Genomic DNA, 122,909 nt, shown 5'->3' with positions numbered 1-122,909 from the left:
GTACAGTATCTGGATGTCGTCCTCTGCTTCTAGTGGGGCTCAAGTGTCTGCAGACATGGCTGTGGGCTCCTTTGGATGCATTAAGGGCCTTTTGGAAATACTGGTTGTTGCACTGGGGGCAGGTTTTGTCTCCTGTCTGCTTGGGCTGGGTGGTCATCCCTGTCTTTAGGCAGCCCACACATTGAGGGGGAGCAGGGAGGATCTCCCAGAAGGAGGGCCCAGTGTATGGGCAGAGAAGCCAGACTCAGGCCCCGTGCTGCTGAGCTAGAGGAAACCAGGGGACATGAGGACCTCGAGGGGACACCTGAGGAGTGAGGGGCCCTCCTGACCCTGAGGTGGTCAAGCTCTCATCCCCATTCCAGTTCTTTGTGCTTGTTGTCCCCTCTGCCAGGAATTGGTGCCCCCCCCATCATGGCACCTCTTCCTTGAAATTCCTGAGATGGATCAGTTGGGTTTTCTGGCCCATCAGGCCTTTCTCCAGAAGTTGAACCCAAGCTTTTCTTGGGGGCTCTCAGCCTTTTGCTCCCTCTACCCATTTTGCTTGCTGGGTTGACCAGAACCCTTAGCTGCTGGGGGTGGAGGTGGGCTCATGACTCAGGCCTGGCTGATCAGAGTTTGGTGCAGGAACAATTCTCTGACCTCAGTTGTGGTCATCTACCATATCCCAGGGCTTTGAGCAGATTATGCAGGGAGAGAACCTGCATGTCAGTGAAGCCAACACAGGAGAGCTGGACTGAGAGATAGAAGGAGATTCCTGACCAAAGCTACCTGAACACCTAAATTCACCCAGGCTTGAAGTCACCCACCCCTAGACATCCTCATTTAGGCAAGGCAATACATTCTTTCTGCGTGCATGTGCCCGTAGCTCTGAGTAGGTTTTCTCAGACCAGCAACTGCAAAAGTCCTACTTCATTGTTCAGCTTGAACACCTCAGTGGAGCCTTCCCCGGTCACAGATGATGTGGTCTAAATACTTGTGTCCACCAGCACCCCCCAAATTCACATGTTGAAATCCTAGTCCCAAGGTGATGGTATTAAGAGGTGGAGACTTTGGGATGTGCTTGGTCATGAGGGTGGAGCCCTCGTGAGTGAGGTTAGTGCCCTTATAAAATAGAATCTCCACCTCTTCTACCCTGTGAGGACGGAGCAAAAAGTTGGCTGTCTACAACCTGGAAAAGGGCTGTCACAGACACCAGATGTGCTGACACCCTGATCTTGGACTTCCAGCATCTAGAACTGTGAGAAATAAATTTTGTTGTTTATACATCTCCCGGTCTCTGATATTTTTGTTACAGCAGTCCAAATGGACAGATACCAGATATGACATTCCCCATAACTTTGTTCTCTACCATGCTGTCCGGTTTCCTTCCGTCACAGTGCTCATCCCACTCTGTAGTGACCTTGTTTACTTTACACTTGTTCGCTGACAACACGATAAACATGCCCTGATGGCAGTGACCTTGTCCATCGTAGTCAGTGCTGTATCCCTTTGGCCTAGTGGGAAATGATTCTGCAGCCTCAGATAGACTCAGTGAAGGACACAGGGACAGCAAGGCAGTGGAGGTCCTGGGCAGGGGACTGCATAGCACCAGGATCATAGTCTGTGGCCAGAAGAAGGTGGAGAGACAAACCCCTGTCCCTTCTCCAATCAGCTGCAGAACCTCCTTATACTTCCTGGGCCCTGGGGGTTCTCCCTTGGGGGCAGAGACACTTTCCACGTGTGAAGATAAAGAGGTGGGGACATCAGCTGAAAGATGGGACCTTCCCAAAGTTGGCAGATCCTGAGGCAAGCGCACCCTTCACCCATCAGTAATAGCAGTGATGCCTACGACTCTAAAGGACCAACAGATGCGACTGCCCCATAACAGAGGAGGTCATGGGTCAGATAAAAGGGCCTCTAGAGATGTGAGCTCCTGCAGGGGGAGGAAAATTCACATCAGCTCAGGCCCCCAAGTTAGGCATGTCCCATCCTTTATCTCATCTTTGTCCTCAAGACAAAATAGCCTGATGGGGATGAAACCAAGGCTACAGGAGGGGAAGTGACGAGTCCAGGATCCTGCAAGGAATTTGTTGCTGGACACAATCAGACAACACATAGGCTGTCTGACTCAGGAACACACAACAGGGAGCAGGGAGGAAACCCTGATGGGAAGCTAGCACCCTCTCGGGTGAGGATACATTGATATGGCTGCTCTGGGGAGCAGCTTGGGAATTTCTGCTGAAAATTAAAAACACACAGCATGTGATCCCAGAAGTACCACCAGAGAATCACTCACTCCCAGGCACAGGGAGCCCCATCCCTGCTGGGCTGTGTATGACCCAAAAACTGGCAAACAGACAAATGTGTGTGGGGGTGGGGGGTGGGGAGTGGGATAACAAAAAGGTGGTGGTGTGTCTATGCCCTGCAATACCACACAGCAGATGAAGAATTAGGTAGAACATGTTCTGCTGTGGAAAGTTCTCCAAGATGTATTATTGTTCAGTAAAAGAAAGTAGAGCAATATGCATGACATGATACCTTTATATAAACCACAAACACAGAGACACACTTAAAAGGATACAGAAAGAACAGAGAATGTTCTAGAAGGATACATGTCAAATAGACAGGAAAATAGAGAGGGGACCAGGACTGGAGGTAGTAGTCAAAGGACACTTTAACTTTAGCTTTAATGCTTTTTAAATGATGCAATTAAAATAATTATAATAACAAAGAACTTCTCAAGGCCACTTCTTTGTCACTCTGACCCACCATCCCTTTCTCGAGAAGGATAATAAACTCTTCCTTTGTGGGGCTTCAGCCCACAGCCCACCTTGGCCCGCTTTGGCTGGCTGCTGTGTCCCTTGTCCTCAATTCCCCAATATGTCCCCTGAAGCTGTCCCAGGCTGAGGGAGACCTAGTTCCCTCCTCCCAGCTCTGCACACTCAGAATCCCTCAAGGTCCTGGGCCCTCACTGCAGCGATGGGGGTCCAGGCCCACAGACAGAAGGCACCAGCTGGCCAACCCCCAGGCCCTTTTCAAAGCCCCTGCATTGCACAGAGCTGGACTCCTGCGTGGTTGGGAAAAGTCATGAAAGCTGCTTCCCCTCACCCCACCAGATGGGAAGCCTGGAGGGGAGTCAGCCTATCCACCAAGCACCCAGTGTGAAGGAGGGGAGAGGACACATATTTGCTGACAGCTCTGCAGTCCCCAGCACCCCCATCTTGCGGAGGACACAGGCGGAGAGAGTGGGTGGGACTGCCATGAGAACGGCCATAGGACCCAAGCCTCTGAGAAAGAAACCTGCTGCCTATCTCTGGTCCCCTCACTCCTCTTGACAGTCATGGTGACAGTCAAGCAGATGGCATGGGGTGGCCACAGGGCAAGTGCAGAGCACACAGTGACCTTGGCTTTGGCGACCCCTCCAGGGTGGGGGCAGGCAGAGCCCCCAGCTGCTACCTGCCTAACAGGAAGTGCTGACACAGCCATGGACAGATGCTCCCCGGGGCAGCCATCCCTACCCCCAGGAGCCAGCACAAGGTGCACCCTGCAGGGGGCCTGGCCTGGTGGTCAGGTGACTCCAGTGTCTGGGGGATCAGTCGCTGGCACTCAGCTTTCGCAGGGAAAGAATAGCCGGATGGGGGAAACACACATAGTTGGTTATGTTGAATCAGATGCCACCTAGGCCCATTCACAAAAAGCAGGGGGCACCATTCCTGTCCCTGGTGGTCCTGGCAGGTCCAAGAAAAGCTGAAACATGAATACATGTATGTCCTGGGACTCCTGCCTCGACTAGGCAAGGGGTGCTCTGTGACCATCTTAGCTCCTCTCTCCAGGAACTGGTCTGGGGGTTGAACAGAGTCAGAAAGCCAAGGAGAAGCGCCAAAGAAGCACCATCCCACTTCCAGGCCAGCCCAGCCCAGGATGCTGGTGGCCAGAATGAAGTCTCAGCCAGCTAAGAGGGGTGGGCACCAAAACCCCACTAGCCAAGTAGGCCATCATCTTCTAGCCTTATTGTTGAGGGGTTGGAGGAACCCAGAAGCCAGACCCAAAACCTGGAGCATACAGTATGCCTCTGGAACTTAGAGCCTGGAACCCAGACCAGAACCCAGACCAGAACCAAAACTGGACTCTGGGGTGTCTGGGTGGCTTGGTTTTTAAGCATCTGCCCCTGGCTCAGGTCATGATCCCAGGGATCATGGGATCCCTGGAATGGAGCCCTGCATCAGGCGCCCTGCTCAGCAGGGAGCCAGCTTCTCCTTCTCCCACTCCCCCTATTTTGTGTTCCCTCTCCCACTGTGTCTCTATCGAATAAATTAATTAAATCTTTAAAAAAATAAATAATAAAAATAAAAACTGGGGGCACCTGGGTGGCTCAGTGGGTTAAAGCCTCTGCCTTCGGCTCAGGTCATGATCCCAGGGTCCTGGGATTGAGCCCCACATCAGGTTCTCTGCTCAGCGGAGAGCCTGCTTCCTCCTCTCTCTCTGCCTGCCTCTCTGCCTACTTGTGATCTCTGTCTGTCAAATAAATAAATTAAAAAAAAAAAAGAATGTTTAAAAAAAATAAATAAAAATTAAAAAAAATAAAAATAAAAACTGGACTCTGGAGGGGCACCTGTCCGGCTCAGTTGGTAAAGGATGAGACTCTTGATCTCGGGGTTGTAAGTTTGAGCCCCATATGGAGTCTGGGATCTGGGATTAGAGGTTGCAGCCCAGAATCTAGAGCCCAATGCCTAGAAGCAGAGCCCTTACTCGGCTGGACATCAGAAGCCTGAAATTGGAACCAGGGACTAGAGCTCAGATCCTGGAGCCCGGGACCCAGGGCTTGCCCCTGAGAATTTACGTATGGGGCCTAGAGCTCCAGGCCCAGAACATGGAGCTCAGGACCTGAAGCCTACAGCCAGAGCTCAGAGCTTCTGGTCTGGAACCTGGAGCATGGGACTGCCATGCTCACCCTTAGGTCTGGTCCCTGAGGCCGGCATGAAGGCAGAGAGCTGGAACCACACTAGGAAGGGAGCTGCAGGGGAAGAGATGATTTCTGAGAAAAGCCCAAAGCAAGCTCAGCTCTTTTGGCCACAGACTTTGGCCTCCTCCATCAATGAGTGACCGATGCCTGGGCTGTCAGGATTAAACATTACTCAGGGCACTTATCCCCCAAACAAGGATGGGGCATCCTCAGGTCAGCAGCCCCTGCCCTGGATCCATGGATCTAACATAGCCTGCAGCACCCAATCTGGAAAACGGGGCTCGGAGGGGAGAACACCACAGGACCCTGCCTGCTCTGTGCCAGGCAGCTCAGATGGAAGTCCAGATTGTCCAGGAGAGGACAAAGTCAAGGGGGCCAGGGGAGGAACTGCTCTGGTCCCTAAGGGGAGGTGGGAGGCGGCCCCTGCTATGTCACCCAGCCCATTGGTGAGAATGGCTGCTTCAGCCACAGATAAAGGACGCCCCCATGCGTGTACAATGCACACCCACGTTGCGTCTGTGTACCGGGGTGGAATGTTCATGGCTGTGTCCACCACATGCTGACTCACGGTGAGGCTTATTTGTTGGTTGGAGAAATAAACGCATTGTTTCAAGGAGACAGGAGAAGCCCTGTCGTGGGATGACACTGGTCATTAGTCAGTTCTCCCCCCAAAAAATCCAGTTCATGGAGGGACTGTCTGGCATGTTAGTTTTTCTTCCCCTGATGGTCCTCCAACTTTAGGTCCTGCAGAAAACGTACAGGCAGCAAACTGTGTGTATTTAAAGGAGCCGCGGATTACAGAAACAGCTGGTTGTGCCAGCTTCCCCAGCTCGCTCTGTTCCTGGCCCAAGCTCTCGTTCTTGGGATCGTTCTCTACTCAGCTCAGCAGTCCTGCTGCTCCCGCGGAAACTGTTTTCATTGGCGTGACCAGATTCCCGATCTGTCAGTCTGTCACACTTGCGTTGGCCATGCTGTCTCGGCTCCCACCTCCTGCTCCTTCCCAACAAGCCCTCACAAGCTGCCCCCACCCCCAGGACCGCCCCAGGACAGCTTGCCTGGGTCACTAAATCTGCTCTGTCCTCACATTCCCCGACAGCTCTGTGGCATCTGACCTGGCTGATCAGGTTGTCTCTCTCAAGACAGGGGTGAACTTGGCTTCTGCGACATCTGTTTTTCTGCTCTTCCCAATCCTGTCATACCTGTCGGCTTCCTCCAGGAGTCCCTCTTTTTTTTTTTTTTTTTTTTCTTTTTTGCCCTCCCCCAAACATGGGTGCTCCTCCAGGCTCAGCCCCAGGCCTTCTCTCTATTCAATGTGCACATTCTCCCTTGGGGGAAGGGGAGGCATCTTCACAGGCTACACCTGAGGCCTTGAGGCAGGAGGGATGCCAAGTCACTCTGGGCACCAAGGCTGGGACAGGATGCTGGTCTTTGTACTGGCAGGGCCAGGTTTGAAAAGAGAGGGGTGACAGAGTCAGAATTACATTTTGAAAAGCTGGCCGGCTGCTAGTTTGGAGACTGGATCGGGAGGCACAAGGCCAGAAGCAGGGAGAGCCTTCAGTGAGAGATGGTGGACCAGACCCGGGAGGTGGCAAAAGGCTGAGGGAGCTCCCGCTGATGGGAAACGGGGAGTGCTGGGTGACGGAGGAGAGATAAGGAGGTGGGGGAGAAGGACAGTCCAAGGAGCCTGCTCTGTTTCTGGCTCAGATCAGAGGACCACGCACTGCTCCCTGAGGCTGGGAATGTGCGGGAAGCCCCGTCTGGGGTGAGGAGCACGTCGTGTGCTTCAGACCCACAGAGCCAACTGCTCACACCAGAGGCCCCTCAGACACAGTCTGTCCAGACGGATCTTGGCATCTTCCCTTCCAAACTGCTCTTCCTCCCGGGTGTCATTTCTCAGGTGAGATACCGCCAACCCCCAGGCTCCAGGCTGAGAGGTCTAGGGGAAGCTGTGGCCAGAGTGCTGGTGAGCAGACAGGGCAGGAGTCAGTATTCGGGGGACACGCAGAGACTGTCACGGGCTGGGAGGAGGCAGCACATGAGTGGAAGGAATTCCAGTGAACCAAGGGGCAAAGACGTGGTCGCCTTCTCCATGCTCGCGGGAGTCCGGAAAACAGCTCCGGTTGGCTCCCTGGGGCTCCTGTGGCCACCCTCCCAAATTCCTTTGGTCATGGTCACCGCCTGTAGCATTTTATAATGATGTCTCTTGCAGGGCCTATGATGGAGAACTGCGTCCTTCCTTAAACCCAGAGCTCCGTGAAACCAGGGAAGGTAGACGGCAAAATTATCAAAGATCCTAACCTTATTAAAAAGAAGCACCCCAGGGGCGCCTGGGTGGCTCAGTGGGTTAAAGCCTCTGCCTCCGGTTCAGGTCATGATCCCAGGGTCCTGGGATCGAGCCCCGCCTTGGGCTTTCTGCTCATCGGGGAGCCTGCTTCCCTCTCTCTCTCTCTCTGCCTGCCTCTCTGCCTATTCGTGATCTCAGTCTGTCAAATAAATAAATAAAATCTTAAAAAAAAAAAAAGAAAGAAAGAAGAAGAAGCAGCAGCACACCAGGGCACCTGGGTGGCTCAGTGGGTTAAGCCTCTGCCTTCAGCTCAGGTCATGATATCAGGGTCCTGGGATCGAGTCCCACATCCAGCTCTCTGCTTGGCACAGAGCCTGCTTCCCTCTCTCTCCCTGCCTACCTCTCTGCCTACTTGTGATCTTTCTCTCTCTCTCTCTCTCTCTGTCAAATAAATACATAAAAATCTTAAAAAAAAAAAAAAGAAGCACCCCTAAGTTCATAAAGAGCACCTCAGAAAAGAGCACCTCAGATACAGTGGCTCCTGCTCTGGGTCTGACCAGAGCAGGGCAGGAGAGAGGAACATGGCCTGTGGTCGAGGTCCCTGGACCCAATGGGGATGGGAGCGCCAGGCACCCCTAGACAGCCTCTGAGCCCAGATGACTTCACCAGCACTTGTGAGCCCGAGGACGATTCTGACACGAGAACTCAACAATGACTACCTGCCCCTGGCTCAGCAACACCCCTCCCACCCATGCACCCCAATCTTTGCCAAATCACTCTGTCCAGTCTAGAGAGTTTCCGGGACACCCAAGGGATCGCTACATAATTAAGTTTCAGAACAGAACATGATGCAACCATTAAAAACAACATTGGTCCTGAGTGTAAATACACAGGGAAGGTAATATGCAATGGTAGGTGGAAAAGAGCAAGACGCAGTCTTTCATAAACAAAAAAATCCAAATAGGTGAGAGAGGTACAGAGAAAAGGCTGAGAGGCGGTGTTCTGTGACAACAACGGGTTGAAGAAGCAGGATTGTTTTAATTTTCTTTTTTCTGTGAATGGAAACCTTTCTAGGATGCCCCACGTGGCTGATTGCCTGCCTCAGTTCTTCAGAATCTCCCAGAACAGGTCATAAGGCTCTATGGCTGATTTTCCAAACCAGGGCATTTTTTAAGTGAAAGGGAACTGTGGGCCAACAGTCATCAGCCAGGACTTAGCCAGGCAAACCAGGACTTATGGTCACTCTACCCAAAACCGATCCAGTTGCCCCTCTGCCCACCCCTCCCTGGTCCCCTGGGGCTTCTGTGGCCTAAACTGACACAGCCACAATGTGGAGGGGCTGGGATCCAAACCCAGGCTGGCCTTGTTGTCTGCTCTTAGCCACTCCGACAGAAACTCCATTATGAACACTAGCCAGCGGACAACCCCACAGTGTCCTGCAAATTAAGTACAAACTAGCTGACTTTTGTCATGTTAGAGGGGAGCTGTGCAGAAACATCCATCCACCTTGATGAGAAAGGCTGGATTTGTGTCACCCCAAAATATGTGTGATATAATAAGCTGCAGCCCAGGGGGACCCTGAGCAATCAAAGGGCAACCGGTGAGCCCAGGCAAGTTGTTGACCTGAAATAGGGTTGCGAATCTAGAGGAAGTGGAGCCGTTCCCTTGGTGGGGACACTGCAGCCATCCCCGGGACAGTAAGAGGGGCACACAAGCGTGAAGAGAACGCACATGCTGAGAGACTCTTCTAGTCACTGAGATGGGTCAGCTAGCTCATTGAATTCAACCACTGCAAAAGAACTGCCGATTGCCATTTTATTATTATTTTTTTAAAGATCTATTTATTTGAGAGAGAGAGAATGAATGAGCAGGAGGTGCTGAGGGAAAGAGAATCCCAAGCAGATTCCCCACTAAGTGTAGAACCCGATGAGAGGCTCGATCTCACATCTCACAACCCTGAGATCATGACCTGAGCTGAAATCAAGAGTGAGACACTTAACCAACTGAGCCACCCAGGTGACCCTCTGATTGCCATCTTATACTCGAAGTGACTTGCCTCAGCACCCCAGGCTAACCCAGGGATTAGACAGGAGAGAGCTGACCTAGCCAATCTTGGCTCAGCACAGAGTAGGAACTCAACTATTGTTCTTGGGAATGGAGGGACAGATACATGACTGGCTGGCTAGGTAGCTGGGGGTGGTGGTGGTAGATGGATGGATGGGTGGTTGGACAGGTTACTCAGGCAGTTGTCCAAGCTAGATTTTGAGTGGAACCCACCCCTGCTGGATCTGTTGAATCTTTCTCCCTCAGAAGGGAATATCTCTTCTCATCTCTCTTGTACAGCTGGGCCCTAATTCAAGCTCCAGAGTCCTGTGAAAGGGAAACAAGCTTCCCAAAGCCTCCCTAAGAGTCCTCTCTGGGTTTCGGGAGTTTTGCAACAGACCCCATACCATCATCAGCATCTCAATCCAGCAACCCAACTGTCATATAGTTCGTCTGTCTGCCATGCTCCCCTCCCCCATTCCACTACCCAAGTATCCCTGGGATGGATCTTCTCATCCCTCCTGTCCCACTTGATTCAGACCCCATCATCTCTTCTCTAGACCATCTCATCAGCCTCTTAGCTGGTCCCTATGCTTCCAGACTTTCCCCTTTGACGGACAACCTCCCACTAAAGAGACCATTCTAAAATGCAGACCAGGCCCTTCCTGAACCAGGCCCTTCCTGGAACCAGGGGTTCCACATTCTCTCAGACGAATCCTGGATCTGTGGTTGCAGGCTAGAGACTCTCCCTGACTCAGCACTATGCAGCCTTTCCGGGTTTATCTCCTGTTACTTCTTCCATCGCATGCTCCCTCTCCTCTAAATGCCCCCCAAGACCCACAGACAGACTCACAGACATCCAGATGCATGGCAAGGCTATTCCACGGGGAGTCGTGTTAGGCCAAGAATGAGGGGAAGGGGCTGGAGCCGTGAAATTTCCTTTAGGTCTATGGGAATAAGGTGCCTAAGTAGCATCAGGATCTCTGCTTGGGGGCAGAAGAGGTACCCTAGCTGGGTTTGGGTCTCTGTCAGGCTGAGTTTCTGTGTGGGGAAAGGGAAAGTTTGATCATGGACTCCCCCAGCAGAGCTGACGATTAGTAATTAACTGGGAGGAATCTCAGGGGGGGAGGTTAATCGGGGAACAGAGGGAGGGCAGCTAGGGTTTTAGGACTTTGCCCTTGACCCAAGGGTATAAAGAGGAGGGTCCCAGCCCTTCCTCAGGCCCCTGGGGCTTCCTTAAGCAGCTGAGCAGGAGCTGAAACACAGAACCCCAAGGTAAGCCCAGGGCTCCCCTCTCCCAAACCCATCCCCAAGTCTTAGTAGGCAATAGCCTATCGCCCCTGCTTCCTCTCCTCTGCCCTAATTCTGCTTCCCCTTCCTGCTCGGGCCCAGTCTAGTCTGGCTTACCCCCCACCCCAAAGGAACGAGGACTCATGCTCTTCCAACACTTGGAATTTAGCTCAGCACCCCCACTCCTCCAAACAGCCAAGGGCCCCTGGGACAATATAGGGGTGTGGGATTATGGGTAGCTGATAGAGGCTGGGGTACTCCCACCCCAACAACCAAGAACTCCTGGGACAGTTCAAGGGGCCCTGAAGCAAACCAACAGCTTCTCAGATTGGAGATAATACAGGGAAACCTCCTTATCTAAACCAGCCTTGGTCTGAAACTCATTCATGGGAGAAAGGCCATCAGTGTTTGTTTATTGCTAGGAGGCAGGGAGGCAAATGGGGAAGGAAATTCAGTTGTGAGGGTAACCCAGGAACTCAGGATTCTGGCCAGTAGACCCTTTCCTGAGTGCATGTCCAGCTGGTCCCAAGAGCCAACAGGTGTCCATGTCTCCTCATGGCTCTCAGAACGGTCAGAACTCCTCCTGCATGTGCAGCCTTGGCCCATATCCGCAAGCTCGGCTAACACACGTTCCCCAGCCCCCGCCGGCTGCAGGGCGCTCCCAGCTCCTTCCCCTCCAGGGGCCCCTGCACCCGCGCCCTTGTCCCTTGCCATCTGGCCCTTCCTACTCATGTTCATCTCAGCTTGATCATCTCTCCCCTCCACCCCCTGCCATGGGGCACACTGGTAGCACTTGTATCTGTCATTAGAACCCTTGGCCCTATTGCCACAAGGGATTATTTCATTGACATCTGTCTCCCCGTGAGACTTGGAGCTTTCTGGGGGCAGGAGCTGTCCTTGTATTTAGCCATTGCTCTACCCCAGCGTCTAGTCCAGTGCCTAGGCTACAGCAGATTCTTCATAAATACTCATTGCCTGATGAGTACAAGCATCTGGCCCGAGTACCTGAGCATCTCTGCTATTATGGGGTAGAGGGTATACTTCCCTGGGTGTGTGTCTAGGGGTCACACACCACGGGTATGTGTGCATGTGAGTATGGGGGTATGGATGTGGACAGTGGGTATGTGTAAGTTTTCAGGACAGTAGCTGTCCCTCAGTGTTGCTGCCACCCCACAGTGTGTGCCCAGGATGATGTCCTATGGAGAGAGGCTGGGGGGCCCGGCTGTCTCCCCACTACCAGTCCGAGGGGGCCACATGATGCATGGGACAGCCTTTGCCTACGTGCCCAGCCCTCAGGGTGAGTGCTCCTCCCATCCATGGACCCTGAATGCCCACAGTCGCTCACATCCCAGTGAGGTGTCCACCCCTCTGAGCCTATCCCGGGGCTTCTGGGAACTCCTAACCAGCCTCCCTCCCCAGTCCTGCACAGGATCCCAGGGACCTCCGCCTACGCCTTCCCCAGCCTGGGCCCTGTGGCCCTTACCGAGCACAGCTGCCCCTACGGGGAGGTTCTGGAGTGCCATGACCCCTTGCCTGCCAAGCTGGCCCTGGAGGAGGAGCAGAAGCCAGGTGGGTCCGGGCTGGGGGTGGACAGCAGGGGTGGCAACATTCAGTACCCTAGCCCCTGGCCCCAGTGCTCATGCCCAGCCCATCTCCAGAGTCTGGGCTGGCCCAGAAGCTGCGCCGGGCTGGCATGACCCTCATCAAGGTGCCCTTGATGCTCGCCTTTCTCTACCTCTTCGTCTGCTCCCTGGATGTGCTCAGCTCCGCTTTCCAGCTGGCTGGAGGTAAGGCCAGGGGGAGGGGATTGGGACAGGGTTCCTGAAGGGCATCACGCAATGCTGGCTCTTGTTCCTCAGGGAAGGTGGCTGGTGATATCTTCAAGGACAACGCCATCCTGTCCAACCCAGTCGCGGGGCTGGTGGTGGGGATCCTAGTGACCGTGCTGGTCCAGAGCTCCAGCACCTCCACGTCCATCATCGTCAGCATGGTCTCCTCTGGCTGTAAGTAGGCCCGCTGCGGCTAGTGAAAGGGCGTGGGGGGCTGCGTGCCCTGGAGGGGGCTGATGCAGCATGTCAGGGCTGGGGCCAGGGGGAGAAGGGGGCCAGGGAGTTAAGAGCAAAGGGCAGGACTCCAGCTTCTCGCACTCCATTTTCCAAGCTGTGGCCAGGAATAGTCTCAGCCAGGAGGGGTGTCTGAAGATCTGGAAAGGGTGGCAGGTGGGGAGTCCTGCCCCAGGAAGGTTCAGCACCTTATCACCCATAGTCACTTATTCCACTGGCCAGGGAAACAGAACCTGCTGGAGCTATACATATGATTTATTGCAAGGAATTGGTTTACATGATTGTGGGGCTGGCTGAGGAAATCCAAAATCCATAGGGCAGGTTGTTAGGAAGGGTAGGCTGGAACTCTCGGGGGGAAGCCAATGCTGGATGGCCTCCATTTTGCTCTTAAGGCCTTTTATCTCGCTGAATGAGGCCCACTGAGATCACCAAGGGTGATCCCCTTCACTTAAAGTCAGCCGGTTGTAGAGGTGAATCACACCTGTGGAATACCTTCCAGCAGCAGCTAGATGAGCATTGGACTGAATGACTGAGTCTTGTAGCCTGGCTAAGCTGACTCATGAAACTAACCACCACGCTCGTGTACCGTGCACACATGGGTACAGATCTGTCTCCACGTGCCGGACATGGGCCCTCGGATCCACACGTGCACGCACAGTGCATGTGTCCACCGTGCTTGGTCACACACATGTCCCTGGGACACCAAGACTGGGCAGTATCGTGGCAGGACTGCCCAGGGGGGGGGTGGGATGTGGGCAGGTGTTTCCGGGGCAGGAGCTGGTGGCCCTCACACAGTCAGTGAAGGGGTCTCCTCTTCTGCTAGTGCTGGAGGTGAGCTCTGCCATCCCCATCATCATGGGCTCCAACATCGGCACATCTGTCACCAACACCATCGTGGCCCTGATGCAGGCAGGGGACAGGACTGACTTCCGGCGGTGAGGGGGTAGAGTGGTGAGGGGCCTGTGTGTGTTGGGGGAGGGTGGTTCCCAGGGCCAGGAGCTCCCAGCCGAAGTGCATCCTGACCCCGGCCCGCCCTGTAATGTGGCCTCCCTGCTCAGGGCCTTTGCAGGGGCCACGGTGCACGACTGCTTTAATTGGCTGTCGGTTCTGGTCCTGCTGCCCCTGGAGGCCGCCACCGGGTACCTGTACCATGTCACTCGACTGGTGGTTGCCTCCTTCAACATCCATGGTGGCCGCGATGCCCCTGACCTGCTCAAGATCATCACAGAGCCCTTCACCAAGCTCATCATCCAGGTGGGGCAAGGCTGGCGTGGAGGGTGATGTGGGATAGTAAGGACCCCTCTCTCACACCCCCCACCCACATCTTGTGCACAGCTGGACAAATCTGTGATTACCAGCATTGCCACTGGCGACGAGTCCCTGAGAAACCACAGTCTGATACGGATCTGGTGCCACCCAGACCCCACAGGGGTAAGTCTCAGGTCTGGCCACAAGGAATATTGTACCAATCCCTTCCAGTCCCCCAGCGGCTTTGGGGAGTTATTACCAATCAACTTGAGTTGGCATGTCATTGATCTAGCCCAGTGGTTCTCAAACTGTGGACCAGAGGCACTTGTGCCACCTGGGAACCTATTAAAGCTACAAGATATTCAGCCTTTCCCTAGACCTAAGTAGGTCTAGGAAAAACTATCAGAAAAAACTTGAGGGGATGGGACAGAGCAGCCTATGTTTCAACAAGTCTTCTCAGTCAGCTCTGCGCTCAAGTTTGAGAACCACTAATCTGGCTCTACCTTCTGGCTTCACAGGGAGAGTATAGGTTCTGAAAGGCTGAGACACTTGCCCGAGCTTGTCCTACCATTTCAGGGCCCTGAGGACAGATCTAGCAGTTTAGGGCTCTCTTCTCCCCGCCAAGATGCCAGGGGCTCGTGACTCAGCTGTGCCACGTTTAGGGGCCCAGGTAACGTGGCAAGGGGGTGAAGGGGTTATGAGGGTGCCTGGGAAAGCTGGACAAACAGGAACAAGAAAAGGGGGCTGTGTGGAGACCTCCCTGGAGACACAACAGCGACTAGTACTCTTGTCGGGGCTCTTTCCCCTGGAGACTGCCACAGGCATGCATCCATGTGTCCTTCTGCACCGTTTCTACTGCCCAGAATGGAGACCTGTTTGGATCAGTGGGACGCTTGTGCACCTGCCATGACACCAAGCTCACAAGAAAGCAGGCAATCGGCGCACTTTCTCACTCAGCCACGGAAAGGGAAGTGCTTCATCAAAATCCTGATCCACGGTATTTGCTTTACCTCAGTTGCCACTTCCAAGAAGCGACTCCATTCAGAACAGAGCGAAGGCGACCCAAAGCCCAGGGCTCAGCAGGCCCGGCCCCCTCCTCCTTCCTACTTGCTACTTGATATCACTGGCCCTTGATCCCAGCGTGAACACAGAGCAGCCTTTCAACCCGCCTTCTGCAGTGCCTTCCTTCGCATCAGAGCCGTGCGCAGCTCTGGTCTGGCACTTCTGAGTGTTTCAGGCAGTCGGACATCAAAAAGCCCATGCGGGCAGCTCTCAGGCTGGCTTTGTGACCCCTCCAACATGGTGCTGCCTTCTCACCTGCCCCCTGGGCACTCTCTGAATTGCCCAAAACCTCTTCACTCCATAGCAGAATGGGGGCGACACAGACATCACACCGCTGGATCTTCACAGGAAACAAGCCACAGGAGGGAGCTCCTGGGCTGCGGAGTCCCTCCCTGGTGCCTGCCTGCAGCTGTGCTCAGCTGGCCTTCCCCCCTGCAACAGGTGCACCAGACGCTGCCTGCCCCTGCTGGAATCCTCACAATGTAGGGCAAGGTGGACACGGACAACCCATCTTCCGCAGGAGAAACCCGGGCCTGCTTGCGTGAAGTCAGCCACCCGAGTTTACCTGCCCAGGGCGCTGTCCCCACTGCTCCCTACATCACTTCCCTGAGTGCTGGTCTCGCAGCCGGCTGTCCCAGAAGAATGGGTCCGCCGCAACAGTATCCATACGGGATTTCCCTGGCTTGAAGAGTAGCAGACAGGTGGCATTCGAGCTCCCTTTTCTCATCCTCTCTTGAGGTCAGTCCATGTGGAACATGGCTCCGCAGCCCCGTGCCTGCTCTGGCCATGTGTGCTGGGGGCTCTTCCTGCACCAGACTCGAACTTTTCCTGTGACCACCATGTCTCCCTTCCAACCTGTCCTGGTGGCCTCCATTCCCCGCCCCCCAACTGGACCCAACCTCACCCAAGCCAGTCTCCAAGAAACCCAGTCACCAAAATCAGTATTGGGAATCTGAAGGTTTCCAGATGGTGGAAGAAAACCCAGAGGCAATTTTAACGTTCCAACACCTCTTGACACTCCAGGGGCCTACCCTTGTCCTGGGAATTACCTTCTGATGTACTCACACTATGGACTGCCAACCCTACTTGCCTGGTTTAAACAAGCATTCCTCAAGGACTTGCAGCCAGGGACACAGGATTTATCTCTGGTCCTTTTTTTTTTTTTTTTTAAGATTTTATTTATTTATTTATTTGACAGAGTGAGATCACAAGTAGACAGACAGGCAGGCAGAGAGAGAGAGGAAAGCAGGCTCCCTGCTGAGCAGAGAGCCCGATGTGGGACTCGATTCCAGGACCCTGAGATCATGACCTGAGCCCAAGGCAGCCGCCCAACCCACTGAGCCACCCAGGTGCCCTATCTCTGGTCCATTTTATAGGCTCAGAGAGGCTTGCCCAAAACCATACCATGGAGATAAGATGAAAATCCTGGTGGAATCTGGAGCCCATGCTTCTGAATCTCCATCTCGCTGCCTCTTCCAGAAGTCAGTCTGGTGTCCTATCATGTGTGTCCATTTGCTACTCTGCCCATCCCGCCTGAATGCCACAGCTGACCACAGCCAGAGACTTCTCCAGCAGGAGTAGGTGCGGCTCTAAGGAATTCTCCACTTTGCCACCAGATGGCGCAGCTGACACGGTGATTTCTGCTTCCAGAAAAACAAAGACACTGAGCTCCCGTTCTGCTTCAGGCTGAACTACGGCTCGCATCCTGTGTCTTTCTCCCAGGGAGAGGATTCTTGGAGCCTCACAGTCTTTTGCGAGCTTAATCGTGTCCTGCACCTCCTACTGGCACTTAAATCCTAACTCTATTCCAAGAATCCTCAAAACAAGCCCCTGGGAAGCGGTGGGCAGCGTTATAGACCTCATGCTGCAAGGCAAGGAAACTGGGGCCCAGAGAGGTTCGGTGTTTGGTCCAGTATCACAGAGCTGGGAGTGGCTCAGATGGAGTTGCAGCTTAGGACTCTTGGGGCTCATTTATTCTGTTCTTCCCACAGAACTCACCCCTCCTACCCAGGTCCAGGAAGGATAGGCACACCTAGGGGTATGTCCCAGACCCTGGGCTGCCCAGTTCTTTGTCAGGGCTAGAGGAGCTCCCCACCTTCTTGACAAGGAAGCCCTGGGCCTGCTCCCTTCCCTCACTCAGTACCCACTCCCAGCCTGACCATACAGCCTACACATTCTCTGGTATCCCCACTCCTACTCCTCTCTAGCCCTTTACAGTCTCTGCATTCTACCCCTCCCCCCCCCACCACCACCAGCTCAGCCAGAGCCACATAACCCACGCCAGAGGCACAAAACCCTGGCAGGAAGGTCAAGGGTCAAAACCCTAGACCTTAGCCCTCAGGTTTGCCCTGCACACACACAGCCAGCCCTGAGTCAGATGATACCCCCTGAGTCAGATGATACCCCCCTCCCATGAAGTTCCTCCCCTAAGAGACCCTGGGCCCAGCCAGGTCAGTGGGGCACAGGCTGATCAGGTACCCATTTGTCTCAGGGATCATCTGCCCAGGGCTCCAAGCTAGTCCATCACAGTGTTCCCCAACAGGGCCAGGACCCTGAGACACTGTCAGGAGCTATTGATCCTAACCTAGGACATCAATCTCACACAAACACATAAGCACATGCTCTTCCCACCATGTGGTCCTAGATGGGCCCGGCAATGGAGGGGGTCTAATCCTGATTAGGAGGCATGATGTCTTACTGAAGACTTAACATAAGTCTGCAGAGAGCACTTGGCACACATTTCCTCCCGTAACCTTTACAGCAGCTCTCTCTTTCTCTCTCTCTCTCTCTTTTGTTTTTAAAGATTTATTTATTTGAGAGAGAGAGAATAGGCAGGGGGAGCAGCAGGCAGAGGAAGAGGGAGGAAGCTCCCCGCTGAGCAAGGAGCCCAACGTGGGGCTCGATCTCAGGGCACCGGGACCATGATCTGAGCCGAAGGCAGATGCTTAACCGACAAGCCACCAAGGCACCCCTTTATAACAGCTCTTATGTCATCTGCTTTAAACAGGCTGAGAGGTGGCATGATTTGTCCCAGGTCATTGGCACAAGAAACAGGACTTGCTCACATCCACTGGACAGCTGACACACGGCTTTCCCCCTTACACCCAGCTCTCGCCTACCCACACAGCAGTTACCATGGCCTCCCCAGCCTGCTTTTCCGGCGGAGCCCACCAGAGACTACTCTCTCCTAGTTTCTCAGCTTGCAGCGGCGGCCTGGGTTTTGAGGGTGCCCCAGGGCCCTTGTCTGGCCAGCTAGAACACATATGAGTATACTGCCTCACTCACAGCAGCTCAGGCCACTAAGAGAAACCAGACTTCAAGCCAGGTGCCAGAAATAGTTCCCATTTCTAGCATACATTTTATAAATGACATGATTTGGAATAAACCCTCAAGGAGCCATGACATTGAAGGGCCACGACCCCACCTGAGACATGACCCTCCACACAGGAAAGGTCTGGGGCTGTGCTGCGGAGGGCAGAACTTCCTGGGACCAGTGCCCATATCAGCTCCCAGAGGTGGCAGAGGGTGAATAAGAAAAAGGCGTAGCTCTGGCGTTTTGCTTGGGGCCCTAGGCGTTCTTGTCCCTTTCTGGGGCTCAGTTCTTCCTTTGGGCTGGGATCCTGAGGGCAAGGAAAGGCTCCCCAATTACATTCAAGAAAAAATAATTCCTCAGTCCAACGAGGCTGCAAAGTAGTGGTCCAGACCAATGTGGCCCTCACATAATTGTAAAGAATGGGATTTCTCTTGCAGACTCGGGCCATTTGGCCATGCAGGGCTTCATCCCTGGATGGCGACAGTGGCCTGGAGCTGAGTGGCTGCTGCCCCTATAGGACCCAAACGCAGTCCTCCACCTCTTCCACACTCAGCCTGAGCCCCTCAGTTAGGCTACCTGCCTGGCCCTGGGCCCTCTGAATTGGGGGGGGGGGTCTCTCCCCACTGAGTAGGTGGGTAAGAAGTAGGTGGGGACTGGACTTCTGCCCCCTGGTGGTCCTCCTTCCCCATACCCCAACCTTCCCCATAAAGATTTGAGCAAGGGGACAGTGAGCTTGGACTAATGGTGCCTCTGGCGAGAGGATGGGGGCACAGATGCTGGGGAAGGGGGCAGGGCAACACCAGGAGAGGGTTGGTAGTAAAGAATGGGGAAGGGAGAATTTTCATAAGGAGGGCCATGGTCAGAAGCACCCAAGGCCAAGGAGAGGTTGAGGAGAACAAGGACAAGAAGCCACAGGATTGGGGTGTCTGGGCGGCTCAGTTGGTTAAGCGACTGCCTTAGGCTCAGGTCATGATCCTGGAGTCTCGGGATAGAGTCCCACATTGCTTCCCAGCTCAGCAGGGAGTTTGCTTCTCTCTCTGACTCACCCCTCTCTCTTCGTGCTCTCTCTTTCTCAAATAAATAAATAAAATCCCTGTGGGCCCCAGTGAGAGCCAGATGGGTAGATAGGATAGAATGAATATTCAGAGGGCTGACCGTGGCCAGATTCTTGTGTGGCAGGTATTTCCACCCTCAACTCTCCAGCAGAAGAGACAGGCCAACTGTCCAAGGGCATGTAGTCAGGAGGACCACCTCCATCCCCCACCCCCACCCCCCGCCTCTCCCTAACCTTCCCCCTTATCTCCAACCCCAGGCTACATTTTCCTAAATTCTAAGTCAATCTCCTCTTAATCCAGGTTCCCACCCCCCTGCCCAGGGCAGAGGCCAACACCAGCTGGACTCTTGGAAATGTCACCATGGAGAAATGTGAGTGTCTGCATCACAGATGTCTGGCATGGCAGGGGCACAGCTGGGCAGAGGAAGGGCTGCACCCACCCCTGCCCCCTGCCACTGCTGCTATCAGTCCCAGGAAAACCAGCTATCAACCAGCTCAGGTCTGGGGCTTGGGCTAATCCCTGCTGTTGAGGCTAAAGGAGCCTGGGGTGGGACTTTAGGCTCCAATCCTAAGAAGGCATCAAAAGTGGGGGGCTGGGAACCAGCTGTGGGGGTTCAGCTCTCAGCTGCTTGACACTTCCCCCCCGCCAGGCAACCACATCTTCGTGGACACAGGGCTGCCTGACTTGGCCGTGGGGCTCATTCTGCTGGCCGGCTCCCTGGTGCTCCTGTGCACCTGCCTCATTCTCCTTGTCAAGATGCTCAACTCTCTGTTGAAGGGCCAGGTGGCTAAGGTCATTCAGAAGGTTATCAACACAGGTGAGTCCCCAAGAACTGCATGTGTGCACCCCAGGACGGGACCTTTCACATCTTACTAAGTCCCACTGCTGCTTTGCTGTGTGATCTGGGCAAAGCCCTGCCGTCTTGAGCCTGTTTGTCCCTGTGAACAAAGAGGGGGCAGAGTCAGGTGATTTCTGAGGCTCCCGAGGTGCTGGCAGCTGGTCATCTGTGGCTGCCCCTGACTGTGGTTCCATTCCAGTAGGTGGCTCGAAACAGATTCTCAGTGGCCATGGACGCATTCAACAAATACTCCCTACACCCTTGGCACTCCCTACACTCTGGTGCCAAGGGTCCAGAGCTGAGCCCCAGAGACAGTCCCACCCTCAGGGAATTCCCAACCCAGAGGAGGAGACAGATGTGTAATGAAAAATAAATGATCGAGGGGGGATACATTCATATTGAGGGGTGATTCCCAAGGAGAAAGCAAAAATGACAGAGTATGGAAAAAGTTGCTTTCAGTGGGCAGTCAGCAGCCTATGTGAAGAGGCCAAAATGAGGAATAGCAGTCAGATGTGGCTGAAGAGTGTTCTGCGCAGAGGGAACAGTCAGTGCAAAGGCAAAGAGGCGGGAACAGGCTGGGCAGAAAGATGGCCAGCAGTGTGGGGGGAACTCAGTGATCGAGGTGGGGAGAGGTCAACAAGATCACAGGGAGGGAGCCCACCCTGGGGGCCCCCACAGGCTGTGATCAGAGCCTGGACTTTAGTAAGGGTAACGTGGGCCCTTGAAGGGTTGGGGTAGGGGGGTGACATGGTCTGATTTTCATCGGAAGCTTCATTTCAGGCTCTGGGGACGGTGCCTGGCACTGGCAGAGGTTGCATAATGAATGCTGGGGTCAGGTGCATTCGTGGATCTCTGGGAGCTTAGGGATGGGAGATACAAAGTCTGCCAGAGGGCCAAAGGTCAGGGAGGGCTTTTCCGCAGCCTTGTATCTACACGAAGCCCTGAGGAGGAACATGAAGTAAGAATGATATTCTGGGCAGAGGGGACAGTCTGATGCAACCAGGCTGAGAAGGGCCTTTAATCCAAGACCAGGGAGGGCGAGTAGAAGCCCCCGCAGTTGAGCAGGGGACTGGACAGACAAGGCCCTACCTGAAAGCTGGTACCCAATACCTCCTCCCTAAGGTAGGTCCTGGCTCCTCTGCCCATGCATGCCCTCCTCCTGACCCTGCTGGGACGGGGGTGTCCTCGTAGACTTCCCCGCCCCCTTCACCTGGGCCACAGGCTACTTTGCCATGGTGGTGGGCGCCGGCATGACCTTCGTTGTTCAAAGCAGTTCTGTGTTCACCTCAGCCATCACCCCACTCATCGGTGAGTGTCCATGGCATGGTGGGGCAGGGGGAGGGGCAGGCTGGCAGGGAAAGGGCCAAAGGAGGTACCTGGAGGTGAACCTAGCCTCTCTGTCTACCCCCAGGCCTGGGTGTGATCAGCATTGAGAGAGCCTACCCCCTCACGCTGGGCTCCAACATTGGCACTACCACCACAGCCATCCTGGCTGCACTGGCCAGCCCCCGGGAGAAGCTGTCCAGCTCCTTCCAGGTACTCTGGGAGGGTGCCTGCCGGGGGTGAGACAGGGCTGGGACTGAGGTGTGGCACCTGACACAGGGTAGGACACCACATATGAAAGTTTCTGACTGCCTACTAAGGCCCACCCACTATCCCAGGCTCTGTGGAAACCGAACGGGGCAAAGTCGGCCTGGTGCCAGCCCCAAGACCTTAGCATCTACCAGGCAGGATTTACCTAGATAATCAAGCAAACAGCAGCTAGTGGGATCTGAGCTCTGAGGAAGGGGTGCAGCAGGACGGGGGGCTGGGCCATTCTCGGGGATCAAGAACAAGTAGGGGGGCAGATGGCAAAGGGGTTGCTGTCCTAGGAGCAAAGGAGTGAGGACAAGCCTAGGGCTGGGGCCAAGGAGCCATGGAGCCAGAAACTAGTATGCATCTCTTTGCTGCTGGGTTCAGGAGGATCTGCTGGGGAATTTGCAAGAGGGGTCAGTGGGAGGAAATGTGTAGTGTTAGGGCAGAAGTGTCTCAGTATTTTCCTAGGAGCACATCAGCCCTGATTTTGCTGCTGCCCAGGCTGGGCCAGACTCCCGTTATCCAGCCGTACAGGCAGGACAGGGAGCGGGGGCCCACGCGTATCTCAGCCCTCTGCCTTCTCCTCTACAGATCGCCCTCTGCCACTTCTTCTTTAACATCTCGGGCATCCTGCTCTGGTACCCGGTGCCCTGCACGCGCCTGCCCATCCGCATGGCCAAGGCGCTGGGCAAACGCACGGCCAAGTACCGCTGGTTTGCCGTCCTCTACCTCCTCCTGTGCTTCCTGCTGCTACCCTCGCTGGTGTTCGGCGTCTCCATGGCTGGCTGGCAGGCCATGGTGGGTGTGGGAGCACCCTTCGGGGCCCTGCTGGCCTTCGTGGTGCTCGTCAGCGTCTTGCAGAACCGCAGCCCTGGACACCTGCCCAAGTGGCTGCAGACGTGGGACTTTCTGCCCCGCTGGATGCACTCGCTGCAGCCCCTGGACCGCCTCATCACCCGTGCCACGCTGTGCTGCGCCAGGCCTGAGCCCCGTTCCCCACCGCTGCCTGCCAGGGTCTTCCTGGAGGAGCTGCCCCCTGCCACCCCCTCCCCCCGCCTGGCACAACCTACTCGACACAACGCCACCCGCCTCTAGCCTGAAGTGCTGCCGGGGGGGCAGAGAAGGGCCTGCACTGGGTGTCCGCTGTGGACGGGTGGAAGGGTGTTTCCGAGCATACTGGGCATGGGCCTGTCCTTGGGTGGGTCCACAGAGGTCTGGGCTTGTGGGACTGAGAGTCTGTGGCATCCTGCATGTGTGGACTGATGCACCCGTGGGGGGCTGTGAGCAGGCTGCAGGGTACCTGGCTATGACTGTGAGTCCTTGGCCCCCAGGGGGGTCTTGTTTGGAGGCCTGTGCTTGGCTCTCCTGTACACACAAGTCCAACTCGGCAGAGCGGGGAGTAAGGGTGGGTCCGGAACGGGACTTGCAGCTGTTTGCTTGCACAGAGATGCGGGTGCCTGAGTCACTGGCTGAGTTCTCACCCCTCCCCGTCACCTTCCTCCCTCCATTATACCACCCTCCTCATCCTCACCCCGATGTTCTGCAGTACCGCCACAACCCCCTTTCCCGATATTGTGTGATGAAAAAGGAATTAAATCCTCATTATGCATTTACAATTCTGTGTGTTCTCCATCTGGGGAGGGAGGGAAACCATGGCTTGGGGTTCAGCAGCACTATTACCTGCAAGCTCACCAGTCCACCTAACCCTGCCTTAATGAGTCCAACTCCTGATTCAGACTTCCTGGGAGTCCTTCCTAGGGGCCGGGGCCACCCCCAAGGCAAGTATAAGGAGGGCATTCTGTGCCAACTCCCTCCCCCTTTCTAGGATAACATTAGTGTTCCAGAAAACAAGTGACAGGTGGGGGCTTGTCAGGAGAGATGGGGTGGGGGGGACAGGAAAGGTGAAAATAGGCAAGAGAGGCCATGCCCTGGGCCCTGGAGCATAGTGGACAGGGACCAGCTACCCTCCCTCCCATCTTTGTCCTTTCCCTTTGGGCAATAAACCAAGCCTCACTTAAACCCATCCAAGATTTTCAATTCCTCCTTTTCCATGGGGGCCCTGGAGCTGAGGCCTGCAGAGTGAGGGTCAAGGGGTGGGCAATACCTAAGTTCTTCCTTCTAGTCCAGAGAGTCCTCTGGGGTCTTTGGACCCCAAGAGGGAAGGAAGGCCCTAGGGCCCCAGATCTCACTGTGATGGTCTTGGACATGTGCTCTCCTTCCGCTCCCTTTGGGGTATGTGGAAGGAGACCCAAGAACTCGAGAGCCCTAGAGGTGCTCTCCAAGCTACCAGCCCTATTCCATCACCCACTCACAACACTTGCAAAGGCTTCCTCCTGCCAAGTGAAGGGGGTAAGAAGTGCACCGCCCTCCAGCCTTCCTCCTGACTCCCTGACACCCCATAGTGCCAGGCTGGGGTGCACCTGCAGAGGGATGTGGGAGGGGCTCCCTTTATAGTGTGTCTTGCACACAGGTGTGGAAAGTTATTTTGGGAAAGGACTCTGGGAAATCAGGCCAGAGGTTTCTACGGGGCACTCATGGGTACGAGGGCCGGGTCTAGAGTACGGGAGGCTGGGAAGCCTCTGGACTCAGAATCCCAGCCCATCACGTAACCCTGCCTGCAAGAATCTTCCAGGGAAACTGGTCTCATCTGCAACTGCCCTGTGCACAAATACAGGATGAGCTAGCCACGTCCAGCATTTATTTTGCCCGTGCCGCCCCGCTGCCTAGCTGTCCCGCTAGGTGCCCTGCTTGCGCAGACCCTTGATCAGTTCATGCACCGTCTTATTGAGGATGCCCCCGTGCACGCCGCGCCTGCCCATGAGCACGAGGAGCACGCGCGGGGTGTGGCCGACGCAGACCGCGCGCCCATCCAGCCCCTTGGTGCGCGCGTCCAGAACTCCATCGCCCTCAGACAGCAAGTGGTCGCGGATGACGCAGCAGCGGCGGCCCGCCACGCTGAGGCCCGACAGCAGGAAGGTGCGCCGGTCATGCCCTGTGAGCACACCCACCTCCTGCGGCGATATGGCAGCCAGAAGGCCTCCGGGGCGCGATGCCCACACGCAGCGATTGTCTGAGTGACCCACGATGGCCACGTCGTCAATGCGCTGGTCACGCAACACCGCACTGATATAGCCCTTCCAGTCTCCCATTCCGGCTCAGAGTGCGCCCCCCACCCCGCGTCTGGCCGCACTTTCCCGGGCTATCCGGCTGTTCCCGGTGCCTGGAACCCCAGGCACTGTGACGCTCGTTGGGGGGTGGGGGGTTGTGACACTGAGGCATGGCCATGTCACAGAGAGGCTGCATGCACTGGAGAATGTATACGTGGAGCGAGGGGAAGGCGTGGTGAGGTTGGAAAGTTAGCCTAAAAGAGGAAATCGCGTCCTCCATATAACCCTTGAAAAGCTAACTTAATTGGCTCACCACGCACAAAGTACACATGGGTTTAAGAACAAAAAGAGCAAGTCTGGACAGCTAGACCTCGCAGCCTGGTAACCATTCAAACCCCAGAATCCCCAGTTTGGTTTAACGTTAAGGAAAATCAGACTCTCCTGGAAATCTGTTAAACAGATTGCTGGGTCCCAACTCAAGAGTTTCTGATTCAGTAGTATGGGAGGCAGCCAGAGAAAAATGCGTTTCTAACAAGTTCCCCATTGATGCTGCGACTGGTGGTCCAGGCACACTTTGAGCCCCACTGCCCTAGTGCAAGTTGGTGGGGGAAAGGGGTATCTTCCACATTGCCAGCTCTGAGTCCACACCCGTGGTTTTTTTTTTTTTTTTAAGATTTTTTCTTTATTTATCTGACAGTGATCACAAGTAGGCAGAGAGACAGGCAGAGAGAGAGGAGGAAGCAGGCTCCCTGTAGAGCAGAGAGCCCGATGTGGGGCTCGATCCCAGGACCCTGGGATCATGACCTGAGCCGAAGGCAGAGGCTTAACCCACTGAGCCACCCAGGTGCCCCCACACCCGTATTTTAATGTTAAGCCTTTCTGGCCCTGGTTTTCCTCTTCCACTGCATATGGAATCATCCAGAGAGATAGAGAGATACTGATTTAATTGATCCGAGGTAGATCTCAGGCATAGGTTCAAAAAGCTCCCCAGATGATTCTGGTGTACAGTAGAGGTTGAGAACCTTTGTTCTAGAAACTTCCAATGTTAATATTAGTTTCAAACAAAGAGTAAATAATATGGAGTCAGCTTGCTCAGGGCTTGGTACACAGTACCACTTAGTAAAAATCCACTGGACATGAATCTCTAATATCTTGTTTAAGATCTCAATAGATCCTGTTCCCTGAGGGGTGTGGAGAACTGCACGGGTTTACTGTCTTGGCGTCTCCCATCGGGGCCCCTGCAGAGCTGTGCCTCTCAAGCATTTTCAAAAGTACTTTATTGAGTGCCTACTCCAGGCCTGGGGCTAAGAGGAATGGAACACAATCCCTGCCATCCATAATCATGGGCCAGCCACCCTTCCGTTCCAGAATTGCTCAGGAGGGAACGACGAGTCCCTGGACGAGTCTCAGGAGTTGATGTGCTCCTGGATCCAGGTCAGGTAGCTGGCCACGTCGGTGTACACACCTGGCTTGTAGCGGTCACCACAACCCGAACCCCAGCTGATGATACCTCGCAGGATGAGCTGGCTCTCTGTGGCATCGTCTTCACACACTAGCGGGCCCCCAGAATCACCCTGGGTCGGGGACACGCGCCTCAGCACCCTTGGTCTGGGGTCTGCACTTGACCAGGTGGAGGAGGGCGCCAAGGCCAAGCCCGCTCAGGGACTCACCTGGCAGGCGTCCGTGCCGCCCTCGAGGAAGCCAGCGCAGAGCATGCCGGGGGTAAAAGAGGATCCGTGCACTTCAGGGGCGGAGCAGCGCTCCGAAGAGATGAGCGGCACCTGCGCTTCCTGCAGGAAACTGGAATATTCCCCCGCCCCTGCGAACCAAGAGCGCGTTCCTCACACCCAGTGCGACTCTGCTTGCCGCCCACTAATTGGCCTCTATAGCAGCAAGCTCGTGAAAAAGAGAGTTGCTCTTAACACCATTTTATAGACAAGAAAACTGAGACCAGAGAGGACTCGGGATTTGAATGCACGGGGCGGAGCAGGATTGCTTTGGAACACCACCCCCCTTCCCCCCCCCAATGTCTCAGAACAATGCTCGCCAACTAGCGAACCGACTGCCCCAGCGAGGCCGCATTCTGGGTAGCTCTTGCATCGCAGTGCCCAGAAAGAACCAAGAGAAAGTGTGATTCTCTCTGTACCCCTTAGGAGACGCCCCCACCAAGCAGTGAAGCCCAGGCCCTGGCAGGAGGGGAATGACTGCAGAGACAGGGGCCCTACGAGTCCTCCCAACCCACCAGGTCAGCGCCACCTGTCCCTAGTGGTACCCAAACTGCTGGTTTCTCTCGCCTACCCCAGTGGCCAGAGGTGTCCCTACCAACCCCAGACGTTCTGCCTACCCTCGAACTGGTGGCCCCAGCCGGCCACCTCGCAGAGCGCGGCCTCGGGCTCGGCTGGGCTGGCAGCGCCGCTCGGCAGGCACACCGGCTGAACGAAAGGCGACGGGAGCGCGCAGTGGCCGTCCGCTGTCTCCTGCAGGCGCAGCAGCGCTAACCCAAGCGGGGAGGAGGGTGAGACCCCGACGCCAGGACTCAGAGCCCTCCCCCACACTTTTCCCCTGGTCGCCGCCGGGGCGCCCCCACGCACCCAGGTCGTGCTGGTAGGTGATGGGCGAGAAGGCCTCGTGCAGGCTGTACGCGCGCACGGCCAGCGTCTGGCACTGCTCACAGCTCTGGTTATGGCGGTCCTGGCCGAGCACCACCGTCAGCTCCTCAGGCGCCGGCCTGCAGGCGGAGGGGGTGCGGGGGGGTGGGGAGCGTTCTCAGGGCAGGCCATTGACCTTCTGCTCCTGAGCCCTTTGCTGGGTTTCAGCTTCCTTCTGGGGGGCTGGGGAAGGGTGCGGGGAGGTAGGGCAAGGGTTGGGGCGGGGGGCGCGCGATAGCCGGGCACGTAGGAGCCAGGAGCTGAGGGTCCGGGCGGGGACTTGCCGGTTCTGCAGGCAGTGAGCTGCCGTCAGCACCCAGCAGGAGGCGATGAGGCTTCCCGCGCAGAAATTGTGGCGCCAGTACAGCGCGGCGATGTAGGGGTGAGCCCCAGGCAGGGCCACTAGGCCCCCGACGACGCGGCTCAGAGAGGACAGCCGTTTCCGGAGCCGCTGTCCGCAGCCCGAACTGGGCACAGAAATGGGCTGCTCCGGCGTGGCGCCCGAGGCTGTGGGAGCAGCTCAGGCTGAGTGCTGGGAGACCCACCAACGGCTGGAAGGTAGCTCGCCGTGCACCCTCCGATTTCCCGCCCCTTCCCAACTACCTGGGGTCGGGGGCTGAGGCTTCTGCAGTGCCAAAAGCGAGGGCAAGGGAAGGTCCGGGTGCCCAGAGGGGACCCGGCTTGGAGACAGGTTCTGAGGAGCCGCCAGGTTTGGGGCCCGGCACCGTGCCAGGCGGCAATATTCCCAGCTCAGCCGGTCGCCACTCCACACGAAGCACCACGGGCGGGTGTCATTGTCCGGGTTCCTACAACCGCGGTAGGGGGCGCTGTTAAAGCGCGAGGAGCCGCAGAGGGCCCTGGGGGAGAGGGGGACGCCCTACCCGCCCCATCCAGAGCACCGGCAGAAGGCATGGTTGCCCAATCCCCAGTTAAGCTCTTGCTCTGCAGTCACTTTCTGATAGGTGGCCTCGGAGGCCCACGGTCGACACCGGGCACCCGAGAGCGCAGTCGCGGCTCTACCGCGGTAGTCCTGCCCGCGGCCTTCGTAGCAGTGCGCCTCAGTGTCTGGGGAGAGAGGAGGCTCCTTGCAGTCGGGAGGCGGTATGGCTTCCCACCACCCTCTCAGCCCCTTTCCCCCACTCACCCGACTCCCGCTCCCGGAGCCCTTCCTACCTGGGGGCGGAGCTTCTGCGTCCCCCAAGATCCCGACTCACCCACGACTCACCCACGTCGCACATGCGTCCAGCGTAGCCAGCGGGGCAACGGCACAAGAGGTGGCCCTCCGCTTCTAAGCAGCTGCCCCCGTTGAGGCACGGGTTGGTGCGGCAGACTGGCAGATGGAGGGCACTGAGCCACCTCTGGGCCCAAAGACCCCACAGAGAATTTCCCTTTCCTTGGACACGCCACCCCATTTCCTAACAGCTGCTCCTCCCGACCTTCAGCTTTCCTCCCAGGCCAGTTCTCGACCCATCCACTCACCCTGGGTGGCCAGCAGCTTGCAGTGGGCCTCAGGACCCTTGCACTGGCACTTGGCCACACCTGCTGGCTCGAGCCTATGCCATATTTCTTTCTCGTGGAAGAATTGAAGAAGCTGAGGCTCAAAACACTTCTCTGGGGACAGAGGAGCGGGAGCAGTGGTCTCAGGAGAGGCTGGGATCTTGCCCAGTCCCTGGGGATCCAGAAACCAGTAGGCCCAGGACTGCCCTATTTCCCCAGGATCCTCTCCCCTGACTTCACCATCTCCTTACCTCTCTCGCAGTGCTTCCCAGTGAAGTGTTCTGGACAGATACAGTGTGGGCCATGTGGCATGTTCACACAGGTCCCTCCCTTCTGGCAGGGGCTGTGTTTGCTGCAGTGGTCTGAGAGATGGACACAGTGAAAGGAAGAGTGGAGAGCCTGAGTCAGACAGCTGGGGTCTGGGGGGGCCAAGTCCCTACCCAAACCTGCTTGTCTTGTGACCTTGGCACTCCCAACACTTTCCATGCTTTAGTTTACCTACCTGCAAAATGGGGCTACCTTCTCCTAGAACCTTCCCCTCCAGAGGGAGGGACGGGTCTGGATGGGACCAAAATACCAGGTGTATAGGTGCTAATGACACCCAGGAGAGTAACTAGTGGGGAGGAGAGGGCCCCGGGCCACCCCAAAGGCTGTGTGTAGCACCTTGCACTTTCTTGGGCTCCAGGCAGTATCCCCATTGCTGGTCCTGCTCGAAGTTGGGGGTGGTAGCACACCTGTAGAAAGAGATGAAGCTTCCCTCCTCTGCCTTCCCCTGTCAGAGCCCCTCTCTCCAAGCAGGCTTCCGGGGGCAGAAGGATGGGCAGGCTCCATCTTCCACAGGCCCCGGCTCCCACCCTTTCTGGGTAGTCTTACCAGGGCCGGGGGCCGGGCCGGCCCCTGTGGATACATTTATGGTACAGCTGCCGGTTGTACTGGAAGGGGAAGTAGCAGGGTTCCCCAGTGACCGTGAGAACTGCAGAGATAACACAAGCCCTGATGATGTTCCCCCTTCCCCACACTGCCCAGGTGCCACCCCTCCAGGTCTGGTTGGAAAACAGGACCCTTGAGAAGATCTCTGTGCCTTCAAGACTGCATTGTGCACAAGAGCTTCAGCTCTGCAGTCAGACAGCTGGAGTGGACTCCAATTTCACCACCTACTCGCTGTGTAACCTTGGGCAAGTCTGCAGCCCCAGGTCTAGAAGAGTGCTTGCCACCCAGTAGGCACTTAATAAATACTAGTCGACTGCAGAAGTCGCTTGACTGCTCTGAGCCTTAGTTTCCTCCTGTGTAAAGTGGCAACGATAATAATATAGTTGACCCTTGAAAAACCCAAGTTTGAACCACACAGGTCTGCTTATAAGTGGACTTTTTGCAATAAATACAGTACTACAGATGTGTTCTCCTTATGATTTTCTTAATATTTTCTTTTCTCTAGCTTACTTTATTGCAAATATATATTTTTAATACATTTAATATACAAACTATGTGTTAATTGACTGTTTACATTATCAGTAAGGCTTCCTGTCGGTAGGCTACAGTAGGCTATTAGTAGTTAAGTTTGGGGGAGTCAAAAGTTCTACATGTATTTTCTACTGCACAGGAGGGAGGGCATCAGCTCTGCTAAGCTTGTGGTTCAAGGGTCAACCATACGGTTGAAGAGCTTCAGTTTTGCAAGATGAAAAAATTTTCTGGAAATGGAGGGTGGTGATGTTTGCAGGCCAATAGAATGTGCTTAATACCACTGAACTGTATACTTAAAAATGATTGTGATGGTAAATTTTATGTAATGCATATTTTATAATAAAAATAACTTTTAATAATGCAGATATCCTAGTACAGAAAACATAATTTTAAATGAAGACCAAGTTAAAAACAGCATGTCAAATGTGAACCTATTTTTGTACAAATATATTTACATATGCATTAAAAAGAAATCTGGAAGGACATGCTCCAAAGTTTGTAGGAGTGGTTTTTTAAGAAGATAGTGGATTACAGAGGAATTTTCTCTTCCTTTGCATTTCTGTAATTTCTAAAGTTTTTACAATGAAAATATTGCTATTATTATTTTCTAAAACTGTACCCTCAAACCTCTCTATTTGCCATATTTGCAAACCTGCCTTCTTGCACAAATTTATATGTATTCCCAAAACCAATTCTCAAGATGCTTTTCTGGTCATTCATAGACATGCACAGAACAGTGAAAAATGTGAGGTGGCTGAAACACATTCCTAGCTGAGGGGAAACAAGGTAACGCTCTGCCTACTGTTTCAGCTCTTCTCCTGTAAAGAAGTGTCCTTTAGGAGTGCCTGGGTGGCTCAGTGGGTTAAAGCCTCTGCCTTTGTCTGCCTCTGCCTCAGAGTCCTTCGATTGAGCCCTGCATCGCATGGGGCTCTCTGCTCAGCAGGGAGCCTGCTTCCTCCTCTCTCTCTCTCTCTGCCTGCTTCCCTGCCTACTTATGATCTCTGCCTGTCAAGTAAATAAATACAATCTTAAAAAAAAAAAAAAAGTGTCCTTTGGGACTCCTGGGTGGCTCAGTCATTAAGCGTCTGCCTTTGGCTCAAGTCCTGATCCCAGGGTCCTGGGATTGAACCCTGCTTCACTCTAGGCTCCCTGCTCAGTGGGGAGCCTGCTTCTCCCTCTCCCACTCTGCCTGCTTATGTTCCCTCTCTCGCTCTTTCTCTCTCTGTGTCAAATAAATGAATAAAATCTTAAAAACAAAACAAAACAAAAAACCAAAGAAGTGTCCTTTTATGGCCTACTTAGAGCCACATTTCTGAAATCTTGTACTTCTGGTAGATGCTTTTACTGTTGAAAATGGCCCGCAAATATAGTGTTGAATTTCCTAAGTGCAAGCAGGTCATGATAGGTCCTACGGAGAGTGTTTCTGGGTGAGATAAGCTTTGTCCAGGCATGAGTTACAGTGCTGCTGGCCACGGCTTCTGTATCAATGATGTAACAATAGATTAAGGAAAGCGTCTTGAAAGAGAAGCACACATAAAACGAGATTTTCTATCGACAATTGATGAAAATGCCGTGACTGGAGCTCACAGGAACCTCATCTTATGTTTCCTTTAGGAACAGCCATTCAGTATTTGGTAATTCAGTGGTCTTGGTGACTTTACCTAACATGACAACCAGGAATGACAGGACTTGAAGATCTACTTCAGAGAAGGGTTGTGAAGCTTACATGAGATAATATCTATTGAGCACTTAGCATAAGGTCTGGCCCATAGTATGTGTTGAATAAGCATCAGCTGCTATTTTGTTTCTAAAGGCACAGTGGCACCTGCTGAGGGCCAAACCAGGAATAGGAGTAAAGGAGAAAGTTTTAGATGGACCTTTAAGATGCCAATGGGATGGACAGAGAGGAGGAGGACCTCAGGTAGGTGGTTAGGCAAGGGCAGGGCACCTAGGTTGGCTCAGGCAAGAGAGAAGGAAGCAGTTCAGCGGGTTGCAAAAGGATGAGGAAAGGAGGCAGAGGCAGGCAGTGTTGGGTGTGGGGGGCCCTAGTGCCACACTGAGGAGCTGGGCCTGGCCTCACTACACAAGGGTTACCAGGGCAGGGTCCACAGGATTTCACAATTCTAGGCAAATATTGAGAGCCAGGAAGAATGAAGGCAATGGAGAGTCGTGGCCTGGCTTGAAGGGGAGAGATGCAGACATCCCCCTTTAAAAGAGAGCTTGGTAAGTAAAAGCTAATAGAGTTTAATCATTAACCAGGCCGCAATCTGTGGGCCAAGTGCTTCACAGGGATTAACGACTCGTTTCTCGTCCACAACCCTAAGAGGTTTTACTATTACCAGCCTTTATGGCTGAGGAAACTGAAGCTTGAAGAGGTCAAGTCACTTGCCCAGAGTCACCCAGCACATAAGAGATGAAGCCAGGGTTAAGAGGCATTTAGGTTCCAGAGCCCTGCTCTGATCCTTCCTTGTTCATCAAGCCCCCCAGCCTCTGTGTGGCATGACTGATGCCCGTGAAATGTACAGAGGGAAGGGGAGGAAGAGGAGAGGCTAGGGAAATGAAAGACGATGGGAAGGCACTGGACTGGGCACTCAGACACAGCTCAAGGCCTGCCCTCAAGGAGCGCACAGTTCACTGGGGGTCCCCAGTGCCCATGGGCACGAGCCCTGGTGCACAGTAGACACACTGGTTTGAATGCCAGCCAAAGTGGAGACAAAGTGAAGAGTGCGGGGATCCCTCCCCTTGCTCCAAGGGCCCAAAACTGTTCCCCAACATGCTCATTCCCACCCAAGAGTCTCTTAGGAAGTGCAACCAGGGTACTTACCCACTGTGTGCTCATCCTTTCTGTGCTTATGCTCCTTGGGGGTTTTCCAAGGTGGAATCTATAAGGGAGAGAAGAGGGCAGAGAATTTTCCCAGAAAGTCATAGCCTGCCTCTGATCCCATGCCAGTTCTCGGCTTCCTCTCACGTCTCAGAAATGCAGAAATTTCCTCAAAAGACCTGGACCCTTCCTCTCCCCCTTGTCTCCTCAAGGTCCCTTCCCCCAGAAATGAAGTCCATGTCTTCATATCCACCAGCTCTGGCTGTCTCTCTCTCTTTCTTCCATCTGGGCCTTATGGGTTATTCTCACCTTTCCAAACAGGCCTGCCAGTCACCTGGACCAAAAGGGCATGAGCAGAGGCCAAGGCTATGATAAGAACCCCCAGGGCTATCCCAGCACAATCCTCCTGGTTCCCAAAGCCCTCACCAAAAGCGCTGACTCCAGGCTTCCCAGCAGGGACCCCAGAAACAGCAGAGCCCTCATGGTGTCTGTCTGTTAGTCCAGCTGCTTGCCCAGGAGTCCAGGTCAGCAGAATTGGTCAAAGGTTCCTGAGTCCTGGGACGTGGAGATCGGCCAAGCCGCCCTCCTGGGCCTTGCAGGCACAGGCTGTTTGTGGAAAGCCAAGCAGAGCAGCTTTCTCACTAGGCTCCCAAGGACGGAAGAGCTGGGATTTGCAGTGTGTGGATAGAACGATGAGGAGCTGGTCTCCCCATCTATTTCACAGATAGTGGGAAGCAGGAAGAGGGACTTTATGTTTCAGGTCCTCCTGAGGGGAAGTTAAAGAGATCGAGGAGAGGTTTCCTATTTCAGTGATCTTAGAGTCCATGGCAAGTAAATTCATATTCTATTGCTGCCAAAAATTAACAACAAACTTTGCAGCTTAAAACAATACCCATGTAGGGCGCCTGGATTGCTCAGTGGGTTAAGCCTCTGCTTTAGGCTCAGGTCATGATCTCAGGGTCCTGGGATGGAGCCCCACAACGGGCTCTCAGCTAGCAGGGAGCCTGTTTCCACCCCCCTCTCTCTGCCTGCTTCTCTGCCTACTTGTGATCTCTGTCAAATAAATAAATAAAATCTAAACAAAACAAAAAACAAAACAAAAACCAATACCCATTTGTTCACAAATCTGTAGGTCGAAAGTCTGGCACTGTGTGCCTGGGCTTTCTGCTCAGGGAATCACGAACCTGATCAAGGCCGAGTTCTCTGGGAGGTGTGGGGTAAAATCCACTTCCAAGGTCATTCAGATGGTTGGCAGAATTCAGTTCCTTGCATTTGTAGGACTGAAATTCCAGTTTCTTTGCTGACTGTAAGCCAGGAGCCAGCCTCAGGTCCTAGAAGCTTCTTGTATTTTTGCCATGTGGCCTCTTCCATCTTTCAAGTTAGCGACAGATAACCTCCACCATGTTGATTCTCTCTCACACTTTGAATCTCCCTTGCCAGTTAGAACCCCATTCCATTTAAGGGCTCACCTGATTGGGCCAGGCCCACCAAGGATAATCTCATTTTAAGGTCAGTTTATTTGGTACCCTAATTACATTTGCAGCATTCTTCTACACAACATCTAGATTTGTGTTGGGTTGAATAATGAGGAGAAGGTATGTATTCACCATGGATCCTCGGGACCATCTTAGAATTCTACCTACCACAGAAAGGGAGCCAAGAAATTAAATAATCCCATGAGAAAAATGCCAAACCAAGAGCTACTACTAAGAAGTGCAGTTGGAGCTCAAGGAAGGGAGATAGGGTGGTATTATTGTTTCTCCTGCTCAAAAACCATTTACTGTGGTTTAGGAGTGACACCTGAATTTTCCTTTGGGAACCAATCTGCCTTCATCCTCAGTTCTAGGGTTTCCAGCTCTACCCTCAGTTCTAGGGCTGGCCAGTCAGACAGCATGGTAACTCCAGATCACAGCCATTAGTTCAGGGATAAGCATATACATGCTTGGCCAATCAGACTCTGCCTTGGGACTTTTGCCAGAACTTTTGGGAAAGAGACCCTTTCTTCCCACTGGTGTCACCAGGAATGCAAGCCCAGAGATGTTGTTGGCCATCTTTGTCACTGCTTGAGGAGAGTCTGCCTGACAACGAAGGCTACGCACAGGAAAAGTGAAACAAACAGGGAAGGAAGGAGGGAGGGATGCTGCGGGGGTCAGATATTCCCTGTCGAGCCTCACCTCCTGGTATGCATGCTTTGTATAGTCTCTTCCCACACCAAGTCAGAGTCAGAGCTGTTCTTTGTGTCCAAGAGAATATGGCGGAAGCCCAGGTCATAAAAAGGATTGCGGTTTCTGCCTTGGTTTCCTGGATTGCTCCCTTTAGGAGAAGCAACTACCGTGTTGTGAGGTCACTCAAGCAAGCCTACAGAGAGGCCCATGTGAAGAGAAAGTAAAATCACCTGCCAACAACCAAAGCCAGTCTGAATGGGCCACTTTGGAAGTAGACACTGCAGCCCCAAATGACATCTGGTCTGCAGCGTCATGGCAGACCTTAAGCCAGAACCATTCAGCTCAGTTGTTCTGACTTCTTTTTTTTTTTAAGGTGTAATTGATTCTTGAACTTCAGAAACAGTGAGAAATGATAATTGGTTGTTGTTTTAAGCCATAAATATTTGGATGATTTGTTACCCAGCAATTGATAACTAATACAGATGGACTGATTCCTAATGACTCACCCCATCCCTCAGCTGAGGCGGGAGTGGGAATGTGATCCATACCTAGCCAATCAGAACACTGCCTCTCTCTGCCCTCAGTGATTGGCTCAAAATGAGCACCTGACCCAAATCAGACCAGTCAGAGGCAACCCCAGGATTTTTGCTGGAATCTTCAAGGTAAAGGCTTTCTCTTCCCATAGAAGTTGCCTCATTGGGGTGCGTGGGTGGCTCAGTGTTTGGCTCAGGTCATGATCCCAGGGTACTGGGTTGAGCCCCACATCAGGCTCCCTGCTCAGCAGGAAGCCTGCCTCTCCATCTCCCACTCACCTTGCGTGTGCTCCCTCTCTCGCTGTGTCTCTTTCTGTCAAATAAATAAATAAAATCTGAAAAAAGAAAGTTGCCTCATTCATAAAAAGTGAGCATGGGGCTGCTGGTAGCCATCTTTAACATCTTAGAGAGTAAACTTGAGAATAAAGACAATGCAGATTTAAAGCAGAGTAAAAGTCAGAATATGGGAAAGACAAATTTTAAGTGACACTATTTGAGACCTGGGATCCAAAGACACATAAAATCAGAACTACAACCTCTTCTTTTCAGTTACTTGAACCAATAAATTCCCTTTTTTTGCCTAAGCCAGTTTTAGTCATAACCAGAAGTCCTAACTGTTGCAAGACTTCATGTATTGTTACCAGGAAGTTCCTAAAACAAAACAAAACAAAACAAAACCTCTCACAATCAATCTGTAAGTCAGTAGTTTTAAGTAGGGAAATAATGACCATAGAAGAAGGGACTGGAAGAAAAAAACCAGTAGTGAACTTGAATCAGAAAACCTTCAGTTCCACCTTGGCCACTGATACCCACCCCACAGTGTGACTGTGGGTCAGGGGCTCAGCTTCTATTAAGCTTTTTCAATTTTTAAAAAAATTTTTTAAAAGATTTTATTTATTTATTTGACACACAGAGAGAGAGGAGGAAGTAGGCTCCCTGCCTAGCAGAGAGCCCGATGCGGGGCTCGATCCCAGGACCCTGGGATCATGACCTGAGCCGAAGGCAGAGGCTTTAACCCCCTGCCCCAAAGCGTTTTTTATTTTTTAAATTCAAGTTAGTTAACATATAGTATAGTATTGATTTTTGGAGTAGAATTTAGTGATTCATCACTTATGTATAACACCCAGTGCTCATCAGAACAAATGGCCTAGAGTCCATCACTCATTTAGCCCATCACACCACCAACTTTCCTTCTAGCAGCTCTCAATTTGTTCTCTATTGTTAGGAGTCTCTTATGGTTTGCCTCCCTCTCTGTTTTTTTTTTTTTATGATTTTATTTATTTATTTGAGAAGGATACAGAGAGAAAGAGAGAGAGAGAGAGAGAGAGAGAGAGAGAGAGAAAATATGAATGGGGGGAAGGGGCAGAGGCAGGGGGAGAAGCAGAATTCCCGCTGAGCAAGGAGCCTCATGCGGGACTCAAACCCAGGACTCCAGGATCCTGACCCACACCGAAGACAGACCCTCAATCGACTGAGCCACCCAGGCAGTCCTCCCTCTCTGTTTTTATCTTATTTTATTTTTCCTTCCCTTCCCCTATGTTCATCTGTTTTGTTTATTAAATTCCACATATGAGTGAAATCATATGGTATAATCAGATGATATTTGTCTTTCTCTGACTGGTTTATTTTGCTTAGCCTAATATACTCTAGTTCCAACCATGTTGTTGCAAATGGCAAGATTTCATTATTTTTGATGGCTGAGTAATATTCCTGTGTGTGTGTGTGTGTGTGTGTGTGTGCGCGCGCACACGCACGTGAGGGCACGCACCACACTTTTTTTGGAGAGGAAGAGAGAGAGAGAAAGAGAGAGAGAAAAGGATGGGGGTTGCAGAAGGAGAGGGAGAGAGACAAACTTAAGCAAGCTCCACGCCCAGTGCATAGCTGGATGCAAGGCTCAATCTCACTACCCTGAGATCATGACCTGAGTCAAAATCAAGAGTTGGGGATTTAACCAACTGAGCGACCTGGGGGTGCCCCCACATCTTCTTCATCCATTCATCAGTCAATGGACATTTGGGCTCTTTCCATAATTTGTCAGCCTCTATGAACCTTAACCACCACACCTCTCTAGGGAGGGAGGGACACTCACTGCCTGGCCAGCTTGTTGAGATGGCTGAATGGGGATGCACTTGAAAGGGCAGAGCCTGGGGGCACCTGGGTGCTACAGTCCTTAAGTATCTGATCCCTGTTTCTAGCTCAGGGTCCTGATCTCAGCAGAGTCTGCTTAAGACTCTCCCTCTCCCTCTGCCTCTCCCCAACCCTGCCCCTGCACTGTCTCTCAAATAAATAAATAATAAGTCAGGAAGAAAGAAAGAAGGAAGGAAGGAAGGAAGGAAAGAAGGTAGAAAGGAAGGAAAAAAGAAGAAACAAACAAACAAACAAACTAGCAGAGCAGAGCCTCGCATATGGTTAGGACTCAATTTACAGAAATTTGCGAAGAAACTTTCCCATATAGACACACTTCCCCTTCTCAGCAGTTTCTACACATCTGCCCCAGTTCTTCCTGCACATCTGGATGTCTTCCAACAACTTATATTAGAGCAGAAAGGCACTGTTCTCTTGCCCTGGCTTCCATCTTTGTACAGCTGGGGCATGGGTCTATGGGATAAGAAGTCAGAAGCCATCAGGCTCCTGCTCACGGACGTCTGGATACCCACACACAACACCCCACTTCTCTCTCACAGAGACTTGGGGCATAAATTTCCAAAAGGTGGCAGAACTGCCTGTTCAAAGACGAGTTTAGGGGATCAGAAAGTACCTCCTCAGTTGGTTGCACCGTCTTTCTCCGTTATTCAGGCTGTCACCACGGAACCTTTGTACAAATGGAAGCCATTTCTTCTTCCAGACTAGTGCTATCTGGCAGAACTTTCTGTGATGATGGAGATATTTTCTGTATTGTCTATCACGGTAGCCACACGTGTCTATTGGATCTCCTCAAATGTCACACCCTAAGACCATTATCCCCTCACACTTTAGTATTTTGTATTTTAGTATTTTGTCTTAATGTCTTAATTGCACTTACCACTCTCTGTGACCATCCTGTTTATTTACAGACTAACCTTTACCACCCTTCTAGCATGTAAGCAGAGAGCTTGGCTGACACTACTCTTTTCCCCAGCACTGTGTCAATGCCTGGCACAAAGCGAGGGCTCTGAATTTTTGGATGAATGAATGGATAGGGATCAGAGAAACCTGGCTGAACTCGGCTCTGCCTTACTCTTACTCGCTCAGTTTAGGCAAGTCTCCGTTTTGTGTTGTGTGAAGTGGGAGTGGAGGGAGTAGGATGTTGGCCTTGTTTTCTTCCAAGCTTCTGGCCTCTAGTCAGCTGCGGGACTTCTGGCACTTCTGTTCACCACCTGTATAATGGGTGTGAGCTCACCCCAACGTCTCGGGGTGGTAGCGCTGCCTTATAAGGCCGCAGAGCCAAGGGCGGGCGAGGCCGTGTGGGTGGAGAGAAATCACAACATCCGGCTGCAGGGGCGGGGCGGGGGCCCGGAGGCCAAGGAGCCGCTGGGGAGGCCAACCACCTCCTCGGGTCCTCTCCCCGCTTCCGATGTGCGCTCTCCAGAAGGGGCCAACTCAAAGGAATACGGCTGAACACATGGCTCAAAACAGTTCGAAGCCGGCCCGCAGGAGGCCCAAGACAGCAAACCTTCGCAAAGCCCAGGCTAGTCACAGGGACCCCAACCACACCATCTGCCCCAGTTAAAGCGCAGCAAAGAGAAGGACTGACGCCCCTTTTATCCAATTAAACATCCGGCCTCCAGGGCGTGACCCAGAGGCCCCACCTCTGTTGTCCTAGCAGAAGGCTCGGCCCTAATTGGCACTTGGCTGTCCTACCAAGGCCCAGAAATTCGAACCTAGGGGCTGAACCCCACCGCAGACCAACCAGGAAGAGGTGACGTATGAAGTCCCGCCCCCCCTGCTCCTTTGGGCGAATCCCTGGCTTGGAAGGCGGGGGTTAATAAGGAGGCTGTCTAATGGGAAGACGGCGCGGGGAGCACCCGCCTGGTTACTGGCCGCGTAAAGTAAACAGAGGGCAGGGCTGGGCGGGCCGGCGCCGGGGTGGCCCCCAGGAGGGGGCGGAGTGTGCGCGGCGGGCGGCGGCGGCCGGGGAGGCCCGGGAGGCCGCGGCGCGGTCACTGCGAGCCGAGCCGAGCCGCGCCGATCGCCCTCCGGCCCCGGCTCCCGCGAGCGATCCCGGCCGGCGGCGCGGCCCGGCGGGCCCGGCGGCGCCGCAGCCCATGGAGCTCGAGAACATCGTAGCGAACACGGTGCTACTCAAGGCCCGGGAAGGTGAGGCGGCCGAGAAGACGGCCGGGTGCGGGGAATACGGACGCGCGGCCTCCGAGTTCGGCTGGGCGCCCCAGTCTCCAGATCTCGTAGGGCAGCGCGCTCCGCGCCCTGCACCCCGCGCAGAGGCGAGCCCTTCCGGCCGGTCGTCCTCCGCACCTGCCCCGGGGTGCCGCGGCCCAGGAAGGGGCGGGGGTCAGGCCACCGCCCTCGCGGCGCGGGCGGGGGGCGGGGTGCGGTGAGGGAAAGAGAGAGGAAGGAAGAGGGATGGGTGGGACCTGGGTCCTTGGAGAGCCTCTCTGAGGCCTGTCCCAGGTGATAGGTGAGAAGATGTCCCAAGAAAGGGTAGCCTACCCCACGTGTCTCAGGCCCAGACCCTAGCGCCCAGCCTGGATCCCCACAAAGTTGGTGCAGGATAAAGGTTGGAGAATGAATGAGCGGAGCCACTACGGTACCACAGCCCACCTGGTTTGGGGGTAACTGCTGGTCACATAGGTTGCTTTGTGCCTCAGGACACTTGGGGACAGAGGCGAATGGTTCATGATTTTTGTCCTCAGGAAGCCCACGGTTTAGTGGGCTAAATGGGCACAGAAGTAAGTGCGAGCTGTGTTTTGAAGGCAGAGAGCATGTGGGGCTGGCAGGACTTAGTGCAAGGCCTGGCAGAGGGAGCAAGTCTGGTGAGTGTGTACCGAGCTTCTCAGGACTTCTGCCCCAAATGTTAGGAGACACCTGCTCTCTGAAGGTCCTGGGGGACACAGGACCAGACCTGGTCCTCACTGCCTTCTGGTCAGTCTGGCCCTAACCTGCCATGGTCCACCTCAGTAATATAATCACGGAACACTCATTCTGTGCCCTGTCCCGTCTAGGGTGCTGGGAACCAGCAGTGAACAAGACCCTTCTGTTTTGAACTCTAGGGCAGGGAGGTCATGACATGGTCATTTTCCACCCTTTGCTGGGCTTCCAGACTGAGTCGTCTGCTTCACTTTTCTGCTCCATTTTACAGGTGGGAAACAGGCTCAGACTAGGGACTAGCCCCCAAGTCATACAGTGAGACTGTGGTTGACCCAGGCCTAGGACACAGGATGTCCCCAATATAGTCTGAAGGCAGCCCAGAGGAGCCCTCAGATGGCACAGCATCTGGTACCCTCTGCCTGCCTAGTGTGTGTTGCCCCCTGGGAGGTGCTGCCTGGAAGTAGGCATGGCAGGCTGGGTCCTTAGTGCCCAAAGCCTTCCTTATCTCCTGTCCCTTATCGAGTCTCAGGGCTAGGCCTTCCTCCTAGCCTCTGGGGGCATTTGCCGATTCTGTTCTGCCTCGTCATCTAGCCAGCTAGGGAGGAGGGGTGGGGAGAGCCTGGCCAGGCCTCCCTCCCTAGGGCTGTAGCCAGTTCGGGCCTTAGGCCTGCTGGGAGCACTGCCTTGACTGGCCAGAGAGTGTGACACCTCAGGACAGGCTTCTTCAGGCCATGGGTGAGGTGTCGTGGGGTATGGCCAGACCTGGAGTGCTGCCTTCCCTGAAGAGCCCATACCCAACCTGGTTCTGCCCCTCCCACCTGCATGGTTCTAGACAAGTCTCTTCTCTCTAAACTTTAGTAACCCTTTATGGGGAATGGTTGGGGATGGGACATGAAAACTAAAAGAAATCCGTGTTGTCACTGAGCCCTAAACCCTGGGCCATAGACTGGTTGCATTGGAATCCCTTCATCAGCTGGCTGAGAGCTTGGGGCCTGGCCTTTGCCACCTCCCCAAGGGGTCTGAGGCCCTGAGTGGTTTGGGAGCCCTGGGATGGCTGGCGTGGCATGTTTGGGGTGGGGAGGAAGCATGGGTTGTGTTCCTAGGGAGCTGGGTTTGAATTCTGCATCTGGCACCTCCAGGCTTGGTTATCTTGGACAAATTGATTCCTCATTTCAAGGCCTCCATTTTCTCATGAGGTTGTAACTAGTGTGGCAGCGTTGCTGAGGATGAAGTGGGGAGCACTGGTGGGGGGAAGAAGGGAGCAAGCCCTTTTTAGTCCTCCTTCCTTGCCCAGGCACCCAGAGGCCCAGGGAGGGGGCCAGCCTAGGCCAGGGAGGAGTCCCACTGACTCTTGGTGGCAGTTCCAGGACAGGATATTTGCATGTGACTCTTGTTGCTGCCTTGATGTGGCTGGGAGGAGGGGGAGGAGGAAGTAACTGGTGGGGGGAGGCCAGCGGATGGAGGGTTGGGTGAGGGACCTGTGGGGGTGGGGGAGGAGTTCCCCTTCTGGGGAGGCCTTGCCCAGGCTTGGGGGTGGGGGTCTGTTGCTCATTCACAGTGGAGCAATGACTGTGAGGTACGCTGTGTGCAGGCTGCTGCAGGGCTGCTAGTGGGTTTCCCAATGGGTGTCCTGCAACATTTCCTCCTCCAGGCGGCTTAGGTCACAGAATCCAGGGAGGTACCCAGCTCTGCCCCATCCCTGGAGGAGCCCTTTCCCCTGTGCCACCTGCCTTCAGTCAGGCCAGATGAAAATAAGGCTGGCTAAACCAAGGGGAAACTGAGGCCAGGCAGGGCAAAGTGGCTGCCTGAGCTTGACATGAGTTGTTGAAGCCGAGGCCCTCCTCTTGCCCCAGCCTTGCAGAGTACTAGACACAGACTGTCCCTGTCACCCTGACAACACCTCTGGAGGCAGCTTTGAATCCAAAGTACCTATGAGGGTATTGAGGTCCATAGAGGGCAAGTGATGGGCCTTAAAGTGTGAATTAGAGATTCAGACCTTTGACTGTGGAGTTCCAAGACTCGGGCCCTTCCATTTTCAACCTCCTGGCCCAGGGGCCACATCTGGCTAGCTCTCTATCAGGTTTAATTCATTTGGCTGCAGTGGGTTTTTACAAAAAATACAAACCAGTATTTCCCATAACAGTCCAGATTCCCAGATTCCCAGCTAGCCACACTGAGCCTGTATTCCTGCCTGGCAGCAACCCACGCATGCACGGTACAGTTCACCACACTCCCCACCATTCCCTATTGTCTCCCACCTGGCCCACATTTATTGTCCCATCTGGCTCTGTAGGCACCTGGGCTGCTACTCTGGTCTCAGCAGGGAGTCAGATGGGTAAAATGAGGCAGGTATCAGAGCCACGGAAACCCTTGTGTACTGAAGTGGGCACCCTGAATGCCAGCCCTCTTGCCACCACGTTGTTCGAGTCTCTGATAGTTCTGGTACAGGGCCAGGTAATAGGGGCCTGAAGCCTTCCCAGGGACCCAGGCTGCCCTGTGCCTCTGGCATGTCTCAGGCAAGTCCCACATGTTCTAGAGTCTCTTCCTTCTGTGCCTTGACTTACCTAGTTCCCACCACTATTATGTCCTCTACTTTCTTCTCCTGGGAACCTCTTACCTGGTAGGAAGCAGCTAAGGCTTCCTGGAAGCTCCCCCTTCCACACACACCACCCCCATCCCCTACTCCCAGTGGCCTGTCCCTGCTACCTTCTTGGCTCTTCAGCTCAGGAGCCCCCCGAGCAGGAAGGCCCAGGGGACCGTGTGTGTCCCAGAGTCCAGCAAAGGCATGCTGATGCATGTGGGATGAAGACCTGAGGTCCCTCCTAGAGTGGGCTGCCAGAAGGCCTCCAGATGCCCCGCGTGGGGAGGGAAGTGGGGTGGTGGTGGGACTGGAGACCCAGCGCCCGTTTGCTCCCACAGGTGGTGGTGGGAATCGCAAAGGCAAAAGCAAGAAATGGCGACAGATGCTGCAGTTTCCCCACATCAGCCAGTGTGAAGAGCTGCGGCTCAGCCTTGGTGAGGCCTGGGTGGAGACTCGGGGGTGCTGAGGGGAGCCTACCCTGAGACCTCAGCCTGAGGCAGGCAGGGTTGGGGGGTTCTGGGGAGCAGGAAGATTGAGGCTGCACCACCCAACCCAGTTTCAGTTCCTGGGCTTGAGATGGGTGGAGAACACGGTGCAAACAGGACAGCAGAGGAGGTTGGGTGGGTGGGTGGGGGGAGTAGGGCAGGGTCAGATTTGGGACAGTCTGAGAGAAGCCGAGGAAAGGGGGTCAGGCCTAGGGTTTGAGGGACAGAGGGCACAGCGGAGGCTGGAGCCAGCCCAGAGGGGGACTGTGTGAGGATCCCCAAGCCCATGTTTAGCACAGGCCACCTCAGAGGGGTATGAGTGGCAGGTGTTGGGGAGGGGGCAGCAAAACCTGGACCAGAAGAGCCAGGACCCCTGCTTATCTTGGCTGAGGCCCCAAGTCTGCACAGCACCCAAGGTTACCTAGGCCCCTCTGACAGCCCGCACGTGGGCAAGGAGTATACCATGGCTGCTTCCACGGCCTAGGAAGGAGGCCCAGCCTCGAATTTGCCGGAAGCCACAGCTTCCTCCTGCACTTTCGCCAGGCAGGCAGCAGGTTTGGGCCTAGCCTGGGCCTGGCCGGAACCTCACAAACCACACCCAAACCCAGCACTATGACGTCTGTAGGTGGTGTGAACCAGGAGATAGCAGGTGGAGGTGAGGGCCTAGCTCTGGGGCCATACTCCAGGCTGTGTGACCTTGAGGTAATGACTTGGCTTCTCTGGGCCTCAGAGTCCCAAGCTGTGATGGAAATAAGAGTAATGTTGGCATACGTGGGTGGCGCAGTTGGTTAAGTGTCTGCCTTTGGCTCAGGTCATGATCCCAGGGTCCTGGGATGGAGTCCCACATCCGGCTCTCTGCTCAGCAGGGAGTCTGCTGCTCCCTCTGCCTGCCACTCCCCCTGCTGTGCTCGCGCTCTCTGGCAAATAAATAAATACAATCTTTAAAAAAAAAAAAAAAAAGAAAGAAAAAGAGTAATGTCCACCTCAGTGTTGTGGTGAGGGTTCTAAAGAAGATAATGGCTTCCATACTACAGGGCTGGAAGCTGCTACTGGGGCTCAGGGCCTGGTGGTATGGACAGGAGGGCCCCACCGGCAGGCTCCAGGTCTGGGAACCCAGTAGCTCCTACCCCTGCTTGCAGAGCGTGACTACCATAGTCTGTGCGAGCGGCAGCCCATCGGGCGCCTGCTGTTCCGTGAGTTCTGCGCAACCAGGCCCGAGCTGACCCGCTGCATTGCCTTCCTGGATGGAGTGGTGAGTGCAGCCCAGGCCAGCCCCGAGGGTGGGCAGGGGCCCCTAGGCCAAGTGTGTTCCATCTTCCCACACCTGTTGTTCTGCCCAGACCCCAAGCTTCCCTGCCTCCCACCCTGCAGGCCGAGTATGAAGTGACCCCCGATGAGAAGCGGAAGGCCTGTGGGCGGCGACTAGTGCAGAATTTTCTGAGCCACACGGTGAGTGAGCCGTGATGGAGGGAGGACAGCAGTGGGCAGAGCTCAGTGATGGGGAGAGGAATGACTACAGCCTGGGCAGAGAGTGCTCTGGAGCTAGACTGGGTTCACCAGGCAGACCTCGGGCAGAGAGCCCAGGAGGGTGGGCCAGGCTGGGCAGTCTGCCAAGGGCTCTGCTTCACCCTGCCTCAAGGGTAGCATGGAACTGAGTCCAGCAACTGGGCAGACTGGCGCAGCACTCACCTACAGCAGGCCAAGGGAGCCCCCTGCACTGACCGCTTTATTGCCTGTCCCTAGGGTCCTGACCTCATCCCTGAGGTCCCCCGGCAGCTGGTGACTAATTGCTCCCAGCGGCTGGAGCAGGGGCCCTGCAAAGACCTCTTCCAGGAGCTCACCCGGTAAGCCTCTCCCTGCCCACAGGCCTGGAATTGTGTCCTGAGGAGGGGGCTTTTGTGGGCCTTGAAGGCTGTGAACAGCTCAGCAGCTAGGGAGGGAGCTCAGCCTCCCACCCTGGCTTTGCACATGCTGTGTGAGCTTGGACAGTTGCCTTCCCTCTCTGTGGTATCTTCAGCTTCTGCAGGGTGCATGCTTACCACCTCATCGGGTTAGCAATGCACATAACAGGGGTTCTGGCCCAACAAACTGAGAATCTGGGGGTTCAGAGGCTGACCCACGGGCTGGGCCCTCTCAACAGGCTGACCCATGAGTACCTGAGCATGGCTCCTTTTGCCGACTACCTCGACAGCATCTACTTCAACCGTTTCCTACAGTGGAAGTGGCTGGAAAGGTGAGTGCCTTGAAGCCTGGGCCTCAGTAGGCTAAGTTACTGGAACTCTCACAGGCCTTGGGCCCCTGCTTAGCCAGTGTTTGCTCTGAAATCCCTTGCCCACAGGCAGCCAGTGACCAAAAACACCTTCAGGCAGTACCGAGTCCTGGGCAAAGGCGGCTTTGGTGAGGTGAGTGGCCAGGCCAGAGCCCCTGATGGAGAGGGGTGGTGGGGTACAGTGGTATAGCACCCCTTCTCTGAACTCCTATAGCCCCAGAAAGGGCACAGCTGGTCCCTATTTGCCCATCTACCTTGGTTCCAGGTGTGTGCCTGCCAGGTGCGGGCAACGGGCAAGATGTACGCATGCAAGAAGCTGGAGAAGAAGCGGATCAAGAAGCGGAAAGGGGAGGCCATGGCACTGAATGAGAAGCAGATCCTGGAGAAAGTGAACAGTAGGTTTGTAGTAAGTACAGACAGGAGACCCCTCCCTTGCTCCTGGCCCTGCATTTGCCCTGCCCTCCCCACGCCCTGCTAGGTCTCCTGCCCTGCCCCATCCCCTCCAGGCACCACCTTACCGCCTTCTGAGATGCCTGGAAAGGGCGGGTTTGGGGTGTCGACACCAGGCCTGGGGAGCAGGCTGGGTCCCAAGGACTGGCACTGAGAAGGATTTTTTTGGGTGGTCGGTGCCAGCCTTTTCGCAGGGTGGCCTCTGGCCCCAGCTTGAGGGCTCCGGTCCCCTTGACCACAGGTGAGCTTAGCCTATGCCTACGAGACCAAGGATGCGCTGTGCCTGGTGCTGACGCTGATGAACGGAGGCGACCTCAAATTCCACATCTACCACATGGGCCAGGCTGGCTTTCCTGAGGCGCGGGCTGTCTTCTACGCTGCGGAGATCTGCTGTGGCCTGGAGGACCTGCACCGGGAGCGCATCGTGTATAGGTGATGGCCCTGGGCCTGCCCGCAGGGGGGTGCTGCAGTGGGGGCATGGGCGGAGGCTGCCAAGGCGCACAGGAGCCCGTTTGAGCCCTGCCACACTTGCCAATGCCCAGTGCACTTGACCGCCTCTGGGTCTGGCTTGCTCCCATGAATGCTGGTGTTGTCACCCCTCTCTATGTGACCCTGGGTTAGTTGGCACCCTGCTCCATATGCTCTTTACTTTTCTGGGAAGCAGAGACTATTAATTCCTGCCTTGCAGGTGGTTTTAGGGGCCAGATGAGATAATGCAGTAAAGTGCACAAAGCCCGGCGTTAGGCGCTTGTCAGTGGACAGCTCTGCCTGTCATTACGGGCAGTGATTTCATTTGAACCTCACAGTAGCCCCATGAAGGGACAGATGAGCAGCCCCATTGGACAGGAAAGGTAGAGTCAGCCACCAGAGTGGTGGGGGAGGGTGGGACTACATCATCACTGTGGAGAACAAGGCTCCGGGTGCTGTCCCCCCACGTGGGAGCTGCTCTCCACTTGCCTGGGGAATCCCAGGAAGGGTGTCCTGACTGGACAGATCCTGAGGCTGCTCCCTCAAGTTGGGGCTGCTGCGAGGGAGGGCAGGGCCTCCTCTCAGCGCAGCAATAAATGGCTCCCGCACCTTCCTGCACATTCCATCCCAGGAGACCAGTGAGCTAGGAGGTGGTGGTGTCAACATCTGACCCTGCCCTTCTCTCCCCACAGGGACCTGAAGCCGGAGAACATCCTACTGGATGACCACGGTGGGTGGGGGGGGCCTCAGAGGTGGGGTGCTGTGGAGTAGGGCAGGGTCTGGCTCACCTGCTTCATGCCCCACTCCCCGCCCCGCCCCGCTTCTCCACCCACATTCAGGTCATATCCGAATCTCTGACCTGGGGCTGGCGGTGCACGTGCCAGAGGGCCAGACCATCAAGGGTCGTGTGGGCACTGTGGGCTACATGGGTGAGTCTCCCTCTGCCCTTCCGCCTTGCCTCTGGGGTCCCCTTGCTGTCCTGGCTGGGCCCCATCACTTCTGTTTGGGAGTCTTCTGTGTCTCGGGAGTAGACAGAGCCGATGGCCCTCTTGTATAAATTAGGCCCGAGACTCAGCCAGGGGCCCCCCCACAATGCAGATACATGTTCATTCACCAGATACTGAGCTCCTGCTCTTGGCTGGGCTTGCCGGTGGCTACCAAGAAGAGTGAGAAGGGGCTGAATTTAGCGTCCCCATCCTGCCCTCTCCTGAACTGCCCAGGTCCTGAGAGGAAGTGCCCATCTGCAGTGCCAAGATAGGCCCCATATTCCCCTTGGAGACCATGAGACATGGCAGACAGAGCCCCAGTTGCCAGGCCCACCTCTTGTTTGTGACGTGTCCTCAGGCCACATATTGCTGCTCCCAGCCCCACTTGGCCCAACTGTAGAGCAGCCATACTGGCTCCCAGAGTGGCCTTGAGGATGCAGAGAGGCAGGAGGGGCAGGGATCCCCATGTGCCCCGCCCAGCAGGTTTAGGTATGCGGCAGGTGAGTCTCTTCTATACTAAATCCCAAGATTACAAACATAACCACACAGGCCTGATGTGGCCTACACTTGTGTTTAAATCAAAGTGTTTTTTTTAAAAACAACTGGAATGGGTTACCAACATATGATAGGCTGGACACCTTCATGTTAAAAACACAGATTTCTGACTTCTCTTGAAAAGTTGCCAAACCTGGCCTTCTGCAGGGCCACATTGACCCCTTTTGGTGGGGCAGGGGCCATCCCATGTTCTGACGTCCCTCCCAGGCGGTGCCTGCCGTCGGGCCCTCACTCCTCTTTACCCCATTGCCCAGCTCCAGAGGTGGTGAAGAACGAACGGTACACATTCAGCCCAGACTGGTGGGCGCTGGGCTGCCTCCTCTACGAGATGATTGCAGGCCAGTCCCCCTTCCAGCAGAGGAAAAAGAAAATCAAGCGAGAGGAGGTGGAGCGGTTAGTGAAGGAGGTGCCTGAGGAATACTCCGAGCGCTTTTCCCCACAGGCCCGCTCGCTCTGCTCCCAGGTATGGTGGCCATCAGGAGGCAGGCTGGCTAGGTGTGGGGACGGGGGTGGGGGGGTGGGGGGGACGCCACCTCTCTCGGGCCACCTTGACCACCCCTGCCCCGCTGTAGCTCCTGTGCAAGGACCCCGCTGAGCGCCTGGGGTGTCGTGGAGGTGGTGCCCGTGAAGTGAAGGAACACCCCCTCTTCAAGAAGCTGAACTTCAAGCGGCTAGGAGCTGGCATGCTGGAGCCACCCTTCAAGCCTGACGTTAGTGCTTTCCACTCCTGCTGAGGGCGGGCCGCACTGTGCTGGGGCAGGCGGTGGGGGGCTCGGGGTTCAGGGCTCTCGGAGGCGCGGTCAGGACACCTTGAGTTTAAGTGTCAGGAAACCCAACTCAAATGGCCTGGCCGGCAGGACAGAATTCAGTGGGCTCTCATAGGTGGAAAGCCTCCGGATTGATCTTGCTTTGGGCATGCCGGGACCTGGGGCTCCAGCAGTGTTGCCAGGGATTCCCTCTTCCTCCCCCACCCCGCCGGACTGGCCAGCATGTGGTCTTTACTCTCTGGGGGCTCTTCTAGGGTATGGCGGAGGTAGACCCAGCATTTCAGGTCCACGTCCTACCAGCTCAACCAGCCCAGGAGACACAGTGTACCTCTTGCCCAATAATTTCAAAAGAAGTCCTAAAAGGGGGTAAAAAGTCCTAAATCTAGTGCTTATGGCCACTGATTGTTCGGAAGCCCCTCAGCGGCCACACTGGATCACTTGCCCACCTGACCCACAGCCAGTGGGGGAGGTTGGGTTCCTGATGGAAAACCAACATGCCCATTGTCAGCAGGAGTCAGGGGCTGAATATCGGCGCCCACCACACCTCGTGGTGCTGATCTCACCCATTTACTGAGTATCTTGGGGGGTTAGGCATCCCATGGGCAGAGTCATTATATTGCAGGTGGCAGAAGCCCAGCTAAAGCTTGTGTCTGGCGTGGAGCTCATTCGTTCATTTGGCCAGAAGGTCATAGCTTTGAGCCCGCATCAGGGTTTCGTGCAGTGTTGCCAGGACTTGATCCCTCGGCTCTGCTTCATCCTGTGAATTGTCCTCCCACTGAGTTCAGGCTTCTGTGTGTGAAGTCACAGGGAATGTTGTGAGTGGCCAGGATGAAGTTATATGCTTGCCCTCCTCCCATGTGTAAGAGGACTGGGTCCTGGCATTGACGGGTCACTGGCAGGCCAGCCTGATGGCTGTCAGCCACACAGTGACTGTTTATTCATTCAGCAAATGTCTGAGTGCCCATAAGTGCCAGAGCTTGGAGATAAAGAGGTCAGCAGGACCCAGTCCTGCCTTCCTGTTGTAGAGAGGAGCGTGCGGAAGTAAGCACTAAGAGAAAAAGAATAACAGCTAATGTCAAAAGGATAAATGTGGCTAAGAGAGAGATAAGGAATGATGGGGGTGGGAGTATTTTTAGACAGGGTGGACCTGATGGTTAAGCAGAAGCCTAAAAATGTGAAGGAGAGAGCTGGGCCGAGTTTTGGGGTGAGAGCATTCCAGGGAGAAGGAGAGGCCTCGAGGGAAAGATCAGCGTGGAGGCCAGTGTGGCAGGAGTGAGCGTGGGCTGGAAGAGGCACAGGGTTTTATTCTAAGTGTGACAGGGACTGGGGGCGGTGGGCGGGGGTTGAGCAGGCCTGTGAGGGGTTGGGGCAGGGCTAGAGAGGGTGAGTACAAGTGGGAGGCCAGCTAGGAAGAATTGTGCCTTGTTGGCCTCACCAGCATCCTGGGGTGTGGGCCTTGCTGTGAGTGATTGAACTGAGAGCAGCCTGCCTTGGGGCCGACCCCACAATCAGGTTTCCCCCTGCTTCCGGTATACATCTTCTCATCTAACCTTGAAATCATCCCACCACCCTGAGTCTTCAAAGTTAGAAAATCAGTGCTCTGGACTTTAACTTTTTAGACAGAACAGAGAAGAAGCAAGTTTGATATTGATACTATTTTAATAGCTTTGTTGAGATTTAATGCACATACCCTATAATTCACTCGTTTAAAGCGTGTGACTGAATGGCTTTTGGCATATTCAGAGTTGTGCAACCATCACCATAATGATTTTAGAACATTCACATTACCCTTTTCCTCCCACCCAACAAAATGAGTGCCCATTTTCCTCTCCCTGTGGCCCTGGCAATCACTTGTCTACTTTCTGTCTCTGTATATTTGCCTGTACTGGACATTTCATGCAAATGGTGTTATACAATACATGGTCCTTTGTGACTGGCTTCTTTCACTTAGTGTAATGTTTTCAAGGTTCATCAGTATTATAGCCTGTACTTTGTTCCCCTTTTTTTTTTTTTTTAAGATTTATTTGAGAGAGAGAGCACATGAGTGGTGGGGAGGGAGGTGCAGAGGGAGAAGGAGAAGCAGACACCCCCTGAGCAGGAAGCCTAATGTGGGGCCCGATCCCAGCATCCTGGGATCGTGACCTGAGCTGAAGGCAGATGCTTAACTAACTGAGCCACCCAGGCCCCCCAACCCCCTGGCTTTTTAAAAAACTATTTATTTGAGAGAGCAAAGCAGGGGAATAGGCAAAGGGAGAGGGAGAAGCAGACTCCCCACCGAGCAGGGGTTCCCTACATGGGACTTGATCATGACCTGAGCTGAAAGCAGACACTTAACTGACTTAGCCACCCAGGTGCCCTACTTTCTTCCTTTTTAATTACCGAATAATACTCCTTTGTTTTAGTATGCTGCATTTTGTTTATCAGTGGATGGACATTGGAGTTGTTCCCACTTTGGGCTTATCGTGAATAATTCTTCTACTATGAACACTGGCATGCAAGTGCCGGTGGGGACATATGTTTTCATTTTTCTTGGATATATACCCAGGAGTGGAACTGCTGGCTAATATGGTAACGCTGCATTTAACCTTTTGGGGAAATGCCAGATTGTTTTCCAAAGCAGCTGTACCATTTTACATGATGATGTGTTGTTGTTTTTAAAGAATTTATTTATTTATTTGACAGACAGAGATCATTTCATTGGCAGAGAGGCAGGCAGAGGGGTGGGGGAAGCAGGCTCCCTGCCGAGCAGAGAGCCTGATGTGGGGCTCAATCCCAGGACCAGAGCCGAAGGCAGGGGCTTAACCCACTGAGCTACCCAGGCGCCCCTTTGACGATGTTGTTTTAATTGACATCCTTAATAGTAGAATTTAGAAAACAACGCAAGGATAAAAAAGACACTGGCCTTCTGGAGTGAGGTGGGCTCCCAGGAGGGGCCCTGAGGGTGTGGGGAGTTGGGAGGACTATTCTAATCCTCCTCAAGTTGGGAAGCTTGAGGGGATAGGGCAGTCCGTTGGAACATCCTGGGACAGAGGACCCGTCAGTGCCAGGCCCTGCATGGGGATGCTTAGCTCAGGCAGCTAAGATCCTGCCTGCACTCTACCCCCAGATGGCCATGTGTGGGTAGAGGGGGTACCTGTCACTGATTCCCTAAGGCACTGCAGGGCTGCTTGGCTGCAGCCAGTCAGCTCCCATTGACAGGGAGAGGCATGGCCTTTATGAAGCCTCACCAGTCAGAAGCAATGAGGGTTAATAACCCCCAGTTTGCAGAGTGGAAAAGACCTCAACGAGAAGGGACTGCCGTGCTTAGTAAGTGCATGGGACACCTAGATTCTGACTCCCAAATCCGAGAGCTGCAAGGGTTAGGGCACAGCCAGGCCAAGGCTCGGGTGACTTTCAGGGCTGAGTTGCCCGTGTGCATGTAGGTGGGCAAGCATACGCGTGTGCCTGCCTGTGAGTCTCTTGCTTCCGTCTGACCGCTGTTTTGGTCCCCACCAGCCCCAGGCCATTTACTGCAAAGATGTTCTGGACATCGAACAGTTTTCCACAGTGAAGGGTGTGGAGCTGGAGCCCACTGACCAGGACTTCTATCAGAAGTTTGCCACGGGCAGTGTGCCCATCCCCTGGCAGAATGAGGTAAGGAGCTGCCTAGCTGGTGGGCTGGGCTCCAGAGCAGAAGCCTGGAGCCGGCTCTCACCGCTGCCTGTGCTTGGGCAGATGGTGGAGACTGAGTGCTTCCAGGAGCTGAATGTCTTTGGGCTCGATGGCTCGGTTCCCCCAGACCTGGACTGGAAGGGTCAGCCCCCTGCGCCCCCCAAGAAGGGACTGCTGCAGAGACTCTTCAGCAGTCAGGTAAGCCCCAGTGGCATCCCGGCCCTGCCCCTCGCCTAGCTCCAGGGGACGGTGGGCGGGAGGCAGAGCTGGTGCCCGCACGTGCTGGGAGTGGGCCTCTTCCAACCACGCCACGTGTGCCCAGGGTCTCTGGCCTCGTTCCCGCCTGTCCCCTACCCCTGGCTGGGCTCACGGCCTCTTTTCTCTTTCCAGAGGTGAGCAGTGTGGGCTCCCCGTGGGTTGGCCTTGCTGCCGGGCCTCGGGGAGCCACGGGCAGCCCTTCCATGGCAGAGGCAAGATGTGGGCGAAAGAAGTCTGGTGCCCGCTCCCCCCCTTACCCCAACTACTTCGTTCCCTGCACCCTGGCTCCTTCAAGCTGCTGGCCTTGCTTAGCCATCTGTCTCCCCATGCTCTGCCTCCAACATCTCTGGGGGAGAGGGTGTGGACAGGGCCTTGCTCTGGCAGAGCCCGAGATCTGCCCGGACCCTCTTACTTCAGTCTGCTGTCAGTATCCTCTGCGCTGATGTCCACACATGTCTGGCCTGAGCTGCTGCTCCAGGCCCCTCGCAGGGAGCCCCCAGCCCAGAGCATGGCTCCAAGCAGCTCCTGGCAGGGCCGGCCTGGGTAGTAGCACTGGTGGCTAATGGCACTCGCTCTGCCTCTCTCCCTCCGTGTCTTCCCCATCCCTCCAGGATTGCTGTGGGAACTGCAGCGACAGTGAGGAAGAGCTCCCCACCCGCCTCGAGCTCCCCACCCGCCTCTAGCCCCCAGCCTGAGGCCCCCACCGGTGGTTGGCGGTAGCAGCTACTCCGAGCGCTGTTTACAGTTTTGCACAGTGGTCTTCCCCATTGCCCACGCGAGTTGTGGCCTGGGGAACACAGCCGGAGCTGTCCCCAGTGTCCTTTGCCCCTCAGCCCCTGGTCTGGCTGGGTTCGGGCAAGGCCTGGGCTGTCCCTGGGACAAAGGTGCGTCCCTTCAGCTCTTGTCTGTGGAGCTTGGGGCTTTCTGTATTTATGTATTTGTACGAATGTATATAGCAACCAGAGCGTTCTTAAGACCCACCCTGGAGCTGGCAGAGGGGCCACTGCCAAACTCAAGGCTCCTTGGGCCCAGCTTGGACAGGCCGAGACTGGGCCACACAAGGCCCTTGAGCCCCCAGCACTGTGCTCGCCACCGCCGACCTCCGAGTGAGACTCATGACTGCCTCTGCCGCCCTGGGCTCAGGCCACCACCTCTGGGGTCCATTGTTGTCCCTTCTCAGCACTTGTCAAAGCTGGATCTGGGGCCTCTGTATCCCCTAGGCCTGTGCCAAAGTGTGACCAGAGATTGGGCTGACCCTGGGACCCATCAGTCCACTGCCCAGGCTGCCCCAGATGGGTCTGCCTCTGCCTTCCAGCTCCCAGGGTGCCTCGTCCCTCATGCTGGGCCCTGTACTAAAGACACCTCTTGCAGAAACACCCCAGCCCAGGCCGTGGGAAGGGGGGAGGAGGTTGTCCCTGCCCAACTCTCAAACATTCCAGACTCCCCTCTTAAAAAAAGACACATGTGCCCAGCAATAATCCATCCCTCCCTGTGTGTGCCTGTGGGGTGTGTATGTGAGTGTGTGCGTGTATGTGAAGGGGGTTGGCCAAGGTGTGTGTGTGCCTGCACCCCAGGCCCCGGTTCTGGTCCTTCCCAGATGGTAATGGCCATCCTGGTCCCAGTGTTAGGGTAGCATGGGATTATAAGGCCCTGGTTTTTCCGTATTTAAAGCCAATTTTTATTACTCATTTTGTCCAATGTAAGCTGCCACGTGTCTCTGAGTGAATACAGTCGAGCACAAACCTGGCCAGCCGCCCTGCCTGCCTCTTTCTTGCTCCTGGTGTTCCAGGGGTCTTCCTGCTTCCCTCGCCCTGCTGGAAGTGGGAAGGGATCGGAGGTGGGCCTGGGGGGGCTACCCTTCCAACATGCCCTGGACCCCCGCCCCTAAAGCTGATCTAAGACTAGCCTCTCCAGGCAGCCAGGCCTCAGTGGCCTTTGGGCTCACCAGTGAGTTTCTCAGCTTCCTAAATGGAAGGAGGGAAGAAGGGAAGAAGCCTTGGGTCCCCACTAGGGTGAGAGTTGGGCTCTACCTGGACTGGGGAGGCCATGGGAGCCATGGCCAGGGTGGTCTGGTGACCAGCTGTGGGCTTGGAGTAGCCTGGGGAGAAAGGTGGAAGCTGCTGTTAGAAACATCTGCCATTGCTGTCCTACCCGGACACCTGTTGTATGTGCAGCCCAGGACCAGTGAACTAGAGCCATCCTTCAGCCCTGGAAGCAGGAAATGTGGCGGGCAGAGGTGAGACAGTAGCGATGCTGGGAGTTAGGCTGTGGCAAGTGTAGGTGGGGACCAGCCATGAGGGCATTAGGCAGGGTTCTCTGAAAAGTTGAGCCAGGTCTTAAAGGAGACTTACTCACCTGGGGACAGAGGAGTTGGGGAACATTCCATAGCATTCCACCTATGCAGGGAAGGAGAGGACAGTCTTGACAAGTCTGCCCCAGACTTCATAGATCTGTTGCCATATTATAGTCTCCCAGTGCTCCCAGCCCTCTAAGGATGCTTTGTAACCACAGTAACAAGTTTGTTCCTTGCCTGTGGGCTGGGACCAGTGCCACAGGTTCACATGCAATCAGAAAGTTCTGGGTTCAAGTCAGCCAGGCCACTTTTCAAGCTGGCTTTGCATAGGCCCTTCCCTTGTCTAGAAAAATGGGTGTGATACCCATCCCCTCTCAGGGCAGCTGTGAAATGAGAATTTGTGAAAGCAGCCTGTCACCTTTTGCTCCTGGGTCACTGACAGGACTGTTGCCAATTAGGGGAGTGGGTGCTGGATGCCAGGCTGACAGCCATCTCAAGGGCATCCAGAAGGTTTTAAGCACTGACTTAGTGGAAGGGGCCTCTCTGGTGGTGGTCCACTTCTTGATGGTCTGTGGAGCATGTGCTGCTGCTTCTGTTAACTTGAGGGAAACTGGAGAGGGCCATGCCCAATGTCTTCCAGCTGGTCAGCCATTGTTGCACAGTGGCAAGGAAGCCAGCCGAAGATGAAGTTGGATCCTACTCATGATGTGTGAAGTTGGGGCCTGAGGTGCATTTGCCCGTCTATTTTGGTGGGAGGGCAGTTAGGTTATCAGTTGGCTGAAGCCCAGCCCTGAGCAGGTGTATAAGGGCGAGTGGGTACCAGTTGGACCAGTAGGTCCCTGCACTATGCAGATGGGTCAAGACCTCCCTCCAAGCTCCCCCCTTGGGCTAGAGAGGCATCCAGGGAACTTGTTGGCTACAGTTCAACTCACCTTAAAGCTCTTGGCACAGTGAGCCCAGCTCTTTGGTGGGAGCTGGGGACCCAGATGGAGACAAGGGCCCCACCAGTTTGGAGCTCAGCCTTTTAGGGAGACGGAAATGGGAACAGTTTAAGATCCAGAGTGATCGGCACTGTGGCAGAGATGGTTCTAGAGCTGGCAGGGGCTGGGGGTCAACGCCAAGCAGGGAGGCCTCTTGGAACAAAAGTCTCAGAATTGGTGCCCTCCAGGACACAGAACCAGATGTACCTGGTTGGAGGAGCCATATGGATGGTCTAGGACCTCCAGTGGCTTAGGATGGCTTGAGGTAGAGTGGGTGGTTATGGGTGGGTAAAGGAAGCAACTGGAGCCAAAGTCCGTGAGTGCCATGCAGGGCTCTGAAAGCCATGTTGAGGATGTGGGGCCTCATCTAGAAGACAGGGGCAGCCCTAGAGGATTTCAGCTGGTTGTGTTGGGAAGTCTGCCTAGGATGTACAAAAAGTACCCCATATTTACTTTGGGAAACCTCCTGTCTTAGTCCGTGTGGTTTCAATGGGGCTGGGTTTGCACCCCCTGCATACATAGACAGTGCATGTGAGCCAGGTGAGGATGTTAGAGATCTTTGGTTGCAAGTGACAGAATGGTCCTCCAACTAACAGAGTGTTAAAAGGATATGGGGGAACATGAAGAACCAGGACTGGGGCACCCTAGGGTCTTAGTTACAGACCCCATTCTCATCAGGATACGATCCCCAGAAGCAAGATGCAACAGCCATGTCTATGTCTGCATTGTTGAGCTGGACTGCAAACCCAAGGAGTCCAAAAGGCCCAGCAGGAAATCTCACTGTGCACTCAGGGAGAAGTACCCTTGGGTTCAAAGGCCCAGCCTGATGACACCCATGGCATGCAGTCAGTCCCCCTGATGAAATAGGGTGCTTATACCCAACGAAAAGGAAATGGGTACTGGGTGGCTGAACATATATCCCCTCGCCTAGGCATGACCAATTGGATTCGTTCACCAGTGGACACTAAGCCAAAAAGAGTTTTTTGGAGGGCTTGCTAGAACTATTGGGAAATAATTGGGGTTCTGGGGTTGGGTGGCAGGATATACACCAAGAGCCGTGGGGTCATTCTTGCCACCACCTGGGAATTTTCAAGAATGATGCAAACAGAAGAATGCAGAGTGGAGAGAACAGTCACATGTCTGATACCATGGTGGGACACCTGGAACCAATTGTAATCACGGCTAAAATTTGCATCTGGACTTTTTCAGTTAGATGAGTTAGATGAGTCGAACACCTCTGGGCTCAAACCTATTTGTTTTGCCGTTCTGTCACTTGCAAATCAAAGTGTCCTAGCTGATACGATGGTGGAGGGAGTTTTTGGAAGATCACCGTAAGTGTGACAGAGAAGTTGGACCGGAAACAACCCAATTAAGAGAGACTGATGAACCTCCAGGTTTAGACTCCCCGCTAAACAGTGGGGCCCTTACTAGGCTTCACTGCTATTCCTTGGGGATGAGTAGGGTCCATGAAGACCAGGGCTGTGTTCTTCCTGTGCCACTTTTTAGTAGACGTGTGGTGATGTATGTTCACCGGGGACACACTGGGAGGGGCTGTGAGTTGGGAGGGGACCGTGTATTGGTAAGCTGGAACGACACTGGGGGGCCTGCCTGCTCCAACCCTTGCCCAGCGCATGTGTGCAGTGCCTCTCCGGATGTGGCTGGGGCGTGGACGTGTGTGTATTTTCCGGGTTGAAGTGTGTGTGTGTGTGTGTGTGTGTGTGTGTGTGTGTGTGTGTGTGAGGGTCCTTGACCTCGACTGTTTGGCTTGAGCATCCTGTGTGCTCAGCCAACTGTGTACACCCCGTCTGCCTGCGTGCGCCCCGTTCTGGACAGCCTGTTGCCAGGAGCTGTGCGGCGTGGCGCGTGCTTTCCCTGTGCAGGGGGAGCCCGGCGCCCCGCGTGCGAGTCTCCACGCGGCAGGTGGGTGCCAGGTCCTCCGCCTCCGGCTCCCAGGACAGCCTTCTCGGCGGCGAGTGGCTGGGGGTGGGGGCCCTCTGTCGGCTGCCGCGCGCGCGCGCACGCCGGGCTGGTACGCGCCGTGTACGCGCCCGTGCGCGCGCCCCACGGCTCCAGCCCAGCGCTCGCAGCCGCCTTCGTGCCACAGCCAGCTCCCCGGTGCCGCCGCCGCCTCCCCCACGGCCGGGGGCTCTGTCCGCGGGGCCCGCGCCACTTGCCCCGAGCCAGGAGGACAAGCTCGAGGAGGATGCCTGGGCCCGTGAGTACCGCGGCGGCGGCAGGCCGGGCGGGCCCGGAGTGCGGGAGGAAGATGATCCCGGGCTGAGCCCCTCCCCGCGGGCAGCTCCGCGCTCTGGCCCTGGGTCGCCGCCCCGGACCCCCGCCCTGGCCAGCCCCTCCCCCAGCCCACTCCGGAGGTAGGGAGGGAGGGAGGGAGAGAGAGGGAGGGCGCCAGTGAGCGAGGAGCCAAAGCCGGGCGCGAGCCGCCACCGGTTCGCTTGGAAACGGTTGCCACAGCAACGGGGTTGCGCTCCCCGGCAACGCGGCTGCGGGGCGGCGACGCCCCCTCCCACCCCTCCCCCACCCCAAACGGGTCCGCAGCCTAGGGGCGCAGGGGAAGAGGGGGTGCGGGGACTACCCTGGAGCGGTGGGGGTAACTTCGCCAGTCTGGGTGTGCCTGCCTCCACAGTTCGTGGAAGATGGGGGTGGGGGGTGAGCGGCCCCGTGGGCACGAGCTGGCTCCCACGTGGCTGCAGTCGTCGCAGCAGGGCTCCTGGGGTGGCTGCAAACGTGGGGGCGGCCCAGCCCCTGGGCCTGCCTCGGGAGGAGGAGGCTTGGAGGCTGGGTCCGGCGTCTGCGCTCCAGCACCCCCACCACCTCTACCACCTCTCGCCTGCGAAATAGCCAGACCCGAGTTGGGTGCCACAGAGGCGATGTTCCTTACCCGGGGAGAAGAAAGAAGCTCACATCCTCCTCCTCATGGCCAGGGCATATGTCAGACCGCGGCTAAGGCCGATTGTGGGTTTCTGCTCTGTGTTCCAAGCCACCATTCTCCTGGGAGTGGTGGGAGCAGAGTGGGCAGGAGCAGAGGAAAGGACATTGCTGACCCAGGGAAGATGAAGCTCAGGCCAATGGGAGCGCCCCGGCCCATTGTCTGGATCACAAGTGTCTCTTTCTTGTCTGAGCACAAAGCCCAGACTGTACTGGGTGGCATGCAGGTTGGCCGGCAGGCAGGCCAGTGCCACATGGAGATGCTCTGTCCTCCAGGGGAGCTCCTCTGGGAGGAGAATGGCCGCTGAGTCAGAGGAAATGACCTCTGGCTCCTCTCCCAACCTCCCCCAGCCGGCAGTGGCAGAGTGCTGGGGAGAGAAATGGTCCTCCTGCCAGCTTTCCCAGACCTGACTCAGCAGACGCACGCCTCCAATTGTAGACCTTGCACTCAACATCCCAGTGACCATAACCATCCTTGGGTTTCCTCTTCCATCCAGGAAAGTGTCTTGGGCACCAGAGATGACCATCATTCCAGGCATTTAAGGCCTTGGCATAAGATGCCCTTAGATGGGTGGTGCCCTGAGTCAGTCCTGAGTCTCCCTCCAGCAGGCAGGAATGCTTTGGGGATTATTCACTGGCTCCTTCCCGGTCTGTGTGAGACTTGTGTTGAGTGTTCTGCATCCATTATCCCTTAATCCTTTCAACGGTTGTACAAGGTAAGTTTATTATCCCCATTTTAGAGATGTAGCCTCGAGGCTGAGGCTCGGAGAGGTAGAGTGATTTGCCCAAGGTCACACAATCAGTAAGTCGTGGAGCTAAGTTTTCAGAGAAGGTTTTCTGCTGGCACAGCTGCTCTCTGCCTGCCACACACCATCTCTTGTGACCCAGGCAGAAAAGGACTGAAGGGCCTTCTAGAGGAACAGCCTTAACTTTCTTTCATATTCTTCCACTGAGGAAATTACCATGTCTTTCCAGCCTTAGCACATCTTTCCTTCTTCCAGCAGAATCAGCTAGATTTTTGCTCACCCAGATGCTCTATGGGACTGTGATGCTGCTGGGCTGGCTCCCTTCCTCCATTTTCTCTCTGGGTGAACCTGAGCAGGGAGGGCTACTTCAGTTACCTGGGAAACCCCCAAGGCCCTAGTTCTTGGTTTTGGGTCTCTGTGGCCTAATCAGCTTGCAACCTTGGCTGTGGTCGAATTCAGCAATGATGGGTCTGTGTAGTGCTAGCTGCTGTGGGTGCTCACTCTAGTTCAGGGACTGGAAACCCAAATGCATCTAGGGCCCAGGAAGCAATGGAACCAGGTGGGCCAGGGAGCTACTCAGCTACAGTCTATGTCACTCTGTGAGAATGTGGACTTGGAATGACCAGATAATTTTCAAGATGAACCAAAAATCCAGACTTTTATGTAAAATCTCCTGGGTTTTAAATTTGGCAACTGATCAGAATATTGATTGTGGACCCAAAAAACATGCCCATGATAAGTGTCCAGCCTGAGAGTCACCAGGTGGTGACCTCTGGTCTGTGGAAAGGCAATGGCAGTTTTTACTGGGCCCTTCCCAGGCATGTGTAGATTAGCACCATGGGCTGGTTTCCATATTTGAGCCTCTTGAGGCTGCAAAGTGCTGGCATTTGGTTTGTCACGTGCAGCTGTGTACACCAGTCTTAAAGGATTTTCACTTCCTTCAGCAGTTTTGCTCCTCCCTTGGCAATGCTAGGCTGATCGCATCATCCCTGTCTTATAGGCAAAGAAACTTCAGCTCAGGAGTGGGATGGGGCCACACAGCCTGATCAAGGCAGAAGCAGGATTTGAGCCCTAGGCTGTCCCTTCAGTGCCCTGCATGTTACATATGCTGCCTCTCAGAAGAGGGCGTCCTCATCTCCCCCAGCCCCTGAGGTGTGGCTAACTCCCTTGGAAGGACTGATGTGGGTATAGTAGACAGTGAGCCACATAGGGCCTCTCTGCCTACAAGCTCTCTGTGATCCCAGTCTCTGTTGTCCTGTTTGCAGTTTCCAACCTCTGGGTTCCAGGCCCAGTGCCAGGGTGGGGTCACAGAGGTGTTACCTATAGGCAAGGGTGCCAAGCCAGTACCTTGGCTGAGCTGGAATGAGGCTCTGGTCAGCTCTATGCCTGGCTGACTGTGGCAGCAGTCCTCTCTCTCTGGCCTCAGTTCACGTGTCGTGGTGTGGGAGGAGTGTAAAATTGTCACCAGGCCCTGCCTGAAATGCCCTTCCTGCCCGGACAGGGGGCTTTGCAGTCACCTGGGTGTCACAACCACCTGCCTGTGTGGGCCTGAACTGGCCCCACTTCCTTTTCTGGAGAATTGGGATGGCAGCAGCCACCTCCTGGGTGTCCCTGAGATCACGAATGTGAAGAGGCCAGCAGTGGGCCTAGCGTGTGCTGGGCATGCAGGACAGGTTAGCAGTAACTTTTCCCATCCCATCCTCACTCTGTGCCCCACATTTGCCCTCCCTCTGCTGTCCCCTAGTCTGAGTCCCTGTCCCTTCACTTGACCAGCAGCTCTGGCCATATATCTGGGGAACATTATGACCCAGAGCCCTGCTGTCTGGGATTCCCTCCGTCCACTCCAGAGCCCCTGACATAGGCTTCCAATTTCTTCTTGTTCACATGGATACAGGGATCCTCATCTCATTTGTAAACTGGCTTGCGAGGGCCAAGGGCTGGATGATGGCATCTCTCTCTCAGTGACTTTCTGGTAAACAGCTGACCTTTCCCAGGAGTGAGTGGGTTGCAGACCCAGCTCCTGAGGTGCTCCCTGTCCTACGGCTAAAAGACCAAACAGGGAACTGGGCACTGGGCATCATCTAGTCACCCCAGCAAGTGGTATTGGAGCGGCTACATGCCAGATGACAAGACAGACGCCACCTCTGGAGTTACACACAGGCAGCTAGAGCACACTGCCCTATCCCTGGGCTTCTCATCTGACCCGGGGAGTGAGGTGGCCTGGAGCTGACTTGTCCAGCAAAGTTACAGTGGGGCCATGAAGGTGAGAAGTGTGGGGGCAAGAGCTTTAAGGCTGTGTCTCAGGCCCCTTGGGGGGGCAGAAAGCAGGACTCTGAGCAGCTAGGATGGGAATATGGGCTGGTTGCAGAGGGAAGGGCACTGAGAGGTGAGGCTGCAGATGCCTTGGCAGGAACTCCTCCCAGAAGCCATGATCTAGGTCAGTTCTTAAAGTGTGCTCTCTGGACCACAACATTAGTATCTGCTGGGAATTTGTTAGAAATGCAAACTCTCAGGTCCAACCCTGACCTACTGAACCAAACACTGGGAGCAGAGCCCAGCACTCTGTTTTAACGAGCCCTCCCTATGGCTCTCATGCCCATTCAAGGTTGAGAGGCACCCACCTCAACTGTCTTAAAGAGCTGGGCTGCCTCCTGAAGTGGTGGGGAGTTGCCAGAGGGCTCAGGCAGGAGAGGGCCTGGGGGAAATGGGCGACATGGAAAGTGGGTAGGCTGGGCAGGGACACAGCATGGAAGTAGAGAGAGCAGTGGCAAGCATGGCAACAGGGCCCAGGTGAGAGATGATGGTGGCTTGGCCAAAGCAGTGGCTGGGGGACCAAAGGAAGTAGACAGACAAAGGCACAGTGCACTGAGTGTAAAAGGAACAGGATTTACTTTTTTTTTTTTTTAAGATTTTTTATTTTAGAGAGAGAGGGAACATGACCAGGGGGAGGGGTAGAGGGAAAGAGGGACTCTCAAGCAGACTCTGCACTGAGCGCAGAGTCTGATGCAGGGCTCAGTCTCAGACCCTGAGATATGACGTGACCCAAAATCGACAGTTAGATGCCTAACTGACTGAGCTGCCCAGGTGCTCTGCAAAAGACCAGGATTTAGTGGATGGAGTGGATGGTGGGCTGTTTACTGAGATAAAGGATTTAACAGATCTTTGGGGTCTAAGACTGGAGTGGTGGGGTTCTTCATGCAGAGGAACAAGGTGGTAGGTGCCCCCAGCAATGTGTCAGGCCCCAGAATAAGAAATCTCTGTGACCTTGGGTACCACTGAGTCCCTGGGAGCCAAGTGCTCTCATCTGTCAAATGGAATGCTAACTAGTTTGAGGATGCCTGAGAATGATTTGTGATGTCCGGCCTTCAGGCAGAGTGCCATAAGGACATACACATCTCTGTATCCCCAGCTCAGAAGCCACCATCATTCACATTCATGTTGTTGGGCATCTCCAAATTCTTGGCATGAACTAGGCCAGTTTTCACCATGGTCACTGACAAGGAGACTAGCAACACAGGGCTTAAGACAATCATCCTCTAGTATCTCATTTTTGTCCTCCTGCTATACTCCCAGTGAGTGTGTGGCCTAAGAAAACCATAAAGAGGGGCGCCTGGGTGGCTCAGTCATTAAACGTCTGCCTTGGGCTTAGGTCATGATCCCAGGGTCCTGTGATGGAGCCCTGTGTTGGGCTCCCAGCTCAGCGGGAAGCCTGCTTCTCCCTCTTGCTCTGCCCCTGCTTGTGCTCCCTCTCTTGCTGTCTCTCTCTCTCTATCAAATAAATAAAATCTTTTAAAAAAGGAAAAAAAAACATACAAAGCAATACGCTCACAAATTCTACAAATAAATCAAGATGGAATCCTAAAAAATATTCAAATAACCTGCAAGGTAAGGAAAGAGAATGAAGAGACCAATCATAACATGGCAGGCTTAAGGATGAGTCCATCAGAAGGCACCACCCCTAGCACACAGTTGGAGCTGGACAAGTGCAGCATTGGCTCTGGACAGTCTGGAGGGGATGGGGAAGTTGTGGCTGTGAGTAAGAGGCTTCAGGTGGGGTCTGCGCAGAAGGGCTCCCTAGACAGGCAGGAGCATGCCCAGAAGCATGGAGGAAGCTTAGAGAAGCCTGGCCTGTCAGGAGGAGCCTCTGGAAAGGTCCAAATGACTCTCTTGATGTTTATGTATTGAGCATAAACTGTGGATTAGATGAGATGTACTGAGCAACTCCTGTGGGCTAGACAAAGACAGGTGGGAGGCCTCAGGCAGGATTCATGCCCTCTGGGCCTGCCAGAGCACCATAGAGTGAAGTAGCCCAGGAGAGAGTGTTTAGCATCAAACCCCTAACCACTCAAATTGGGTGTTGGTACCAGTGTGACATCAGAGAGTCTTCCTTTCTCCGACCTGCAGTGGCCTAATCTGTAAAGTATAGCAGTGGGTCCTGCCTCCTGGCTGATGAGCCACACTGGCACTTAGGGGGTTCTGGATGGGCCTGCAGCCATACACCCTAATGCTCTCACTACCTCAGGGTGGTCTGCCCTTTGTTCCCTGTTAACTTTGGAGCTGCCACCCTGTTTCTCCACCCTAAAGCCTTTTCCTACTCTTGAGCTGAGGGCTGGTGGCCAGAAGCACCAGGGTCTTGCTGGGAAGGAACAGGAAGGTGCGTTTTGCCTACAAGTTAGCCGGCTGGCCTAGTGTCTCCGTGGCTGCCAAATCTTCACATACCAAGTGCTCACATGCATTGGGCTCTTCATCTACACCCCAGTGGCCACATAAGGGAAGGTATCTTGACAGACTCTGGACTCAGACTCAGGCTAAATCCTAGCTCCTCCCCTTATTAGCTGTGGGACCTGGGCCCGGTTGTTTCTCTATAAGAGCCTATCTCCTCATCTGTCAAATGGGCCCCTGCTGAGCAGGTGGCATTACATATCACATGAGATTCTGAATGGAAAGTGTCTAGAACAAGGCCTGACATGCAGTAGACAGTTCTTGGCAGGTATTTCTATTTCTAATTCAGCTGAACTCCATCACCTCCAGCTCCTTAAGTACCTTTTCTGACCTGGAGCTGTTCCTGTTGTGCAGGCCAAAGGGCCCTCTAGTCATTGCCAGCTTCCTCAGAGCATTCCTGAAAATTCCTGTGGGCTCAGGAAAAGGAGAACAACAGATTTAATTAACTCCCAGTGACTGGCAGCATCGTGTTTTCATCCGGGCTGCGTCGCCATGGCAGCTTCATGGCAGGGTTGTGGAGGGGGCGGGTGGAGCTATTGTTCTTGTCATTGTCTGTTCTGGAACACAGGCCCAGGAGAAATGGACTGGCACGGGGACCAAGTGGCACATGGCACAAGGCAGCCACAGAATCAGACAGGAGCCATCTGGGGAGAAGTGTGGGGTGGCCCCTGGCCTGGCTCCCCCCACAGCCTGTTACCAGAACAGTCTGAGCTAGCTTGATGTGGAGATCCCTGCTTAGGGCTCAGGCCCACCATGGCCCCCAAAGCTAAATGTGTGTGTGTGTGTGTGTGTGTGTGTTGGACATGCTGACGAAGGGAGGGGGGTCCATGGGGCTCTTGGAAGAGGCCCACAGAGTAGCTCAAGCAGCAGTACTCTTCCACCCCTGGTTAGGGTTTTGTGGCCAGGCTCGGATTAAAATTAAGGCACTGCCATCTGCCATTTACACACTTAATTGCTTCCCCCCTCCCTCATATGTAAAATATGAATAACTATAGTTACCCCAAAGGGTTGTATGTGAAAGCCCTGGATAGTTAGAAGGCATTCAAGAAGGGCACACTTCTGTTCTGCAGGGGTGGTGAACAGTCGCCTGCCACCCGTCACTCCGCAGTCAGGGTTCCCTCCTACGTACCTCTTAGGATGCAAGGTTCCCCTCTAAACCCTGGCTGTGGAGAGGAGGAGGCAGAACTAGACGTGCCCATCTGGAGTGATGAGAGACCAGGTGATACAGTAAGCAAATGAACTACTTTTCCTACCCTCTGCAGAAACGGAAAGGGATTGAGGGGAAGCGATAGGAAGCACAGGAGATAGGAGGGTAGGTCCAAGTGGGGCTGCGAATTGGTAGGAGGGTGGGGAAACGGAGCTGGGAGCTGGGATGTGACAGGCGGAGGCGCCTAGAGGAAAGGAAAAGAAGGAACGGCCCACGCCTGGCGGTGCAGACGAAAGCAGGCCTTTGACACGCAGTAATATCAGGAACGACCCCGCGTGAGCCCCCTTTACGAGAGCGGCGACAGCCAGGAGCCCGCAGTGCGAGCCTGGATGTTCCATGCTCTGGGTGGCCAAGGGTAGGAGTGGGTACAAGGCCTAGAGTGCCAGGGGCTGCAAGGCGTATGCACTGGGCTGAAGCTGGGCGTCAGTGGCAGACTGTGGGGCTGTAGGAGGTGGGCCGCCCGCCAAGATGCCCCCTCTGCGCCCTGGGGGTCTATCCACGGGCCTCTGAAACCCTTTCCGAACTGTGGTACCCTCTGGAGTGGCGAACCTCGCGCGCCCACTGAGGCTGAGTCTGGCTTTCGCACGCCCTCTGCTGGTGCGCCTGGAGTCCCCTAGAGCGGCAGCGGCAGCAGTGGCCGAGTCTCAGATCCAGGAAAACCCTACCGGGGAAACCTCGATGTGTGACGTCATCCTCCTCGATGACGTCAGCGGCCCCCCGGGGAGTGCGGGGGTTCCCACAGAGGAGGCTTCCCCGGAACTGCGCAGGGCACGGGAGCGGGCAGGGAAGTCGTACGGGACTGCAGCGCGCTTTTACCGCGCCCTGTGTCTGTCCTACAGGTCCCGCGCGGCCCTGAGTGAGGCCCGCCCGCGCGCCCACCGGCGCCATGGGAAGGAGCGGGCGCCAATGCTACTGTCCCCCGCCGGCGCGCGCACGACTTGAGTCCCGCCGCGGGCAGCCCCCGGCCGCAGGTCCCCGAGTGACGCTGGCGGCGCCTGGGAGCGTGGCGCGGGCCCGGGGCCACGCAGAGGAGCCCAGTGCCCAGTGAAGCAGCCGAGGACCCGCCGCCCCGCCGCCGCCATGGTTATGTCCCAGGGCACTTACACGTTCCTCACGTGCTTCGCCGGTTTCTGGCTCATCTGGGGTCTCATCGTCCTACTCTGCTGCTTCTGCAGCTTTCTGCGCCGCCGCCTCAAACGGCGACAGGAGGAGCGACTACGTGAGCAGAACCTGCGCGCCCTCGAGCTGGAACCCCTGGAGCTCGAGGGCAGCCTGGCTGGAAGCCCCCCAGGCTTGGCGCCGCCGCCACCACCGCAGCGCGGCCGCCTCGAGGCGCCGGCGCACGCGCATCAGCACGTGCACGTCCACCCTCTGCTGCACCACGGGCCGGCGCAGCCACACGCACACCCGCACGCACACCACCACGCACTTCCGCACCCGCCGCCGGCGCACCTAGCGGTGCCGCCGAGGCCTTGGAGCTACCCACGCCAAGGTAAGTCCAGACCTCCGCCGGGGGGTGGAGGTGCAACGCGGGCCACTAAGGGTGGGCGGGGTCGCTGCTGACAGTGAGGCTTCCACTGGACAGCCTCTCTGGGTATCTTGGAGGAAGCGGGCTGGGCCTGGGGTTGGCAACTGGCCAAGGCCTCCGTAGGGGGACCGGGGGCCTCACCCTTCGGACCGCTTCCTACTCTGCAGCGGAATCGGACATGTCCAAGCCACCGTGCTATGAAGAGGCGGTGCTGATGGCCGAGCCGCCGCCGCCCTACAGTGAGGTGCTCACAGACACGCGCGGCCTCTATCGCAAGATCGTCACACCCTTTTTGAGCCGCCGAGATAGCTCGGAGAAACAGGAGCAGCCGCCGCCCAGCTACAAGCCGCTCTTCCTGGACCGGGGTTACACATCGGCACTGCACCTGCCCAGCGCTCCACGGCCCGCGCCACCCTGCCCTGCGCTCTGTCTGCAAGCGGACCGTGGCCGCCGGGTCTTCCCCAGCTGGACCGACTCCGAGCTCAGCAGCCGCGAGCCGCTGGAGCATGGAGCTTGGCGTCTGCCGGTCTCCATCCCCTTGTTTGGGAGGACTACAGCCGTATAGAAGGGCGCCGGGCGTTCTGGGCCCCACCCGCGCGGACTTGTGGCCTGACTGCGGGGCTTTTTAAATGCTTCCCTTGGACTGCGGGGGGGGGGGGGGGGGGGAGGGATTTCTTACCCCGTTTGTTACATTTTGAGGAAAATAAAGGTGTGTGATCTGGTTTGGTACAAGCGGAGGGGACACCCACTGCTTGCGCCCAAGGTTCTGGTAGCCAGGCATGCCTGGGCCTTGGTGGGACAGAACCTGAGGGCACCTTTTGTCTGCAAACTGGCCTGAGGGTACGGAACCTAAGTTCATAGGCTGGTTCCCCTGGAAGCCCCAGACTTTACCTTTCCTGCCCATCAGATCAAGGTGAGGGTGGCCCCAGTGACCTTGGAGGTGGGAAGAGTTGGGAATTGGGGTCAGGGCAGGCGGCACACCCAAGATCTGCCCCTGGAGGCCCGGAGCCGCAGGCCCGAAGGGATCTGGATTTCTTTATTAACAGACATGAGCACGACCCGTTACAGAAGTTTGTGCTTTCCAAAAAACAGTTACTGAACGTGAAAAAGGAACCCAAGCAAAGAGGGAGGAGTTGGGGAGGGGCCGTCCAAGCCCCGGGCCCCACTGACAGCCCTGACCTGATCTGCGCCTAGGGCCTCCAGCTTGGGACCTGCCCAGCAGGAGGGGGGCAGGAAAGGGCCTGGAAGCTGAGGGGCCCCAGCTGGGCCGACTTCCTTTGGGCCAGGCAGGGAGGGGTCAAGAGATGGGCGGGGAGGGGGTCCCAGGGAGCCAGAGCCCACGAGCCATTTATTGCCATGTTTTAAAATTCGTGCAAAATATCTGAAGCCCTGGACAGAGAATACAAAGTGATATTTTTCCAAGAAACATAAAACTAGGAAAAGAGGTGGGACATTTTCCCACCAGAGCTCCCCCGACGCCAGGCCCCAGGTAGGGTGAGGCCTCCACCCCGGCCAGCTTGAGTGAGCAGGGAGGACTAAGAGCTACAATCTGGACCGGGCGGGGACTGGGTAGAATTTGCAACAGCGTCTCAACTACCAACGGGAGGAAAACCAGTCAACTGTACAAGTCTCCTATCAACTTTAAAAAAAAGAGAAAAGCTGTAAAAGTCAGGCCCTGTGGGTAAGGAAGCGGCCAAGTCCCGGGCCAGGGCCGGAATCCGGAGTGGGTGCCAGGCGGAGCTGCTGCGAGTGCAGGCGCGGCGGGCCGTCTGGCCAGAGGCCGGCACAGGTGGGCGGCCTTGGCAGGGGCAGCCTGAGGGCGGGTGCCACCGCTAATCACCACCCTCGAAGCCCTCCTCCTCTTCTGGTACTGGGTCTGCATCCCAGCAGGTGATGTCGATTTCTGTGATATTGGGAAGGGAGGGGAGTTAAGGCCCGGCAGATCCACGGCTATGTCCCCCAACCCCTGGGAGCCGTGGCTGTGTGTGTGCAAACACTTGAACCCAGCACCGCCAACCATTGTGTGTGTGGACGTGCGTATGTCCACACCGGAACCCAGCCCCCCTACCGGAATTCCTCCCATCTCCCACCCCAGTACTCACCTGGAGGTTTGTTGTAGAACACAGGTGGCGGGGCCTTTGCGCAGAGCTCTTCCGATTGGGCGAACTCCTCCTCCTGTGATTGGCTGAAGTACCCCTCACTGGCCTGCAGGAGGAAAGCTCCAGGTCACTGGGTCCCACCCAGGAGGACTAGGGCTGACCTACCAGGCCTGAGCTCGTTTCCCCAGCAACCAGTGATTCCATCAGTGGTTTCCAGGGAAACATATGCCTGCCTTGACAAAAAAGCAAAGCAGGCCCAAGGAGGAAGTACTGTATGGAGCTTCCCTCCAGTAATGTGGGTGACAGAGAAAGGGTGTACCCCCTGCTAGAAGCCCTCCCATCAACCCTTCCACCAGGCTGTCCCTGCCCCACCTGAGTCCCCTCCTTCTGGGTGGTCTCGCCATTGGTCAGCAGGTGGGGCTCTGGCTCTGGCTCCAGCTCTGGCTCCTGATCCAGCTCCTCTAGAGCCGAGGGCAGAGTTGGGACCTGGGGGGAAGCTAGGGGCTCCCCTTCTATTTCCTCCTCTGGGTCACAGAAGGTAGCTGGCGGCTCAGGCAGCTCATCAAAATTGAGAAGATTGGCACAGCCTTTGCCTGCCAGTGGCAGTGGCTCCTCAGCCCCCTCATCTAGCAGGGGGACCTCTGCCAGAGTGACCTCGGCACCCAAGGGAGGTGTGGGCACCCTAGGCTCAGCCTGGGCTGTGGAGGCCTCTTCCCCATTGCCAGGCCATAGGTCAATGAGGCTGGCCGTGGCGGGGGTGACAGTGTGGGCAACAGTGGTGTCAGCAGTGGCAGTATCGGTTTCAATGGCATCAGCGGCCGGGGCGTCAGCTGCGGCAGCGTTGGCCACGGCAGGTTCCAGAGGGGCAGCCGGGACAGCCTGCTCTGGAGACGTGAACATCAAGTCCTCCGTGGGGCTGCGCTGCCCCGGGGAAGGCTCCGGTGCCTGTGGGGGCTCCTCCGTGGGGCCGGCCCAGGACTCAGGGGCTGCTGATCTGGCCTCTTGGCTGGTCTCTTCACTATCCAGGCTGGGCCCAGGCTCCTGGGTCTCTGTCAGAGCACACATGGAGGATAGGCATGTGGTCAGCATCCTGGGAAAGGACACAGGCCTGGGGCAGCCACCCTACTCTACTCAGCCCACCCACTGAGGAGTCACCGGCTTCCAGAATTGAAGGCTTCCACTAAGAGCTCCACACAGAGCGCCTTCCAGCACACCCCCTGGGCCCTGCAGCCCCCTTTATCTCCTCAAGTCTTCAATCTGCTCGGCAGCGCCAGGAGGAAGGCCGATCCCCACTGCAGGGAGAACCGCTGAGGTCGAGAGACAGCAGGTTGGACCGCAACACCAGGGCTCCTCCCGGCCACAGCCACCGCAAGACACTCTGGGTGGCGGCGGAGGGCTCAGATCCCTGAGTTGTCACCATGGCCCCATGGGGGTGCCACCCCAGGGACTGGTGGGAGCCCCAGGGCAGCTAGGGTGTAGCCCCTCACTCACCTTGAGGGGGTGGCGGTGGCAGTGGCGGAGGCTGCGAGGATGTGACCTCATCCAGAGCCCGCTCAATCTGTTCGGCAATAGGGGTAGAAGCCGTGCTGGAGTCCGATGGGCTCCGGGTGGGGATGGGGGTAGGGGCCATCCTCCGGTGGCTGTCCAGGTGGCTGCCTGTGAAACAAAGCCCCAGGCTGGTCAGGGAGGGCCAGGGAGCCAGGTGGGACCAGGACTGTCCACATTGGGGTCTGGCCAGCACCTCCTGTGTGGAGTCTGGGTGGGGGCTGGGAGCCCCCCCAGGCCCCTCAGGGGCCAGACCACAGCTCCAAATCCTATAAGCCAGGCCCCTTGGGGCCAGAGCCCCTTCAGGGCCAAGGGAAAGAGGCAGGTAGTACCTGCTCTGGGGGCAAACACCAGAGATCAGCGGTCAGGCTAGGGGAGTGAGGGTGGGGGCACTGCTGGGAAGCGGGGCCCTCCTTACCCCTCCCACTGAAGCCTGGGGCTGCTACCTACATGGGAGGGAGGAAGAGAGGTTTGGGGTGCGGTGACAGGTGATATAGGGAAAGGGAGTCCGTGGAGGGGAGGAGGAGGAAGAGGAGGAGGAGGAAGGCCCACTGTCCGATGCCTTTATGAAAGGGCAGTACGGACGACCTGCCGAGAGAGACAGACAGAGAGAGACAGAGGACAAGAGAGGGTCAGTCTCCCCCACCCCCGCCCCAAGGCCTCACCCGCCCCCAGAGCTGGCCCTAGAAGTCCAAAGTGCCTTCAGCTAGGGCACACAATCAGCCATACTAGGCCACAGCCTCAAGCCATCAGATGACTCCCCCCAGCGCCAGGCACACACAGCAATGAGCCTGCCACACCAAGCCAGCCTCTAAGCATCACGGGACAGCGGGCCCCACCCCTGGAACCCCAGCACAGGGCCAAGCACACAGCAGGGGCAAACACGCAGAGCAGCGGATGGAGTGGAAGGGTGCTTTGTGGAGGGAGGTGGAAGCTGCGCTGGGTGCTGGTTCCAGGCTGCTTAAACTCAGGCCTAGGGTCAGAGCCTGCCCCACATGCACCCGCAGCCCTTTAGGCAAGACCTAGTTCAACCCCAGTGGGGCAGCTCCCTGCAGCCAGGGGGGTGCCTCAGCCCATGCCAGAACTGCCCAGACGACCTCCAGCACTGCCCACTGCTCAGCCGAGGCCAACACCGACCCCGGCCTGAGCCCCTCTCGGTCCTGCCACCGTGGAACCGGTGGGTGAAAGCACACTCAGTGAATGGCCTTGCCTTCTCCAAGGGGTCCTTGGGCAAGGCTTCCCTTCCAAGAAAGAGTCGCAGAGAGGCTCAGGCCCCAAACCTGTGAAGTTGGGGTCAGGTGGGGGTGGGACCTGGGACTACCTGGCCGGTGGTTGAAGGGTGAGGGTGCATCGCAGCTGCCTGCAGAGGCCGATGCAACTCGTTCCTGCTGCTTGAAGAATTCCCGCGGGTTGTCAGGCCGCTGGGCAATAATGGCCGCTGCCTCCTAGGGGCACGGAGGAAGGGTGAGGGCAGGCCCAGAGGAGGTGAGCCCCGCTCACCCCACTCGCCCTCTTCCCAGCTCTCACCTCTACCTCCGATTCAGACTTCTTCATCTGGGTTTCTTCCTCCTCATCCCGCTGGTCACCCTGGAAACCAAATGGACAGTGTCCTGGGCACCCCACTCCCCCTGAGCTGTTGGCTGCCTTACAGGCGCCACGTTTTCTCCACAACCTGGCAGGAAGGGGCCTCGTGGTGGCACCTCTGGCTCCCTGCACTAGCCGGTCACGTAGCTCCTTCTTTCCACCTGCAAAGCCCTGGGCCACCTCATCTCCAGCTCAGACAGGCCCCTGCGTACCTCGCTCAACTCCTCCTGCTCCTTCACCCCCAGATCTGACCAGGCATCCAGGACCATTCAGGAGCCCTCCCTGCTTTGTACCCAAGTGCTCTTGGGCCTCCTACTCCAGCACCCAGTCAACCACACCCCCATCACTGCTGCCCTGATCCTGGCATCATGACCAAGGGCTTCTCACTAGCCACCTGTCCCTCGCTCTCCTCTCGTACAAGATCTTTCCAAAATCCACATCAGACCAGGATCTTTTCTAGCTCAACATCACCAGTATAGTGAGTACTTGCTCAGTACGGCCCACAGACAGCTTTTGTTTTGCCAGTATGGTATTTTAAAAACATATTAGTTGTTACCATTTAAAAATCAGGAGTTTCATACCAAAATCAGGATCTCCCAATTTCTCTTCTAATGCCAGAAGTCCTGGCCACAGTGGACACACCCCAAAGCAACTATTGGCCAGAGCTGTGCTGCAGGAACCCTGACCCCAAGCACATGCTGTCCCGCTCACTGCAGTCCCCATCATTCCCTATTGCACTGTACCAGCTAACTACACTGCAGTTTTGAGGCTGCTACCCCAGCAGTAAATGTAGATGGGGCCCCTTGTTTGTCTCATGTCCCCTTTCCCCTTGTCTGATCTAGCCTGTCACCTCTCTAACACCCGCCTCCTGCCCTGACTCACCCACACACCCTGTAGCATGATGTGGTCACAGTTCCTGGAACAGGCACGCCATTTCCCCCCTCCACGCCTTCGCACAGGAGCTCAAGCTCTCCTGCCCCAAATTCCCATCTCCCATGCCAGGTCCAGCTCTTCCCGCTTCCAGCCTCAGTGTGAACACTGCCTCCTGGGGAAGAGGTCCCTAGCCTATTTGGGTCTCCACGAGGTGGTCCAGGCACACACTGCAGAGTACACTGTATCTTAACTTCCTTTTTCTGGGATTCTTGCCCCATCCTCCGTGTGTGACAAGGACTGAGCAGTCAGATCTGTGTCTCAGTGGCCAGAGGCATGTGGTGGCACATGTCAGTGGAATGTGCTTGCTCAACCGAATTCACGACAGCCAAGCTTCTGGATCAGTGCAGCTCCTGCCGCGAGTGTGGCAAATGGGGCACGAGGGGCTGAGGCCAAGGGGGGAAGAAGCTGCAGGTAAGGTGGGGGGAGTCGCAGGGCTTCTTTGTTTTGCGCCCGTAACCTAAAACTTAAGCTTTTCTCTCAGGATAATTTAAGACAGTGACCCTTCCAGGTACCTGCCTCAAGAGTTGTCCCTCCAACTACAGCTTTGAGTCTTCCAGAACGAGATCTCAAGTCCTCCTCCTACCTAGCTCTCTCCTTCCAATCAAATTTCCCTTGCTCCTCAGCCCACTGGGCTCCAGTCAGGCCCCTTGCCTTCCCATAAATTATATCCCACCAGCCTCTGCTGGTATTCCAGCCCTGCCTGGGGGACCTCACCGGATTCCTCTGCCTCATTCAGAAAAAGGACTGGAGGCAAGCTCACCACAAAACCTGAACTACCAACAAAGAGCAAAACATTGAAACAAATTAGGGCTACAGGGTGGAAAGTGAGATCAGTACACTAATCAGAGGGTCAAAAGCTCTGCTGTGCCCTAGCATTTTCAGATACATGAGAGCTCCCTGGCAGCCCAGGCAAAATGGGAACTCAGACAAGGCAGGCAATTCTTCACAGAGAAAAGAAAGCAGAACAACAGCTTAAGCAACAGGAAAGCATTTTATGGTTCTAAATTCCAAAGTTCTCACATGGGACCTTCTTAAGAGGGCCTGAAGTTGTAGGGTACCACACTGACCTGCTAGAACATCCATAGTCACTGTCATATGAGCCACACTTGAAGGGCTGGATGAGACTAATAATGGCACGAGACTTTAAGACTTTGCCTGAAACTCTGACAACTGCTGAAGAGTGATCACTTCAGGGAGTCACCATACTAGTTTATCAGGCTTTGTGTGTGTGTGTGTGTGAAAATTTCTGTCAAAATAAGCTTTTTCAAAGTGGACTCGCTTTGAATGGATAAACAAAATGTGGGCATACATACAATGGAATATTATTAGCCTTAAAAAGGAAAACATTCTGAGGCGCCTGGGTGGCTCAGTTGGTTAAGCTCTGCCTTCAGTTCGGGTCATGATCCTGGGGTCCTGGGATTGAGTCCCACATCAGGATCCCTGCTCAGTGGAGAGCCTGCTTCTCCCTCTGTATGCTGCTTCCCCTGCTTGTGTGCACTCTCTCTCAAATGAATAAATAAAATCTTTAAAAAAAAAAAAAAAGGAGGACATTCTGTCATGTGGATGAACCTTAAAAACACTGTACTAAGTGAAATAACCTGGTCACAAAAGGAAAAAAAAAATCACGATTCCATTCAAATGAGGTACTTAAGAGTAATCAAATTCACAGAAAGCAGAAAGGCAGCTGCCAGGGGCCTGGGGGAGGAGAGAATGAGGATGGAGTGTTTAATGTGGACAGAGTTTCAATATGCGAAGATTGAAAAAAAAAATCTGGAAATAAACAGTGATGATGGTTGTACAAAGTGAATTTGTTGGGAACCTTAACGCCACTGAACCGTACACTTAAAAATGGTCAAGAAGGCACATTTTACGGACATTTTGGCACGATTTAAAATAAACTTGCTTTATCAGTTACTTTTATGAAAAGTCTTGCCCCCCTAATGAACACTTAAAGTTGGAGCTCACTATCCACTCACTGTCCCCACCACCAGGGCTGGTGTGACTGTAGGGAACTGTAACAGCCACTTCCAGCCAGGGGCTGCAGGGCTGTCTGGCCTCCGCCCTCCCAGCCTCCTGTCTGGTTCCTCATGGCACAACTGGCCAGCACAGCCCCAGCCAGATAACTAGCCGCCTCCCAGTCGGAACTCTACCATGCTCCCACCTGAATGACCTCAGCTCCGAAATACAAAATTCCATTCAAAGCATGAAGACTCAACTCCAGTGTGACTTTGTTGGCCATGCCAAGGTGTGGAGGCCAGACAGCACCCTTCGAACGACACCCACGTGTGCACAGATGCTCCCAAGGCTGGCCCGAACTCAGTCATGTGGCTCTGCAGCACAACTGCAGTGGGACTCAGGCCTCCAGCCCCCCAAGTGCAGTAAGTGTGTCTACTTCATTCCAAGCCTCTTAGGCTCCAAGGGGGGTGGGGCTGGTCAGTGAGGGTCTAGGTCAGGGTAGATTTTCTCTATCAGTCTACAGAATAAGCTTCTTCAAGGAGGTCTCTTTCCACAGCCAGGGACTAGAGACCTCCATGGTCAGGTGACTGGCCTGATACTCTAGGACACTCTGTGCCCATGCAGAGGTACTCCGAACACCCAGAACTGTCCCCAAGCCACTGATAACCATGCCTCCGAGACCTCCTGCCAAGGCCCAAGCACACAGGGACCGTTCTCACTTTTCACCAGAAGATGGGGAGCCCTGGCCAGAAACTTACAAAGATCGACTGCTCCTTCAACCGCCGCTTGGCCTCCTCGGCTTCTAAAGTCTGCTGTTTCCTCCTGGAATGATAAGCCGGCATGCACACCTTAGGGTGGGTCCGCACGAGGCCTGGCACAGGTGGCGTAAGGTGGGGCAGGGCCAACCTGTGCTCCTCGATCTGCTGTTCCCGCTCTCGGTAGCGCCGTTCCCGCTCCTCCTGCTCCTGCCGTTCCTGCTCCATCCGCTCTTGCTCAAACCTGAGTCTCTCATCCAGGGCCTTCTTCCGCTCCTCCTCCTTCCTCAGCTCTTCCTCCTTCTGCAACCCCCCATACCAAGGCAGTGCAGGCCCTGAGCTGGGGCCCGCCCCCACCCCTCCAACCCACCCTGACCTAGGACCGGAAGGTTCTGGGAACTACGCCTTATGGGCTAAGCCAAAACGACTCCCTCTTTCAGCTGGGGTAGCGCACAAGGTGGGACACATGAGCAAGGGACTTGGGGACAGAGGCCAGATCTGTGCCTTGGGGTGGGATCAGGGAGGGGCAGCTCAGCCTGAAAGCTGGGGCCGGGGTCCACACCTTGGCCTGCTCCCAGAACTGCTCACGGTTAATCCGCTTCATTTCCACAGCTGCATCAGTTTTCTGATAGGTAGTGCCCTGCAGAGTCAAACAGCTTGGCATGAGTGAGGAAAACGGGCTGAGTGCTCTGGGAGCTCCCCTTCACAAAAGGGTGAAGATGAACAGGCACAGAGGAGGCAGGGGAAGCCCTGGTAGGGCTGGCCTGCCCCAGGCACACACTGACCACCGGCTCGGCGTTCTCATCCTCACGCAGCCGCAGCCGGTGCAGCACAGGGCTAGAGAGCCGCGCCAGCCCGTTGGAGAGCCGTTGCCCGATGGCACCCGCATCTATGTCTTCCACACTGCTGGCATTCACAATCACATCGACACCCTGCAGCAGGAAGGTGTATTCAGGTAGCATGGCTCTATCCCGTGACCCCCCACCAGCAGAGAGACACTGCCCTGGGGGTCTGGCCCCGCCCCCACAAGTCCTAGCCCCACTCGCACCTGGAAGAACTCAGCCACCTTAGCCACATGGCTGGCACAAGCGCATTTTCGGGCATCAGGCACATCTTCACCAACCTGCAAAGTACCCAACAAAGAGGGGGTTGGGAAAAAAACAAGAGGGGGCACCAGCCTGAGAGCCTGGGTTGTCTTCCCCAGGGACTAGTGGGGCTCTCTCTGGTGGCGTCAGTAGGTGAAGTGGGGAGAGGGGCAAGTGTCCTGGGGCCTTCCCTCCCCTCCCCAGCCCGCGGCTGCATACCCAGTTGATGAGCACGTATTTGGGCAGAGCAGCCTGGGAATCCTTGACGCTGCAGAAGCCGTACATCACCTTCTGGTTCTCAAAGTGGCCGGAAAGCTCCTGCAGACCCCCATCTGGGGGAATAAGGAGGGTATCAAGCCAGACTCCCCATCTCCTGAACCCTTGCCCTGCAAAGGGCCTAGAACCTGAAGGAAAGACTCCTCTCATGGGCTCTGCAAGCACACCCAGAGATCTGGAGGTCCCGCAGCTCTGTGCTGCTGTGAGACAGGGACAACAGGCAGCAGCAAGCTTTGTCTGAATCCCCCAGGGCCCGATTTAGGACCAAGGAAGTGTTTGTTCTTCACACACCCCATGTCTCACTTTTCGCACATCATCACCTCTCACACAGTGCTATGCCCAGTGAGGTAAAATAAAACTCTTGGGCTCTGGAGAAAGTGGATGTGATCTGGGCCATCTTTGCCAGGCCCCTTCCCTCCTAGCTATGTGACTTTGGGCAAGTCACTCTCCGTTTCTGAAGCTCAGTCTTCTCATAATCAAAGAGCAAGCATGGCTCCCTCCCTCCCTCCCTACCCTGGGGATCTTTGGGGTGGCTGGAGGAAGGACACAGGCAGACAAGTGTGGGTCTGCTGGCTGCAGGCAGGGAGATGGCCCAGAGCCAGGAGGGTGGGAAAGAAAACAACCGGAGGAGGGGACGGAGAGGAAGGCAGAGGAATGGCTGGAATTCTTACCTCCTGATGCTGCGAGCTTGAGGTCATCTGAGCCATCCTCATATGTGTACAGGGCCCTGGGGAGAGGGAGGGATGGCTCAGAGTACTGACAGGGCCCAGGCTGCCAATTTGGGCGGGGATGGCTCTGGAGAGGAGGAGGGACCCAGAGGAGGCAGGACAGGAGTAGGGGTTCTGGTCTAGCGCTGCCATGTCATCATGATAGCAGGGCTAGGCCCCAGTTCTGGCTGAAGCCCCATGGGGGGGCAGCCTGGGTCTTTGTAGAGGGAGGCGAGAGTCAGGTGGGGAATAGGCAAGGGGGCAGAAATCACTGCCTGGTTGCTGGCTTTGAGGGAGCCCATGTGTCCCATTCTCAGAGCTCGGGCCCTGGCAGCCTACAACCCAGTGAGCGGGTGTGAGATGGAGACTCCAAGGCGACGGTTCCTTGGTTACCGTTCCCTGGCTACCAGGATCCTCAGCCCCCATTGGCCAGCGCGGGGAACCTACCTGGCGTGTTCTCAGTACCCACGACCCCTCCCCCCAAGGCAAGGAAGGGGGAGGAGAACCTGGTGCTCTCTTTGCTGGGCATCCCTTGGTAACCATGACAACTTGGCAATTGGCAAATGACGGGCCCACCCTAGCCACATTCTCCTGAACACAAAGGACCCTGGGGACATGCCCTTGGCCTCAACCTCTGCCTCTCAGAAATGGGGATGAGGTCACCGCAGTCACTCTCTTCACTCTTGCCCAGCCTCAGACCCCCGGTGGGAATGTTCTCCTGGCCTCCCAGTCCCAGGCCTCTGCCAGAGCTCAGGAGGCCTTGGCCTCCTGGGAATGCTGGCCTTTCCTTCTGCCTTAGTTTCACCAGAAAGCTGACCCTAGGAGCCTTCCTCCTTCCTCTTCCTCCCTAGCTTTTTCTGCCCTGGCTCCCCGCCACCCCCCAGCGGCACTGGCAAAGCACCCACTTCATGGAAGGGAAGGCAGAGACGTCTCCTCCTGGGAACCCAGTGGAGCAAGGGTGAGGGGCCGTGTCCCAGAGGCTCAGGAGGTATCAAGCCCCTTCCACATGCTTTCCTTTTCTACTTCCAGAACAGGCAGAGGAGGGTGGGGGTTAGAAGGAGAGACAGGGTGGTGGAGAAGAGAATGGGAGGGAGAACCCGGGAGAGGGGGACGAAGAGAAGGGAAAGGAATGAAGTGAAGGGATGAAGAGAAAGATGAAAGAGGGAGGAGGGGGCGGGGGTGGAGAAGGAGGAGGAGGGAGGAGAGGGCGGAGGCAAGGAAAGGAGGGCCTGGCTCAGTTTCAGATGAGGTCAGCACAAGTCATTGTCGGGGCCAAATGATCCCCAGCCCCCACCCCACCCCCCTTCTCCGGGAGCCCTCCCTCCGGAAAGGGACACAGGTGGGCCGTGGGGCTGGGAAGCTCCTGGTCCAACTGTTGCCTGGGCCCCAACCCTGGCAGCTGCCTCCCTGCACAGCTGTCCCACCACCTGTCTGGCTATCCTAACCACCACTGGGAACAAAGGGCCCTCAGAGAAGCAGGGGTCTGCCCCTCTCCATGCCACAGACCAGAAACAGAGGCAGAACTCAAAGACCCTGGTTGCCAGACACTGCTCTAGGTAGCACACCCCCGTGGGACAACTCATCAGCCTCTCTGAGGGCCAGGAACACCAGCCCTGCCAAGGACCCCTTGCACGCTCAACCCTTGCCTACCCACCTCTGGCCAACTTTTTCTGCTAACTGTTACAGTCCTTGCTTGGCAGAAACAATACCTAAGTTCAAAGCCTTTAGCAGACCTTCAAATCCTGACCTCTGCCCCTGCCCGCCTTTCCAACCAGACCTCCAGATCCATATTAAACACTTGGGATTGCTGCATGGTTCCCTAATCACAAACACAAGTGGACAAGTTTCCCACCAGAGAGCCTCTGGCTATGTGGTTCCCTCCAGAGAAGGGCCAGACCTACTTCTCTACCTCAGGGCGCCCCCCCCACCCCCTGCTGAAATCCTTAGGCACCCAGTACCAGCTCCCAAGGAAGTCCTGCCCTAAGCTGCCCCTCCTTAGAACACCCACCATACCCCAGCATGGATGGCAAGAAGCCTCTGAGCCCATCGCAGATCTCATTAGATCTGAGCTTCCAAACACATCAGAGGCAGCCCAGGCCTGAATGAGTAGGAACTGGTGAAACCACAAGGTATCAGGATGGGGGGCCCAGGAATCTACATGTCTCTTTAGCTTCAACCCCTCGAGATAGACAATGCCTCTAACTGTAAGCTGGGTGAAGCAGAGATAGCTGATTCAGACAGTTGACACCTCTCACTCACTGGGTCCCGGGGCCAGCATAAGACAGCCCCCGTAAATATCCACGATATTGACACCAACTCGCAGAAGAAACTGCGCAGGCCAGGGACACTGAGCGAGGGTGAGGTGGGGCTGGAATGTAGCCACTGCATTCAGGGAGATCCTGCATTCAGCTGAGGTGGGGGGACCAAAGGCAGGTGAACCCCTCAGGACAATTCTACTCTCAGCATGTTGGAGTTGGAAGTGCCCTGGGGGTCCCAGATAGGGCAGAGTCCTATCCCTGCTTTCTCTTTTCAAGAGGTGCAGAGAGGAGGAGACCCTTGTGTGTGGTCAACACAGTGAGTAGTTGGAGCAACAGTCCATTTCAAAGCCTCTGCCACCTAGAAGTGAGCTCCCCCTAGGAGGCAAGGTACAGGAGGGCAGTGCCCATGCCCCTGACCAAGATAGCAACTGTACCCAAGATGCTCTCCTCTGGTCTCTGAGTGTAGGGTCTGCCCCTGCGTCTTAAGACTCCACTGTACCCCTGGCTCTGTACTGGGCACTGGGAGTACTCATGCCCCACTCTGCAGGATGGGACACTCACACCCTTTTTACAAAATGCTATCCAGGCCCTCGGGATTGACCAAATGTGTGCATGTGCAAGGGTGTGTGTGTGTGTGTGTGTGTGTCCCACACACAACCCAGATGGGGGGTGACGCATGCCAGTGATGAATAACTTGCTTTGGCCACATGGATGCTGCTAGGAGGTAGGAGCCCAGGCTCCAGCTAAGTAGGAGATGGCCCAGCAGTGGCTGTGTTTCCCTGCACTGGGCTGCCAGAGGTTAGAGGGAAATGGGGTGATGGTAGACAGTAACCACCAGACCAGAGGGTGAGAGAGGGGTGTTAAGGCAAGCTGTGCCTCTCTGCAGGCAAGGCCCCTACCCCAAGCCTAGCTCCTCCACCAGGCCAAGCTGGCCACTTGCCCTGAACTCCTCCCATGATCTCAGCCCCCTTGGGGCAGGGCTGGGACAATGGGTGGGCCGCCTGCCGGCTTAGCCTGTGCTGGCCTCTCCTGTGACTGACCCGCAGGACATGAGAGCTTGTCTCCCGCGTCCATCCCTCCAGGCCTGGCTGTCCGCCAGTGCTGCAGTACCTTGGCATGGACGCCTGGCCATCTTGCCCCGCCTCCAGCCCCCAGGTCAGTGTCCCTACCTAACTGCCCTCCTGGGATAAGGGTGAAGCCAGCCCCAGTGAGGTCCCTCAGACCTATCCTCACTCTGTGCCTCAGTTTCCCGCCTCCCAAGAGAAGATCAGTCCTAGAGAAGAGAACGGGCACCTGTCCCAGGACAGAGTATTTTGGGAGAAGAGGATTACTGAATGGGGCAGTGTGGGACCCCTTTGCTTCCACCCCCCACCTTCGGAACTCCAGCCCAAGAGCAGGTGGTCCAATCGCTCCCACAGCTCTGGGGAAGGGGGAGAGGGTAGCTCAGCTTTTCCCCCACCAGGTTGCTGAGAGCCTCTGGCCACTGGGCCACGAGGCTTAGGGGCTCACTGAATCTACTCACTCTCTCATGCCTCTTTCGGGGCTCCCTCCACACTTGTGTGCCTGAGAGCTCTCCTTCAGGGACCCCAGTTGGCCACCTAGCCAGGCAGTTCAGTCCCTGTGGTATCTCTCAGCCCGGCTGTCTAGTCCCCGCAATCCCCTTCGGGGTCGGGGAGAGGAGGACTCATCTCTGCCTCCTCCGCGACCCCTGAGGGGAACAGGAGTCGCTTGGTGGTTGCTATGTGGAAATGAACGTCTTTCCATCACACCCCAACTCCGAGAGGCCCCCCAGTGGGCGGGGCGCCCCGGCCCCCAGCCCGCTCGGCTCCTCCCCCGCCCTAGCTTTCCTTTGTGCTGTGGCCGGGCCGGGCTGGGCCAGGCAGGCTGCGCTGGCTCCGCTGGCTTGGTCCCCGCCTCGTCCCCTCCCGGTCCTCGCCCGCTCGAAGGTGGCGAAGGTGCCCTTGGCCGCCCCGTGCACACCTGTCCCCCGGGCCCAGGGCGGGAGGGCAGAGGGCGGGGGATGGGCTTCCGCAGGGTCATGCGGCCCCGGGCCACACATCTGGAACCTGCATCTCTCCGGCCGGCGTCCGGCCACCGCTCCCACCGCGCAACTGGGACCGCCTGTGGGCGCTCGGGGCCCGGCAGTGCCCCGCCTGGCCCGGCCCGGCCCCTCCCCCGGCGCGCACAAAGGCAGCCCCTCCCTGGCCCTCCCGGGCCGTTGCACCATTTCGGGGTCTCCCCCTCCCTTCTTGGCTGCAGGGCGGCGGAGCCGGGTGGAAACAAAGGCGCGGCGGCGGCGGCGCGGGGACAAAGGGGCCGGGGGGCGGGGGCGGGGGGCTCACCAGTCGGCCGCGCTCTCCTCCCGAATCACCTCCTCGTACGCCGCCAGCAGCTCCAGGCGGTGGCCGCTGAAGCTGACGCCGGCCATGCTGCTGGCCGGACCGAGGCCGAACGGACAGACGCACAGACGGACGGACGTCCAGTGGAGGAGGGAAGGAAAGAAGGAGTCGCCGCCGCCGCCGCCTCGAAGCCTCTGCAGCGTTGCGAGCGGAGCGAGCCAGCGGCCGGGGGAGGGGAGCCGGCCGGCGGGGGGCGGGGGGCGCAGGCTCCGCCCGGCTCGCTCCCTCCGCGCGCTCGGTCCTAGCGCCGCCCTTGCCCGGCCCAGGGGGAGGGCCGCCCCCCCTTCCCGGCCTGCCCCGGGGCGCCCCCACGCCCCTCACCCACCGCCCCTGCGCGCCGCGCCCCGCAGCGGATCTGCCCTTCCGCTCCCCAGGCGCGTCTCACCCACGTCCCAAACCCTCGCCTACCGTGTTCCCGACGTGGGCGCTCACCCTCTTCCCCAGCCCCATACCCCGCGGCGACCCCACCTCACCAAGATTCCTGTCTGCAGCCACTACCCGGGCCCAGCGTCACCCCTCTTCCTTTCCAGCTGCTGATCCCAGTCCCAAATCCACTTCATTCCAATTGGGCCCAGCCCCACTCCTTGCTTAAGTTTCTCCCCATCCCAGCCTCATCCACCCAAACCAGGTTAAATCCATTTGTGTCCAAACCCCCAACCCCAACCCAACTGGACCAGCCACTATGGCCCATCTGCAGCCCATACCCACCACTTCTGAAAGGTCCACTCCTAGACCATCCCCATCACTATCCACTGCCATCTGTGTCTCCAGGCCACATCCAACCCATTTCTTTCCTAGCCTACTCTCAACCCCATGCACAGGGCGCACCATACGCCTTCTCTAGCAGCACCCTCCTCAGTCCAGCCTACCTGATTCCCCTGGGGTTTCCAGTTTCCAACCACACCCCTCCATCCCTGCCTCCTTGATCATGCCCAGTCCCAACCTAGATCAGTACTCCAGCATTCCCAACTTCTTCTCCATCTCTGCCCCACCCCTCTTCTGGGCACCCCTCCCTTACTAGCTGCCCCCAGGGCGGTCTCAGATGGGGCCAGCCTAGGAATTCCTTTGCCTTCTTTCCCAAGCCTCAGGCCTCTCAGAGGAATCCCAAATACAGTTCCAGAAGCAGCATCTAACCCCAGACTCCCAGGCAGGGTTCCTCCAATGACACCACAGGACCAGCCTCCCGCACCTTTATTTCCCAAAGCTCCGAGTATAGAAGTTCCCTATCAGGGAGTGAGCACCACTACCTCCTAGAACATCTCCACCACTTGCTGAGGTGGGACCCTGAAATCCTCCCTAGCTCTGTGAAGCCTTTCTACCTCCTACAAAGCCTCCCACCCCCATCTTCTGGGGGAAGGTGACAGAACCAAGCAAGCTTACTTGGTCCAGTCTGGGAGATGGAGGAGGAGGAGGTGATCCCCAGCTGGGCCTCTGAGTTCGGAGCTGGGTAATCAATTACACCAAGAGGAGAAAGAGATCAGTGTAGGTTGTTGATCAGAAGTGAGTCCCAGTGCCTAGAGTAGGAATAACCTCTTCACGTACCCTGTATTTCACAGACACCTGCCTGGGGAGCTCTGCACCCACTATGCCTATGGACCCCTGGCCCTGACAGTTTCTCCACAGCCCCCACTTGAAGCAAGTCCTGGGCAGAGTCAGTGGGATTCTGGGGCAGGAGGAAACCACAGGAGGGCCAAGGGGTGACTGGTAGGGGTAGGTAGAGGGATCTCAGGCCTCATTCCCCTCCTGCCTCCCTTGACGTGTCCCAGCTCAGAACTCCCCACCACCTCCTCCTCCCTAGCCTCCTTCCTGCTCACTCAATTTCACATCCAAAAAAGAGAAGTCCAATGAGCATGCTCTCCCTTCCTCAAATTCCTGTTTCCCCTCAGCCACCTACAAACTCTCTCCAGCCACCCCACTCTCACCTCTTTGCCATCTATATTTTTAAATAAACTTTTAATTTTAGAACAGTTTTAAATTTACAGAGAAATTACAAAGATAGTACAGAGTCCTCATATGTCCCATGCCCCGTTTTCTCTATTTTCAGGGGGAGAAAAGAGGGTTCCCTGCTTACAGGTCCTGGAGCCTACTCCTTCTGTTCTTCTTACCCTTTCCCCCTCCACATCATCTCCATCCTATAATTTGTAGATCTGCAATCCATCTCCTCCTGCTCCTGTTGCCCCTGGCACTGCTCCAGCCAAGGGTACTAGGGATCCTTAAGTTGCCAGATTTAGTGGCCCCATAATAGTCTTCAGTTTCCTTTGTCAGTGGGAGGAAGGTGGCCACTGATTGCCCTCTCCTCTGTGAATCTGCCTTTCTTCAGCCACATGCTACCCCCGAAACAAACCCATGTGCTCAGCTTTGGTGGGTGGGCTTCAGTGCCTCCTTGGAGGTCCTCCCACCAGGCTTTCATGTCTCCCACTCCCAGCACTGGTCACCCTTCACATCACTAACTTATTGGGTCTCTCCCATTGCTAGAGCACAAGTCCCCCTCCACACTGGGAGGCTGGTCCAGTGGCTTCTGGAGTACAAAAGCCAAGAAAAAGGGAGGATTCAGACCTAGAAGCTCATCACTTACTGTGTGACTTGGCTAAAAGGCTTCCCCTCTCTGAGTTTTCTCTTTGATGACTTCTAGGGACAAAATGTGACTGGATGGAAGCTTAAAAGATGAGAATTCCCTCCCCTCCTCCTCAAAGCCTGGCTGTCCCCCACATCCCATGCCTGTCTTCCCATTCTGTGCTTCTCCACAGCTCTCAGGGAAGGTTTTAAGGCTGACATGTTGACCTCAGCAGAGCCTTCTCTGCCCTTGTCCAGTCTCTGCCAAGTTCCAACCAGGCACTCCTTTAAGAGTGCCCATCATTGCTCCAGTGCTCACCGCATTTCCCAGGCATCGGCCCCTGGTATGGGGCCAGCCACCCGACCACGTCAGCTCTGCTCCTGGTAAGTCCATTGCTGTCACAGCACAGGGCACAGACTTTGCCAACTGGGTGACCTTACACTTGTTGCTGGACCTTTCTTGTCTCCCTCCTCTTCAACTTTATATAAAACAGAGATGGTCATGATGGTGCCTATCTTACAGCGTCTGTCTGAGGATTTAAAAAAAGGAGCAAGTGCCAGCTGCACATAGTAGGTGCTGTTGATGTTGGCAGCCGTTATTGTTTCACAGCTGGGAAGACTGAGGCTCAGAGAGGGGCAGTGACTTGCCCTGCGGCATGCAGCTGGTGAGTGACAAAGTCTGGATGGGAACCCAAGCCTGTCCTCTGTCACTTGACGCCTCAGGCTCTCCCTGCTTCCCCTCTTAGCACTCTCATTTCCAGGGGTTGTGGCCTAACCTAGAGTTTGGTCTGAAGTAGTTCTTTAGGCTACAGCTGTGGAGGGTAGGGATGGGACTCAGGGGGAGTCTCCCGGGCTTGGAGGGGAGGAAGTGTGCCCAGTGCTGGGGATGTCCACAGTTAGGTGTCCCTGTCCCTGTCTTCTGGCTGCTTTTCCATGGCAGGCTTCCGAGGGGAGCACATAGTCCTGGGTCGGTGGCTCAAGGCAGAGACTGCTTCTGGGATCGACATGTCTCCCAAGTCAGTCCCGTGGGCGTCGGCTCTGAGACTATTGCTGGAACCATCAAGAAAGGTTCCACTGGAGCTACTGGGCAGGCAAGATGTGGGCCTGGGGCTGGTTGAGGGCCATCTTTGCCAATAGTGGCAACACCCACCTGCGAATATAGCCAGCACGAAGAAAACAGGGCTGAGAAATAGTGAGCAAGAAAGCAAGCTGAGAGAGACTCCTGCTGTCATTGACCTTTCCAGTTAAATGAGACAAATTATCCCTATTTTTGCTAAAACTAGTTTGAATGGCAGCTAAAAGGGTCCTTCCTAATCTACCTAATCCCCAAGTAGTACTTACTTTTGTCCTTGGCAGGGACATGGGTGAAAGCTGAACTGGCCTTTTAGTGCCCCGCCCTGCCCCAGCCCTGAGAGGGAGGACCTCTGTGGCCACTTTGTGGTGACCTCACCATACAATCTCCCAGGGCTAGACCAGCCCGCTGCAGCCCCCGCCCCGCCCCACTGCACTGCCCCCGCCCCAGTTCTTCCCAGACTCCCAGCAAGCTTCTTGCTCCACTGTGGCCCCTGGAGCCCTGGCCCCCACCCCTTCCAGACCCTGTTAGGGAGGAGCCCTTCCTCGCTCACGAGGTTGTTGGAATCCCAGCCTAGCGGCTGATCCCTGAGTGCTGTGGGGCTCAGCGCTTCAGCCCACGGCCTCAGCTTCCTTTCCCTAGCAGAGCTGCTTGGAGGGGTCCACAGGACTGTGAATGTTCCAAGGCTACATGGGACCTGGCACTGAGGAGGCAGCCCCAGAATCATCAGTTCTCTATACTCTGTACTCTGGTGAAACAGTCCCTCGCCCTGCACCGCATCTCTCCCCGCTGACTTCAAATGAGCTCAAACCGCTCAGAGAGGGCAAAAGCCCCTCCCCCGCCCGCCGCCTCTCCAGTTGCCCACTCGTGCCCCCCGTCGTGGGCTCTGCCCCCTCGGTTGGAAACTGTACTCTCCAAGGGCGCTAATGGCCTCCCTGCCTGGCACAGGGACATTTCCCAGTCCCCATAGCCTCCACCCACACAGCCTCACACCCCACCTTTGGAACACAGTGATCCCTGCAGCTCTTTGTGGGGCGGGGGGTGGGGGGGCAGCTGGGAGGTGTGGGGGGGTGCACTGCAGGCTTTGATCCTTGGAGCAGCAGACCCAGGCCATTCTGGCTGGGTGGCTCTAGACAGGTCACTCTCTGAGGCTCTCTCTTAAGTGATATTGTATGATTAAATTATATATGAGGTATTGCTCTGTGGTTCCTAGCAGAGGGTTGGGGCATTCAGAGCGGGTACCCCCACGCTATGTTTATTTCCATCTAGGCTAGCTCCTCTTTCCTGAGATGGCGGTTGGGGATTGAGGTGGTGGGGGGGAACAGCTCTCTGCTCTTCACCCTCCCCTCCCAGTCCATCCCCTCCCCCAACTTCCCCTTCTTTAACCACCTTCCCTGGGCAGAAGCCTCCCAGCTTCCTCCCTCCACCCGTCTGGGCCACCCAGCTGACCCTGGCTGCTGGTGGTCCAGCTTCCTCCTGGCCCACCACAGACAAGCCTCTTAAGAGCTGTCTTCAGTCTCTCATCTCCTCATTCCACATCTCACCAGCCCTCCTCCTTGTTCCTCTCACCAGGGCTGCTGCCCCAGCTCTGCTAACTGATCTGGCAAGTGTTGTCGCTCTGTTGTGAAACGCAATGCTATGGGGACTCCTTGGCCTTATCTGCCTGCATGACACTGTTGGCAACTTCTGGAAACACTCCTGCCCTGCCCCTGCCTCCCTGCTCCGAGCATTCCAGAGGCTATCATCTGTCTGCTTCCTCTGCCCACTGCTGGGATGTTGCTGCTTCCTGGCCTCTCCTTTCTTCCCTGGCTGTCCTCACACTGGATTTGTTCCATGTTTATTATTATTTTTTAACAGGTAAAAAATAATTGAATTTAATCGCCAACATCCAAAAAACCAGATTTCACATAAAAGTCTGAATCTCTGGATGCTGTTGGTAAACTGTCGGGTTTGGCACCACTGGGCATTCCTACATGGTGGCCCTTGCTTGGGGCCGAGGGTGGCTGCCCAGAGAAGACTTCCCCCAGACTGCTCCTGGCAGCACTCCCCATCATCCCCTGGGCTCTTGCTCACCTGTATCCATGGAAACCAAGGATGGACTGAGAGGGCTTCACGGTTCAAGAGAAGTGGGAGAGAGTACATTTCTTTGTGGAAGTGAAAGATACTGTGTTTAATATGCTAAGGATGTCTCAGTTGAAAGGAAACCACATCTTACCTGCTTGACTCCTGCTGTGTGATGTACCTGGGCCCTGCTCCTCAGCTCTGGACATCAGTTACAAGCATCTGTGACCTCCCTGGCCCTGTCCCCAACTCATTCCTGAGTTGAATATGAGGTGAATAAGGACTGGAATCTTCATCTGCTCTCTGATCACATAAATGTCCCACAGGCACCCCATGCAGTCATTCAGCATTCACTGGGCCTCCACTGTGTGCCAGCACTGTTCTAGGCTCTGGCGAGGTGTGATGAAAATAACACAGGAAGCCCCATCTCTGGGGGTCCTCAAGAGAACGCAACAGAGAGGCCATCTCTTCTTCTGAGAAGGATGGGCCCAGGGACCTGCTGAGAATGCCAGCAACTTCAGACACGCTCAAATGTCCTCATTCCACATTGTCCTGGCTCTAGTCTGGGCCTCTCCTCAGTCTCTCTCCAGTCCAGGCTTGAGATGGGAGGGAGAGATGACAGTTCTTCTAGGGTGGGGGAGGGCATCAGTGGGAAGCAAGAAGCCCCAGAGAAAGATGGGGCCACTGCCAGAACCTCCAAGTTTCAAGACAGCAGGCAGAAGGGAGTTTCCAAGGGGCACTCACTGAAGGGTGCCCAGCTTCAGGCCTCTTGTCCAGTCTGCTCATGGTTCAGGAGCCATGAAACCCTCAATCAGGTCTCCTCAATGGAGAAGTCCTCAAATTGGAGCTCTTTTCAGCTCCACAATGAGAGTAGAGCCCTCCCAGGGCAGCTGGAAGGATGGCTGAGCTAGTGTAATGCCTGGTGTACTCCAGACGCATAGCAGAGTTGCCTTCCTGCCTCTCCTCACCCCTCATCCCTCAGGCTCCCACTCTAGGCTCCCTGGGAGTCCCTGGGTCCAATCTCTGCCAAGTCACTTTCTGCTCCTCTCTTTCCACGGCCCCTCCTCCTAGTCCCCCCTCCCTCTGTCCACCTTGCTCACAGATCTTGGAGCTCTTTCACGGGTTGCTTCACTATTTCATACTCTTCTGTGCTCTGACCCCCCTTGCGATGCAGTCCTAGCTCCTTGGCCAGGCACCTGTGGCCTCCCAGGCCCTGGGGGGCTGGGCTCTCCAATCCCACCCTCTGCTGTGGCATTCGGCCGGCCGACACCTCTGGGCCTTCGCTCTGGTTGTTTTCCACCTCCCATCTCTGCAGACGTACCTCCAACTCCTTTTCTCTGTCCCTCAAGCCAGTCCCAATCTGGCACCTCCACATTCCCCCTTGACCTTCTCCTGCTGACCATGAGCTGTCCTCATAACAAGGATGACCAGGATGGCCAGCCCTGGGAAAACCATCTTAATCTCCACCCTTCTGCAGGCCTCCAATCCCACCCTTCCTAGTGCACAGGCAGGAGCACACGCCGGACACGGCTGGATATAGCTTTATTGTGGCACTGGGTGTGCACAGGGGCTGGTGTGGCCAGCACCAGTGTGTGATGGTGGTGGAGGGAGTGGGGGGAAATTGAGGGAGTGCGGGGAAATGATGAGGGGAGAGGGCAGGGCCCAGGGAACCCCAGGCTCAGGCCAGGAGTTGGGTGGGGGGGGTGAGCTCTGCCAGCCCTATCCAGAAGTCTGGGGTGAGCCTCCGGAAGGAGCTCCCTCTGGCTGGGCTGGAAGAGGCGGCCCTGGGTAGGAGTGGCTCACACGTGGGAGAAGGCGTGGCTCTTGCAGAGGGGCTTGTCCTTCTTGGAGTAGAAAGTCTTCCCTTCCAGGTTGATCTGGCATATCTGAGGACAGCCAGGGTCAAGCCACATGGGGCTGGGGGAGGCAGGAGGGTCCCCTTCCCAGCCTCTCATGAATTCCAGAGGCAGGGAGTGGAAGGGAGGCTGGTGAACAACACGGGGCTGGGTTGGGTGGGGGGTGGGGGGCAGACCTGAGTCCAAGGCAGGGGGCACTCACCGCACACACGAAGCAAGTATCATGCCAGCTGAAGCCCAGCGCCTCCAGGAAACGGTCCCCTGCGTCGATCTTGAAGTCACAGCCCCGGCACTTCGTGCCAAACATCTTCTCATAGTCTGAGGATGAAGGCAGAGAGGAAGGGGGCCCTGGGTTTTCAACTGCTCCCACCAACCCCTTACCCATGGCCACCCCCCACCCCGCTGGGGCCCCCTACCTCGCTCGCAGTAAGGGGCACCTTCCTCCATGTAGAAGGCCCTGTTCCGAATGGGCGTCTTGCAGGCTGCACAGGTGAAGCACTGCACGTGCCAGGTCATTTTCAGGGCGTGCATGATCTCCTAGGAGGACGCTACAGTCACCAGGCAGCTTGGCCCCTCCTCTCCAGAGCTGGGGACACAGGAAGGCTGGCCATGGGCCCTCTTCCTTCCCATGGTAAACGTCACATCTGCACACCCATCACATCTGCACACCCACCCTCCCCACTCTACCTCCAGCCCTGCGGTCTCCCCAAGGTCGGCCACTGTGCCTTGCCTCTGCACCCCAAACCCACCTCTCCCCACAGCTGTCCCCAGCTCAGCTGGCAGTAACTCCCTCCTTCATCTGCTCAGCTGAGACGCCCCTTTCTTTCATACACCCCATCAAAGCTGCCAAGAACCCGTTAGGTCCTCTGTCAAGGTGCATCCAGATCCCTACCACTTCTCATTGTCTTCCTGATGTGGAATGTGAGCCTCGGGCATCCTGGCCCCGGTGGGGGCCGGAAACGCCCCTCTGAGCTCCTCCAGCCGCCCCTGCAGGCTGAGGTCAAGCTGAGCGAGGCCACATTGCCCTCTGCTGGAATCCCGGCCTACGCTGCATCCTCTGCTCTCCCCACATTGCCTCTGGCCCTCAGCTGGTGCTCCAGTCTTGGGGCTTCACACGGGCTGTCCCCTCCACCTGACTGTCTACCCCACGTATGTCCCAGGTCTCACCCCTTACTGCCTTCCAGTTTCTGCTCGTGTCCCCTTCTCCAGAGGCCTGTTCTGACAACACCAGTTAGTACTTCCCATAGGCTCGTCCAAACCTACATTCCCAAGATCTTTAATTCTGTTCTCTACATCCCTCGGCAGGTTTTACTAACACAGGACCCCATGATGTATTTATTGCTTAGCATTTTCTCTCCTCCCTTCTTCCTGATCAAATGTAAGGTCCAGGAGGGAATGAGGTGTGATACTTCTAGAAGCTGATATGCAGCAACAGTGCCCATCCCTGTGGGTGCTCAAACCTGCTTAATGGCCTGGGGAGGAAGCCGAGGCTTGGGGAGGATCTGTGATCTCTCTGGGCCCAGGCTGTCAATCTTGGGGGTCCAACCAGACCTTGCTTCTTAGCTGGGCAACTTGGCCCATAGCATTACTTTCTCTTGACACTTGGTTCCTTCCCTTGTGAATAGGGAACCTAATCCCAGCCTTGCAGGTTGTAAGGATGGCCCCATGTTTGAAGCTGGGGCTCTCAGACCCCATGCCTGCTGGGGCCTGGAAGTGTACCCCACAGGGCAAGATGTTCCTGGGGAGCACCTGTTTCTGCCTGTAGGGATAGTGCTGAGCAGTTCGTGCAGAAATGCCCGGAAGGCTTAGGTTGAAATCAGGGTGTTAAAATGAAATCTGATTTTAAGATACTGCCCGTTAATTTAAAATGCAGGTGTAGACCAAGCAAGACACATGGGCAACACCTGGCTCTCCGATGGCCTGTCGATGCCCTCCGCCTCTCTGTCACAGCTCACATACACCTCGCAACCACCCTGGCCAGGAAGTGACTGCCACCATGTTGGTGAGGCCCAGGGAGAGTGACCCACACCAGGTCACAGAGTCACTAGATCACAGGAATGCGTTTCGTGGCCAGGTCCAGCTATCTCCAAAGCAGGCTTTTCCACTGCCTGGTGCTGCCTCTTTTCAAGAAGCAGACAAAGGATGTGGGGGAAGGAACTCGGCTGCAAGCTGGGAGGATGGTGGGCTTGGGCAAGAGCGGGGGTAGTCCAGAGCTGGGACCAGTGTGTGGCAGGAAGGCAGCTTTCTGCTGGTATTCAGAAGGACCTGGAAGCCAATTATCAGTATTTATTTTAATGCCCTAGTTTCCTCAATCTGTCTGCCTTTCCCCTCTCCACTGCCCTGAGCCAGGCCCCAGCAGCCTGTTCCCCTCTCCAGCTCAGTCTCCCCTTGCCCAGAGGAAGCTTGCTGTGGCAGAGCTGACCTCATCAGCCCCAGTGCCAAACTCCTAACACGGCCCCCGCTCACCTCTTCCGTCTCATCTCACACCCTTCCCAGGTGTTACCTTGTGACACAAGCTATTCCTTCTGCTTGGGGTGTTCTCTCCTGATCCTTCTCCAAGCCAGTTCCTACTCATTTTTAAAGTTCAGCTCAGAGACCACTTCTATCCAGTCCTTCAAACATTTACTGGTCACCTCCTGAATCTAAAGCATGATATAAAGCAGACCAGCCGTGGTCCCAGCCCACAGAATTCACACCTAGGAAAAAGATGGGACAAAGGACTGGGGAGTAGTAAGCAAACTGTGGGGCCTTTGGTCTGGTGGAAAGGATGGGTATCAGGGAAGGTATTCCTGAGGAAATGAAAGGAGTCCCCGATGAGAAGGAACAAGGTAAAGAGGGTGCTAAAATAGCAATCCTGCTAGAAAGCACAGGCTATGTAAGGGCCCTGTGGTAACAGAAACATCACATGGGCAAAATGAAATGGGCCACATGGCTGGAGCACTGGAGAGGGACAAGTGGTGAGAGGGGACTCTTAAGAGCACAGGATTTCCAGCGGCCCCCAAACCTGGGTAGGTCTCCTCTAATGTGTCCTTCATGGTGTGCCGCTTCCCACCAACTCCCCGGAAACAATCTGATTGCCCTCTGTTTCTCTCTCTGTGCTCCAGACTGATCTCCCCGGGCAGCCACAGTTCTGAGCTCTGGGCACATATAGGAACGGAACCCCTGTCAGGTTGGGGAGGTAAGCCTTCCCCGTTCCCCCCCGCCAGGGTGAGGTAGGGGCTTCCTAGAGTTTGTCAGACCCTGAGTCCCTATAAGAGAGAAGCTAAGGGCCCCTGGGCCTCTATGGAACTTGAGCCTGGGTAGGAGTTCCTGGGGACAGAAGAGGGTTTGCCCCCCAAGGCTTACTCCAGGATGTGGGAGCCAGCCAGGCCCTATTCGTCTTGGCGCCTCCTCTGTGTCCTGGATGATAACCCTGTCCACTCAGGACAGGGGTACAGCAGGACAAGAGTACAGGGTAATGCAGACAAAGCAGTCACTGAAGAATGGGGCCTTGATCTGTAGATGCCCAGCTCAAGACAGGTCCTGGGATCCATCCCATTCTCTTAGAACAGTCCAGTGGGGCATGGCCCAGCCTGGTGCGAAAAGGACCGTGATCTGGGGCAAAACTCCCTCATCTAGAAGATGGGAATCACCACAGTTACTTCCTACGGTAGGACCGTGAAGTGGAAGCCCCACACACTGTAAGTGCCCCACAACACAAACTGTCACTATGACAAAGACTGTGGTCATATCCATTCCCCCCTTTCGGTCTACTGATGGAATCTCTGTTTTTGTTGCTGGCCACAAGGCTGCCCCAAACAGTCGGTCTCTCCCAAACTCCCTTGCAGCTCAGCATGGTCATGTGACCAAGGTCTGGCTGACAGGATGCTAAAATGGGGGTTGGGCAGCAGCATCTTCTCAAGATGGCTGCCACGGCCCCCCATCCCTTCTTCCCCTTCCCGCTTCCCGCTGGCTTTCTGAAATGTGGCAATTTTGGCCAAGGCTCGAGAGTCATCTCAGACTACCAGTGTTAAGTAGGTGCAGAGAATGGCCAAGAAATAAGACACGGAGGCCTAGATCTGCCCATTAGTCCCAGACTGCCCACCCCTGGACTTTCTTAGGTGGAAAAGAAGCTGCCACTATTTGGAGTCTTCTACTGCTTGTGGTCAAGGTAATCCTTGCTAATGTGAACATCACCACAGAGCTCTCTGGCCACATTTGGCAGCCCTGCCTTGGTATCCAGAAACAAGGAGAAGCAGGAAATGTGAGGAAGAGCACAAGCTGAGAGTTAAGAGCGCCTGGGGCTCTTGCAGCTTAGCCCTTGTGCTCTGCAGCCTGAGGCAGCTTCTGCCGCTCTCTGGGCTTCAGTTTCCATACAGGTGCGACAGGAACCCCATTAGCTTTTCACCCTGCCTGGTTCTGCCCCCTTTTCCTCTGGCGGTGCCCTTGACCCCTGACACCCTCTGAGTCCTACCCACCTAGTAGGAACTCCTGGGGGCAGGGCCCAAGCCTGTTACTTCATGAGGCATTCTCGAGCATGGAACACACTATCTGGCACACTGTCCACATTAAATAAAGAGAATGAACAAGTGAAGGTAGATGGCCCATCATACTGTGCCCGTGACACACCGAGCCAGGCTCCAAGCCTGGCTCCTGTTGGGAGCGGGACTGCCCTGCAGAAAACATGGCCAGGCTCTGTTGTGTGTTTAGACTCAGTGGGAAGAATGGGATTTTTGAATCACAGATTTGTGTCTGGGTTTCTGGCTTTGGCACTCCATAGTCCTACACCCTCCAGGCACAGTAAATTATCCTTCAGAATTTCTGTCTCCTCGTGCACTGGAGGTGGCAGAACTGTGGGTCAGCTTCCTCAAAGCCTGTCACGACCCCCTTCCTTTTTGCCTTCTTCTCATGGAAGATGAAGGCTTAAGTACTGGGTTTGCCAACCTCCCCTGCAGCCCAGGTGCTCACAGGATAACAATTCCAAACACTGAGATAAAGATGCAAGTTCCTGGTTTTTCTTCCAGAATCAAAAGCAAAAACCTTGTTAAAATCATGCCATTTGGCCTTGCCCTCTCCTGCCCACCTGCAACAAGAACACAAGGCCTGGGGCTTGAGCAGTTCTTGGGGAACTGTGATATGAGAGGCTTGGGGACAAGGGTCTACATGCTACTGATTTCGGAGCCAAAGGCAGGAAAAGTCTAAAGGCATCCTGAGCTGCAGTTTCAGCCCTGGAATTCTTGTGAGTGAAGTAAATAAACCCTTCTGCTGAAATCTCTGTGGCGAGGTTTTATTATTGTCGCTGAACACAACCCCATTGACTAGTTACTGGGATCCGCGCAGACCTCCCTCTGCAGGTGAGGCCATCTTGTTTTACTTCGGGGAAACAATCCTCCCTCAGTCTGTCTGTGGTGCGGGTGGGACCACCCGACCTCTGCTCCACTGGGTAGCACCCATGCCCGGCTAATCCAAGTCCTGAGGCTTGGGCCAGAGATGTGCCTGGGACACAAGTTAGTCCCACTAGCATCAGCACCAGGACCCCGATGCATCAGCTGGCAGGGGCACGCCTATCGTCCCTGCAGCGTGAAACTGGGGTCACGCTGGAGCCACTGTGGCGCCACCTTTGCCACCTTCTAAGGACAAGTATGCAGGGAACGAAGCCAACACAGATGACAGAGGCAAGTTGGGAAAAGTCCTGATGATCCCAGGTTCTGCCTTCAGCTGGGCCTGAAGCTAGTGCCCCTTGGGCTTTCTGAGTATTTGAGCCCATATATAGAACCTTCTGCTTTTCAGAAGTCAATGTTATACTTCACTTTTATGACAGACCTGCTAACTAAAAAAAACACCCCCAAAAGAATTTTACTTTCACAAAGAAAGGCATAAAGTGAGAGTGTTCAGCGCTTGTTTCGTAGTGAGCCATCCCAGAGGCAGCACACAGCCCTCACCTGAGCAAGGGACCCTGCCCGGCTCCTGCCCCGGGAGCCATACTCCGCATCCGGGCACCAGGCCACATCCTGGCACCAGGTACCCACGGCTCTGAGCTGTGTCTGCAAGCATCTGTGCTTTATCTTGATTTACTTTGTGCATCTGTTAGCAAGATGTGTCCGAAGGTATCAGGAAAGCCTACACGAGGTTATTTTTTAGGCCTGGGAATGCTCAAATTTTCTTCCACATAAATTAACAGTACTTGCTTCTTCACTATGCCATTTCAGCTTGTGGAAGTTTTCACGGGAACACTCTACTTTCAGAGAGCTGGGGAAACCCATGCCACTCTCGCTCGCTTGAGCCCCTCAGAGTAGGACTTCGGTCATCGGGGAAGATCTTGGCTAACACAAAGTGAGGCTAGGAGAGCATCCTGTTTATTAAGATGCTAAGGACCCAAAGGAGTCCCGAGAGGTGAGCCCCCAGGCCCAAGCGCCCTCCCCTCCGCCCACCCACCAGCCCCACTCACGCCTGTGATCTTCTTCTTGCACTTGGCACAGCTGGGCGCATAGCGCACATCATAGCAGGGTGGGCAGAAGATGGCCCCCTTCTCCTCAAAGAAACCGCCCTCTTCCAGGACCTTCCCACACTGGCTGCACACAAATTCCTCGGGGTGGTATGCGTGGCCCAACGCAACCAGGTAGCGGCCCCTGAGAGGGAGGTGAGGCCAGTGAGAGGGGGTGTATGCCTAGTCTGCAGATGGTTAGTGAATACCTACTCTGAAGCCTGGAAGGGAAATTCATTCTCCCCATCTTCCAGATAAAGGAGAAACAGGTTTGGGAGGTGACCCAAGTGATGACACAGTGATGAAGCCACCCTACTCTGATGACAAGACACGGTGCTCGATGGTGTTGGGATGAAGAGGAGGTTACACTGTGTGGGGGCTGCTGACCCGGGGCCCAGTGAGATAAACCAGAGGAACTGGTGCCCTGGGGACAGGAGGCCCAGAGTGCCCAGCGGCTCTGAAGACCAGTGGGTACCTGAGCCGACCTTGGTGCCCACTCTGGCCCACTTGCCTGGTCCATCTGGCCTGGGGAGGGGCCTGTAGGCCCACATCAATGTCTGAAGAAGGGGGCTCTTCGCAGAGCTGAGAGCTGACAGGAGTGAAGAGCAGTGCAGGACAAGGGCTGAGCACTAGCAAGGTTCTAGGGAGCTAGCATGCCAACTCTGGGCCCCAGGGAACAGGGCAGGGAGGGACGGGCCTCGGGTCTGTCTGCTCCGAGAGCAGAGGTTTTGGCAGGGATCAAGTGAGCAGGAGGGAGAGCAGAAGGGCTGAGAGGGACAGGCCCTTCCCTGCCCGGAGAGTGGTCTTTCTAGGGGTGAAGCCTGAGTGTGCTGTGGGCACATCCTCCATTTCAGCAGGGCAAATGCTGACAGAGGCTGACATGGGGTGGGATGGGTTGGGGGAAGGGATGCAGGATGCAGAACCTGAGGACCTAGGCCGGGTCCCTGCCCCCGCCGCAACTGGGAACTGCATCCTTATCCTCCCACAGTGATGGCTGAGATGAGTGGGGAGCCAGGCGGGGACGCAGAGGTCGGAAACATACCAGGGCCAGGCTTTAGGACGGGAAAGGCCAGAGTAGGAAAAGGAACAGGGCCACCCACCGGATGACCTTGTGGCATTGGTGGCACACAGGAGTCTTGCCATTGTTGCCACTACTGGCTCCTGGGCCCCCTCCAGCGGCTGCCTGCACGATGGATGTGCGGTTCTGCAGAGGCGTGGGTGTGGCTGGCTGGCTGTGCCGGGTCAGCACCGTGCTTGTCTTGTCCGGGGCGTAGCGCTCGGCAAAGGCGGGGTCCACAGCCCAGGGTGGGCGGCTAGTGGGACTGGGGGTGGTAGGGCCTGCCGGGGCTAAGGAAAGTGGCTCCAGGGAGGTGCCCAGGGACCCCAAAGGTCAGGGGCTTGAGCCTGGGGCAGCCTGGAGGGCCCCCACCCCCATCCGCATTCCCCTGGAGGCTACCCACCCTTCTCCAGGCCCAAGCCCACTCTCTCTCACCAAGCCAGGGTTCCTGGGGTGTAGCTGAGGCTGGGGCTGGGGCTTCTGTCCTGGACACCTGGCTGCAAGATCTGCCATTCAAGGCCTTGTATGGTTGAGGCTCCTGGGGTGGCCCCACCCCCCCAACCTTGGTCCTGCTGGCCCCACGGGAGAGACGCCTGGGATCATGGGAGCTGCTGGGCTAGATTCCGGGTCCCACAGGGGTAGGTAAGGGCAGGGCAGCTCCTCCTAGCCAGGTTCCAGCTGGCAGGTCTGTCGTACAGGGCTGGGAGGTGGAGCAGGGCGCTCTCCCTGCTGAGATGGTTCTTGGGGCTTCCTCAGCCCCCAGATAGAGCTCTGATGGCAGGGCCTCCTCTGCCAGGTACCGCCCCCCACTGAGACCCAGACTGGCACGGCCCACACTGGGTCTGAACCATCTAACACCCCCACACCCAGAACACAAACCAAGCCCACGAAGATAGAAGGCAGAGGCAGAGGAAGCAGGGCTGAGAATGTTTATTTCCATGCTCCAGCCAGCACAGACCTGGCAGAGAATAATACCACAGGGCAAAGAGGTAAGGCGGTGTCAGACAGAGCCAGGCCCTCCACTAGGCCAGCAGGAGGCTCAGTCCAGGGGCAGGAAAGGAGGGAGTGAGGTAGGCGGAAGCTGCAGCGACCAAGAAGGGGGTGCCCTGGGTGGAAGGAACAGAGAGAGAGAGAGAGGCAGAGAGGGCAGTCGGCCGGTGAGGGCCGAGCTACGACTGCACGTTGAGCACGTGGGCAGAGCGCTGGTGGTGCCAGTCCCGGAGGCGGGTGTAGCGTGGGCTCTGCAGCTCCAGGACATACTTTTCCCTGGGGGGGCAGAGAGAAAAGGAGGAGGAAGTAGGAGGAAGGAGAGATGGAAGGGAGGCAGGGAGGGAGGATGGAAGGGAGGAAGGCAGGAAAGAAGGAAGGAAAACAGAGAGCCCTGGCTGGGGACCCTCAGGAGCAGACACAGGTGGTGGCTGGAACGGGCGAGGCAGGAGGTGAGAGAGGGGCTACTGCGCATCCTTTTACCTTGATTTCTTCAGGTGCTCCTCATCCGGGTCTTGCACTGAGAGGGCAGAGGCAGGCATTGGCCAAGAGAAGTTAGAGGGCCACCCCAGCCCTGAGCCCCAGCAGAAGGTCACAGGGCACCAGAGCAAGCTCCAGCGGAGCCCGGGCCCAGGCTGGGGGCCAGCAGGAGAGTCCGCCCTGCCCTGGGCTGCCACTTACTGAACTCGGTGCCCGTGAGGTGGGCAAGGATGCGGATGGAACGGGACTGGCCTGTCCCGGGCCGAGGCCGCCAGTCCTCTGTGTCCTCCATCAGCCGCTGCTTGCTGGCATCTGGGACCAGCGGCCGGAGCGGCTGTCTGTGGGGAGGGTGTGGCTCAGAACCTCACGCAGGGGGTGGGCCATGGGGGCAGCCCCTCCCGGGATTGGTGCATGTGGCTTATGGTGCTGGGAGAGTGGGGGAGCGCAAGGCCAGGGCCCTGCTTGGTGGGGGGGGGGGGGTAGGGTAGCTAAGTGACAGGAAAGGAGGGCGGCTGGGGTGGGGAGGGGCCACCGCCCAGAATGCCAAAAGGAAGGAAAAAAGGAACAGGCAGAGGGGGCTCACTGACTTGTCAGGGGTCTGCACCTGTGAAGGAAATAGACAGATGGACAGATAAAGGGACAAAGGGACAGACACAAGGAAGAAGAAAAATGGCAAGGGGTCAGAGTAGCCAGGGGCAAGGCTGCACTGAGTGTCTGGGGCTCAGTCGCCCGACACCACACCCCAACCCAGGGCCACCAGCTGGGGAGCGTTGCCTGGCTCCCAGCGCCCAGGAGGGAGCAAGAGCCACACCCTCGGAGGGGCCCAGTGCCTACAGCCCCGCCCCGGCCGCCAGGGGTCGCTGCCGCACGGTTCCAGCCAGGCTGGGGCGCAACGCAGACTGAGCAGCAGCAGGGGCGTGGGGCCTCAGACAGAAGGCGTGGGCGGGGGCGAGGGCAGTGGGTGGGCAGGTCCGACGTACCCATTCTGTTGCAGGGCGCTGTCAGCGGGCAGGGGCGCCCCGAAGGGCCGGGCCGTCTTGTTGAGGGAGGCGCTGGGTGCAAAGGTGTACCGCGGGGGGTCCGCGGCGGGGGCCAGGGCCTGGGCAGAGACAGAGCCGGGCAGGGCAGGCAGGGGCGGGGATGCTGGACAGGAGGGGGATGCCCCCCTGGTGTGGAGAGGACAGCGGTTCTCCAGCCCCACACTGACACATCCGGCCGGGAGCATGGGGGCCGGGGCGGGGGTGGGGGGTACGACTCAGTTTTCAAGGGGCCCATGTGGGAGGATGATCTCAGCCCACCTGGGCCAAAGGGCAGATGAGTGCGGCTTGTAGCACAGGCCAGCGAGGAAGGCAGCAGACAGACAGGCAGACATGCGTGGTGCCCAGACCGTGCGGCAGCTCCTGGCCCAACTCCCAGTTTCCCAGACTCTCCCAGCTCTGGCCCCCACCCTCTATTTCCAGCCAGGAATGGGGTTATCAAGGGTATCAAGGCTCCTTGCTGTGGGAGAGGGCTAGTCAGCTCAGCAGTCCAATCCCACCCCTCCCATCACACAGATGTCACCCCAAGATGTCCTAGGCCTACCTTCTGCGGTTTGCTCTGAGGTGGCTGGGCCCTGGAGGAGAAGGGGAAGGGGTAATAGCAGGCCAGGCCTGAGGGTGCCCTCACCCGCCAGGTAGACCAGGGCCCTTGTACCTGCTGAGACCCAGGCTGAGGCGATCCCCACAGGCACGAATCCTATTCTGGGCTTCAATGTGCGTGAGGCTCCCCGCATTCTCCCCATCGATGCTCAGCACCCAGTCACCCACAGCCACACCGGCCTGTGCAGCTTTGCCTCCAGGAGTGAGCTGTGGGGAGATAGAAGGTCACGGCAGCCCAAGGCCTTTGCAGACCAAACTGAGGCCAACAATTAGTCAACCCTGTTTAAGCTGTCCCTCTTCTAGAACCCAGAGGCCTCTTCATTCAATGCATTGCTCAGCAGCTGCTGAATACTGGAACCTGGGAGGGTGGGGTTCATATGAACTTCATAAACACCACAATCACCTCATTTGTTCACCTCCATGACCCCCCTCCCCCATGGGGCAGAACTGATGTGACAGTCACCAAGCAGCCAGTGGTAGGTGAAGCCCCCAACTTCCCAGCTCCAACCACAGTCTTTGAGGTCCCTGCTGGCCTCCTGCCCAAGCTGTCTCACCCAGCCCGTGGCTTGTGTATAATGCCACTTCCTCCAGGACACTAGGTGTCCTCTCACTGACCTCCTACACTCCCAGCACCCTGTCCTGGGGCCATCTGCAGGGATCTGCCAGGACCCTCTGAGAGCCAGGAATAGGCCCAGGTACCCCGTGAAGTGACTGAAGGGGGTCTAATGTGTCAGCTAGGGCTGTAAATGAGTGTTACCCTAAAGCCTTCGATGCCACATCACCCTCTCCCCCAGTCATTTGGGCTCTGCCTTGGGAATCCCTGGTTCCTATGAAAAATGAAGGGTAGTAGGGGGCTGGCAGTAATGGTCACCACCAGCATGAACTGAGACAGTCATGAAGGAAGCAGAACTTGGCCCTGAGGTTAGGAGGGGCCATCAGGCCTTGGAAAGCCCCAGTGGGGTACTTCTCAGAGCCCTGATAGAGGTAACCCTGACAAACCCCACTGGGCGCTTCTAGCCCTCTAGCCCCTCAGAAAGGATGATACAGCTGTTCGTGGGTCCAGCCCACAGAGCTGCCTGGGCATCTGGCAAGGGACCTAGCATTAAAAACACTTCTACAGGCCAACTGGAAGGCCAATTCACATTTCATAGGTTGGAGGGTAGGACTGAGAGGTACTGGCTGCCCGTGGCCCAGGAGGCTCCTCAGGTGGGCTGATGCACAGACTGAGTTGAGGCAGGGAGAGGGGAGGTAGGAGGTTCTACAGACATTTCCAGAAGGCAGAGAGACCAGATGCAGCACAGCGGCAAGAAGGGAGAGCTGCGTCTATTTCATGCTTGGGAAGTTAGAAGGGAAAGACAGCTGGGTGCCTCCTTCATCTGCTAAATGGTAGGAAGAGCAACTGACATTTATGGAGCACCTAATACTGTCACATGCTAATACTGACAATTCCAACAACCTGTGGAGTAGAGTCTGAGATTATATGCCTTTTACACATGGGAAAAAAAGGGAGTTTATGTAACTTGCCTCAAGCCACTCCATTAATAAGAGGCAAAGCCAGGGCTGACCCTGACCCTAAGGCTTCACTACAATACACTACCTCTGCTGAGTGTTGGGACCCAACTCAGAGGTCAGCCTACCTAGAACAATTCCCTAAACCCCTGGTCGGGTCTGGGGCCTAGATCTTCTTTCTCGCTTTTAGTTCAATCCAACAGCCCGTTATAACAAGCATAGAGAAGTGACACCCTCGAAAGGAAGTGACTTACTCAAGGTCATGATGAGTCACTAGAAGGGAAACCTGGTCCAGCCACTCCCTACCCACACAAGCTGGCTCCTGGGATGTGTGGGCTAAGCCTGAGGTAGAGGTCTTAGGGGTGAGCAGGAGCAGCTGGCTCCCAGGGAGGGGTGGGGATCTGGGGACTACTTCCTTTCCTGAATGAGGAGGACAGGAAGCACAAAAGGGATAGAGGAGTGGTCAGAGAAGTGGAGAGGGAAGCAGGAGAAAACCCTGTTGGGTGTGAGGTGGGGGGCTGGAGAGACAAGAAGGCCCGAGTCAAGGAGGGGGAAAGCCAGAGAGCTGGACACTGCAAAGGGTGGGGGTGAGTCAGCCTGAGGGCTCTAATGAGCAGCCCAACCCCCAAGTCTCAGACATTACCTCATCTCCCAGGCCTGGGCCCACAGCCAGCCCTAGCCCCTCCCTCCTCCCTGGGGTCAGGGGAGAGGGAAGGGCTGGCCCAACTCAGAAAAGACCACCCCACCCGCCCACCCACCAGGGCTTAGGTCCAACTCCAGCTTTGGGCTCAGCTTGTGGCCCCACCCACAGCTAGGGCCGCTGACAAGGGAGCTCAGACCCAGAGTGCCCCCAACAGGCCACATCCTAAAGTCCATCCCTCAGGCTATTATGTTGCCCATCCCCTCCAATGAAGAAACTGAGTCTGAGTCCAGCCAAGGCCTACAGCTCCCCAGCTACATGGGCTAGCACTTTCCCAGAGAGAGGGATACAGAACACGTTTTTAGGGCTAGCAAAGCTTGACAATTATGTAGGGTTGGGTTTGTGTAGTCAGGAGACCTAAGCTACCCATCTGGCAGGGCAGTTTCCAGGGGAATCCCACAGAAAGGTTCCTGGAAAGAACAGTGACCACCCGCCTGCCCTGGCCACCAAGCCCGATTCCCACAGACAGACTTGGCCTTGGGGGCCCTCTCAAGCTGGGCAGTGCCTGGACAACCTTCTGGCCCCCTCCAGGCTGTGCTTGCCTTGGGCTTCCTGCCAACAGCTGCCTGCCCAGTGGGCGCCTGGGTGGGCCTCTCTGGACAGGCGGATGTGGGGGCAGGAAGTCCCCGCCCCCTTCTGACCCCCAGGCCACAGACACCAGTCCAAGGGCTGGCCTCATTTTCTCTCGGCACCCTCTTTGTGTCCCACAACTGACCCTACTACAGTTGGAGCCATGTCTTCGTGGTCACCAGCTGAGGGGCCCACCAACGGCATTTAGGGGTTTAGGTCCCAGCCAGCTTTTTTCAGTTCTGTGGACTCTAGTCACCAGCTGGCCTTCCCAGCGTGGGATTGCATTCTTGGGCTTATAAGGCAATCCCCCTGCCACAGGGAGGAGCCAGCCCCAGCTCCACCCCTTCCAGGGCAGGGGCTCAGGAGCTGAAGTTAGAACCCTAGATCCCATACCCCTGATTTGGGTCAGGGGCCACTGCATCTCGCATAGGACCAATGGATGAAGATGGACAAATCTCACAGAGGCTGGGAAGTGCCACCCCCCCAAAAAAAACTGCAGACTATCCCAGTGCCTGAATTCCAAGCCCTGCTTTGCCAAGGAATCACTGTAAAGGCCCCTCTACCTCTCTGAGCCCTGAGTTCCCACATCTGGGAAAAAAGGATGACAACTGCTATACCCTCGGTGGCAATGGCGCTGAAGTGAGATCCTGCAGTCAAGAGTGCCCTGGCTGGGGTTTAGCTCCAAGCATTGCTCCTTCAAGCAGCTTAGATACTTCCCAGAGACCTCAGGCTTCCCTCCTGCAGAATGGGCATCTCCCTGGGGCCTCAGAGGTGGCCCCAGGAGCTTTGTTGAATGGCATCAAGTACTGAGCAGTGCTGGGGAACCTTGGGTGCTCCTCTCCCAGTACCCACCTAGTTGGGAGCCTTTGTGGCAGATGTCTGCCACATCTCTGGAGCCAGATACCTCCTGCTCTATTGGACCTGGCTCACTCCTGCTCAGACTCCTTCCATCACCCATCAGAGACCTGAGCACCCAAAGACTCCTGGGGGAGCTTCTCCCCTAACGTTGGCTCACCCTGGAGATGGAGAGGGGCACATTGAAGTCCTTGCCCCCCTGGAGCCGAAAGCCCCAAGGTGCAGGCCCCTCCAGCACCACCTTGAAGGACTCCATGGTGCCTGCTCCTGGGAGGAAAGAAAAGGTGAGTGGACACCATGATGGGGGAGCAGGCAGGCCCAGTTCTGGACACCAGCCGTGGACTGGTGCCAGGCAGGCACGAGCAGCCGAGCAGCCATTGACACAGCCAGGGCCCCTGTAGGCGGGCACCTTGTCAGGTGTGGCTGGGTTTCTGGCTGGCAGACCTCATTCTGGGAAGGCAGGGGCAACTCCCCTCCCCCAGTGACTGAAATGATGAGGGGTTCCCCTTCTTCAGCCTTGAGGTTCTTATCATGCACAAATGGGCCGCAGGGCTAATTTGACACGGGCTCCCCCCAAGCCAGCCTTAAGCCTCGGACAGACTGCGGGTGAGTCAGGGGCCGGGCGCTCCTCTCCCCCGCCCCCAGGTCCCGACAGGCAGGCCGCGCTGAAGCCTGCTCGGACTATATAAGGCGTGTAAGCTGACACTGCGAAGCCAGCGGAGGGAGCACACAGGGGTTCGGGACGCGAGGGGGAGGGGTGGAAAGGGAGGCTGCTGGAGCGGGTCCTAGCCATTCCGGGACGGGTCGAGGCTGATGACGACCCCCGGGCGCTGGGAGAGACCGGGCGGGGCCGTGGCCCCTGCGGAAATCGGTGAGGGCTAGGACCCCAAAGCGTGGCCAGATAGGGGACTCATCCTGGAGCCCAGCTGGGGTGGCGCCTCCTACACAGGCCTAGTAGCATCCGGACGTGACTCAGTTTCCCCCGTCCGCCGCCCGGGCCCCAAGCATTGGCCGAGCCCCGGGCGCAGGAAGCAGCGCAGGCGCCAATCTGCTCTGCCGCAGCCGGCTTCGCCGCAGGAAGGCGGGGGCGGGGGCGGAGGCAGGGGCCCAAGTTCGCTAAAGGAAGCGCAGCGCTGGCCCCGACCCCATTGCCCTCCGTAGTCCCCAGCAGGCTCTTGCCCTCAGCCTGGCCCAGCCCGAGACGCCCCGCGCGGTCGCCAGTACCTGCTCGGCCCCGCCGAGGCGCTGCTCGGTGGCTGGCCCCAAAGTGCCTCGTTGGGATCCACCACCCGTGTTCTGACCCCGCCCCCGCCGCCGCCGCCCGCTTTGAGCCCGCGGGAGGGGGCGGAACCATAGGCCACGCCCCGTTAAAGTCACGCCCGCGAGCGGCCGCTCTACGACAGGGAAGCCACACCCAATCCTTTTGCCCCGCCCAATCACGAAGTCCCGTTTTGCTTTGAGCTGGAAGGTCTGGCCTGCCGGGGACCCCCTTGGCGGGGCGGAGCCTGGGCGGGGTCTGGACGGGATCTGGGCGGGGACTGGGCTTCAGGTTCATCTCGTCTGGGAGCCTGCGAGAAGCTCGCCCAGCCCCTTGCGCCTCCTTCTGGCCGAGCAGAAAGAAAGCGGCCTTCGAAACCAAGCGGACCTGGACATCCTGAATCTGTTTCCTCCTCGGAAAAAATGGGGCAATAATACTAACCTTGCAGGTCCATCGTGAGGATATGCATTGTTTGGCATAGGGTGCAAGTCATCGGCGTCTCCAGAATTTCTAGATCGGAGGGACTTGGGGTGTGCAACACCTCGAGGTGGAGTTAGTTGGGGTGGGGACAGGGGATCTTGAAGTTAGGTTTGTAAAACTCTACAGACGGCAGAAAATAATGGCAAGAGAGGACAGAGTTGGAAGGGGACCCTGGCTGGAATCTGAGCCTGACCCCAGGCAGTCAACATCCCTTTGCTTTGTAATGACTCCACACTGTTGAAATGTTCTGTTGCCTGGTACCCCACTCCAGAGAAGGCAGCACCTGCAGTGGGGATGTAAGAGACTGAGTGACTCTAGCAGAGGTGTTGGAGACCCCACTTTGTCCCAAGTGGTCATCTCAGGCAGCTAGCACAGGTGGCAGGGGAAATGGAGCAGAAACAGCAGTGTGTGGCTGAGTGAATAGGCGTCTACCCCTCTGTTCCTTCTAGGGCATGGGGCTGCTCTTCTCCCCCCTCTGCCAACATCACATTTCCCTCTTTTGTGCATCATTTCCCTCACTACACAGACTGCTGTAAGAGTTACCTTTAAAGAAATCCTCTCTTGACCCCACCTCCCCTCCAGTTATTGCTCTTCTATTTTACTCCGTTTTCAAAATTGATTTTATTTATTTGAGAGAGAGAGTGAGAGAGAGAGAGAGTGCAGCTGGGAGGGAGATGGAGAAGCACACTCCCACTGAACAGACTCCCGGGATACAGGATTCCAGGATCCTGGGATCATGATCTGAGCCAAAGGCAGATGCTCAAACGATTGAGCCAGGTGTCCCTTATTCTGTCCTTTTGAGAGTACAGTTTCTCAAAGGAGTTGTCTATAGCCCTTGTCTATAGCAAGGGCTATAGACAACTGCCCTTGCTATAGACAAATGCACTTGCTTTCCTCCTGCTCTTTCTTGGACTCATTCCACTCGGGCCCTTGATTCCACCAGTCCTCTAAATTAATTCCCTCTTTTCGGGGTCTCCAGTGATCTCCAAGTTATCAAGTCAATGGTGATTTGTCAGCTTTCCTTTTACCCTGCGTGGGAGTAGCACTGGCCCAGGTGCCTTCCCCTTTGCCCCTGGCTTCATGCCTCCTCCTGACACTGGTTATTCCTTCTCCACCTCCCTTGGCAGGCCTGCATCTGCCTCCCAACATGGCCATGAAATATTCCCTCACTGCATTCATTTGCCTGGACCCCATCTTGTCCTGTGACTATCAGTAACACCTATGTGCCAAGGACTCCCATGTTATATGTCCAGTCCTGACCCCCCTTCCCAAAATTCCAGGTTCTATTATAGAACATCGTATCCACCCTCTGTTTACAGGTCTACCAGATACCTCAACTCATCATATCCTAATTTAAACTTGTGATTTTCCACCTCCCTAATTTCTTCCTCACCTTAGTAAATGACATCACCATTCATCCACCTGATTCAGTAAAAAACTATGACATTATCCTTCCTTTCTCTGTTATACCCTAAATTCTACAAATTCCACCTTCAGAATATGTTCCATATTTGGTCACCGCTGCCACTGCTGTTCCAGCCATTCGTCTTGTGTCTGGACACCTTAACGGTCTCCTAAAAGATCTTCCTGCTTCTACCCTTACCTAACCCGGAACCTCCATGCAGCAGCTGTGATATTTTTTAAGCAAAAATCACACCACATCACACTCAGCTTTCAGCATTCCAGTAAGCTCATGTTGCACTTGAAATAAAACTAAGGTCCTTAAGATGTACATGACATTAATAAGCTGAGTCTACCTCCCACTGCTCCCCTCCTCGCTGAGTGTACCTCCCACCGCTCCCCTCCTTGTTCACTCTACCCCAGCCACTCCAGCCTCCTCACTGTTCCTGCAGCACGTCAAGCATATTCCTGCCCCAGGGACTTTGTACTTGTACCCCCTTCTGCTTGGAACAGTTTCCCCTGCTACCTAAACAACAGGCTCTCTCACTTTGTTCAGATCTTTGCTCAGCTGTTGCCTCCTCCAAAAGGTCTGCCTTCTCTGCTCACCCTATCTAAGACAATAGCCCCTTGACATGTCACTCACATTGGGCGCCTAGCCCTTTACCCTGTTTTATTTTTCCCCATAGCACTTAACACCACCTGACATTATATTTGGTGTTGGTTTCTTTCTTTCTTTTTTAAAAGATTTTATTTATTTGACAGACAGAGATCACAAATAGGCAGAGAGGCAGGCAGAGAGAGAGAGAGAGAGGAGGAAGCAGGCTCCTTGCTGAGCAGAGAGCCCTTGCTGAGCAGAGAGCCTTGATTCCAGGACCCTGGGATCATGACCTGAGCCGAAGGCAGAGGCTTAACCCACTGAGTCACCCAGGCGCCCTAGGTGCTTGTTTCTTCGTTGCTTTTTGTTCTCATTACAGTGGGAGTCCCATTAGAGCAGGGGTTTGTCTGTCTTATCCACCATTTCCCCAGTATGTACACAGGGGATGTGACTGAAGAGATGAAGGAAGGATTGAGAAAGTGAAACAGCAAATGAGTAAAGGAACAAGTGGCAGCCTGGGGCTCCTGGCAGTCCTCCAGCAGAGGACGCCAGGGTCCCATTCCTTTGCTGTGCAAGGCTAAGGCCTGGATGAAGCCACCAGTGTTCCCTGCAAAGGCAGCCCAAGGGGAGAAACAGGCCCCAGGCTAGGACACAGTGCCCCCTAGTGTCCAGGACACGTGCAGCTCCAGGGCGAGGTCTTAGAATCCTTAAGATTTGCAAAGACTTTCTGTTTTACAGATTGGTTGGATTCTCACAAAAACTGCCATAAAGCAAAGAGTCTTAGATTTGTAATAAAAAAGCATGCCAGGAAAGAGTCCTACATTCTAGTTCTGGCCATGACCCTAATTCTCTGGGTAACCTTCAGTGTCCTAGGATTTGCTGAGTTGTCAAGGGCTGGCTTGTCACCGTAGGGCGGAGGGGTCCTTGCTGCAGCCAATGGGACTAGGAAACCTCCTGGCCTCAGCGTGCTTTATGGCCGGCAGCCTGATCAATCATGGGAAGACTTTCCCTATCATAGGGAAGACATTCCCCCCTCCCATGAGTGGGGCATAAACCTATCTCCCCCTGCCTCAAACATCCTTCCAGGCTTTTCTCTCTGTGGCACAGCACTGAACCCTGGCGCCCACAACCTGCTTTCACACATTGCTTTTAGAGACGTCTTTCAGACATCTGGGAGTCTGGTGTGCAGTTGGAATCTTAAATCTGGAGTTCAGCGGGACAGGTCTGTGCTGAGATGTACTTTTGGGAGTCCTGAGCCTTTAGATTGTCTATGAGATCTGGAGAAGGAATTGGCTCACTTATAGTGGTGGTTCTCCACCTTGGACTCCAACTGATGAAATCGCAGCTTCTGGGTGTAGGACAAGGCAGGGGCATTTTGAAAAAGGCTCCAGGTGATTCCGTGTGCAGCCAGGGTTGAGATACACTGAGGCTGAAGCCCCAGGCATGACTCTGGCAGGAGAGGGGACAGCAGAGGCTGAGAAGGAGAGATCTGTGGGGAGAGAGGAGAGCCAAGTGAAGATGGTCTTTTAAGGAGGAATGTCAAATGCTGCTGAGAAGTTGGGGAGAACATGTTGCTTTAGTTTTGGGGAACAAGAAGTTGGTGACCATAATAAGAGGAGTGTAATGGATCCGTGGGGCCTACAGGGAGACTTGAGTTGGTCAAGGGAGAATAGGAAAAAGTGGAAATGAAAGTAATCAACAACTCTTTGGAGGAGTTTCGTTGTGAAGGGGAGAAGGGAACAAGGAGGTGGCTGAAGCAGAATGCAAGGTCAAAGGTTTCCTCTGAAGATGTGAAATTTGGAATCATTTGCTTGTGGCTGGGAAGGATGACCTTGACTGTGGAGTTCATGGGCTGAGGTGAGGGGACGGCTTGGTTTGCCAGTCTGTGAGGGGAGGGGAGCTGGGGTCAGAGCGTGTGGGGTGGGGAGCAGACACTGCTGTCCCTGTAGGCCAGGATGGAGATGGCGTGGCTCCTTCACTCGCTAGTGAAGGGCTGGGAAGCTGGCGGGGGGATGGTGGTTTGCTGCTGTCTGCTGCCTGCCATCTCTCCAAGAGACCTTTGAGATGAGAATGAGCAGGGATGGAGAGAAGAAGGTGAGAAGGTCTTGGGATGTCGGATCTCTCTGGAGAGCCTGTCTGTCTGAGCTTTGAGATCACATCGTTAGAGAATGTGGCAGGCCTGGTCATGTGGATGTCTCTGGCTGCAGGGGCACATATGGAGAAGAGGTGGGTTTCCCTGAGGTTGGGCACTGTGCCTGACAAATAAGATGGAAGAAGAGAGGAGCACAAAGGCTTTGCAAAGAATCCAAGTTGGACAAGGGTGGCGTTGCAGAGAGCAATGGCACAGATGGTGGGGAAAGGCTCCTGTAGGCCAGTGTGGTTTCACCCACATGAAAGAGACAAGGAGGTGGCCAGAGGTGGATGCTTGGAAATGAGATTGCGAAGAGGGAGCCTCGCGGTCATGGAGAGGTTCGGAGTATGCCGATGGCAGGGGCAGCAGAGGTGGGGCTGAGGTCAAGGGGCTGGGGGCAAGACTCTCGGGGGCATGAGGTTTTGTACATGGAAGCCTCGGGCATGGTGACAGGAGTAGCATGGGGGCACCAAAGTCTTCAAGACACTTGCTTTATTTCCCTCTGGAACGTGAGGTCCTTGAGAACAGAACTCCCCTGAGTTATGAGGTGCCTGGGTGGCTCGGGCGGTTACACAGCTGACTCTTGATTTCAGCTCAGGTTATGATCTCAGGGTTGCGAGATTGTGCTCTGCTTTGGGCTCTGTGCTGAGCATGGAGCCTGCTCAGGATTCTCTCTGCCTCTGCTCCCCCCACCTCATACACTCACACCCTTCCGCACCCCCACGCATTACCTCCTCCCCCGCTCAGGCTACCTGGTCTCCAGTTGGGCTCCCTCAGATTTGTTTTCCACACTGCTCCTTCCATAATCTGACTGTGTCTCTCTGCTGAGGAGGAGACCAAGCCCACTGAGGCTCATCAGGCCTCTCTTGCTTGGCCACCAGCTCCCTGTCAGCCCCACGCTTTCCCCTTCATCTCTGGGCCAGTGCAGACCCACCTGCAGCCGGGAAAGACCTGGGGCTTTGCAGCCCACCTGGGAAGGCACTCCCACTTCCCATCCTTCACACTGAACTCAGAGGGCACCTCCCCCACTGCCAGGCCCAATTTCTGTTCCAGCCTGACTGTCCCCGTCATTTTTGTTGCTCAGGACTGAATACATGGGCCCCAATTATCTGCATCCCACCCCTCTGCTTGAGTGGATCTGAGCCCATGGGTCATGGAGGTCAAGTCCACACTGGGTGTGTCTGCGGCACCCAGAATGGGTGCGGGAGTGAGGGCCCGCGTGCATGCAGCTGGGTGAGTGCCACCGACAGGAGCGTAAGGGAGGAGCTGAGGGCTGTGCACTACCAGTGGGACCAAGAGCAGAGCTGGGAGGTTTTATTACCAGCAAATCTCTACACTGTACATGGCAGTCGGGGGTGGTGGGTGGGGTCCCCCCCAGCCTGCCTGCCTTACCCGCCCGGGGCCAGCGTGGATGCAGGGGTGTGTCCCAGATGTCCACTGTTGGCCCTGGCCCGGGAACAGCAGAACACTTTTCTCTTCTCCTGTCCCAGAGTCACACAGGACTTTCAGGGCCGGTCACAGGGGGCCGGGCCCTTCTTCCGCTCACGGCTCAGGAGCGTTACCAGCTTGGCCTTGAAGCCCGTGGGAGCACTGGGGCGGCCAGAGCTCACAGTTTCATCACTGTCGCCCAGCTCCAGTTCCAGCAGCCTCCGGTACTGCGCCTCCAGGCTGCTGTCATGGGTGGGGCCCGGCCAGCCCAGGTCCTCGCTGTTGTGGTAGATGGGGCTGGCCAGGGGGCTGCGGCGGCTGGAACCCTCCTGCCCTGGGTCCCCGTCCCTGAGCAGCACGGGGCCTGCCTCCAACATGCACAGGTTCTCATAGAGGTGCTCGGCGTTGGCTGGGGGTCCACTGGCCCGCTTGCATACCGATGCGTAGAGCCCAGACACCGGCTCATCGTGGGGCACCGGGTTTAGCTGTGGGGGCAGGCTCTGAGGGCCCGGATCTGCTAGTTGTGCCCTCCAAGAGCTGGGCGGCTCCAGCCCTGGGGGCATCTCCCGAAGCTCTCCTGGCGGGTCCAGTGAGGGCAGGGAGGTGGCCCGAGGCAGGGGACAGGGCCGGGGTCCAGCCAGCTCTGGCAGCCGTTCCCGCTGGCGGGCAATGGCAGCGGCCACTGCCCTGCACAGGTCAGGGGCTCGGGGGCTACTGAAGGCGAAGAGACCCTCGCCCGAGTCACAGCGGCGTCCAGCTTCAAAGGAGAACACGTCCTGGACATGGGGTTGGGGTGGTATGGGTGGGTTAGCGGCAGAGGGACCTAAGCACCCCTCCACCCACCAGCTTTCTGGCAGGGCACTCCCTGCCCCTCACCTTGTCAGAGCCGAACTTGCGCAGGAAGCGGTAGGGCCAGGTATAGAGGGCCTGGGGGCTGGAGGCTTCCCTCAGCTGGATGGTGTCTTGGCCTAGCACTAGGAGGTAGGGCCCCTTCAGCTGGCAGCGGGTGGCAGCTTCGGTCCTCTGCACCACCACTGGAAACTCGCCTGCTGCAGGCAGGAGAGCAGAGAGGCCATCAGGTACAGCACGCCTGGGCCCCAAAGATCCCAGCCCCGGGTAGAGGACGGCTGAGGCTGCCCCTGCACCTCCCTGACTCACCTTCCTGCCAGGAGGAGTAGATGGAATTCTCCTCCATGGGGACCAGGCCCCTCTTGGAAGCTTCCACCTCCCCTGGGCCTGAGGAACTCTCCCCTGTGCCCTGGAGAATGAAGAAAGGTCAGAAGTTAGAGCCCTCCCCCCCTCCTCTTTCCACATCCTTCCCCTGGGTCCAGTAACCCAAGACTTCAGGCCAAGAACATCCAGGGACCAGGGTGCCACTTCCAGCTCTGTTCCTGACACACTGTGCCATCCTGGGGACCCCTCTGCTTCCCCACCTGCAGCCCCCCAGGCGCCCCCTTGAGGCTGCTGAGAGTTGTAAAGTAAGTGACACATGAGAAGGTCCCCTCTGCACTGGTACTTGGCCAGGGATGGGGCCTGCCTGTGTGTGTCCCTAACAGCTTGGAGTGATTAAGGGGCAGGAGCTTCAGGGGTGGCACCTGTGAGTGAACTGGCTTTTCCAGCCTTCTCCAGGCCGCTTTTACCAGCTCCTCTCTATCCTCTGAGCTCTGTCAGCATCTCCACCACAACCACCGTGGCCCACAGTAGCACAGCCACGGTCACATGCAACAGCTTCCTCACTGGTCTCCTTGTTCTTGTCCATTTCCTTTTTTTTTTTTTTTTTTTTTTTTTTTGCTTTTACCTTAATATATGGTGATAGGGGTGCCTGGGTGGCTCAGTTGATTAAGTGTCTGCCTCCAGCTCAGGTCATGATCCCAGAGTCCTGGGTCCCTGCTCAGTGGAGAGCCTGCTTCTCTCTCTCCCTCCCTGCCCCTTTCTCTGCTCATACTCCCTCCCTCTCTGTCTGTCAAATAAATAACATCTTAAAAAAATATTGTGGTAAAATACACCACGTAAAATTTACCATTTCACCATTTTAAAGTGTATAACTCAGTGGTTTTAGTATAGTCACAAGATTATGTAATGGTCACCTTTACTTAGTTCCAGAATTTTTTTTATTTTAAGATTTTATTTACTTAATTGACACAGCAAGAGAGAAAGAGGACAAGCAGCGGGAGCAGCAGGCAGAGAGAGAGGGAGAAGCAGGCTCTTTGCTGAGCAGGGAGCCCAACATGGGTGTTGATCCTAGGACCCCACGATCATGACCTGAGCCGAAGGCAGACGCTCAACTGACTGAAGCACCCAGGCGTGTCTAGTTCCAGAATTTTTCATCATTCCACATGGAAACCTATTAGTAGTCACTCCTCACCCTCCCCAGCCCCTGGCGACCACTAAGCTACTTTCTGTCCCTATGGATTGGCCTATTCCAGTGTGTTTGACATATATAGAAGGATACTAATGTGTGGTCTTTTGTGTCTGGTCCCCTTTATTTAGCATGATGTTCTCCAGGTTCATTTACAGTGTTAGCATGTATCACTACCTCATTCTTTTTTTCTTTTTTTTTTTTTTAATGGTCAGGTAAATATTCTGTTGTATGGCTAGATTATATTGGGTGTATAAGTTAGCAGACATTGAGGTTGTCTGCATCTTTGGCTATTGTGAATACTGCTGCTCTGAGCATTCTCATACAAGTTCTGTTTGAACACCTGCTTCGATTCTCTTGGGTATACACCTACGAGTGGAATTGCTGGGTCATATGGTAACTCTATGTTTAACTTTTTGAGGAACTGCTAGGCTCATTTCCTTTTGGTCCGTCATAGACCCTGTGAAGCTTATTTTTTTTTTTAAACGATTTTATTTATTTATTTGACAGACAGAGATCACAAGTAGGCAGAGACAGAGAGGGAGGCAGGCTCCCCACTGAGCAGAGACCCCAATGCAGGGCTCGATCCCAGGACCCTGGGATCATGACCTGAGCCGAAGGCAGAGACTTTAACCCACTGAGCCACCCAGGTGCCCCGACCCTGTGAAGCTTTAAAGCTCTCAGTCCCTGTCTCTCCAAAGAACCTCCCCCCACCAAAGGCATCTGTCTCACTCACCCCAGACTCTGCATATATCCCAAAGTAGTTCCAGCTGGCTCCCACCAAATTCTCCATCTTTGCCTTCTCTTGGGTTCCCTCCCACTACTTACCCTCCAGCCATGATGGCCTTTCTGCCCCTTGAACACACCAAACTTTCCCATGCCACAGGGTCTTTGCCCATGCTGCTTCTTCTGTTCAAGACACTTCTCAGACCTCAGTGTCTGGATCACTCTTGCCTCAGATCTTTGCCTGATGGGTTCTTGTTTGTCCTTGAGGACTCGGCTCACTGTCCCTTGCTGAGAGGTCTTCCCATCTAACATCCTGCCATTCACATCTGGTCCCACCACCCTTTCATTTTCTCCACAGCATAAATGGCTGTGGAGGCACTTCGGGGCACTTCGGGGCTATTTCCCCAAAGGCTTGTGGGTGCTCGGCAGGTGCTTGCTGAGTGACAGGGTGTGAGTGAGCATGGAGATGAACAAGGCCAGGTGGCCCACCTCTGGCCTCTGGATGCCCTGCCCACCCACCTTATGCTCACCTGGAAGGCCAGCTGGCAGATGGGGCCCATCCATTCCTGGCGATGCTGTGCGGCCAGTAGGTGGCTTCGCTCTGTGGTGGTGAGCAGGAAGGCGCTGGTGTCCTTGGGGCAGCTCTCGCCGTCAGCCGGCAGCACAGACACGCAGTCTGCCAGGCGGATGACTCGCCGTTCCCCACGCCGGCTGGGTCCTGTAGGCCTGTCCCCTGTTGGCCCCAGGCCACCTTCCCGGACCTCCCAGCTCTCCAGCCGTGCCACACCTGATGGGCTTCCTGCATACAGCAGACCCCATACCTTCCGCCAGGACTTCTGTGGGATGGGGGAAAGACACTTGGGTGGTGGGTCTCCCGGTAGTTCAGCTCAGCACCAGCAAGGGCTCCTGGTCACCTGCCTGGCCTCTGCTTCCCCCAGATCCTCAGGGCCCTAGAGGAGGAGGCCCTGCCAGGGCCAGAGGAGCAGGGGGAAGAGTCCGTGCTTGGGGCTGGTCAGCTGTGGGTTCAAATCCACACCACCAATTGCCTCACTGGGACCCCTATGAGCACTAGGGCCCTCATATCTCAGAAGCCATGGGAAGACAAGGTTAGGGCTTCTACTGGATTGTGTCTCCGATGCGGTTCAAGCAGACCACCTGACACTACCTTTACATTGGTGCCCCCTACGCTCTCTCCATGAAGAGAAGGTCACCTGGGCCATGGGACAAGGGCTGAGGCAGGAGGGAGGCCTCAGCTCACGATGGTGAGGAAGGAAACATGCAAATAGTGTCAAGCAAAGGAAACAGACTGTTTATCTCCCTGGGCAGCAGCTGCAGCCGAGCAGTGAGGGTGTGGGGCCTGCTGCCCGGGGAGAGAAGTGAACTCCCCAACTGTGGCCGGTAACAGGGCTGGGAGGGGCTGAGCCCTCTTCTGCAGGGTGGGCCTTCTCTACAGGGGCCACAAGGCTGAAGGCTGCTGGGTCATCCGACCTCTCAGCTCTGCCCTGCCCCAACATTGGGGTTCTCAGATCCTCTGCGCTCTTGGCTTCCCCATAGGTAAACAGGGCAGGCTCTCTAAAAGGCCCACTTAGCCCAACCCTCTCAAGCTGAGAATGGGGCTCTGTTCTACTCCCCAACTCCTTGGTTGGGTTCCCCACCGACTCCCTTCCCCATTCTCCCAGCTCCGGGCGGGCTGAGGCTGGGGCCCACGCCTACTGTCCTGGGCAGCTCCTGGAAGCCAGGGTCCCCACCTTGCCGAATTTGATGTGCTGCTGGTAGAGGATGCCGTCCTTGACGGGAGTCTCCAGAGGCTCCATGGCCGCTGCCAGGCCCCAGGACTGCCTCTCCGAGGGCCTGAGGAGACTGGTGACAGGCCGGAGGGGAACTCCTCACACTTCCCCTTCTGGCCACTTCCCCCTCCCTCTGTCCAGAGAGGCAGCTGCAGGGCTGGGGGGGAGGGGAGCCTGTCTTCAGTAAAGGAGCTCAGATAGGGGGTGGGGACATCACATACTTCTTCCTTGGGGTCCTGCCGGCTCAAGGTGCCCACCTGTGCCCAGCAGGGGCTTCAGACCACCGGAGGGCACCTGACCTCTGCCTCCACCTGGGTCAGCTGGCTGTGAGTCAGAAGCTCCGAGCTCTCCTCTGTGCAGGGCAGCCATACACCCTGCCACCTGACATTCCTGCCGCCCGGTCCCTGCCCAAGAACCTCCTCTAGTCAGACTGGCCAGCTCCTTGCTTTCCGACTCTTGAGCCCTGGTTGGTACCCTCTCAGCGCCGCTCTGCTTGTCTTTATCTTGGAAATATTTCTAATATTCACCTGCTCCCCTCTGTCTTCACAGTCCCTGTCCATTACCAGCCTCTTAGCTCCCCATTGAACCACTGCCCCACAGGGCCCACTGTGGTCTTTTCCACCAACCCCATACCAACCCCTCCAACTCTCCCCATGTTCTGGCCTCCACCTCCCCTCAGCCCAGTGCCTCCAGAGAAACCCTTACCGCTGTGCCACTTAAGCTCTGGGCTGCCTTTTTCCCTGGGAGGCCCCTCTTGACCACCCAACACTGAGAACAAGGGCCCCACCCGTAAACCTGTCCTCACGCCACAGCCCGGTCATGTGAGTGTGGGTGGCATGCCCCTAGTGGGTCCCTGGAGAGCTCACATGCTCTTTTGAAACTTTGCTTCTGGCTAGGCACCTATTTATTTATTTATTTTTGCCTCACCTTGCTGGAGACTACCGTTGGGGCTCTGAGTATGTGTCTGAATTCTGGGGACAGCCTCTTGTCACTCATTCAATGCCACTTTTAGGAAGGCCTGGGTAACCAGGCTGAGCAATACCATTTGGGGTCACATATGGGGGGTGGGCAGGAAGTCTTTTCCAAGGGCCTTTCCACCTGACTTTGTGTCCCTTGTGGCCTGGGAAGCCTCAAGCTCCGGCAGCCGGACACCCTGTCCTTTGCATTCTCATTGCCATTTCAATGATGAGGAAATTGAGGCTCAGAAACATTAAGTAACCTGCCCAAGACCAAACACCAAGTGACAAACACGACTTGAGCAACTGCTGTCCTGCCGGGATAAGCATGTGGTCTCGCACATGAAGTGCCAGGCCCAGAGGAACTGCGTGCGGCCTGTGCTCTTCCTCTGCCTGTCCCTTGCCAGATGCTGAGATCCTGCACCATCTGCCACCCCATTATTCCCAACTCCTGTCTCTCCCACTTACCTAAGAGCCTTCCAGCAGGCGTCTCCCTAGATGGCCTGAATCCTGAGCCCAGCAGAGAGCCAGGCACAGAGTGAAGTCAGTGAGTGCTAGCGGCATTAGTGGCTGTCCTGTGGTGTCTGCTGCTCCCTCAGCAAGGCAAACAGAGGGATCCCCCTGGGAGTCTGTGTGGGCAGGCAAGTGGGCAGGGGGCCTGAGGCAGGAAGTCACCTCCCAAGGGGCCCCAGGAGCTTCATACAATTGACAGGAAGAGGGAGGCTGGGGCAAAGTTGGAGATTATAAGAGCCAACCAGAGACCAGAAAATCTACCCATTTCCCCCTGGCTCACCAATATGGTCTCTCCCTGAGTCACAAATCCAGCTAAGTCCAGAGGAGATACCCAGGCCCCCACCAGGGAGCCCTGGCTACGTGGCTCTCCCCACAACTAAGGCCCTGCAGGCCAAGTGTTGGCAGTAAAGGCGGAGTCCTGCGTTATGGCTCAGGGGTCCCCAATCTGGAGGGCTTGAGGGCCAGGCCTCGGAGGATGGAAGCCTGAAAACCCAACGGAAGGTTAGCGTTCGGGCCTAGGGCATGGCAGGTCCCAACTGCCAGTGCTGTGGTTGGATTCCTGGGGGGCTGAGTAGAGGGCGGGTTGGGTCGGCATTTGGACGTTTAGAGCGCTTTCTCACAGGCTTCAGACAACACCATGCGGAACCCCGGGCCAGGCCTAGGCGGCTCCCCCGAAGGCCCCCACCGCTGGAATTGAGCTCGGCAGGGCTTTCGGGCCAATTCTCGCGAGCTTTTTGCTCAAATCAACACCGATGTGGGCAGAAAGCTCATGAGAATTGGCCGGCACGGGGTGGTGATTCAGACCGTGAGAGGGCCCCGCGGTAGGAGCGCTTTCTCACTAGGTGTGTGTTGGGACCGTGTGGGACTGCGGCTGGGCCCATGCGGCTCCCTGAGGGCCCTGCGGAGGAAAGCTCCCCGGGGGCAGAGTTAAGGTAGGGTGTGAGCATTAGCATCAGGCTCCCGCTATTTTTAGCAAAAGGGTGCGCTGAAGGTGAGGGTGGCCTGAGGTGGGCCTGCAGGTTCCTCTGGCTCTGAGTGTTTCCCGCAGCTCCCAAGGGCACGGTTTCCTCCTGGGTGGCAGGCGGAGTCCCGCGGTATGGCTCAAGGCTGGAGGGCTTGAGGGCCAGGCCTCGGCGGAGGGAAGGCTGAGAACCCAACCCTGGGTTAGGGTTCGGGCCTAGGGGCATAGCAGGCCCCCCACCTGCCAGTGTGAGGCGGGCTCCCTGGGGTGCTGAGTAGAGGGCGGGTTGGGCCAGCATTCTGAGGCGACCTGGGCAGCGTGGGCACCCGGAGTTTAGAGAGCTTTCTCACAGGCTTCAGGTGACACAACGCGGGACCCTGGTCCTTTCCCAGGTGGCTCCCCAGAAGACCCCCGCCACCGGAAGTATGTTTGCCAGGGCTTTCCGGCCAATTCTCAGGAGCTTTCTGCCCAGATCAATGTCAATTTGGGCAGAAAGCTCGTGAGAATTGGCTGGCGCTAGGCGGCGATTTGGGCCTCACACTTGGGCCTGCTGGGAGCGCTTTCTCACTAGGTGCGTGTTTGGGACATGTAGGACTGTGGTCCAGGTCCAGGCAGCTTCTCTGATGGCAGCCAGGGAGGCAAGCTCCCCAGGGGCAGCAGAGTTGAGGGACGGGGAGAGGCTGAGCCGCCGGCTCTTAGTTTGTAGCCCAGGGTGGTGCAGAGGGTGAGGGTGGCATGAAGGGGGCATGTAGGTATCTCCCACTCTGAGGGTTTTGCACAGGTCCCAGTGTTACGGCCTCCTCCTGGGTGGCAGGCCGAGTCCTGGAGTGTGGCTCAGGGGTCCCCAGTCTGGAGGGATCGGAGGGTCAGGCCTCTTGGGATGGAAGACTGACAACCCAAACTAGAGTCAGGGTTCAGGCCTTGGTGCATGGCAGGCCCTATGTGTTGGTGCTGTGGTGGGATCCCTGAGGGACTGAGTGGAGGGCGTGGTTCAGACGGGGCATCAAGTCTGGGTTTGTGGTTCAGGGGGCCGCCAATTATGGGGGTTGCATCAGGGGTACATGCAGGTTTCTATGCTCTGAGGGTTCTCTGCAGCTCCAAAGGGCACAGTTTCCTCCTGGGTGGTAGGCGAACTCCTGGTGTGTGGCTCAGGGGTCCCCACTGGGGGGCTTGGGGTCCAGCCTTCTGGGGATGGAAGACTGAGAACCACACCCATGTTAGGGTTCGGGCCTATGGGCATGGTAGGCCCATCTGCCAGTGCTGAGGTGGGCTTCATGGAGAACTGAGTAGAAGAAAGTCTTGGCCAGCGTTTGGAGGCGATCTTGAGGATTCCCAGTCCCCCTAGCACACCCCCAGTCCTCCTGAGTGTCCTTTGTCATGGCACTTGTAACACGTGGCTGTCATTTTTGTCTCTCAATCTGTTCTTTTTGCTTGGAGTAGATCTCTCTCACAGATGCCTGGCTAGATGACAGGTGGATGAATGGTTTTGGGATCTTTTGTCCTGAAACAGCAGGCATCCCTCAAAACCCTGATGGGCAGGGGGAGTCTCTGTCCCTCTGTGTGCCCCCAGGCTTGGTAGAACCTAGTGTCCAGGGCAAGGGATTTGGGAGTTCTCCCAGATTAATATTGTTCTACGAAAGTGGCTTCCTTCCGAGATCACTACTATGGAAACACATTGCGTGGCTGTTCCTGCAGGACAGAAAGCATGCTGCTGTATTGTATCATCCTTGCACACTGTGGCTACCAAAGAGGAAATGCACGCTCACCCTCACAAGTTCACACTTACACCTCTGTTTCTAAGCATCACTACACAGAAATGACAGTGAATTCTCGTTGGTCTGGAGACCTGAATAGACATGCCATTCAAGGTGTCAGTAGAGGAGGATGGAGATGGTGTTGTGGCTAAAAGGATGGAAGTCCTTGCCTCTGGGGGTGAAGAAATTAGATTTGACCCAGAAGGCGTTACGATCTACTCAAAGAAGGGACATGATCCTAGGGTCCTTGAGACCAGGGATCGGCACAGACTTTTCTGGAAAGTCTTCTGTAAAGATTTTCTATTAGGTGTTGCAGTCCACGTGGTGTGTCTGCCAATGACTCCACTCTGGCATTGTGGCTTGAAAGCAGCCAAGACTGTCCATAACTAATGTTCCAGCCACACTAGATTGAAAGAATATGGGGGGGGGTGTCCCATCGGGCCCATGGGTGGTAGTTTTCCACACCCCAGATCTGCAACATGATGGGTGATGGAGGAGAGGCCTCCTCTTTCCCAGTGGCAGAGTGGGAAGACACTGGGATCCATTCTGTCTGACCCCGGCCCCTGCACTTGAAAGAAAGAAAAGATGATAGTGAGCTTGGCCAACAGTGAAGGCCTCAGCAATTCCCTCCCCCACTGCCCATGTCTCTGGAGGCCTTGAACTTCCCACCACACGTTTGTCTGTGGTTGAATTCCGTGTAGGTATTGTTTGGCTGAGTCAGTCCCCATTGCCTGGCGGGTATATCTTGCAGGTTATGTACCATGCAGAGAGGGTCATCTTGTTCAGGCCAAGACCCTGAACACCTTTAGGGTTCTCCTGAGTTAGCAGAGGATCTAGCATGTGTGGCCTTCAGGACAAGTCCTACTGAGCCCTCTTCAATGTTATGGTGCACCTGGATTCCTGGGCCCTCTGTGGCATTGCATGGGCCTGGCCTAGGCCTCTTGTGCATTCACGATGGAAAAGCCTAGCCTTTCCCATCTTCCTCTATCCTCTGTCAGCATCTGGGTTTCCCACCAACTGTGTCTGTGCAGACAAACTCGGAGATGGTCTATGGCTTGGGACTCCACTGACATCCCAGAATCTCGTTATACCCAGTGTCAGAGCTGACATGACCTTAGTTCCCAGAATAGGCCCCATGAAGAGTCCCAGGAGAGTCTTGGTGTACAGGAAAGATCAATGGGTGATTGTGGCTCTAGCTAAAGCCACTCCGGGGGATCATGCTGGAGGCCATCTTCCATCTCAGTCTGGCTCTTCCCCTGATTGCCCAGACGACCTAGGAGAGTCCCTTCATTGGAGCTTGA

General features: G+C 56.0%; 8 protein-coding genes and 1 long non-coding RNA gene across 25 annotated transcripts; 3 read left to right on the top strand and 6 right to left on the bottom strand.

Annotated features, from left to right (window-relative positions):
• Positions 1-10,470: 10,470 nt before the first annotated feature.
• On the top strand, positions 10,471-23,329 carry SLC34A1 (solute carrier family 34 member 1). Of its 3 annotated transcripts, none has more exons than XM_004737473.1 (13): positions 10,471-10,544; positions 11,736-11,856; positions 11,979-12,128; positions 12,218-12,346; positions 12,419-12,562; positions 13,446-13,557; positions 13,681-13,876; positions 13,958-14,053; positions 19,601-19,670; positions 19,950-20,117; positions 21,330-21,446; positions 21,550-21,674; positions 22,305-23,329. In XM_004737473.1, the coding sequence occupies exons 2-13, from the start codon at positions 11,748-11,750 to the stop codon at positions 22,806-22,808; spliced, it is 1,920 nt and encodes a 639-aa protein (XP_004737530.1). In that variant the 5' UTR covers positions 10,471-10,544; positions 11,736-11,747; the 3' UTR covers positions 22,809-23,329. The 3 variants fall into 3 exon arrangements, with proteins under 3 accessions (XP_004737530.1, XP_004737532.1, XP_012912473.1); XM_013057019.2 differs by having other exon boundaries at positions 10,518-10,544; positions 11,691-11,856; XM_004737475.2 differs by lacking the exons at positions 21,330-21,446; positions 21,550-21,674; positions 22,305-23,329 and adding an exon at positions 21,261-21,316.
• A 1,073-nt stretch (positions 23,330-24,402) lies between these two features.
• PFN3 (profilin 3) lies at positions 24,403-24,949 on the bottom strand. The gene has a single exon (XM_004737472.3). The coding sequence runs from the start codon at positions 24,860-24,862 to the stop codon at positions 24,449-24,451; it is 414 nt and encodes a 137-aa protein (XP_004737529.1). The 5' UTR covers positions 24,863-24,949; the 3' UTR covers positions 24,403-24,448.
• A 1,131-nt stretch (positions 24,950-26,080) lies between these two features.
• F12 (coagulation factor XII) lies at positions 26,081-33,788 on the bottom strand. Its single transcript, XM_004737470.3, has 14 exons — positions 33,674-33,788; positions 33,251-33,308; positions 29,839-29,938; positions 29,629-29,699; positions 29,217-29,327; positions 28,948-29,079; positions 28,694-28,798; positions 28,368-28,533; positions 28,072-28,274; positions 27,753-27,975; positions 27,412-27,548; positions 27,165-27,314; positions 26,491-26,639; positions 26,081-26,394 (listed from the first exon to the last, which is right to left on the bottom strand). The coding sequence occupies exons 1-14, from the start codon at positions 33,728-33,730 to the stop codon at positions 26,227-26,229; spliced, it is 1,830 nt and encodes a 609-aa protein (XP_004737527.1). The 5' UTR covers positions 33,731-33,788; the 3' UTR covers positions 26,081-26,226.
• A 6,244-nt stretch (positions 33,789-40,032) lies between these two features.
• GRK6 (G protein-coupled receptor kinase 6) lies at positions 40,033-67,259 on the top strand. 4 transcript variants are annotated; one of them, XM_013056437.2, is made up of 16 exons: positions 40,033-40,241; positions 43,890-43,985; positions 45,176-45,288; positions 45,408-45,485; positions 45,780-45,880; positions 46,177-46,269; positions 46,375-46,438; positions 46,571-46,711; positions 46,997-47,187; positions 47,916-47,953; positions 48,063-48,152; positions 49,019-49,227; positions 49,337-49,474; positions 53,027-53,164; positions 53,246-53,380; positions 67,174-67,259. In XM_013056437.2, exons 1-16 carry the CDS (start codon positions 40,190-40,192, stop codon positions 67,192-67,194), a joined length of 1,698 nt encoding a protein of 565 aa, XP_012911891.2. In that variant the 5' UTR covers positions 40,033-40,189; the 3' UTR covers positions 67,195-67,259. The 4 variants fall into 4 exon arrangements, with proteins under 4 accessions (XP_012911891.2, XP_004737518.2, XP_012911927.2 ...); XM_004737461.2 differs by lacking the exon at positions 67,174-67,259 and adding an exon at positions 54,052-55,186; XM_013056473.2 differs by lacking the exon at positions 67,174-67,259 and adding an exon at positions 53,573-55,186.
• LOC106005923 lies at positions 55,133-61,110 on the bottom strand. The gene is made up of 3 exons (XR_006605383.1): positions 59,613-61,110; positions 55,796-55,836; positions 55,133-55,254 (listed from the first exon to the last, which is right to left on the bottom strand). It is a non-coding gene; the product is annotated as an uncharacterized LOC106005923 (long non-coding RNA).
• A 148-nt stretch (positions 67,260-67,407) lies between the features above and the next one.
• Positions 67,408-68,538, top strand: PRR7 (proline rich 7, synaptic). Its single transcript, XM_013056772.2, has 2 exons — positions 67,408-67,826; positions 68,030-68,538. Exons 1-2 carry the CDS (start codon positions 67,415-67,417, stop codon positions 68,425-68,427), a joined length of 810 nt encoding a protein of 269 aa, XP_012912226.1. The 5' UTR covers positions 67,408-67,414; the 3' UTR covers positions 68,428-68,538.
• A 339-nt stretch (positions 68,539-68,877) lies between these two features.
• DBN1 (drebrin 1) lies at positions 68,878-83,705 on the bottom strand. 2 transcript variants are annotated; one of them, XM_004737465.3, is made up of 15 exons: positions 83,403-83,705; positions 78,767-78,822; positions 78,039-78,151; positions 77,783-77,857; positions 77,520-77,666; positions 77,297-77,374; positions 76,886-77,037; positions 76,738-76,801; positions 73,034-73,093; positions 72,828-72,951; positions 71,957-72,094; positions 71,453-71,617; positions 70,334-71,010; positions 69,965-70,067; positions 68,878-69,765 (listed from the first exon to the last, which is right to left on the bottom strand). In XM_004737465.3, the coding sequence occupies exons 1-15, from the start codon at positions 83,486-83,488 to the stop codon at positions 69,695-69,697; spliced, it is 2,109 nt and encodes a 702-aa protein (XP_004737522.1). In that variant the 5' UTR covers positions 83,489-83,705; the 3' UTR covers positions 68,878-69,694. The 2 variants fall into 2 exon arrangements, with proteins under 2 accessions (XP_004737522.1, XP_004737524.1); XM_004737467.3 differs by lacking the exon at positions 71,957-72,094 and having other exon boundaries at positions 83,403-83,700.
• A 6,965-nt stretch (positions 83,706-90,670) lies between these two features.
• Positions 90,671-106,612, bottom strand: PDLIM7 (PDZ and LIM domain 7). 7 transcript variants are annotated; one of them, XM_004737449.3, is made up of 13 exons: positions 106,484-106,612; positions 105,420-105,526; positions 101,681-101,832; positions 101,570-101,600; positions 100,969-101,087; positions 100,190-100,326; positions 99,992-100,028; positions 98,957-99,027; positions 98,565-98,811; positions 97,429-97,609; positions 91,418-91,538; positions 91,204-91,319; positions 90,671-91,031 (listed from the first exon to the last, which is right to left on the bottom strand). In XM_004737449.3, exons 2-13 carry the CDS (start codon positions 105,513-105,515, stop codon positions 90,945-90,947), a joined length of 1,395 nt encoding a protein of 464 aa, XP_004737506.1. In that variant the 5' UTR covers positions 105,516-105,526; positions 106,484-106,612; the 3' UTR covers positions 90,671-90,944. The 7 variants fall into 7 exon arrangements, 6 of the variants coding, with proteins under 6 accessions (XP_004737506.1, XP_012912038.1, XP_012912090.1 ...); XM_013056584.2 differs by having other exon boundaries at positions 98,957-99,018; XM_013056636.2 differs by lacking the exon at positions 100,969-101,087 and adding an exon at positions 100,576-100,592.
• Positions 106,613-112,423: 5,811 nt separating this feature from the next.
• On the bottom strand, positions 112,424-119,583 carry DOK3 (docking protein 3). 5 transcript variants are annotated; one of them, XM_004737443.3, is made up of 7 exons: positions 119,174-119,581; positions 118,849-119,009; positions 117,386-117,581; positions 116,168-116,473; positions 113,711-113,810; positions 113,429-113,601; positions 112,424-113,328 (listed from the first exon to the last, which is right to left on the bottom strand). In XM_004737443.3, exons 3-7 carry the CDS (start codon positions 117,449-117,451, stop codon positions 112,630-112,632), a joined length of 1,344 nt encoding a protein of 447 aa, XP_004737500.1. In that variant the 5' UTR covers positions 117,452-117,581; positions 118,849-119,009; positions 119,174-119,581; the 3' UTR covers positions 112,424-112,629. The 5 variants fall into 5 exon arrangements, with proteins under 5 accessions (XP_004737500.1, XP_044931496.1, XP_004737498.1 ...); XM_045075561.1 differs by having other exon boundaries at positions 113,429-113,598; positions 118,849-119,583; XM_004737441.3 differs by having other exon boundaries at positions 117,386-117,497; positions 118,849-119,582.
• Positions 119,584-122,909: the final 3,326 nt, after the last annotated feature.

The sequence above is a fragment of the Mustela putorius genome, unplaced genomic scaffold (assembly GCF_011764305.1).
Source record: "Mustela putorius furo isolate JIRA1106 unplaced genomic scaffold, ASM1176430v1.1 tig00000145_pilon_pilon_pilon, whole genome shotgun sequence".
NCBI classification, from domain to species: Eukaryota; Metazoa; Chordata; class Mammalia; order Carnivora; family Mustelidae; genus Mustela; species Mustela putorius.
The sequence above is the reverse complement of the archived record's forward strand: the minus strand, read 5'-3'. Positions and strand labels throughout refer to the sequence as shown.

Bases quoted from the DNA above. Each gene is read 5' to 3' on its own strand.
- SLC34A1 (XM_004737473.1), top strand. From the start codon at position 11,748: ATGATGTCCTATGGAGAGAGGCTGGGGGGCCCGGCTGTCTCCCCACTA. The intron at 14,054-19,600 runs GTAAGTCTCAGG...CTCTTAATCCAG, and splicing joins GCCACCCAGACCCCACAGGG to GTTCCCACCCCCCTGCCCAG. The intron at 21,447-21,549 runs GTGAGTGTCCAT...GTCTACCCCCAG, and splicing joins AGCCATCACCCCACTCATCG to GCCTGGGTGTGATCAGCATT.
- PFN3 (XM_004737472.3), bottom strand. From the start codon at position 24,862: ATGGGAGACTGGAAGGGCTATATCAGTGCGGTGTTGCGTGACCAGCGC.
- F12 (XM_004737470.3), bottom strand. From the start codon at position 33,730: ATGAGGGCTCTGCTGTTTCTGGGGTCCCTGCTGGGAAGCCTGGAGTCA. The intron at 29,700-29,838 runs GTAAGACTACCC...CTCTTTCTACAG, and splicing joins CGGCCCGGCCCCCGGCCCTG to GTGTGCTACCACCCCCAACT. The intron at 27,315-27,411 runs GTGCGTGGGGGC...CGCTTGGGTTAG, and splicing joins CACCTACCAGCACGACCTGG to CGCTGCTGCGCCTGCAGGAG.
- GRK6 (XM_045075563.1), top strand. From the start codon at position 41,170: ATGGTCATTTTCCACCCTTTGCTGGGCTTCCAGACTGAGTCGTCTGCT. The intron at 41,242-43,889 runs GTGGGAAACAGG...TTGCTCCCACAG, and splicing joins TTTTCTGCTCCATTTTACAG to GTGGTGGTGGGAATCGCAAA. The intron at 46,712-46,996 runs GTAAGTACAGAC...CCTTGACCACAG, and splicing joins AAGTGAACAGTAGGTTTGTA to GTGAGCTTAGCCTATGCCTA.
- PRR7 (XM_013056772.2), top strand. From the start codon at position 67,415: ATGGTTATGTCCCAGGGCACTTACACGTTCCTCACGTGCTTCGCCGGT. The intron at 67,827-68,029 runs GTAAGTCCAGAC...CCTACTCTGCAG, and splicing joins TTGGAGCTACCCACGCCAAG to CGGAATCGGACATGTCCAAG.
- DBN1 (XM_004737465.3), bottom strand. From the start codon at position 83,488: ATGGCCGGCGTCAGCTTCAGCGGCCACCGCCTGGAGCTGCTGGCGGCG. The intron at 78,152-78,766 runs GTAAGAATTCCA...TTATTCCCCCAG, and splicing joins CAAGCTCGCAGCATCAGGAG to ATGGGGGTCTGCAGGAGCTT. The intron at 77,667-77,782 runs GTGCGAGTGGGG...TTCCTGCTGCAG, and splicing joins AGGTGGCTGAGTTCTTCCAG to GGTGTCGATGTGATTGTGAA.
- PDLIM7 (XM_004737449.3), bottom strand. From the start codon at position 105,515: ATGGAGTCCTTCAAGGTGGTGCTGGAGGGGCCTGCACCTTGGGGCTTT. The intron at 101,088-101,569 runs GTAGGCCTAGGA...GTCTCTGCCCAG, and splicing joins CTCAGAGCAAACCGCAGAAG to GCCCTGGCCCCCGCCGCGGA. The intron at 99,028-99,991 runs GTAAAAGGATGC...CTTGAATGGCAG, and splicing joins GAGCACCTGAAGAAATCAAG to ATCTTGCAGCCAGGTGTCCA.
- DOK3 (XM_004737441.3), bottom strand. From the start codon at position 117,451: ATGGAGCCTCTGGAGACTCCCGTCAAGGACGGCATCCTCTACCAGCAG. The intron at 116,474-117,385 runs GTGGGGACCCTG...CCCATCCCACAG, and splicing joins AGCACATCAAATTCGGCAAG to AAGTCCTGGCGGAAGGTATG. The intron at 113,602-113,710 runs GTGAGTCAGGGA...TCCTGCCTGCAG, and splicing joins CTACTCCTCCTGGCAGGAAG to CAGGCGAGTTTCCAGTGGTG.